This window comes from Pongo abelii, chromosome 9, assembly GCF_028885655.2.
Source record: "Pongo abelii isolate AG06213 chromosome 9, NHGRI_mPonAbe1-v2.0_pri, whole genome shotgun sequence".
Taxonomy (NCBI): domain Eukaryota; kingdom Metazoa; phylum Chordata; class Mammalia; order Primates; family Hominidae; genus Pongo; species Pongo abelii.
The window spans coordinates 58,429,167-58,571,487 of NC_071994.2; the positions used below are offsets into that span (position 1 = coordinate 58,429,167).

Below are 142,321 nucleotides of genomic sequence, written 5' to 3' on the forward strand. Positions count from 1 at the left end.
AACTGGCACAAGACAGGGATGCCCTCTCTCACCACTCCTATTCAACATAGTGTTGGAAGTTCTGGCCAGGGCAATTAGGCAGGAGAAGGAAATAAAGGGTATTCAATTAGGAAAAGAGGAAGTCAAATTGTCCCTGTTTGCAGATGACATGATAGTATATCTAGAAAACCCCATTGTCTCAGCCCAAAATCTCCTTAAGCTGATAAGCAACTTCAGCAAAGTCTCAGGATACAAAATCAATGTGCAAAAATCACAAGCATTCTTATACATCAATAACAGACAAACAGAGAGCCAAATCATGAGTGAACTCCCATTCACAATTGCTTCAAAGAGAATAAAATACCTAGGAATCCAACTTACAAGGGATGTGAAAGACCTCTTCAAGGAGAACTACAAACCACTGCTCAAGGAAATAAAAGAGGATACAAACAAATGGAAGAACATTCCATGCTCATGGGTAGGAAGAATCAATATCATGAAAATGGCCATCCTTCCCAAGGTAATTTACAGATTCAATGCCATCCCCATCAAGCTACCAATGACTTTCTTCACAGAATTGGAAAAAACTACTGTAAAGTTCATATGGAACCAAAAAAGAGCCCGCATCGCCAAGTCAATCCTAAGCCAAAAGAACAAAGCTGGAGGCATCACACTACCTGACTTCAAACTATACTACAAGGCTACAGTAACCAAAACAGCATGGTACTGGTACCAAAACAGAGATATAGATCAATGGAACAGAACAGAGCCGTCAGAAATAATGCCACATATCTACAACTATCTGATCTTTGACAAACCTGACAAAAACAAGAAATGGGGAAAGGATTCCCTATTTAATAAATGGTGCTGGGAAAACTGGCTAGCCATATGTAGAAAGCTGAAACTGGATCCCTTCCTTACACCTTATACAAAAATCAATTCAAGATGGATTAAAGACTTAAATGTTAGACCTAAAACCATAAAAACCCTAGAAGAAAACCTAGGTATTACCATTCAGGACATAGGCATGGGCAAGGACTTCATGTCTAAAACACCAAAAGCAATGGCAACAAAAGCCAAAATTGACAAATGGGATCTAATTAAACTCAAGAGCTTCTGCACAGCAAAAGAAACTACCATCAGAGTGAACAGGCAACCTACAAAATGGGAGAAAATTTTCGCAACCTACTCATCTGACAAAGGGCTAATATCCAGAATCTACAATGAACTCCAACAAATTTACAAGAAAAAAACAAACAACCCCATCAAAAAGTGGGCGAAGGACATGAACAGACACTTCTCAAAAGAAGACATTTATGCAGCCAAAAAACACATGAAAAAATGCTCACCATCACTGGCCATCAGAGAAATGCAAATCAAAACCACAATGAGATACCATCTCACACCAGTTAGAATGGCAATCATTAAAAAGTCAGGAAACAACAGGTGCTGGAGAGGATGTGGAGAAATAGGAACACTTTTACACTGTTGGTGGGACTGTAAACTAGTTCAACCCTTGTGGAAGTCAGTGTGGTGATTCCTCAGGGATCTAGAACTAGAAATTCCATTCGACCCAGCCATCCCATTACTGGGTATATACCCAAAGGACTATAAATCATGCTGCTATAAAGACACATGCACACGTATATTTATTGCAGCATTATTCACAATAGCAAAGACTTGGAACCAACCCAAATGTCCAACAATGATAGACTGGATTAAGAAAATGTGGCACATATACACCATGGAATACTATGCAGCCATAAAAAATGATGAGTTCACGTCCTTTGTAGGGACATGGATGAAATTGGAAATCATCATTCTCAGTAAACTATCGCAAGAACAAAAAACCAAACACCGCATATTCTCACTCATAGGTGGGAATTGAACAATGAGAACACATGGACACAGGAAGGGGAACATAACACTTTGGGGACTGTTGTGGGGTGGGGGGAGGGGGGAGGGATAGCATTGGGAGATATACCTAATGCTAGATGACGAGTTGGTGGGTGCAGCGCACCAGCATGGCACATGTATACATATGTAACTTACCTGCACATTGCGCACATGTACCATAAAACCTAAAGTATAATAATAATAATAATAATAATAAAAGAAAAAGAAAAAAAAAAAAAAAGAAGTAGACAGTAGAATAATGGTTACCAGATGCTGAGGGAGAGGGGAGGGGGGAAATGAAGAGTTGCTGATGAAAGAGTACCAAGACCCAGATTAGATAAGAGGAAAGGATTTTGAGATCTATTGCACAGAAGGCTGACTATAATCAATAACAATGTATTATAGAATATATTTCATAATAAGTACATTTCAAATGTCTCACCTTAAAAAATGATAGGCAAGAAAGGTGATTGACATGTTAATTAGCTTAATTTATTAATGCCACATTGTATATCTATATTAAAACTTCACATTTTACATCATAAATGTATACAATTATGGTTTGTCAATCTAACATAGTATTAATAATTTAAATTTTTTAATGTCAGGTCTATCTAATTCTGAAGCCCATGTTTTTTCCACCATACCATCATTTCTGTATTTAATAAAATGTTTGTTTCATTTTCAAATCATTAAATCATAGAATGTGTTCCTGATTCTTCCCCTTCCCTGTCCTCCTTTCCCCACTCCCTTACAGGCTTCACCTGAGAGCACTCCTTAATAAATCACATGCACATGAATCCCCACCTCAGATTCTGCTTCTGGAGAACATGGCCTGAAATTACAAAAGTGATCTCAATTTCAACATGGGCACAAAGTTTAAGTGAAGCTTAAATTGAAGTAATGATCATTTGAAAGTTATGCTCTGGACCAGGGATTCCCAATCCTCCCTGTGACTGAAATCACATGGTACGGTTTTTAAAATGCCATTTCCCAGGTCCTGTCCTAGATCTCCTTAACCAAAATTCCAGAAGTCTGACTTAGGAGTCTCCTCTTTTATTTAAGTTATAATATTTCTGATGATGGAAGTTTTGGAACCCATTGGTTTAGACAACTCAGTTGTATTGGATGGTTTAGATATACCCGTATATGAACTTGTGGTTGGGATACGCAAAACGAAATTTTGAGGTTCCTGCCAATATTACAAGTCTATGTTTCAGTTAACAATTCATCCACAAATCAATATCTCTTAATTGAAAAAGTGATCTTGATTTTAAACCAGGCATAGGATGATCATTTATTACAAATGTAATCTAATGTGACTTTCTGAAATTCTGACATGAAAATTTTTGAATACGGTACTTGTTTAATTGATTATATTTTATAAAATGGTAATAATTCTTTTTATTACTAAGGTAAACATGTTACTATATTAGTCGGAATAGACTAGGTTACACTCTTACAACAGTTGGAGTAGACTAGGTTACACTGTTGCAACAAATGATACCAAAATCTCAGTGATTTAACACAGTAGAGGTTAAACTCCTGTTCATACAAAGTTTACAGCATGTCTGGACAACTCCCCAGGGCAGCTTCCTCCACATTCACCACTCAGCAGTGCAGTCAGCTTCCATTCTGAGGCACCGCCATCTTGACAGGAGGTTTAAAGTTCATTGTGAAAAAAAAATTCACACTGGAAATTAAATGCTGCAGCTCTGAGGCAACCCAGATCATCTCCATTGATCACATGGGTCACTGCCCATTGACCAGAATTAGTCATATTATCCTACAACAACTGCAAGACCAAGGAAGGGTAATTCTGCTCTATGTCCAGAATAAGAAGACTGCATACTGGGGAGATTAGCAATGTCAACAGTTATTAAATAAAATGTGGAAGATTCATGAAAATCAAAAAATCAATTTTATCTATGTGTATGTGCATGTATGTGCACGCACGTGTATACATACACACACACACACACGCCCCCCACTGCTGTTGGTTTCTGGTTTATTTTCTTTGAGTCATTGAAAATACAAATTCATGGCTGAGGGTGGTGGCTCATGTCTATAATCCCAGCACTTTGGGAGGCCAAGGCAGGCAGATCATTTGAGGCCAGGAGTTCAAGACCAGCCTGGACAACATGGTGAAACCTCTTCTCTACTAAAAATACAAAAATTAGCCAGGCATGGTGGTGCAGTCCATGCCTGTAGCCCCAACTACTTGGGAGGCTGAGACATGAGAATTGCTTGAACCCAGGAGGTGTAGGCTGCAGTGATCCGAGATTGTGCCACTGCACTCCAGCTAGGGGAACAGAGTAAGACTCTGTCTCAAATTAAAAAAAAAATATTTTGAATAAAATTATTTTTATTTTACAATTATCCATTCTCATTGTAGAATGTTTTTTAAAATAAATCAATACATACGAAAGAAAATTTAAAACCCTTAAAATCTTACCTCCAAAGGACAACCACACGTTATTTTAATCAAATTTAGAATCACAATATTTACGTTTATTTGTATTATGCTTGGTCTCCTTATCAATAAATACAAATTCAATTTTTAATTCCTATTTGCTAATGACCATTGATTATGATTTCAGGCAAGGCACTTCTCTCTGGGTCTCAGTTACTCCGTCACTAAAATAGGTATGTTAGAAAAGATCATCTCTAAAATGCCTTCCAGCTCCGGTGATTGTGTATATATGCCACTTCTGATGCTTGTACATGTTCTTCTGTCTCCTTCCCTCTTTCCCATAGGCCACACTCAGGACCATTTGTACTCCAAGAATAAAAACCTTGAACCAGATTCCCTTGGAGTCCACTTTCAGGACCCAGAACAGCCCCTAGTGTTGTGGCTCCTGTCTGTCAAGGTGATGTCCAGAAACCTCAGCTGCTTTCACTGTGATCTACAAACCCCCTTAGGGCCCTGAGTCTCTGGCCAAAATCATTGTTACATATTCTTGCCAAACCACAGTACCATTACTGTGAATTGATAAATCGTAGAATTTCTGGTCAGAAAAGAATATTGGAGGCTATTTCTCCCAATAAAAGGTATGCTCCTAAAACAAGGAGTTTGTTTTGTTCACAACTGTATACCTGTCACTCTGGAAAGTTTCTAGAACATAGTAAGTACTCAACAAATATCTGCTTGTTTGAATAACCTTACCCCTCCATTTTATAGCATTCTCAAAAAGGACTCATGCAGAATCTGCTTCTACAAGTCTAACAATTGAGAGCTGATTGCTCCTAAAATAATCCATTCCATTGTTTCACTGAAAGGCAGGTGTGACTAGAGGAGGGCAGTGTTGTACTCCATATATTCTCTACCCCAGCTACCAAGTCAAGAACTGAGGGGCAAGGGTGGCATGGCAAATGAGCAAAAGTCATCTCTGAAAGGGAAAATGCAAGATTCAGAAACAATAGCCTTCCAATTTGTAGGCAGTATTTTACCTTACAGTATATTTAGGTCCATTTTTATCCTAACTTGTGGGTTAGACAGAAGCGGGATTTATTAAATTCAGTTACGTAATGGCAGATCCTTTTTGCAAGTTTTACATACGGCACCAGAGGGCGCACTTGTTGCTTAAATCATCACATTCCTGCTGCCGGGGACCTGCAGAATCTGAAATACAGGACTTGAAGAATAAATAATCAGAGACATTTAGGTCCTGTCACTGGCCCTTCCTACAACAAAGTTATGACATCAAAAGAAATATTACAGAGCAAAGTTGATTCTTGGAGAACATCCCATCTAGTGAGAAAGGTGGAGAGAAAGCCCTCCTTTACCACTTACTAGGGAGCCAGCAGAGAGCCAAATGCCACAGATGTGGAGCTGAGGCTGAGTATTATGGCTTCTAGGTGAAGGGGTTCCAGGGCCTCGCTCACCTGGATTTAGAGTCATAGAGAAGTTACCTGTAGGCACTACCTCGCTCTCTAAATCTCTGGCAGTCTCCTTGTAAACTGTAAGGGCTAGAAGAAGCTGCAAGGGTGTCAGCCATTCCTCCACTCTTCTATTTTACACGTGGGGAAACTGAGGCCCAGAGACAACTTAATAATTACTTGCCCAAAGTCAAATGACTATCTAGTCACAAAGCCTGGAATAAAACCCAGATTATTTCACTGACTATTTAATTGTTTGGCTTGTTGGAAGTTGTCTATAGAAATAACCCTTTGGATTCAGGACAACCTAAACTCTATTGATGACTAAGACTGGTCTTTGTAGAAGGGGTTATTTACTTAGTGTGATATCTTCACTGAAAAGAGGGGAAAGAGGGTGGGAAGGGGGGAAGAAGGAAGGAAGGAAGGAAGGAAGCAAGGGAGGGAGGGAGGGAGGGAAAAAATGAGAGTTTTCTGATGGCCTTGTATCCAGGCAGCTTCTGTTGCTGCTCTGTCTTCCTAGCAACTGCAGCTATGCTGCATTGTTTGAAGTATTCATTTTGTTCAAAGACGAAGGATAAACTCCCAAAACAAAAGACATTTTTTCCAAGGACTGAGATAAATTATAAATCAAGGACAAAAGAGTCAAGGGTGAGCAATCCCTCAAAAACCATCTGCAGAACAATTAAGCATTGTCAATAGCACAACTCATTTCTGAAATGCAGACTTGGAGAGCCATGGAAGCCCGAACTAGAGAGGGCCTTGGAATCATCACATTAAAATTACTCACTTTGCAAATGAAGAATGCATGGTTCAGAGCAGAAGGGGCAAGATCATAACTTAAATGCTTGCAGGGGCCAAGGAAATTAAGCAAGCTGGGGTCAGATAAGAGATACTTTAGATATATTACAGGAAATGTGTGACTTTCCCCTTTAAGAAAAACAACACAGCAAACATTTGATAAATGGCAAATAGCACATGCCCTCAGTGATGGAGGCAAGAATGGGCACTGTGGCAACCTGGACTTGCTCTGCCTCAGAGAAGCAACTGCTGTCCAGCTCCATGTAGTCACTGTCATGTAGAGATGAGAGCCTGAAGTTCCCAGACTTTCTGTTATTTTTAAAAATATGGATTTATATTTGAAATGCTCCAATTTTTTCTATGGTGGCCACCAATCTGAATTCATTGCAGGCCAAACAGGGCCCTACTAGAGTCTGGATTCAGCCTCAGGTTTGTAGTCTGCACCCTCTAGCTCAGGGTACTGTGGGGTGACAGGGAAGAAGCCCTCTGGGAAGACCTGGGCTTGGGTTTCAGCTCAGTTATCCACTTGGCTTGTGACCTCCAGAAGCCACTTCTCTCAGGCTTCTGTTTTCTCACCTGAACTGTGAGAGAGATGAAGCAGGCACTCTGAACGGTTTGATCTGACAGTCTCTGGGTTTCTGACAGCCTCTGCAGATGGAGACTCTAAATCAGCCAAGCATTGTGAGAAAATAATGGGATCTGGAGACAAAGGTCCAGCAAACTCCCATATCTCTCCATGTCCCTATCCCACTGGAACTTCAAACTCCACATTTCCAAAACTGAGCTTATCTTATCCTCTTCCCAAATGGCTCCTCTGCTAGTCTCCTCACAGTGGATGGCACTACCCCTCACCCAGTTGCCAAACTCAAAAATCTCACTTTCATCCTTAACTTCTCCCTCCCCTTCTACCCTCATCCAATCAGTAAATCCTGTCAATTCCATTTCTTTCCTCTCTACTCTGTTCACTTCCTTTCATCTGCAGCACCATCCTTCTAATCCAGGCAACCATGTATTCACTGGAATCACTGCATCAGCACCTGACTGTCTCCCTCTCTTCATTCTTAGCCCCCTCCAGTCCATTCTTCATGTTGCAGTCAAAGTTGCCTTTTTAAAATTGTGATAAAAATTTATCTTCATGTGGAGGTCTCCTTTTTTTATTTGTATAAATGTAAGGGGTGCAAGGGCAATTTTGTCACATGGCTCTATGGCGTAGTGGCAGTGAAGTCTGGGCTTCAAGAGTGTCCATCGCCCTAATAATATACATTCTACTCATTAAGTAATTTCACATCCTCCACCTTCTCCCATCCCCTTCACCCTTCCAAGTCTCCAATGTCTATCATGCCACACTCTACGTCCATGTGTACACATTATTTAGCTCCCACTTACAAATGAGAACATGTGGTATTTGTCTTTCTGTTTCTGAATTGTTTCACTTAAGATAATGGCCCCCATCCAGTTCTATCCATTTTGCTGCAAAATAATTAAAGTGGACCCCTATCTCTCACCATATTTACACATTAACTCAAAATGGATTAAAACCTGTAATCCCAGTGCTTTGGGAGGCCAAGGCAACAGGATCACTTGAGGCCAGGAGTTCAAGACCAGCCTGAACAACATAGCAAGACCCCATCGCTACAAAAAATGAAATCAAATAAAAATTAGCTGGGTATGGTGGTGCACACCTGCATCCTAGATACTTGGGAGGCTGAGACAGGAGGATTGCTTGAGCTCAGGAGTCTGAGACTGCAGTGAGCTATGATTGCCACCGCACTCCAGCCTGAGTGACAGAGTGAGACCCTGTCTCTTAAAAAAAGAATTAAAGACTTAAATGTAAGACCTGAAACTATTAAAATACTGGAAGAAAACCTAGGAAAACTCTCTCTTCTGAACATTGGTCTGGGCAAAGAGCTGCTTTTTACAAAACACAAGTTTCCAGCTTAGTATCTTTCTGTGGTTGCCCTCAAGATGAAATCCAGACTCCTTAGTATGAACCCTTGGTTTTTTCTGGCCTTTGCTCAAACTCTAGCCTTTTCTCTTGCCACTTCCCTGGAGTTGGTGAACTTCTGAGAGAAGAAATATAGTTTATTCACCAGCGAGTTCCCAGAACCTAGCACAGTATCTGGCCCCTGAAAGCCACGTGCCATTTGACGAATGAATGAATGAATGAATAAGTGAGTGAATCTATGAATCTAAGGGCTCTACCATTTACTAGGTCTGTGACCCTGGAATGTGCATGCTTACTTTCTCTACCTGTAATATTTACAGGTAGATAAAGCTCATTATACCTCTTAAGTTATAATGCCTATCCTTACAGGCCATTGTAAGGAGCAACTTAGACAAGAGGTGTTATGAGCTTTAGAACCTGTAGAAGCAGAATTAAACATTAGTTGCTACATACCCTCTCTGTGCCTCAGTTTACTGACTCAGTACCCACCTCAGTATCTGCCTCATTGTCATAAAGGTAGAATTAAATGAGTCAATATATGTACATGCTTTGAACAGTACCTGGCATATAGTAAGCAGTTACTAAACAAATAAGTGTGTGTTTATTTGTAATGATGATAATGATGACAGTGATGACTGATCCTTTCAACCCTCTGAGGTGCCAGGCGTAGTGCACATTTGCTCCTTTGGGGCTGCCTTTTTGGTAACAGCCTCCTGATTTCCTTTTGGATGAAGACTTGGATGAAATTTTGATATGACATCAACTAGTATGTGCCCTCCTCTAGCCAGTGGGGTGAAGCCACAATTGGAACTCAGCCAAAATTCTGAGTGGTAGGAAGGAAGAAGAAAAGTTAGTTGCTCATACATCCTTGTGGTGACATCTGGATGTGACTGTGGAGATGTTCCTAACCCTGCAAACTTCTGGAGCTTCCCGACATCCACCTTTCCAAGCCTGGTTCTTCAGCCTCTTCTTCCATTCATGAGCCTCCTTACGGCCTTCCAGTAAATTCCCCTTCACCTAAATCAGCCAATGATCATTTCTGTGGCCTGTTGCCAGAGACCCCTGACCATGTCTGCTCCAGTCAGGAGACTTTTCAGCCATTAACTCACTGTGTGACCCCAGACAACAGATTTCCTCTCCCTGTGCCTCAGTATCCTCCTCCAAAAGTTGGGGTCCTTGGCCAGGCTAGTTGTTTCCAACCCTGGCCAATTGCCAGTCAACAGAATCATCTGGAGAACTTATTTTCATTTAACATTGAGCCTCACCTCCATCCCACTGAATTAAATTTTCCAGGGGTAGGAGCTTCAGAATCCATACTTTTTTTTTTTTTTCTTTTTTGAGACTGAGTCTTGCTCTATCACCCAGGCTGGAGTGCAGTGGCACAATCTCGGCTCACTGCAACCTCCACCTCCTGGGCTCAAGCGATTCTCGTGCCTCAGCCTCTCGAGTAGCTGGGATTACAGGCACCTGCCACCACGCCCGGCTAATTTTTTTGCATTTTTAGTAGAGATGGGGTTTTACCATGTTAGCCAGGCTGGTCTCAAACTCCTGACCTCAAGTGATCCACTTGCTTTGGCCTCCCAAAGTGCTGGGATTACAGGCCTGAGCCACTGCGCATGGCCCAGAATCCATACTTTTTAATAGTTCACCGAGATGATTCTGAGATACAGCTGGGACACTTTGGGCTCCTCTCCTACCCCATCTTTCACTCTGTTCTCCTGCTGTGCCTAGAAGAGAACGTTCTGCCCAGGAAATCCTTGCCCTACTCTGAGTGGCTCATTCCTTTTTGCAACTCAAGTCTCTGTTCAAATGGTATCTCCTCCAAAAAACCTTCTCCAAACACCCAGTTGAAAATGGCAACTCTCCACCTTCACTCTCCATCACTCACCTTCTTTTCTTTTTCTTCATTGTGCTTTTCATTGTCTGAAATTATCCTTTTATCTGTTATTTTAACCTGGCTTATTGTCAGCGTGTCCCCACCAGAATGCGAGTTCCATGAGAGCAGGGAAGCTGATTGTCTTGTTCTCTACTACATATCCAGTTTTTGAAACAGTAGCTGGCTCAGAGTAGGCCCTCAATAAAATATTTGTTAAATAATTTCCTCTGCAAGAGTTCAGAACCATGACCATGGAGGAGACAAAGCTGTGACGCTCACTCCTCCTGACCAAGTGTTTCTGATGTTTCTTCGTGGGATTAGCAGCCAGGTGACCTTGCCCTTCACCTTCAGCTGACAGACTGGTATCTGTAGCCCCCAGGGGCTTGTCCCAGCTCTGTGTCCAGCCCCTACAGGAAGATCACACCACACCGCAACCAACACACACACACACCAGCAAATGGTCTCAGCTAAGGTTCTCTGAGAAACCTCGCTGATGTCCTTGGCTTTTTACTCTTCAGGCTTGCAGCCAGGAAATAAACCCTGGAGATGAGCTCTTAGGATCACCAGAATGTCGTCTCTCTTTAAATCAATCATTTCACAAAAAAAGCTCTGTTCTTTATTTTCCCATCTCCATCCCAATAGCATCTGCTCAAAATCCCAAATCCTTGAGATATGGCACTTGGGCACTATTCCTAGACCCCCTAAAAGGATTACCTTTGCTGATTTAGTTAAGGGGATAATACCCAGCTTTTGCTGAGAGATTCCACCACAATTAGGTTCACGAATTCCCATTTGCTCATTTGCTCTAACGATGAGACTAAGGTCCCTGGCTGCACAAATCCTAAAGGTCTAACATCAGGAAAACCTCCTAAAGACTTGCTCTTAGAGCTAAGTGCTAGAACTACCTCACATTTTTTATGGAAGTGAATAGGGAAAAAGGAGAAAAGGGCCAGGTGCAGTGGCTCATGCCTGTAATCCCAGCACTTTGGGAGGCCAAGGCAGGCAGATCACAAGGTCAGGAGTTCAAGACCAGCCTGGCCAGCATGGTGACACCCCATCTCTATTAAAAATACAAAAAAAAATAGCTAGGTATGGTGGCGTGCACCTGTAATCCCAGCTACTCAGGAGGCTGGGGCAGGAGAATTGTTTGAGTCCGGGAGGCGGAGGTTACGATAAGCTGAGATCACACCATTGCACTCCAGCCTGGGTGACAGGATGAGACTCTGTCTCGCCAAACAAAACAAAACAAAACAAAACACAAGAAAAGAAAGGAGGAAAGGGAAAGAAAGTAGTATAAGCTTGCAAAAAAAAAAGTGACATACTTTGCTACTTCAGATATACTAGTCTGTTTCTTCCCCTCTGAGATAATTATTTCAGCATTCAACAAAAATTTATTGAGTACCTATGTACCAGGCATTGTCCTGGACACTTAAGATATATCAATGAGCCTAACAGATGAAGATGCCTGCCCTGTGGACTTTGTATTCCAGTGGGAAAAAAAACAGATATTTAACAGATATTAAAGGGTGAACATACGAAATAGATAAACTACCTAATCTATAGCTCGTAAATAAATTTATTAATATAGAATGTCATAAGAAATATATAAAATATGAGATAGATATTAGAACATAGTTTATAAAGAAATTATCCAGTACATTAGAAGGTAAAATGTGTCATTATAAAAGAAAAGATAAGGAGAGATTGGGACTCCTGAAGGGAGCAGGAAAAGGCAGGCTATGATATATTAGGTACAGAGGTCAGGTGAGGCCTCACTGAGAAAATGACACTGGAGCAAAAACTTGAAGGATATAAAGGCATTAGTTCTATGTAACAGATTGTTTCTTTTTGGCATCCCAAGATGATCAGAACCAAATTTGAGGTTCAAGCACAGTTCTCTAGAGGCCCCTGTGGTCTGTACATTTGTAATCTTTCATCCTTTGGAGAGGCAGGATAGGGCAGTGGTTAAGGGTATCGGTTCCACTGTCAACCTGGATTCAAATACTGCCTCTACCACTTACCAGCTACATGACTTAGGGCATCATATTTCATTTCTCCCAGACTGAGAGAAATGGCTCCCTATGCTTCAAAATGAAGATAATAATAGTACTTACCTCACATGGCTCTTTTAAGGATTAAATGAAATAATGTATGCAAATTCCTTTGCACACAAGAATAAACTCAATAAAAAAACAGCTATGATTGTTGAGCTTTGTCATGTCACTCAATGTTTATTTACATTTTCCTCGGTCCTGATTCTTTATCCTCATTGATATTTTAACATTGTTTTATGGATCCTGCTCCTTTGGTAAGCTACTTCAAATCCTTTGTGGATTGGGGTAAGTTATAAGTAAGTAAATAAATACATAAATAAAAATCTGGATGGGTGACATTTTCACTGAAGCAAAGCATTTCATTACCAAGACAGTGAATTGCAAGTGGGCCAAAAGCAAGAAAGATGGACTCTAATCTCTAACAGTCCACCGAGAACCACTAGTAAAACATTCTCTGGTTTCTCAGGCCATCTTTTTCTCCCCATCTCCTCTTTCTTAAATCCCTCTTCTTCCCTCCATCATGAAAGGGTAAATGAGTTACACAAAATGGCTCAAGAAGACTCCTAAGTCGTCACAACCTCACAACTATTTCACTGCCATGGGCCTCACAGGACTCTTCCTCACCAGAGAAGAGAAAGGAAATCAAAGCGGTCACTTTCCATGTGTTGGCAGGGTGCTGGTTAAGTGAACAGAGTCAGACATAAGCTAGAATCTCGTTTAGTGAGCTCTGTGGCCTTGGGAAAGCCCCTGGACCTTTCTGTGCCTCCTATTCCTCCTTGGTAATAGCAGTCCCTCCTAAGGTGTTTTGGCAGATCAAAGGAGAGAATGCAGGGAAGCAACGTGGATAGCTTATTTTTAAAGCCCTCAATAAACGCTAGATTTCCTTCCTGAACTGCACCCTGGGGTAACGCTCTTCAATAAGAGGGTGTATCGGGTGGAAACAGGGTAAGGAGACTAGTTTAGGTATATCCCTATCTGACAGAAACTCAATACAAGAAACAAAAGGAGAAAGATCTTTGTCGTTGTTGTTGCCTTACTACTTTCTAGAGGTATTGTCATACTTCTTCCTTCCCATAGCCCTTTAAGATGGGCATTATTATCCACATGTGACAGCTGGGGCTGGGCTTTGAACCCAGAGCACACAGCTAGGAATGTTTGCGAGGCACCTCTAGCTTTCCGAAGTTGCCTTTACAAGGGCAGCCATTAGCCTCCACCACAGGACATCAGAGGCAGCACTAACAGGAACCTGTGAGGCCCCAGTGCACCTGGAGTACCATGACTCTGTGACCCCTGAGCTGGGGACATCAAGAATCTGGGCCAGGCTGATGCCACTGAAGCTCTCTAAGCCCTACTTTCTCCCCTTCCTTCCATCAGCCCAAAGGGCTTTCACGTTAAGGCATCCCTGCTTCTGTGACCACGGGCTATGGAACTGGCTAGGTCTGAATTTGAAACACACACCTCTTAAGTGACCTTAAGTAACTCACTTATTCCTTCTGCTTCCTCTACTGAAATTGGGGATGTCAAAAGGCCTACCTCCCACAGATGTCATGAAGATTCAATAGAGCAGTGCCTTGAGGAAACACAAAACACTACTTGGCACATACTAAAGTGCCCAGGTATAGTAGCTGCTATTGTTCAACTGATGCAGCCAGGAGAAATCAGTCTCATGCTGAACCATGGTGATGGTGCTCTCGGGGTGTAGGGAGCAGGTCCTGGCATACAGGCTGAAATGTCTACTCACACGTCCACACAACCCAAGCAGTATGGCCTTTTTAGCCAATATATAATCCTCCCCCACCCCACAGGAAACTTCTTGAGGGCAACACAGGGACCTAATTAGGTCTAGGTCTCTAGGTCTTTTCCTGGGGGGGGAAAAAAAAAGACCAATTGAGGCCCAGCCTAGGGCCTCCCAATCAGTGCCCTTGATCCACAAACATGTACTGATGGGCCCTTCTATGCTGGGAACTGGGGAAACGGAAGACACCCCGCCCTACTTTCCAGGAGTTCATAGTGCACCTGGGGAAAAAGACAAGGAACCACTATCACAGCAGACAGAAAGTAATGAGAGCTGAGTGTCCCTGGAAATGTGGGGAGAAGGAGGTGGTATTTAAGCTGGACCTTAAAAATTAGTCAAGACATGGGAGGGATGGCATTCCAGACTGAACAGGGACAACGTGAACAAAGGCCTAGAGACAGGAAAACACAGGGTTTGTTTAAAGAACAGATTAGTGAGGTGAGGCTGAAGGATTGGGATGGGAGGGGATTGAGGTGGGAGTTGGCAATGAGACCAATGAGCCTCAGGGGCAGGGAACAGAAATAGAAGTCATAGCTGCATGGAGAAAATGAGAAGGGAGGGCCAGCAACTTTAAACAGGATAGTTACAGCAATTATCTTAGAAGTCACACGTTGAGCCCGGGCAGGGTGGCTCATGCCTGTAATCCCAGCACTTTGGGAGGCCAAGGTGGGCAAATCATGAGGTCAGGAGTTTGAGACCAGCCCGGCCAACATGGTGAAACCCCGTCTCAACTAAAAATACAAAAATTAGCTGGGCATGGTGGCGGGCGCCTGTAGTCCCAGCTACTCGGAAAGCTGAGACAGGAGAATCGCGTGAACCCAGGAGGCAGGGGTTGCAGTGAGCTGAGATGGAGCCACTGCACTCCAGCCTGGGCGACAGAGCAAGTCTCAGGGGCGGGGGGGGGGGGGGGAGTGACACGTTGAAGAGGTAAAGCAGTAGCCATGTGACTATCAGAGGGAAGAGTTTCCAGGCAGACAGACCAGCAGTGCAAAGGTCCTGAGGCCACAGGGCTGCCATGCCGATGATGCATTAAAAAGGCCAATGTGACTGGAGCGTGGGAGAAGGGGGAGGGTGGTAGAAAGAAAGGTTAAAGAGCTAAAAAGGAGCCAGCTCCTGAAGGGCTTTGCAGGTCATGAGGGGCCTTTAACTTTCTCTTGGATGAAATGGAGTGCTCGTGTAGGATTTCCAGTAAGGGAACGACGTGCTCTGACTTAAATTTTAAAGGATCGCCCTGACTGCTGTGTAGAGAATCAGCTGTAGGGGGCCAAGGGTGGAAGCTGGGAGACCAGTAAAGAGGCTAGAATGGAAATCCCAGGGAGGCGGGGGATGGTGGCTGGAACCAGCGTGGTAGCTATGTGGCGGCTCGCCTCTGATTCTTCGTGTAAAAAATGGAGTTTAGGATCCCTGCCCTGTGTGCAGCCCACAGCCTCAAGCCCCCATGGGGATGGAATGCCAGAAACCTCTGGCCAGCGCAGTAGCAGCCTGGAGAATACGGAAGATTGTGGGAGGATTGTGGAGCACATGGGCAGCTCCCTGCGCGTCCGGGCCCCTGGTGCCCACGAGAAAACCAAAACAGGTGCGTGCCCCGCGCCGCACGTCAGGAGGGCAAGACTCAGTGTAGGAAGGGGCTGTCCACTCGCTCTAGCTCCCCAGAGGCTGAACAGGGAGAATTGGGAAAAAGGACGCCTCCTCAGCGTCCTAGAACGTGTCCTCGGCACCCGGTATTGCATGCGCCCTAGTATGGGGCCGCTCCACTTGCGCAGGTGTTGGCAACATGCGGGGAGCGCCACGGCATGCCCCCCAGTGAGCCGACCCCCTCCCCCAACTCTGCCCCCTTTGTCTCGCTGGCCCCTACTCCCTCTGTCTGCCTGTCTGTCCCGTCCCAGGTTCAGCGCGCACGGCCCTGCCGGGGTCCCTCTGGCGGTTGCCGTAGCCTCGCGGCCCGACCAGGGGCTCCCAAGAGGAGAAAAAATCATGAATGAAATGGATGCGCTGCTCCCACTCCTCCGCCCTCCCTGTCCGGGCAACCTTGGCATGGGGACGACGACTGCGGAGACTCCACGCAGAGTTGCTCGGGAGAGGGAGGCACCTGAGATGAGGTCAGAGGTTAAGGGTCTGTGATCCGTCCCCCTTCGTGCCCCAGGAGCAGCCTGCTCTCCCGGTCCCCCGCCCCGCCAGCCCTGCGCAATTCCCGGCGAGCGGCGCAAGCCCGCCCGGGGGCGGGGCGGAGCCGGGGCTGGGGGTTGCCAAACCCACCCGGCGGCTGCGCCGGCGACTCTGCAGCTGAAGCGCATTTGGTGAAGCGGTCGGGCGAGGGAGCGCGCACGGAGCGCGGGACGGAGCGCCAAGCGGACGGACCGAAGGACGGACGCCCCCGCACACGCAGACGCACAGAGCTCGGCGCGGCTCCCGTCGCACACACACTGGCACAGACACAAGCAGGGACACACGCAGACACACGCACACTCGCGCGCGCACATCCTCCCGCCAGCCTGCCCGCCTGCTCGCCGGCGCCCGGAGCCCGCTCTGGCCGGTAAGTGCGGCGCCTCCGTCTGCGCCTTTGTGTGCGGAGCCGGAAAGTGGAGGGTGCGGGTCCCTCCTTCGGGCGGCCCGCAACTGACACCTTCTCCAGCCTTCCGGGCCGAGGAGCCGGCGCCCGCCCCCGCCACGCCCCCGTGGGGCTCTGGGCGCCCCCATGCTGGGGGAGGGGTCCCCCACGCAGAGGAGGGGGCTTGGCGCTTGGTAGCGGGAGGGAGCGGCAGCCACTCCCCACGAAGCCCGTGCGCGGTTCCGGGGAATCGGGATAGTGGTTTGGGGTCTGAGCCTCTGCGGCCGGCGGAAGCTGGTGCGCCGCTTTGGGCTGCATCGCCTCTCCAGAGCCTGAAGCCCCTGAGGGAGATTGGAAATCGCCGCTAGCCTTCTGGCCTCTAAGGCGCGGCTCCCAGCCTTCCCATCGCTTCGCCTCCACCGACCCTTTAGCTTTAGCCTCCCGCGTCCCACCCTCCCCTAGAATAAAAGCTTAGCGCGCTCCCCTCCCCCAGCATGCTGCTTGTTTCTGGATGAGGCCCAGCTCCTGCAAAACCGGAGATTGCCCGGGTCAGAGCCTTGGGAGGCTTACCTTATCAAGGATCACAGGGCTTAGAAGATCAGGGTCAGACGATTCCTGGAAACTTATTCAACCTTCTCATCTTACAGATGGGGAAACTGAGGCCCAGTAAGGTGGCTGGACCAAGGTCACCGGAGAGTTAGTGGTAAAGCTTTCATTAGAATCTAGGGTTCCTGGTTTTCATACTCATGATCCCCTCCTACACAACTAGATCCCACCCACATTGAAGCCCCAGAACCCCAAAATTCACCTGAGTGTACCACGAAAGTGTGTAATTCCAGCCCTGCCCCACTTGGAGGGGCAGGTGCCATTCATTTGCTATCTTCCCTACCTATTGTACCAAAAAAAGGAGAGAGGGGGCTTTAATTTGCTTCCTTCAACCTCAAAGGAGAGCTCTCATGTCTCTTACGCAAACACTCACACACTCCGGGTTTGGGATTCGTTTGGGAGAATGAAGAAGCCCAGAACCTGAGATCAGATTCCCAGGCGTTAGTCCTGATCCACCCAGGACACACTGAGCCTGAGTGTCCTCAGTTGGACCAGGTGATGTGGCATCCCAGGATTCGTCCTCTTCTCCACTGTGTCCTGACTGCGTGCCCTCCCGGTCACCCTTCCCTCCCCCTTGAGGGCCAGACCTTCTACTCCAAACAGGCCCCTTTAGTCATCCCTTTGCCGAGGTCCCCACCTCTTTCTCCTTGGGGCTTGTTAAGGGCAGCCTATTGGTGCTGCTGACAAAGCTGCTGGGGAAGCTTGAATTACAATCACACCAGGCTCGGGTGGTTTCTCAGCGCATGGCTCCCTCAAGGGCAGCCAGGTGTCCCCAGAGCTGAGCCTGATGCCTGGTGCAGAGAGGGTGCCCCGAGAGGTGTGTTGAAGGAGTACAAGCATAGACGGATGGTGAAGGGATGGAGTCAGTCACCTTGGAGGAGACTCTGGATGGAATAGTTGGCAAGGAGGGCAGTGTTCAGTCTCCAGGCAACTGAGGTTCTGGTCTCAATAACTTCCTTTTTTTATTTTATTTCCATAGATTTTTGGAGAACAGGTGGTATTTGGTTTCATGAGTAAATTCTTTAACGGTGATTTGTGAGAATTTGGTGCACCCATCACCCAGAGTATACACTGAACCCAATGTGTAGTCTTTTATCCCTCATCCGCCTCCCACCTTTCCCCCAAGTCCCCAAAGTCCATTGTATCATTCTCATGCCTTTGCATCCCATAGCTTAGCTCTCACTTATGAGTGAGAACATACAATGTTTGGTTTTCCGTTCCTGAGTTACTTCACTTAGAATCATAGTCTCCAGTTCCATCGAGAACTTCCTTTTTGAGGGGGGTGAGCAGCTCATCATGGAGGTGAGCCAGGGTGGCCAAGTGGCAGAACTTCAGGGGCTGCCACTGACAGTGTACTCCATGTAGATGGCATTGGCTATGAAGTTTACACAGACTTCATAATGAATGGTGGCCCCTGGGTTTTTGCCATGTAGGGATTTCTGCCTTGAGAGTGAAGGGATCTGGATTCCAGGCCCAGTCTCTTCCTCACTGGCTGTACAGTGTCAGTATATAACCCTTCTGGGTCTCAATTTCTCCATCCAAAAAAATAACATCATTGGATTGATGATGTTGTGAACTCTTTGGCGGTGGGGTGGGAGCACGTATTTATATAACTGCTATGGGCTTCTTTTGCTCTATGAAGGAATAATTTCTGACTCAAGAATGATGTATGTAGAGTACTTAGTACAGTCCCTAGCACATAGAAAATGCCCAGGAATTGGTAGCTAGTAATTCCACTAGGACCCCAGCTTTGTGGATATACCCTATACTTCTTCCTTTCTTCAGATCATCCAAGGACATGGGATTCTTAAGGCCTCAAAGTCCTCCTCCCTCAAAAAATCCCTTTCCCCCTGACCTATTCCTGGACTTCAGGCTCAGCCAGCATAAAACATCCATGAAAACTCCCTAGGAGGAGCAACACTTTTGTTTTTTCAACATTTTGTACGTTAGCATGATAGAATTTCATAATTAATTTGTATGTAGTGTCAAAAGCTCTTCCTATACTCTGTCACTTACTCTTCATAACACATACATGACATCAATAGTAATAGTGTTATCATCCCCATTTTACAGATAGGGAAATTAAGGCTTGGATTTTCACTTATCTAAGGGTGCATACTTCAAAAGTCTCAGATCCAGAGAGCTAGGCCTCCAGCTCAGATGATCTGACTCCAGATTCTGAACTCTTTCTTCTGTGTCATATTGCCTGTCCTTTCCCAAGACTTGCCCTAAAAGAGAGGCGGATAACCCCTTAAAAACAGTTGAAAGAGGAATTTTATTCTCCTCGCAGGTCAGTAACGGCTTTTTGGAGAAGCCAAGTAGCATTTAAACTGGGTGAATGATTTGTACATTAGAAGAAAGGAAAAAAACTATTTCAAGGAGTGGAAACAGCATGAGCAGAGGATGGACAGCAATGGGGACTTCTAGGATATATACAGAAACTGGAAAGCAGTTCATTCCCACTGGAGCAAAAAGAATAAAAGAAGGGACTTGAGAAGGAAGGTTGGGTAAGGGGATGGAGGTTGTTGGGGGGACATTGACTGCCAAGCTAAGGAGTTGGGAGTCTTTAGTTTTTGAGTGGGGGAGAAACATAATCAAACCATAACATGATGAAACTCACTCTGGCTACCCCTTGGAGAACAGATTGGATGAAGAGAGCCTGCGGGCCGGAAGCCAAGGTAGGAAATGATGACAATGGTTTAGGTGAGAGATAAAGAGAGTATGGACTGGGGGTGGTTGTAAGAATGGTTAGAAAAAGGAGTTGATGCAAGAGGCCACAGTGTCACTAAAATTGGTAACTGATTGGATATAAGCACTAGCAGGAGGGAGGAATAAGTGATGGCAAGGCTTTGAGACTGAATGGCCAAGGATGTCATTCACAGACACAGCCCAATAGGAGGAGGAGTGGGAGGCTTAGGAGTAGGGGCTATGAATCCACCAGGGACCATAATGAGCCCTCCTGTAAAGCTGGTTCATCAAGCACCCTAAACTATCAAGAACTAGTTCATTCATTCATTTATTCTCCGAATACATATAAACATCTGTTACATGCCAGGTTGTTCTAACCCCTAGGGATACATTGCTAAAAAGATGAACTTCCTCCCCAAGCTCTACCAGGGGAGACAGAAAATAAAACAAAGATAAAATTGTTCAGGTGATGAGCAGTGCTTTGGAGAAAAATAAAGTAGGATGAGGTATGACTGGGAGGAAGAATGGAGAAAGAGATCTGCCTTTAAATAGAATTGTCTTTGAGGAGGTGATATTTGAACAAAAACCTGAATGAAGAGGAGACGTGGGGAATAGCATTCTAAAAAAAGGAGACCACAGGTGCAGAGGCCCTGGGGTAACAATAGCTTGGTGTCTTCAAGGAACCTGAAGTGTAGCTGTAAGAGATAGACAAAGGGGGAAAGTGATAAGGAAAAAGATGAGAGAGTGGGCAGAGCCAATCATGTAAGGGCCTATAGACCTGAAGAATGAGAAGCTGCATGATGTTAATGAATCTAAGAGAACACATATCCTATTCACCTTATATTCTTTGTGCCTAGCAAACCAAGCCTGGCCCTTCACAGTAAATAATTGTTGAATGAGTGAATGAATGAATGAATGAATGAATGTTGGAAATGACCATTTATGAGTGAGACTGCATATCTTAGACTTATATGAACCAATAAATAAAGATATTATACTATAGTAAGGGTATAGTAAGCTGTACTATGATCAAAATAATAAACCTCGATAACTTGAATTCTGTGTTGTCGCTCAAGTATGAAAATTTAAGTGAAGTCTGCATATTTTATTCAGTATGGCTTGATATTATAAACACTGCTGTTGACTAAGACGAAATAGTAAAACATACCTGAAATGACTGTAAAACAATGAAAATAACATTTTTGGTCTTTCTTCATCCTCCTCCCAGCACAAATATACATCCTTCTGGCTTCATTTCAAATTTTCTCTTGCACTCTCAACCATTTCCTTCATAGAGGTTTTAAGGAAACTCATCTCTAACACAAAGACCCATATTTGCAGGATAAGATGCTATCATCTCCAGTAAATTGACAGATTCCCAAAAAGAGAAGGCAGTGGGGAGGGAGAAATTATTTATAGACATATAAATGCTTCAGGCACCTAATCAATTGTTGAAATGGATCTGTAGGTGGAGATGGGAAAACTGGCTGGACCATGTGAGGGGCTAGGTGACATGCAGGCTCAGTCTTAGAATCACAGGATCTCTGGACCCCCTGGTCCAGATTCCATCTGAAGCCACAGGTCTGTCACCTGTAACCTGTAGGAGGTAGAAACTCAGGTCATCTCAAGGGAAAAAAAAAACCTAAAACTAGAAACTCTTTTCTCTTTTAAGCAGTGTTATTACCAAAAGGCTCTTCCTTATCTTAGGGGATTGTGGAAAATAAGATTCCCCCCATTCTAGGCCGGGTGCGGTGGCTCACGCCTGTAATCCCAGCACTTTGAGAGGCCGAGGCGGGTGGATCACGAGGTCAGGAGATCAAGACCATCCTGACTAACATGGTGAAACCCCGTCCCTACTAAAAATACAAAAAATTAGCCGGGCGCCATGGCAGGTGCCTGTAGTCCCAGCTACTCGGGAGGCTGAGGCAGGAGAATGGCATGAACCCAGGAGGTGGAGCTTGCAGTGAGCCAAGATAGAGCCACTGCAGTCCGGCCTGGGCAAAAGAGCGAGACTCCATCAAAAAAAAAAAAAGATTCCCCCCATTCTTTAACATCATCTCCATCTTTTCTGCATCTGGTGAGATGTGGAACGAGCATCGTGGCCACCGGTGTCTGGCAAAATGCAGAAATTTCCAAACTCTTAGACTGAGAAAAGCTTTTCCCACTGTGCTGCAGCACATGGAACAGAAGCCACCCTCTTTCCTTTGTCCCCGTTGAAGCAAGCGTGACTCAAGTTTCTATACCTGGGGTGTAGCATGTTGGATGAGGAGGGGATCCCCTCACACCAGATGCGGGAGATCCACTGTTTGCAGATTTGTAAGGGAACAAGCATCATGGGAATTCCTAACTTTGGGCTAATGTAAGGGATAAACTGTTCACAGCCAAATTTCCTGGTTAGTCCAATAGCAAAATAAAGACCTTAAATTGCCCTCCTTTTTTGTGGTGAGGTAGTTGGTTGGAGTCATTAGAGAGACACACCAAGTCCCGAAGTGTCTTTCTGAAGAGTCGACATGAAACACCCCCTCACCTCCCATTCCTCTGCAGGCCTTCCGGGAGGGATTTGTGGGCCTCAGTGGTGGCAGCATATGGGCATCTGGAATCAATTCTGAAGATTCTTGCAAAACTAACAATGTGTATATTTCATCATCTGCCTAAAGGTGTTGTCTGGTATAAATTATAAATTACAGGGTGAAAATAACCATACTCCATGCTAGAGAGCAAACATAAGATGAACCATCATTTTATATGCCCTATTCTATGTTTTCTGTAGATCTGTATTTTGTAATAGTTGAAATTAGTCCACATATAGGTTTATAGCCTGCATTTTTCACTTAACATTTTGTCATGACTTCTCTGTTTATACTTGGTTGGCTGACCCCTACTTTATTTAACTGTGTCTTTATTGTTGCACGTAGTCAATAACGAGCATCTCCAGGCACATAGCTTTTCCATCTCAGAGTCTCAAAGCATCCATCTGAAGCACCCTCAAGAGATATGATGGGATCAAGGTGGTTAAAGAGGGGTGCAAGGAAAAGAACATGTTGGGCCCCGGCGTCTGGAGTAGAAAAAGAATAGGGAGCTTGGTGCGGTGGCTCACGCCTGTAATCCCAGCTCTTTGGGAGGCTGAGGCAGGGGATCATTTGAGGTCAGGAGTTTGAGACCAGCCTGGCCAACACGGTGAAACTCTGTCTCTGGTAAAAATATAAAAAAATTAGCTAGGCATGGTGGCACACACCTGTAGCCCCTCCTACTCAGGAGGCTGAGGCACGAGAATTGCTTGAACCCAGGAGGCAGAGGTTGCAGTGAGCCAAGATAGCGCCACTGCACTCCAGCCTGGGTGACAGAGCGAGACCCTGTCTCAAAAGAAAAAAAGAAAAAGAAGAGGGAACCCAAGAGTTGGAACCAAGGAGAGGATGGAGAGGAAGATAGATCATGGGCCAGGGGGTCAAGGTCACAGAGCCCTAGGGGTGGCAGAGGGGCATGCAGCTCTGTCAGATTTCAGAGGGAAGTCTGTCCTTCCAGTGTTTTGTTTGTTTGGTGTGGGAGGCTTTTATTAAATTGTGGTAAAATACACATAACACGAAATTTACTATTTTAACCAATTTTAAGTGTATAATTTTATGGCGTTAAGTATATTTACAGTGTTATACAACCATCACCACTGTCCATGTCCAGAATCTTTTTATCTTCCCAGACTGAATTGCTATACTCATTAAATACTAATTCCTCATTCCCATCTCCCCCAGCCCCTGGTGACCTCCATTCTACTTTCTGTCTCCATAAGTTCACCTATTCTAGGTACCTCGTGTAAGTGGCATCATGTTTGTCTTTTTTCGTCTAGCTTCTTTCACTTAGCCTAATGTTTTCAAGGGTCATCTCTGTTGTATCATATATCAGAATCTCATTTATTTTCAAAGCTGAATATATTGCATTGTATGGATATACCACATTGTTTAGCCATTCATCTGTTTCCACCTTTTGGCTATTGTGAATAATATGGCTATGAACATTGGTGTGCCAGGATCTGTTTGAGTCCCCGCTTTCAACTCTTTGGGGTATATACCTAGCAGTGGAATTGCTGGATCGTATGGTCATTCTGTGTTTAACTTTTTGAGAGGTGCAGGGTGCATTTTTTAAAAAGGATTTTTGTGTGCCCAGTATGAAGACCACTGAGTGAAGTCTTAGGAATAGAGAGTCCAGGAAGAAGCTGTTAATTTAAAAACTAAATGTTGTTTGGGTTCTGCATGGCCATGGAGGTAACAGAGAAGAGAGAAGAGGGAACAGAATACAAATGAGTCTGACTCCGTTTCTGAAGAGTTGTTGTGATTTAGAGGCATTGTGGGTGGAAAAAGAAAGCTCTCAGGAGAGATCTTAGTGGGTGGAATTGATTCAAGCATGCAAGTATTTACTGTACCAGGCACTGTGGTGGACACAAGGCCCTCAGCAATCAACACGACCACAAGGACCCTGCCCGCAAGGAGCTTAATGTCTAGTGGAGGTGCCAGAGGAGTCACCTGGCAACAGTGGTCTGTATTGATGCATTCTAGGCTCATCATAAGCTCTCACTCTTACTGAGTGCTTACTACATTATCTCAATCTTGGTGACAGTTCAGTGAAGACAGTTTCTGTTATCCTCAATTTGCAGGTGAGGAAACAGCTTGAGTAACTCTGTTTCAGGTACGCACAGCAAGTAAGAGTCAGAGCCAGAATTCAAACCTAGGCAGTGACTGTGTAGGGCTGTGGGCTGCCTGTAGGGCTAACTGTAGGGCTGTGAGAACACAGGAGAGACACCTGCCCAGGATGGAGGTCAGAGAAGGCTTTCCGAAGGCAGGGGTCAGGTGACTATTTTCATGCAAGTCAGCTGTGTTCTTCTTTAGCCCATGATGTAAAACAGTGCTTTTCTATAGTAGCAGCAGTAGCATTCAGCCCTGCTTCCAGGGACTCTAGACACTCAGGGAGACCCCCTCACTGAGACTCCACTTCAGAGGAAGATGATCACTTTTATCATCCTTGCTGCTTATGAGGCAGGGAGGCTGGGGTTGAGGCATTGCCATTTCCCAGTGCCATCTGCTGCCTCTGCTACTTCCCTAGCTGGTCAGCATCTGAGGTGCCTCAGAGGGACCTCCTGGGGCCCCTCCGGGGTAGCATCAGGCCAGTGGGCTAAGAGTTAGGCAAATACGAGGCCTAGGAGTGGCAGTGAAGATCATATGTCCACCTTCTGTGCCACATCACTGTCCCAAGATACTCCCACCACCACAGAGCCCTGTCTTACCAAAATACAGATGTGGCCAAGTCTCTGGTGTTTCCATCCTTTTGTGGCTCCCCGTGGCTTGCAGCCGTATTTCTCAACAGGGACCTACTGGCCTTTGGGTGGGAGAGTTCTTTGATGTAAAAGCATCCCTGGCCCCATCTCCTATATATTTGCCTGTAGCACCCTTCAGTCATTATAACAACCAAAAATGCTCACACATGTTCTTCAGGTTTACTTTACAAGCCATCCAATGTATAGATCTTAAGTGTTCTGTTCAGTGCATTTTGACAACTGCATGAGCTCATATAACCATCACCAAGAGCAAGACTCAGAAGATTTCCATCACCCCCAAAAGTTCAGAGATAACGATTATTCCCATTTCTATTATTGTAGATGGATTTTGTCTGTTCCTAATCGTCATATAAGTGGAATCATATAGTATGTGCTCTTTTGTGTCATGAAATAGTTTTTAGGAAGCCAGATGCAGTGGCTCATACCTGTAACCCCAGCACTTTGGGAGGCCAAGACGGGCGGATCACCTGAGGTCAGGAGTTCGAGACCAGCCTGGCCAACATGGTGAAATCCCATCTCTACTAAAAATACAAAAATTAGCTGGGCATGGTGGCACACACCTGTAGTCCCAGCTACTCGGGAGGCTGAGGCAGGAGAATCCCTGGAACCTGGGAGATGGAGGTTGCAGTGAGCCGAGATCGTGCCACTGCACTCACGCCTGGGTGACAGAACGAGACTCCGTCTCCAAAAAAAAAAAAAAAAGAAAAAAGACATAGTTTTTGAGATCCATCCATGTTGTCATGTTTTCCCCACTAACCCCCAATACACACACAGATTTCTAAATGTCAACTAGCATGGCAATACCTGCCTCTGTCCCCCTGAGAAAAAATGGCCTGTGAGTCAAAGTTAGTGTGTCTTAGGCTGATGCATAAAGCCCTCTGCTGTGTGACAAGAGTCCCTCTTATGTCTACTCTGTGGCTACACTGAGGTGCCTTGTCTGCCTGGCATACCTTGTGCTTTCACCTCTCCGGGCCTTTGCCCTGCAGTGTTCCCTGCCTGGAATGTCCTCCCTGTATCTGGTGAACTCCTGCTTGTCCTTCGGGTCTCTTCTGTGCAGCTTCCCAGACTCTGTTTTTGTGCCCTCCTGAGTGCTCCCATAAGACAGCCTCAGTGGGCCTTTAATGCATTTCTCACTCAACTCACTAGGCTGAATGCTGGGTGGAGGGCAGGGACTGGCTCTTAGTTATCTGTGTGTCCCCCAAGGCTCAGTACAGAGCCTGATAGTAAAGAAATTGATATAAGATTATAGTAAGATTATCTCAGAGACAAACTGGGTTTAAAAAATGCAAAATGTATTCTGAACCACCCTCTGGAGCTAATAAAGGTGGGGCTGGGCACAGTGGCTCATGCCTGTAATCCCAGCACCAGGCCGAGGCGGGTGGATCACTTGAGGTCCGGAGTTTGACACCACCCTAGCCAATATGGTGAAACCCCATCTCTACTAAAAATACAAAAACTAGCCAGACGTGGTGGCAGGCTCCTGTAGTCCCAGCTACTTGGGAGGCTGAGGCAGGAGAATTGATTAAACCCAGGAGGCGGAGGCTGCAGTGAGCCTAGATCGCACCACTGCACTCCAGCCTGGGTGACAGAGGAAGACTCCATCTCAAAAAAAAAAAAAAAAAAAAAAAAAAAAAAAGTGGTCAAAAAAAGACAGTCTGATCTCTGGCTACAGATGATAAATGTAAACTGACTTCCTGCCGGTGAGGCAGAGACCTCCATCCCTTCCCCAGAGGACCTAGCATCATGGGAAGTGGCATGGATGAGTGCAAAGTAGCGAAGCTCAGGTAGTCAAGGGGGGCGGGGGGTGGGGGTGGGGCGGCAAAGATCAGAGTCAATCTCGGAAGGCTGCCTGGAGGAGGTGAGTTCCAAAGGTTTTCAAAGAGGTCTCTGTGTCGAGCCTAGGAGTTGCATAATCAGAGTGTGAGAGCCTGATTCAAGGCCACCTGGATCATGGGCCTGAGCTGTCCTCTCATGACCCTGGTACTGAGTGTCATGCAGCAGCCCTTCCCTCCTCCTTCATTCCTTTCCACTCATGTCTTTCTTCTTTTTCTCCCACTCGGTCTTTCCTTCCCATCTTCCTTCCAAATCTGAGTGTAAAGGAAAGAGCTGGACCTGCCTTCCATGTTTTTTTCTCCTCTGCACTGGGCTTTCTGTCATGGGGGATAAAGAGGGAGTTTTATCCCTTGCCCCTTCTCAGCCTGTGAAGTTTACAGAAGCCAAAGTTATGGAAAAGAAAGCCAGGGAGCAGCCCAGGACAGGGCTGTTTCCAAGTCACAAAAAATGCTGGGGGAAGGATTGAGCCAGAGGAGAGGTCAACACACCCTAGACTCACTAGGGAGGTTTCCTGGAGGAGACCTGGGCTGACATGGGCCTTGGAAGGGTAGGAAACCACAGCACAAAGAGGAGGAGCAGGAAGGCCTTTCCTGGCCAGGCCTGAGTACAGAAGTGTTAAATTAGGCGGGAGGCAGGGGCCCTGGTGAGAAGCTGGAGCCCACAGCAGGGTGTGGCAGGAGCTAGGGGCCGCTCTAGGAGCTGAGAGACTAAGGCAGAAAAGCAGGAGGGAGCATGGCTGGGGCAGGCGATGTCATGGCAGAGGAGGATTTGGGAAATCCTGTGAAGTGGAGTTTCCAGTTCTTTTACCCACCCTTTCCTAGGGCTCTGGGTCTGACTTGGGGACCTGGAAACAGCCTGGAGCTCTCCAGAGGGCAGAGGAGGTTCTGCTGGGAAGACCCCTCTCATCCTCCAGCTGCTGTCACATGCATTGTTCTCATTAGCTCCAGGAACACCTGACAGAGCCTGAGAAAATAGGAAGCAGACCTTTGTAGCTGATGGCACTGCCTAGTACAAAGAGCAGGAGTGTCTCCTGTGTGAGGTTTACTTGGAGGGAGACAGGAAGTGAAGCTTCGAGCCAGGTCAGCAGGAATATGGAGAAGGAGGCCTGCCCAGGACTGCCAAGCTCTCCCTGTGTACAGCCCTCACTTCCCAGGCTTCATCACAACCCTGCAGCTCTCATCGCTGTCATGTTAAATGGGAGGAAATTGAGGCTCAGAGAGGTTAGGACACTGGCCCAAGGCCCCATGTGGAGAAAGTGGCAGAGCACAGCATTTTAGCCAGGTCTCTCTGCCTTTGAATTCATCCTTTTCCCGGAGGACCATGGTTGCCTTACAGTATGTGACCTCAGAATGGTCAGTCTGTCATGCTTTGAGGAATTCAGCCCGTGCTTGAGGACCTCTGTTGACAGCCTGCCCTGGGCCCAGGTTTCCAGCTGTCCACTGGCACAGGGCAAGGAGAGAATCAGCCATCCTTGGCCCAGGACCATGCCCCGTCCTGTGTTCTCCATTGGCCACCTGAGCAGGACCAGGGAGGCCATGTACCTGCTCTCATGTCAGTCCCTAACCTCTCTAAGTGCCTGTAGCTCCTGCAGAGTGAGATAATGATGTTTTCATGGGGTTGTCTCAAAGAGCCAATGAAATAAGGTACTGAGAAGCATGTGGCACACGGTAGGTATGCAGCTGTTATTTATTAAATTTGAATTCAAGAGGTCAGGCTCCTTTCAACCTTGACTCTTGGTCCCAACTGGGTATTTTTTCCTAGTTTACACTCTACTTTTTTTTTTCCTGGAAAAAGAGCCTCAAATCCAGCTAATGTTTCCAAACCCAGCCTCGCTGTGTCTTCCCCTCCAGGCCCTGATTCTGACTCAGTTAGACTCTTCCACCAAACCCAAAGATGCCGAGCTCTTCCCAGGTTGCCATGACCTGAGCCAGGCCTGAGCACAGAAGGGTTAAATCATGCTAGGGGTATGGGCCCTGATGAGAAGTTGGAGCTCACAGCAGGGTGTGGCAGGAGCTAGGGGCCCCTCTAGTTGCAGGTGGGAGCAGACTGAGCTCTGAACTTCAGCTTTCCCCTCTGTAAGTACATCCCAGCCCCGTGAGAAGGAGCCTTGTAAGCAATGAGGAGCAGAGCAGATGCCAGAAGGGATCATGATGGACCATCCGGAGCAAGGGATAGCTGCACGGGCAGCCCAGGCCCAGAGCAGCATGAGGGAAGTCCAGGGATGAAACCAGAGGCATGAAATAATGTGTGATGAGGGTGGGTGTGTAACCAACACAGGCTAGGCCAGAATTCTAGTTCCAGGGTGTATTAGACTGTCCTTGCATTGCTATAAAGAAATACAGCAATTTCGTTATAGCAATGCAAGAGACTGAGTAATTTATAAAGAAAAGAGGTTTAATTGGCACATGGCCAGGCTGTACAGGAAGCAGGGCACTGGTGTCTGCTTGGCTTCTAGGGAGGCCTCAGGAAGCTGACAATCAGAAGGCAAAGAGGGTGCAGGCACATCACACAGCGAAAGCAGGAAAAAGAGTGAGTTGAGAGAGGTGCCACCTGCTTTTAAAAGACCAGATCTTGTGAGAACTCTCATCAGGACAGCACAAGCCATGCGGGATCTGCCTCCATGACCCACCAGGCCCCACCTCCAACACCGGGGATTACAATTCAAAATGAGATCTGGGTAGGGACAAATATCCAAACTGTATCACAGAGGGAGAAGGGAGAGCTGCAAGAGTGGACAAGGCCTAATACTAGAAGGCAGAGACTGCCCATCAGAGCAGAAGGCCAGTTGCTGGGGTTGGGTCAGTGTCCAAGCCAGATGAGGGACAGTGAGACTGAGTTAAAACTCTTAACAGTAATATTGGCTAACACAGAGCATACAACGTGCCATGTGCTCTTCTAAGAGCTTCAGGTTTACTCCTCACAACAGTATTTTGAATTAGGTCCTACTGCTGATCTATTTTAAAGATGAAGAAACTGAGGCACAGATTGAGCAAAACTCTGGACCTCTGCTAAGACTGGCAGCATGACTCTTCACAATCATAGCTTGAAATCAGCCATGGTGAGAGCATTTACACCATGAAAACCGGCAGAGGGCACAAATAAAGGCTTTTCCTTCCTTCCTTTCTTCCTTTCTTTCTTTTCTTGACAGGGTCTCGCCCTGTCACGTGGGCTGAAATGCAGTGGTGTGATCATAGCTCTCTGCAACCTTGAAGTCTTGGGCTCAAGCGATCCTCCTGCCTCAGCCTGTTGAGTAGCTGGGACTACAGGTGTGTACCACCATGCCCCGCTCACATATTATTTTCTAGTGAGATGGGATCTCACTGTGTTACCCAGGCTGGTCTTGAACTCATGGCCCCAAGTGATCCTCTTGCTTCAGCCTCCTAAAATGCTGGAATTACAGGTGTGAGCCACCATGCCTGGCCTACATTATTCTTTTTTTAATTCCTGCATAATATTCTAGTTTACTTCATCTTGCTCCCAGTGATACAGCAGTTCAGGTCCAGTAAAGAGAAAGTTAAGAACCAGTTTACCAGCACTCTGCAAGATTCATCCCAGAGCCTTCATGGACCTTATCCATGGGAGGAGAAAAGTTATATTAACTGGGAAACAGGCAAAGCCTGAAACACAAGATGATGACAATTAACATTTTTAGGAGCTTCCTGGCCCTGTTCTACACATTTTCCATGCATCTCATGTAAAAACTTTGTGTGAAGATCAACATTCATTTAATCTCCATTATAACCCTCTGAAGTGTAGACACACTTATCCTTGCTTCACAGATGAAGAAACTGAGGCACAGAGAAGTCAAAGTCTTGCCCAAGATCAGGCAGCCAGTGGGGGAGCCTTGATTCATACTCGGGCAGTCCAGAGCCAAAGCCTATGTGTTTACTACTTTTATGGTGGTGTTTGTTTTGTTTGTTTTTGAATGGAGTCTCATTCTGTCGCCCAGGCTGGAGGGCAGTGGCGCGATCTTGGCTCACTGCAACTTCCGCCTCCCTGGTTCAAGTGATTCTCCTGCCTCAGCCTCCCAAGTAGCTGGGATTACAGGCGCCCACCACCACGCCCGGCTAATTTTGTATTTTTGTTAGAGACGGGGTTTCACCATGTTAGTCAGGCTGGTCTCAAACTTCTGACCTCAGGTGATCTGCCCACCTCGGCCTCCCAAAGTGCTGGGATTACAGGCATGAGCCACCGTGCCTGGCCCTTTATGGTGTTTTTAATGAGCCATTTGTAAATGCTCAAACATTACCCCACTTTTCTTTTTTTTTTTTTTTAACATTTGCCTGGTGCCAGATACAGTATTGGACATGGGAAACAGAAAAGTCCATATCAGATGCTGTAAACCTAGTGATTTAAATAAAGCCTGGGGTTGAGATAAACTGAGTTTGAAGCCTGGTTCTGCCACATGCCAACTATATGACCTTGAGCAGGTGACTTAGTCTCTCCAAGTCCCAATCTCCACGTGTAGGTGGAGGATGACTTTTTACCTCATACGGTTCTAGTGAGAAGTGAATGATGTCATACATGTGCAGTGCTTGGCACGACATCTAGCACACAATAAGCCTGTGATAAAAGGAAGCTCTGGTAATCATAGACCACAGGTTTATGTCCAGGTAGCTCTGTGTGAGGCAGGGAGACTGGCATCAACAGATAATGACCGTATGGAGGGGTAAGAACAGAAGACGGAGTACCCAGTTCTTTCTAAGGGAGTTGGGGAGGGTTCTGTTGAGGAGGTGACATTTGAACAGAGTCTTAAAAGGCAAATAAGAATTTTCCAAGCAGAGAAGGGAAAAGGGGGCTCTCCAGTGGAGGAAAAAGCGCATCCTAAAGCATTATAGGTAGCAGCAAGCATGTAACTGAACAGAAATACCAGAAGACGCCCACAAGAGGTGTGATCACACCTTTGCATTTGGGATTGCCTGTTTTCTCCCTGTAAATTAAACTGCATACCTGGGGGCAGGTGCAGGGAGAGGGAGCAGAATGCAATGTTTTCAGAGTCTTGGAGAACAGAGGATCAGAGCAGATAACCTTTGAACTCCAAAATCCTGCCTTTCTGTCTTTTGGGTCCCTGACCGCCGCACCATTTATAGTCAGGTAGGACCATCCACAGCATCAAATCACAGCCGAACCTGGACTCTGTTAATGATTGGCTCAGGCCGGACGCGCTTGAAGGTTGGGCTCCATGGACCGAGGCCTGTTTCCCTGATGCTGTGAGCGCCCTCTGCTGGTTCACTGCCGTTCCACCCTCTGCCTCGTTAAACCTGACAGGTCCGGAATTGAAGCCTGACCTCTAAGGAAAGGCCCTTAGAGGTCATCTCATTCAGGCCCTTTGGTTTTCATTTGGAGCTACTGAGATTCAGATAAGGGAAATGACTAGCCCAAGGTCACACAGTAGCCTGGGACTAGAGCCCATGGCTTCTGGGCCCTGGGCCAGTGAGTATATTCGTCACAGCACTGATGGAACACAGCTGCCACCATCACAGGCTGCCCACCCAAGCCAGCCTCCCAAACTTCCCATGCATACTAGCCTCCCAAGGCCTGCTCCCTGGCCTGCTGCTTCAAGTGGAGAAACCCGAGGTCATGGTCCAGCGCAGGACTTCCAGTGGTTCCTCTGGGGAGAACAGCAGTGATCCCAAGCAGGGACACAGGCACAGGGATCTCCCTCTTACTCCTTCACTCGTTCGCTTGGGTCACTTCACCCCCTGAGCCTTAGTTTTCTCATCTGTAAAAATGGGGATCATCACATGCTACTCACATAGATTTATGGTGAGGATTTTTTAAAAGAACATATAGAAAGCAACTGCCATGATGTGCAGTCTCTTCCTATTGTATTTGCAGAATATTTTTTCTTACCAAAAGCTAAAAAGTGAAAGAGAGGTTAGGAATGTGAGCAATGGGGGAAGCTCTGTGATGACTAGCTGTGTGGCCTTAGGCAGGTCACTTTACTTCTCTGAATTTCCATTTCCTCCTCTAGAAAATGCAGGGAATGTTAGTACGTTCCTCCAGGGGCTGCTGTGAGGACTGAATTTGCTAACACATGCAAGGCCCTGGAGCAGTTCTGGCCTGTGTGGCCCAGGTGCGGTAGTGCTAGCTGCCCTTTCTGTTGTGAAGATACCGTCATTGTTATCCTCTTCAGTCAGGGGCTAAGATGTTACTGAACAGGTGGCCCTAAGATTGCTTCTGCCCTTTTTCCTGCTTCCTTCCTCTCTCTGATCACCTCCTCCTGTTCCCTTCCATCTTCACCAACCTGACCATGAAATTTAAAAAGTGTAGATTTTAAAAAAGAAAGCCAGAGTGGCCCTGAGAAGAGGCTGGGAGGGTCCACAGAGTCTGAGCTGAATCACCGTGAATTTCTGACCCTCCACCCCAAAGATGTATTTAGGACAGAATGTGTTGGCTTCAGCCATGAGACCCTGGTCTCTCTCAATGCTGCCTACGTAGCTAGCCCCTGCTACTTTGGTCCCAGCAGGGTGGCCAAAGCCAGCAAAGAATCTGTGTATGTTTCTCCTGCTCCCATCCCACCCAATCTAGGAATTTGGCAGGATGGGGGCTCCTCAAATCTCCCTCCAGCCCCCTCCTCCTAAGAGTACAGGGGGAAGCTGGTAAATTCAGTTCATACTGGACCTTTGGACTGGACCACAGACACCTGCAGGCCCAACAACGCCTTTCTGTTGTCAGCGAGGGAGAGCACATGGTCCTGGGATGTCTCTCTTGTCCAAAGGCTGCCCCAGACAACTTGGCATTGTTCAAAGCCCTTTGCCGTTTCTAGAAGCTAGGTTCCTAGCCCTTTCCTGGGAGTTTATACATTGTCTACACCTGCTTCCCCACCACCACCACCCTCATTTCTCTTCTCTGCTGTGCCTTTGTTGGTTGTTTGCACAGGTCCTGAGCACCTGCTGTTCACCAGTCACCACAATAGTCAACATTCACCTTTCTCATTAACTGGTGATCTTCACCGCAATCCTGGTGGAAGGTATTGTCATCCGTGTTAGACATATGAGAAAAATTTAAGGCTCAGAATGATAAAGACACTTCCCCAGAGCCACACAGTTTGACTAGAGCAGAGTAAAGACCTGTCCCCAGGGAAGGCTTCCTAGAGCAATTCAAGATTAAGCTGGAGCTTAAAGTCTGAGTTGGATTTTAAGGAGGGGTGCAAAGAGGTGATGGCCTTCCAGGCAGGAGAGATAGCCTAAGCAAAGGGGTAAAGGGAAGGATGTCCTTCATGGTCACGGGGGTGATGAGGAGGCAGTTACGGTCTGAAATCAGAGTGACTGTTGCAGGTGGCCCAGCAAGGGGGCAGTCCCCACCTGCAGTCCCAGGCTAGGATGCCCCATCTCTTACCTGATTGCCACACCCACCTTTTAGTTGGTCTTCTGCCTCCCAAGCCAAGAATCTATTCTTGGAACTGGTTGATTTTTTTAATCCTTAATATCAGGTATGGAAGAAATGTCTCATTATGCTCCTTAAATGAAATTAGCCCAGACTTAGAGCTCCCCAGCATCCCTATCTGGTAGGAAATTCAATCCCAGTCATCACTGGAGTGACTCTAACCCACTGCTGTGACCCCCATGCCAGGGATGTTTCAAGGAAACCACACTGATTATAGCTGAGATACCCCAGCCCCACTGAAGAGCCCTTCTGGGTCTGCAGACTCTGTGCCTTCTGTAGGGAGGACGCCGTGTGGGGTGCAGCGGAAGCCCTGGAGGCTGAGATCCAGCCCTCTCTATGCACTCAGTGCCACCCACCCACACACCAAGCACCAGTCATGGAACTGAGGGGCTCTGTCACCTTCCCAGGCCCTGAGACCCCCTCCCCTTCCTCACACCCCCACCTCCCTGACCAAGAGACAACCCACCCCCAGGTGCTCCAGCTTTCAGAAAACAAAGACTGGAAGGATAGCTCCTCCAGGAACTTGACCTTTGGTCCTGCAGCCAAGCTGCCTCCCCCAAGGGAGTATAGGTCTGTCTTACCTCTCTGGAAAGAAGAGGAGGGATAAGGAAAAAAAATTCCAAGTGAGCGGTTCAGTAGATTGTCCCATCCCACACCACACCCCCTTTCCACACTCCCCTTTTAGGCTACATTTCTTTCTAGTCCTTGAATGTGTCCTGCTTTGTGTCAATTCCAGGCCCGTCCACATGCCCTCCTTCTACCTGGAGCATCCCACCCCCTCCTGTCTCATCCCACGGCCTCTCATCCCCACTCCTCTTTCACATCTCACCAGAGATAGCCCTTGCTGGGTACCAAACGTCTCCTGAGTCCTCTACTTCCTTAGGGGTCTGGCTGGCACTCCCAGGGCACCCTGCTCGTCTCCCCACACACGGGTCACCTGTGTTGCTATTGCCTTTTCTTCTTACCTACATCTCCCATGAGATGCTTGCCGTTCATTGTATTCCCAGGATCCCACACGTAGCCTGAACATAGCAGGTGTTTAGTAAACGGGTTGAACAAATGAATGGTCCAATCCCTGAATCAGACTCAAATGAAAAATGGAGACCTGTTGCCCGAGTCCCTCAGCAGGCTGGGCCTACCCTACACTTTTCATCTTCCCTTCCCTGGGGTCTCTGCCATGCCCACACCCACTTCTCCCATTCAGAGAAGAGCAGGGATGGAAGGGAAGTCATTTGTCTGGGCACATCCCAAGCAGAGAACACTCAGACCCTGTGTTTGGGATCCAGAACACTCAAGTTTGCAGTCTGCTCAGACGTGAGGACAGATGGCTGGACAGTGGACAGCTGGGCAAGGAGGGTAGGCAGCTTGGCAGGACGGAAATAGCAGTGAACTAAGCATTGGGAGTCCTGGGCTCAGAGCCTATTCATTCCACGAGTTTGCCGCACGCATCAGTCTGGGTTCTGCGGTTGCCAGCAACAGAAGAGGACTCTGAGTAACTTAGGCAGAAAAGGTATTTATTAGAAGGCTTTGGGGTATGATATAAATAACAGGTAACTGAGTTCTGATTCTGGGCTGTCTGTGTAGCAAGGGGCAAGCAGGGCACCAGGGGAGGAGAAAGGTGACTCCCAGAAGGAAATCAGGATTTTAACTACCTGAAAACAAATTGTTGGCACACTGTGTGACCTGAGACTAGTCACCTAATCTCTCTTTGCCCCATTTTCCCATCTGGATGATCTGAAGCTGCCCTCTCTCCTTCATTTATATCTCCAGCTTGCTTTTTGCTGAGAAAGCTTCCTGCCCTGGAAGATGGCACCCTTCCCCATCCAGACACCTTGGGAATGAATTATGAGGGAGCCAGGTGAGTGAGCGTTCACGCCGTCCCCCTGCAGCCCGCCCACTGAGGAGGCCAAGCCTTCTCCATCTGGATGCTCTGGGGCACATGACTCATTCTCATGAGGTGTTCAGCCTGATCATTCCTTTTCCATGAAACCAGCATGTCCTCTGCCCCTGCCTGCTGAACATGCTGATGAAAATCTGGATGGCATTTGGGCCTCTTCCTGGCTATGGTTTGGCCATCTTCTTTAATTGGGAGGCTCCTAGCTGGAGTCTGCCTTCCTAGAGCCCCTAAAGCTACCAACCCTGAGACCCTGCCACTACCCTGCATTTGGCCTTTAAGGTGTACATCAACAGGCTCAGGCCCTGTGCTATGCACCTGGGATGCAGAGGTGGTTGAGGGGGTGAGGATGCTCCAAAGTCGGAAGTTGGTGGGGGAGGCAGGTGCATAAACAGCTAACTATAGCAGCAGAACAAAGTAAGAGACAAAGGGACATATGAACCAGGTGTGTGGGGGAGCCCAGAAGTGGGAGGACGCAGTTCTTCCTGAGAGATCAGGGAGTGCTCCGTGGAAGACGCACCGCCTGAGTCGCACCTTGGAGAATGAGTAAGATTTGACAAAAGGGGAAAAGGATCTTCCAGGCTGAGGGAACAGCACAAACAAGGCTCGAAAGGAGGAATGGACAGGTTTGATTCAGCGAATAGAGATGTCAGGTGGGGTTGGAGCTTTAAGAGGGTGGTAGGAGCTCCATGTTGACCGTGAGGGGTGTTTACGGGGTACCAGGAGCACAAAGCCCAGGATAGAGGGCATGTCTGCCTGGGCTTGGCTCAGCCTCACACCCAGGAATCCTGGCTTCAGCATCCCAGTTCCCCCTTGTTCCTCACCCACCTTGGAAGCAGGCTCAGCCTCCCTGACTGGCTCAGCAAACCAGCCAGCTCTTTCTCTGCATGAGTCCTGGGCAAAGCTGGGACTTCATGTTAGGAGACTCCAGGATGTCTCCTAATATCACCCCCCATCCCCCACTCTACACCCCAGGCAGAGGGGCCGTGCCTTTGTTAGAACACTTCACCCAGCCCACGGCAGCATCTGTTCTGTATCTTCTGCACTTCTAGAAAATGGGGTGGGTGGTCTAGGCTGGATCTCCTGCACCCAGCACTGGTGGCGTAGCTGCACAACGCATTACCTTCACACATACGAACGAGCAGAGGAAGGTGATGACATTCAAGTTACAACGGGCTTAGAGTCTGACCACCATATTTTCATAAGTGAGGCCTCAGACCCAGAGCGCAGAAAGGATTGCCCAAAACCACAAGCGTGATAGGAGGAGAGTGGAAACAGAGCAGTTTGGTTCATAGGAGCACTACTCACAAATAGCCAAAAGGTGGAAACAACCCAAATGTTCAACTGATGAATAGTTAAATAAAACGTCGTCTATCCTACAGTAGAATATTATTCAGCCATGAAAAGAAATGAAGTACTGATGCATGCTACGGACTTGCTAAGTGCAAGAAGCCAAACACAAAAGGCTACATATTTTATGATTCCATTTATATGAAATATCCAGAATAGGCAAACCCATAGAGACAGAAAGCAGATAAGCAATTGCCGGGGGCTGGGGGGAGGAGGACAGGGAGTGACTCCTTAATGAGTACAGGATTTCCTTTTGGGATGACAAAAATATTCTGGAAGCAGATCATTATGATGGTTGTACAACATTATGAATGTATTAAGTGCCACTGAATTGTACCCTTTAAAATGGTCAAAATGTTGAATTTTATGCTGTGGGAATTTTAGCACAGTAAAAAGAGTAGTTTCAGACCAGATCAGACGCTACCAGCTGGGTCTAAAGTCCATTCCTTAAACGTAAGCTGCTGCTCCCCCACTTCCTGGTACAGACCTACCCAGCCAGACCAGGTGTGAGAGAGCCAGCATCACTCTCAGTGCAGGGAAGCCACAGGGAAGCCACATGATCAAGTGGAAGAGGGCTTCCCCGGCCCCGCCAGGAGGCAGGATTCCTGTCTTCTAGGCTGCTTCTTGCCCACGTGCCTCTGCTGAGGCCTAGCCCCCATCTGCTGCTCCATCCCACTGACCAGCCTACTTCTGATTGCACCAGATGTTCCATACATGTTGGGCCTCCATGCCTTGCTCTTTCTATTTGCTCTACCCAAGAAATCCTTTTCCCAACCCCTCATTCACCTAAAAACATATTTTAAAAACCAGCTCCTAGCTGGGCACGGTGGCTCACGCCTGTAATTCCAATACTTTGGGAGGCCGAGGCAAGCAAGATCACCTGAAGTCAGGAGTTTGAGACCAGCCTGACTAATATGGTGAAACCTCGTCTCTACTAAAAATACAAAAATTAGCCGGGCGTAGTGGCAGGCGCCTGGGAGGCTGAGGCAGGAGAATCACTTGAACCGGGGAGGCGGAGGTTGCAGTGAGCTGAGATAGCGCCACTGCACTCCAGCCTGGGCAACAGAGTGAGACTCCGTCTCAAAAATCAATTAATTAATCAATTTAAAAAAATTAAAACCGGCTCCTGTCTCCCCCTTGGAGAAGACTTCCTCTTCCCCTTGCCCTTCCCACAAATGAACACAGCCTTCCCCAGGGTGATCACATGCATACATCAATTAAAGCAGGCATCAGGGTACAGTCGTGTCTGCATGTCTGTCTCCCTGAGAAGACTGGGAGCCTGCAAGGGGGGACCTGGATTATTCATCACTGTATTCCTAGGGCAGCTCCAGGCCTTGTTCACAGGAGGTGCTCAGCACACGCCTGTTGAATGCAACGATGGCTTTGGGAAGCTGCTTTCACTCCGGGACGTCCTCCATCAGTGAAGTGGGGGCAGGCTGGGTGATTTCCAAGTCCCTTCATCCCTGGTGTTCTCTGGTTATAAGGGAAGCAGTGGTGGGGGCAGCCCAGCAAGTGGCTGCTGTTGTCACAGGCCAGTGTTCTGTTCCTGTTGCCTGGCTGATAGAAGTGGGGAAGGAGAGAGCAGGAGCCTTAGCAATCCAATAAAAGCAGCTATTTCTGCTCTTGGTGGGGAGGGAGGAAGGCAGCGCGCAGAGACTGGGTTCCCCATCCAGCCTGAATGGGCCATCTATTTCCTTTGGAAAGCTAATTAAACCCTCCTCTGGACAGCCTAAACACGCAGGCTGTGGCTGGGGTTGCCTGGAGTCCTTCGACTACAGGGAAGAGCAGCAGAGGCTCTTGCTCCATTTTCCTTTGCAGTCAAGAGGTGCTACTCGTTCTGCTTTTCTGGTTATGAAATTAGTCATTTTCTAGGAAGCTTATTTATAGAGTCCACTGCACACATGCAGCACTGAGCTATTCTGAACACAGCTTGGGGCCTGAGAGGCTTAAGGTGTGAAAGCAGGTGTGAGTCACACATGGGTCCCCTTCCAGAGGTATCTGGATACTGTGCCTTTCTGTACCCAGCCAGGGGTCAGCCCTCATGGGCTGCCATCCAGCTGGGTGCTCTTTAGGGTAAGGAAAGAACAAGTTTAGGATTGGAAGGTTGGGGGTGGGTGCTCTCAAACACAATCCCTGTGGCCACCACCAACTCAATATAAAATGTGGGGCAAGTCAGACCCCATCCTCTGCCTCAGTTTCTCCTCTGTAAAATGAGAGGCCTTCCAGATCTGTGATTCTCTGACTTCTGTGGACAACAGCTGTGGAGGAGAGCTCCCAGCTACTTAGCAAAGACCCGTCCACAAAGCAGCTCAGATGATGGCTGTGTTTGAGGTTCCTAATGTTTTCTCAAGAACGTCAGGTCAACATTTACTTATTCCATAAGTATTTATTTATTGAACATCCTACTATGAACTAGGCACTGTGCGAGGCTTTGAAGATACAATGGTAAATAGAAACAGTGGACCCTGCCTTCATGAAAGCCACAGTCTAATGATGGAGACAGATGTCGAGTAATGGCATATATTACAGTGACATTTCTAACTGTGTCAAGTGCATACCATGTGAGAGAAAAGCATGTGGAAGGCACTGTGAGGAAAGAGCCTTCCCAGTGTGGCTGGAGTGCAGAGGTCTGGTCAACAGGGACCAGACCACCCAACATCTAGTGAACTATGCCAAAGGATTTTTCTTTGTTCTAAGTACAATAAGGATGCCATGAAAATATTTTTTCAAGAAAGGTTCTGTGATAAACGTTGAGTTTTGAGGAATTGATTCTAGCTCCTCTCTTCTGGAGAAGAGTTCACCATGCCGCTTTCCATTGCCTGGGGCGGAGGGGACTTCCACATCCAGTTGTGCAGTTTACAAACTGCACAGATTTTCTATGCCATAAGCATTGGAGCCATGTGGAGAATGTTTTGGAGGCCAGCCTGAGTGGATGCCAGCAACCAGTTAAAATATTGCCACAGCAATCTAGGCAAGAGATGATGGTGGCTGGGACCAAGATGGGGAGGGAGAAATGTGGAGGGACTCCAGAGACATTTAAAGAATGCGCTTAAGGTTACCTTGAAGGAAGTGACCTCCTCTCTGCAGGAGTGCTGTGCTCTAGGACTTGTGATTCTCAGAGACCCTGGCAATTGGTTTGAGGAAAAAAATAAAATGATATAATGCCAGTTGAAAAAGAAGATATCAGAGAGAGAAGGGCCACCCTGAACCTGGCCTCTCTGCCCTTAATTATTTAAAATCTGGAGTTGGGCCTGAAACAGGCCCCAGGGCCAGTCAAAGAAGCAGGATAGCAGGACTTGAGGGCAGAGAAGCAGCTGAGCCTCTGGAATTCCTGGAAGTATGCTAGCAAGGCTATGTCAGAGGTTATTTTGGTTGCCAGTTTCAGAAATCACATCCCACTGGCGTAAGCTAAAATGTGGGGATCTATTGGGAGGATCCACGGCCATCTTAGGATCTTGATGGGCATATTGTCCAAGACTCAGTACAGATGGGAACAAGGCAGCTCTCAGGCCCTCAGCAGCAGGTCTTCTCTCCAGGGCACTGTGGCTACCATGATTCAGCACCAGCAAAATGCACCAGAATGCATTTTCAATGTGCAAGGGAGAGGATCTGATTGACCCAGCCTGGTTTGTGTGTCCAGCCTTGGATCAGTCATCAGCTACTGCCAAGGGTCAGAGACGTGAAAGGCAGACAAGGCCATTGGAGCCCACGCTGCATTTCAGGCCATTCCCAGGGTAGGGGAACCCCTGTGAGTCAAGTGGTTGCCCTCAAGATATGTCTACTCTCAAGATGCTTCATGGGGTCTAGCTGATCTCCAGCAACCTTTTTGCAGCTTATCAGGTAAAGGAGAAAAACTAGACCCCCATACTCTCCTATAAGGTGCCCTGATAGGCTAGAAAGAGGGTTCTCTGATTTCAGGAAGGAAACATTTAGACTATACAAAACATGTATATAACTGTTTTTTCTAGCTATTTCTGGAGAAGAGTTCTGCATGCCACTTTTCACTGCCTGGGGCAGAGGGGACTTGCATATCTTGGAGAGCTGGACACAGGATTGTGGGTTACTCAGAGCCCTCTTCTTGTCCACCCATGGTTCAAAACCACTGGAACTAGGAGACAGAATGGCACAGCAGTGAGAGCATGAGCCTGGAGTCCTAGGTCATAATTTAAAACTCATCTCTATTCTGTTGAGCTGTGTGACCTTGGGCAAGTTACTTAACCTCTCTGAGCCTGTTTGATGATCCCTCATTCATGAGGTCATGGTGAGGATTTAATGTGATAAAGTTTGCAAAGTGCTTGCATATAGTAAATCCTCCTACTGTGGTAGAGATGATGATGATGATGATGATGATGATGATGATGATGATGGTTGTGATGATACTGCTGCCACTGATTCCACAAGGAAGACACCTGCAAAATTCTGCTCCTGCCTCTGCAGCTTGACCCCTCAATAGGCTGGTATTTTCCTCAGGTCCCTTTGATGGGGTGGGATTATTCAAAGGGATACAGAATACAGGAGAGGGAGCCTTCTTATCTTTGCTCAGGGTTTTTGTCTTGATCCTGGCTCAACAGCATCTTCTTACCTTTTCCATCCTGCTGTAGGAGTGAGAGAGAGAACCACGCTGCTGATGACTCCGAGGGAGGGGCCCTGGACATGTGCTGCAGTGAGAGGCTACCGGGTGAGTCTTCCCAGCACCCAGGTCCTCCCAGACCTCAGAATGGAGAGAGAATGCCCCGGCTGAAGCTGGGGCTGGAGTAAAGCCTAGCTAGCTGTGAACTTGCACGAGAATATCCATGCAGCTGCTCCATAGCTCTTCGTTTAAATGGGGACTTGTTTTTCTAATCCCTGATGCCTTCTGACCTGTTATCACTTGGAGCTGCTCTAGGCTCACATGGAGGGAAGAGCAGGCAATTGAGGGTGTGCTAGGAAGTGAAAAGAAGGACGAAGAGCTGAGGAAAACAGGGCTCCTAGGGAATGACCACTGACCGTTCAGTGCTGGGCTGACTTCAGGAGGTAAGGGTAGGAAACAAAACCTGAAGGCAGCATGAGCCAACGATGGGGTGGGGGATGTGGAGAACTACCTGACCTCCCTGTTGAGAAGCCCGGCTTGAGGGTGAAACTGTGCTGCTTGAGTCCAGTTGACCACACTTGCAGGGAGCCAGGCCATTGCAGCTACCATGGAGATATTACCAAGGCACTCTTGCCCACAGGGTGGCAGCTTTTCCCAGTTGTAGCCCCATGACCCAATGCCATGATAAACAGCCTCAGAAGGAAGAAAAAGAAGGGGTGGGGGGAAGAGTTTTACATTTTTTTTATAAGTTTTTATTGTTCTTTTCCTTCTTATAACAAAAGGTTAACTGTCAAAATATTAGAAAATAAATACAAATAAAGAAAAATCGCCATAATCCTGTAACATAACATATATTTTCATATCTGTCCTTCTGAACATTTTGTTAGAAGACAAGTCTTTTGGGCCAGGCGCGGTGGCTCACGCCTGTAATCCCAGCACTTTGGGAGGCTAAGGCGGGCGGATCACGAGGTCAGGAGATTGAGACCATCCTGAATAACATGGTGAAACTCCGTCTCTACTAAAAATACAAAAAAATTAGCCAGGCGTGGTGGCGGGCGCCTGTAGTCCCAGCTACTTGGGAGGCTGAGTTGGGAGAATAGCGTGAACCCAGAAGGCGGAGCTTGCAGTGAGCCGAGATCGCACCACTGCACTCCAGCCTGGGCGACAGAGTAAGACTCCGTCTCCAAAAAAAAAAGAGACAAGTCTTTTGAACTCTAACTTTGAAATTCCAAACCTGTAGCTTGTCAGAGACCTCATGATTGGCAAGGAACCTTAGAATGGAGTCTTCACGTGACACTCTTTAAGATAGACATTGGAAACAACCAGGTATGAGTCTAAAGTGATGACTCTTCAAAATAAGTGGTATTTTATTCACACCACACTCAGTACCCCAGCTCCTGAGGAAGCCCTTTGGTGCAGTTCATACCTTAACCAGTAGGGGGTGCCATTGTTCAAAACACTTGGGACAGCCTGTTGAGATGGTCTAAGACGGAACCATCTGTCTAGAAGAGGAGAATTCTCTGAAAAGATGTGAGAACTTCCTGAATATCTGAATGGCTGTCTTGCGGAAGGGGCAGCAGATCTTTTCTGTGTATCTTAGGATGACGTAAGCCCAAGGCATTGAAATTAAAAACAGGCCTGTTGGCCCATAGACACAGAACTCTCTGACTCTAAAAGTGGTCCAGTCATAGAAGTCGATAATTCCAGAGGAAGAAATGAGTGTTCCATCACAGGAGGCATTCAAGTACTAGATAGATAGACAATGGAGAGGAAATTTCCACAATGGGTGGGAGGTCCAGATGACATCAGAAGTCCCCTTCAACTATTAAACAGTTCTGTGATTCAGATATGAGTCATAGAATTCGGAGATGACTCTACAATCAGGGATGGCCCCACTGACTAGAAGAAATCCACAGAAAATAGGACAGGATGAATAGGAGTCCAGAGAGTAGCACGGTGTGGAGGAAGAAAGAGCATGGGATTTGGCGTTTGAGTCCGCCTGTTCTGCTTCAGGCTGTGTGTTTATGCGCGAGTCACTTAACCTTGCTGGAGCTCCAGTCCCTCATCTGTGAATAGAAACAATAGCAATATGAATATTTATCCTCACAAGGGTCCTGGGGGAATAAATAAATGTAACCACTCAGTCATTCACTCAGGTACTTATTGAGCACCTACTAGGTCTCAGGTACTAGGTGCTAGCTATATAGTGGTAAATAAAACAGACATAGTCCCTTTGCTAAGGAAAGTTCATGGACAATTTCTGCTCTGAGCTGCTTCTGCAAAATGGGATGAAGCCACAGCAGAGGGGCTGCAGTAATAAGCATAATAGGTTGAATCCCAATGTTCTTTCCCATTTCTCCCCAAATGCCAGCAACCAGTGTAGAATAGAAGAGTTTTGGTCATGTAATACCCTAGGAAATCAGTGTCATTTGCTACCCCTTCTTACAGATGAGAGGACCAAGGCCCAGGGAGCTTAGACAGTCTGTCCAAGGTCACTTAGCTGGTAGAGGGAGGATTCACTCCAGGCAGTCTCTCTCAGTAGCCCATGTCGTCACCACTACCTTGTTCTGCCTCTGTTGTCCACATGGAGCCACTGTCATCTTCTGGCACCCTGTGGACTGAGGCAGAAAGAGTTTAGGTGTGTTTGTGCCAGATAGGAGTTTGGAGGAGGTAGACAATGTCACTGTGCCTGGCCCTATCTGTGTCCTTCCTCTGGGAAGTGTTGCTTGCAGAGGCTGAGCAAGTTGTGTGACCCTCTAGACTCCCACGATGCCATCTTGATAGGGGATTGCAGTAATTATTTGCCTTCTCCATGGGGTCATGAGCTCTCTGAAGGCAAGCACCTCTCTATTTCATCTCTGCATCCTCCATGTCCAGCATGTATTCACTCATTTCTTCATTCTGTGACTAGTGATTGAGCACCTACATGTGCTGGGCACTGTTGTAAGCACTAGAGATTGAACAGAAATCCAAACTGAAAAAATTTCCCACCCTTCCAGGACAGTATTATGTGCTGGTCAAAAACAGGGACTCTGGACCTCAGCTTGCCCCACCACTTACCAGTGGGATGATCATGGACAAGCTACTGAATCTTTTTGGGCCTCCCATTCACAATATAGCAAGAACAATATTCACTGCTGTGCAGAGTTGTTAGAGAATTCAGTGAATTAACAGAAAGCTTAGAACAATGTCTGGCATGTAGCAAATGCTGTACAGACATTTGCTATTAAAGAAAAATAGACAACAAGTAAAATAAGTAAGTCATGCCACATAGTATGGTTAATAGTGGTAAGTGCTCGGAAGACAAAGCCATGAAGAGGGGGATGGGAAAGAACTGGGGAATGGTTTGGCATTGTGAATAGGGTAAATTCACATTGAATTTGTGGAAGTCTACACCAGAGCCTGGTGTAGAGTAGACTTCCACAAATGTTTGTCAGGGACACTGACCTGTACTGCAACTTGGACATAAAAGGAAATGGGGGTTTGTAGGCCAAGAGAGTTGGAGTGTTAGGCCTTTAGAAGGAGCCCATGAGCACTGCAGGCAATTGCATAATGATGGTATGAAAATCCAGCCCTCAAGTATTCTTTCCACTCGTGGCTGTCTTGCCCAGAGGCAAGGCAGAGTGAGGGCCAGCCATGCCTGGTGGCTCATTCATTCCCACAACCACCTTCGGATGGGGGCAACATGGCCAACACTCCCAGCCACCACGGTCACCCAGATCTGAGCCAACACAGGGCAGGTCATACAGTCCCCTTAGAGCTTTCTGGGGTGGAAACGTCCTCAGCATCACCAACACCCCCTGGCAGCCCCCCCACAATGCCCCAGGGCCAGGCATGCTGCCTCACAGCCTCTGGGACACCCCCACATCTACTCTCGCACACTCGTGTTTGTGCTCACTTGTCACAGCCGCATGCTTCCCGATGCACTCGCATGTTCCCACGCACAGTCACCCGGGCACGTGGCCTGCCTCTGTCTCACACAGCCCTGCAGGGGCGGACGCACACCTCCAGGCTCACACGCCTGCATGCCTTCCTCTTGCACACTCACCTGTCTTAGCTCCATCCCTCCATCCTGCGGCTTCCACTCTGCATGCTTCCTGGAAATGTGCTTGCTCTCTCCTTCCCTCCTTAGGTGTCTTTCTCTTTCTCCCACTACTGTACCCCTTCTTCACGCACACTCTCGAAAATGACTAGGCAGACTCCTTTTCTCCCTCTCCATTCTCTGTCCTCTTCTCAGGCTCTCAGTCATGCCCAGCTCCCCAGGGCACTGTGTCTACCCCATGGCACTGTGGGGGCACTGAGTGTCTACCCCACTGCCTTCCCCACCCCTGTGCACATGCGCACACATGTATTTTTCTTCTCCCCCATGCACACACCCTTTTTCATGTGGTCACCCTCCTCTTCTCTTTTGCTCTTCCTTTCTTGCTCACTTCATTTGCTCAGTCACCCAAACACTTTGGTACATTCAAACTCACACTCTCCCTTCTTCTATGTGTAGGTGTTCACATTTGCAAGACACCAGGCGGCACTGCTAATGCTGGGGACTCCACTCCTTTCCCCAACCAGCACCAGTACAGGCCTAGCCCAGCATAGTCCTAGCTCCCAGCAGCTGCCGCGGAGGTACAAAGTAGAAGAAGGACGTAGATAAAGCAACAGTAGGTGCCAGTGGGGGCCAGCACATGGAATAGAGCAACATCACCAGGCGTTGCTGTCAGCATCTTCATCATACAGACTCGTGGGCAGGCCTGCAGGGACCAAGGTCAGACTGCCAATAAAGACCCTCACAGTATACCACCCCCGCTCAGTCCTGCACTGCAAGGGCCGTTGCTTGCGTGCATGCATGTGGGCAGGCCAGTCTGTATGTCCAAGCTTGGTCCACCTCAACCCTAATAGCTACCCCTTGGCCACCCCTCAAACCTGAAGATGCGTAAGCAGGAGACAGTGTCTACCCTCACAGGGATGTACCTGAGCAAGAGACCCATGCAGGCTTCAAGCCATTTGGGCAGGAAATCCTGAAGTCCTAGTAGTTAGAGTGTGTCCTGGAAAGGGGAACATGGACACCAGCTGCTAAGAGACTCTAGTTGAGTATATCTCCTGAGCCCTATGGACTTCTCTGCTCATGGGGAGTGCCATGGACAGAAGAGACAGGGCACAGGCCCCAGGTCTAAGGACAACGCTGCTCTTGGGAACAAAGTACCCCTGGAGCCTTCCTGCGGGCAGCTGACTGGAGCCGTGACAATCCCTACCAACCTGAGATTTCAGTGTGTCGTCATTAGCTGGCTTTATGCAAGGTCATGAGTATGCTGAAGGCCTGAGTAGGCCATTGCACTTTTGGTAGGAACAACTGGCCTCTTGGGCTGGTAATTCTGAGACCTACTCTCCACCTTAGATCCTGATGTCTTGCAACCTGTCCCCAACCCAGCCCTAGGCACTCTGCTCTGTATCATTGTGGGTATTAAGTGGACCCTCCCTTCAGGCCAAGGACAAGGTCTAGGTCTCAGCAAGAGGCCACTGCCCATCCCGAGTGCCACTTTTTAAAGTAAAGGAGCTGGAGGCCTGAATCAAGGAAAGCTTTGTCACCCTAATCCTGCAGCACCTATCTCTGACCAGCAGGAAGGAACAAGTCATAGCTTTTATAGCCTTCCTACCATGCCACAGATGAGGTCTTGGACCAGAAGCCAACAAGGGCAGTTATAAAAGACAGCCTGATTCTTTTATCCACTCAAATTTATTGAGCACCTACTCCATGCTTCATACTTGCCAGGCACTGGTGATACAGTGACAAGCAAGATAGACATGGTCCCTGCTCCTAAAGAGTTTAGGGTGCCATGGAAGGGTACAGCCATTTTGCAACCCTATCTTGGTGGGTCAGGGAAGGCTTCCTCTAAGAAGTGACCTAGAACATGAATAGGGTCTCGGTTCACATCTTCAGGAACCTGCTGTGTCGAGCATTTTAAGGAGCAGGTTTACCTCATAGTGGGCCTCATCCCTGATCAGCTAGCCTCTGTTTTCACAAAGCCCCCCAGAGTGGTGCTTAGTACTGGTTTAAGCTGGTCTGTGGGCAGGTGCAGGAGCCCAAATGGACAAACCTCCAGAAGATGGACCTGGTTGTAGTAGTACTGCTGGGATGTCACCGGTAGCTGTCAACACTCAAGTGGTAGAGGTTCTGTTGATTTTTATTTCTTTGTTGAATTGATGGTTCTGTTTTCATTCGAGACTTTAAATGCATTTAGAGATATTTATTGTCATTGATGGTACAATGAGTTTTTTACTTGAGTCTTCAGAATGGATAATTAAAGTATAAACGAAACACCATTTGGATGTGCTAAGAACACTAATTGGGCAGTATTCTGTAACGATGCCATTGTATTGAGAAAAGAAGTACCATCCCAGGTGCCCACCGGTCAGCAATAGTAGAGGCTAACTATTCTCAGACACCAGGATGGAGCCCATCTAGCTAGGCCTTGGGGTGCTATGGCCAGGCAGCTGAGTTCAAATCCCAGCTCTGCTGTTGACCAACAGCATGACCTGAGGTAAATTATCTAACTGCTGTGAGTTCCAAATTCCTCACTCTAGAATAAGGGTAGTAATATGATGAGATCTTCACAGAGATTTTGTGAGGATTAAATGAGTTCATGGACGTAAAGTGCTTATTACACAGTGCTCTATAAATGGTAGCTAATAGTGACGGTGATGATTGTTTCAGGATATGGAATGTGAACAGAAAAAAAACCTTCTTTTTTTTCTTTGTGGTTTTTTTTCTTTGTGTTCCTGTGCCCGGGGCTCGGGCGTCAGGTCCAGGCCAGTTCTACAGCAGCAGAGTGGGGTAGTGTATCCAGTGGTCCTTTCTTGACTCCCCACCACAGGTCTGAGACCTCACTGAACCAGCACAGCCACAGGCAGGAGTGTTTTCTGCTTGCATAGTTAAGGGGCCAGGGTTGGTGGGGAGAATGATCCTCCATTTTCCTTCACCAGGATAGAAACAGTTCTCATATTCTAGGGAGTTGCCTGGATGTGTGATGACACTTAAAGATAGTCTTTGCAACTGAAAGAAGGAATGCATCTGATCCAGTCCCCCGCATCTTCAAAGGTTGATGCTAATGCCCTTTTAGACAAATGGGCATCCATCGTACTCCTAACATATGCAGTGACAGATGCCATTACCTTTCTCTTTGGTCTGGCTCAGGGACAAATCACCCCAGCTCTCAGGAAGTTCTTTATATCTGAAAAAAAAAAAAAAAAAAAAAAAAGACTCATCCTTCCATTGAAGCTCATTTCTTCACTTCAGATCTCAGCATGTTTTGGTTGTCTGTTGCTGCCTGACGATCTCAACACTTAGTGGCTTGAAACAACACCCATTTTATTTGCTCATGACTTGGAGGGTCATGCACGGTTTAGCTGGGTGGTTCTTCCATTCCATGTGGCATCAGCTGAGGTCACTCATTCCGCTGTACACACCTCATTCTGTGCTGGGATAGAATGTCCAAGAAAGCTTTTATTACACATCTGGCACCTCAGTGCTCCTACCTTGGGCTTCCTCACAGCATGATGGTCTCATGGTAGTTGGACTTCTTATGTGATTACCAAGAAGGAGCACTCTAAGAGGGGCAAAAAAGAAGCTTCAGATCTCTTAAGGCCCAGCTCCAGAAGTTACACAGTGTCACTTCACTACATTTTGTTGATCAAAGCCAGGCACAGGGTCAGCCTAGATCCAAGGGATGGGAAGTAAATGCCACCTCTTGATAGGAGGAGTGCAAGAGAATCTGTGGCCATCCTTCATCTACCAGCACATCCTCTTTATAAGCTTTCACATTCCTCCTAACACTAACTTCATCCTCTCCTAAAACTTCCTCCCCTTGGCCTTCATCCCATGTCTCATTCTTTTCCCCAACCTTCCACTGTTTGAGCTACTGACCCTTTGTTGCTTAAATCTTTGGCTCTTTTGCTCTTCTCTTTTCTTTGGCTCTCCTCCCTGCCACTTCAAAGAGCACAGCTGTGTGCAGTCCCACCCCTAACATTTGTAAGGCTGTATATGTTATGTCTAGATAGCTAACTTGTTCGAAAGCAAGCTGATAAGCTTTGAAAGGAAATATGTTTTCCTTCCACCCTGACGAATATTCATTTGTAGGGAGTTTAAAAGCCAGGTTCAAATAGAAAATTCTGAGTTCCGCAGCAAAATATGGGGTCTAGGGAAAGCCAATCTCCAGTCCACCCCTGCTCTGTCCAGCACCACAAGGACACTCGTGAGCACTTGGGTAGATGGGTACCCCAGCCCACACATATGAGCTCCAAACACACCTTCTGCAAACAGTCACCTTGGCCAGTTCTAGGAATACACACAGCACAGTGCACTCTCATGAAGCAGTCAAAAAAGAGGGCCACCAGGTCCAGGAATCAGGCTGAGGAGCGTTTGACCAGGGAATCTGGGGTTTTGAATATGTGGACTTACAGGGAGAATGTCCCTTTGGTTCCCTGGACTCCTTACCTGTGAGGAGGAGCATACCTGATGGAGGATTGGAGCAGGGCACTTCAAAGTGTGAGATCAGGACGAGGGACATTTTCCTGGGTGTAAAGACAGTGCTGAGTGTGTCTGCCCTTGTATTAGGCATTGCCTTTCACTGATGGGCTTGGACAAGCCCTGTACTGCTCCATCCCTCCCATGAGGCATTTCCACTGTGAAATGAGAAAAGCAATTTTTTTTATGGTAGTTATAAGAATTCAGTGAGACAATGGATGTGAATGGGGATTTGTAAACCATAAAGCCTTATTCACAGCTCATTTTTTTATGGTTTCTTATTGTCGGATTCAGAAGCCCTGGATGTGAATGAATTTGGACTCTGCCCTTTTTGAGCTTGGATCTTGCATGAATCACTTTACATCTCTGAACTTTGGAATTTCACACACACACATATGAAAATGATGTGTGGGACAGGTGGGGATGTTTATTAGGACCTTGGTGCTGTTTCTTTTTAATTCCAAGTGGTTAAAACCTGAAGGATGGGCTGGGTGCAGTGGCTCAGCCTATAATCCTAGCATTTTGGGAGGCTGAGACAGGTGGGTCACATGAGGTCAGGAGTTCAAGACCAGCCTGGCCAACATGGTGAAACCACATCTCTACTAAAAATACAAAAACTAGCCAGGCATGGTGGCTTGTGCCTGTAATCCCAGCTACTCAGGATGCTAAGGCACAAGAATCGCTTGAACCCGAGAAGCAGAGGTTGCAGTGAGCAGAGATCATGCCACTGCACTCCAGCCTGGGTGACGGAGTGAGAATCTGTCTCAAAAAAAAAAAAAAAAAAAAAGTGAAGGATGTAAGGGACCAAGAAGAGTTATCAGCAAAGAAGGAACTAGGCTGTCTGAACCAGACATAAGCCAGATGTCAGCTGGGGTAATGTTGCCTTCTAAAATACAGATGAGAAGCCTGCCCAGAATTTCCCATTGCACACCATTTTCCTAAACAGGACAAGGCTTTGCATACAGCATCCTTCTTCTGAGGACTAGTCACTAGCCTACCCCCTCTCAGCCCTATTTGGGCTGTGCCTGATGTGACTATTAGATATTTAAAAAGATCATCTTTTTTTTTTTTTTTTTTTGATATAGAGTCTCACTCTGTCACCCAGGCTGGAGTGCAGTGGCACGATCTCGGCTCACTGCAACCTCCGCCTCCCAGGTTCAAGCAATTCTTCTGCCTCAGCCTCCCAAGTAGCTGGGATTACAGGCACATGCTACCATGCCTGGCTAGTTTTTGTATTTTTAGTAGAGACAGGGTTTCACCATGTTGGCCAGGCTGGTCTCGAACTCCTGACCTTGTGATCTGCCCGCCTCGGCCTCCCAAAGTGCTGGGATTACGGGAGTGAGCCACCATGTCAGGCCCGAAAAAGATCATCTTTTTTCCCACATCCCTGTTGAACATCACCTAGCTTGAGGCAAACCCCTTATCAATCACAAGCAAGACCATTTGGAATTGTGCATTAGTCATCTACCCAGCCCAGTGCCACCCTCTGCCAGTCTTGAGTAGCCTCCCAGTGGGTCCTGGTATCCGGCAGCAGGGCAACCCACATCCTCTTAGGCCTGTCTCTCCTCATTGGGAATACAGCCTGCTATGAAAATCCATATTACCTGAGGAAGGGATAAAGCCGCTTGCATTAGTTATATTTTGCTACATAACAAATTACCCCCAAAACTTTGTAATTTAAAACAACATTCCTTATCCCCCACAGTTTCTAAGTCAGGAAACCAGGAATGACTTAGCCGCATGGCCTAAGTCAATCTGGCCTGATCTCTCACAACATCTCAGGATGTTGACCAGGGCTGCAATAATCCCCAAACTCGACTGTGGCTGAAGAATCCACTTCTAAGCTCACTCACAGGTGATTGGCAGGCTCCAGTTCCTTGCAGCCTCTGGGCCAGAGGTCTCAGTACCTCACCACACAGGCCACTCCACGAGCTGCCTCAGCGGCCACACTACAGGGCAGCTGGTTCCCCACAGAGTGAGTGATCCAAGAGAAAGCACACGAGGGAGCAAGAGCGTGTCCAAGATGGAAGTCACAGTCTCTCAGGACCTAATCCTAGGGTGACATGCCTTCACTTCTGCTGTGTGCTATTGGTCATGAAGACTAACCCTGATACCACGTAGGAGGGACTGCACAAGGATGTGAAGACCAGGAGGCAGGGTTCACTGAGGGCCACCTTGGAGGCTGTCTGCCATATTGCTTAAAAGTTGAATCCTTGTAATCCAAAGAGGCATAGTCTCAGGATATGCCTACGTACAAAATGATGCATGAGGTAAAAGTGCACCTACAATGAGAGAACAATACATCAAAAGGAAAACAACACCTTTCTCAGTGAGGCAAGAGTATGGATGACTTGGTTTTGCTTTATGCTTTTATTGTAGGGGGAGGTCTTCATATTTTCTAAAATCATTAAGAAAAAATGATTGGCCACTCCAAAATACTAATTAATCCTTGCCAAGCAAGAGTGATAACTGGTGAGAGAGGGGACCCTCTGAGTTGAGTTACCACCCTTTGGGTTGATTGGTTCAACTTGGCAGGTGGAAACCTGGGGCTGACCCAACCCTAGGGATCTTAATGGGGCTGGTTATTCTTGGAGACAGCCACGAAGGCATGGAATTCCCCTCTCCCTGTAGAAAGCCAAGAAAATGACTCAGAGGTCATGTTGGTGAACCAGCTCGGAGGAAAGGAGATTCAGGGGTCTCCTTGACAGTCAGCTGTGCTGCACCTCAGTCCATGAGTCTTTCTCCCTTCAGAGTTGTTGATTCTCAAACAGCCAGGGTTTCTCTCTCTCCAGCTCTCCCAGTTCCAGGATGCAGACAGGGTGAAGGACCCTCAATTTCCGTTCATTGTTTCCCCCATTGGACCTTGGCTCAACTTCCAACTCGATGGTTTTGTTTTGGGTTTACTTGGAGAGGAAAAGGTGGTTTTCGAGAATTTCTAGAGCATCATCCATCATACTCCTCAGTGCACGGTCCTGTTATCTCCAGTGGGCCATACTGGCTGTCTCTTTAGTTTTATTCACTTATTTACTTCCTTTTGTGTCCCACTGCTGTGCCCCGTCTCTCGATAGGTAATGTGTTTAATGTGTGTTTTTTGTTGCTATGTGCCCTTGCAGAATGGGTGATGTTTTTTGTCTATATTTTTAATTGTGCATATTGTACTGTGTTAAATCTTGTTCTTTTTACTCAACACTGTGTTTCTAAGTTCCTCCATGGTGCCGTGGTACTCTGATCCTTTGTTCCTAAGGGCTGCACAGCACTCCCCAAGATGTCCCTGAACACTTGGCCCACCAGCTCCCTAGCCATGGGCTTGCAGATGTCTCTACTCCCCTACCCCCACCACAGGTAGCACAGGAGAGAACATTGGCTTACATGCTCCCTTGGGGACTGTGTGAGGATTTCCTTGACATTAACATCCTAGAGCAGAACCACCAGTTTCCAGACTTTTCTGCTTCCCATACTGGTTCCAGCAGAGGATCTGGAAGAAGCCAGAGCAGAGAAAACTAGGAGAAGGTGTGGATAGAGTCTGGGGAGGTAAGCAGGGGCCAGAGCATGGTGGTCCTTTGTTGTTAGCCATGGCAAGGGCAAAGATTTTGGTTTTTATCCTAAGGACAAAGGGAAGCCATTGAATTAAACTAAAGCAGAGGTTCAGATTTATTTTTAAGTAACAGTGGATCTTTAGAGATAGAAGGACCCTAAAAGACCCCTAGTCCCACTCTTTGAATTTACAGGACACTTGGAAGGCCCCCTGAGGTAGTGAGATGGATGCCGAACATCACACAGCCAGAGAGTCCAGGCCCCCTGACACCTTGAGAACGTGGTGTGAGTCTCCCAGGTTGCAAAGACCATCTGATGGTGGCAACCTCTGGAGGCTGGGGATTTGCCTTGCTGTCCTGGGGGTACCTTGGGCTGAAGAGTTCACTTCCTGTCACCTGGACTTTCCTAGACCTCTGAGGGCATTTAACAGGACCCTTTAAAGAACCCCAAGCCAGAACCCAGCCTTCCTCTGCCATGGGGCCTCAAGCCTTAGACTTTCCAGGTATCCACAGGCAATCCCTGTTGAACTTCATATGCTAGCTTAATGAGAGAGCTGAACTGGAGACTTAAAGATGAGCATGGCAGTCCTGGTTTTGCCTCTTATTCTCTGGATCTCATCAGTTTTCTCATCTTCGAAATGGGAGGATGGAGCAAGATGCTCTCTCAAGTCTGTCCCTTCCTCCCCAAGCATTTGTGCTTAAGTCTCAGGCACTGGGGACCTCTGGTACCTCACTGCCGCAGGGCCTCTGCTGTCAGCTCTTTTAGTTCTCAGCATGGGCAGCTGCTGGGGGAAGCAACACCCTCAGAGTTTCATTGACCCTTTTCACCCTCGTACTTCTGGGCCTCCACGCCAAAGAGGCACAAAGAACTGAGCCTTTGTTTGCAGCAACAAAGCTGTTTGCAATTTCAGATAGAACCATTTTATTATATCCCATCCAAAGAGTACTTGAGTTGTGTTTTGTTTTGAAAGCTTGTTAGCATTCTGGACTTAATTATCTGGCAGAGACAAAACTCCACCACCCCCAGTCCATGCCCACTCCATCCACCGACCCCAGTTGCCAGCCAGCAGCCTCAAAGCCCCTGTCCATGTCCAGGTGGGGCACCCATTGTCCTCCTGGTGGGCTCATTTGGCAGATGAAAGGGAAATCCTTCCTGCTGCCTCTCCCTCACTCTCCCCTTTCCCCATCATCTCTAGATTCTGGCTCCCATTTATTGAGTACTCACCATGTGCCAGGCAGCAGCCTAAGCATTTTGCATGTTTTAATTCATGGCATCCTCTAAGTCCTATGAGGCAAGTTTATTTGCTCTTTTAAGACGGAGTTTCGCTCCTGTCACCCAGGCTGGAGTGCAGTGACGTGCTCTCTGCCTCACTACAAACTCTGCCTCCCAGGTTCAAGCAATTCTCTTGCCTCAGCCTCCTGAGTAGCTGGGACTACAGACGCACACCACCACGCATGACTAATTTTTGTATTTTTAGTAGAGACGGGGTTTTACCATATTGGCCAGGCTGGACTCGAACTCCTGTCCTCATGTGATCCGCCTGCCTCGGCCTCCCAAAGTCCCGGGATTACAGGGTGAGCCACCACGCTCGGTGACTACATGGACTCTGATAACTTAGCCTTACAGTTCTATAACATCACTTCTGCCACCTTCACTCCATTAGGGCAATCAGCCAGAGAGGGGACAGAGATGCCACCTGTTGATGGGAGAAATGGTAAAGAATTACAGACATATTTTAAGACCACCACAGGAGTTACGTTACAGAGAGGTTGAACAACTGGCCTAAGTCATGTAGCTGATAAGTGGTGAGCACCCATGTTTTAGTCCAGAATCTTCTTATGTCAAAATTTGATTCCTTTTCCCACCCCCATCCTGCCTGCCTGGAGAGTGTGGAGATGAACAAGACTTGGGCCCTGCCTTCAGCCAGCTTAGATGGACTTGCTGCTGGCCCAAACCCTTATCATCTTCCTACCTCCTCCTGTGGATCTCTTGGTCGTGTTGCTTACTGATCAGCAGGACTAACAGGGTGGAGGGGTTGCAGAGAGCCAGTATTAATTCCCAGAACTCCAAATCCACCACCTGTTTGCATTTGCCTTTGCTGGGAGAAGCTAGAAATTTTTTCCTCCAGGGCTTCTCTCACTAGGAGTCCTATTGGTCAGTGTTGAGGTTGAAACATAGAACATCTTTAAGGCAGGAGATAATCTTAGTGAAGGGCCAGGCATAGAGCAAGTGCTTGGTTAGTGTTTGCCATTTTTCAGGGACTCTGCTCTTTAGCACCGTATATCCTCTAACACCTACCTTGCCTGCTACACACCCGCAAAAGGTAGCAGAAAATAGGGAGCCACCTCCAGCCTCTCCCAGTGAGTACAGAGACCACAGCAGTGCCCACCGAGGCCAGGCTCTTCCTCTCAGAGCCCACGGGAGTGCTGAGGGTGTGATATTGCAGTGGCAGAAGTGGCTGATTGGGCCTATTCCTTCTAGACTCTTCCACCACTCCGCCCTTCTCAGTTCCTCTAGCAGTACCTCCTTTGATTCTAGACCTATCCAAGCAAAACTTCAAAATAGGCCAGGTAGGCAAACCTGCTCCACCCATCCCCCTTGTGGGTTTCCAGATCTTTCTGTGGAATAAGAGAAAAATCATAGACTGTGGAGACCCACCAACCTGGGTGCAAGTCCAGTTTTGTCACTGCCTGGCTCTGTGATCCCAGGCAAGTCACTTAACTTCTCTGTGCCTCAGTGGCTCCCCATGTAAGACATGGGCAATCATGTCAACCTGCAGCACAGTTGTGAATATTGAACAGCGTAAGACTGACAATGTACCTGGCTCCAAGCTGGCAGGATAGGAGGATAAGGGAGGGCAAATCCTCCCTGTGGATTCATCTCTTCACAGGAGAGAGCTGTTGGGAAATTGCCCAAGGTCACCCCTACCGCTCCTACATCGCCCTCCATCCCCCACAATGAGATAGGAGCAACAATCCTATGAACAAGAAGTCAGTGTCTACTGGTGGCATTTTGGACACAGTTGACAGGCCATGGAGCCCAGCATCATCACCCAGATGGTTGAGGGGTGGGACTGCTGGAGACTTGTTAACAATGACGTGGTGTGGGAGGCAGAATGCCTGGTCCTAGGCGTAGGGAGTTAGTCTCATCTCATGTGTGGCTAATAGCATGGGCTCTGGAAGCAGTCTGCCTGGGTTCTAGTCTTAGCTTCTACCCATTTATTAGCAGACCTCAGCCAAGTGACTTAACGTCTCTGTGCCTCAGTTTCCTCATATGTAAAATGGCGGTAAGAGCAGCGCCTACCTTCTGGGATTGTTGTGAGGATTAGATGTGTTAATACATGTAAAACACTTAGAACAGCACCCAGCACACAGTAAGTCTTCAACATTCAGGCTCCGCCCTTGGCTGGCTGTGGACCTGGGGCAAGCCACTTCCCCTCTCTGGGCCTGTTTCTCCATCTGAGAAATTAATGGGCTGAACCAGATATCCCTCAGGGCCCATCAGGCTCTGACAGCCAGTAATTCACGAAGTCCGGGCAGGTCTGAGTGTCATGTTCTTTTGGGTAGGGCTCCCTGTGACTGCTGGCCATATTGGGAAGGGAAGAAAAGCTAACTGGGACAGAGCTTGCTTTCTCATGTAAACAGGAACAGGCTGAGCCAGCCTTCCACTCCAGTTCCGGTGGGCTGGCAGCCTGGGAGCTCAAAGGATGAGTCACTGACAGGAGCAGCCACAGTTCTGGAGCTCAGGCGGCACCAGCTCCAGGGCACAGAGTAGCTGCAGAGTTCAATGGTGGGATTTGGGAGCTGGGTGACAGGAGAGGGATCATAGCATTTCCCTGTGCCCTAGGTGAAATCTGAAGGCCATTTGTCTGCATACCTTACCCAGGATCCTACAGCTTTGGCCTGGGATACTGAGCTTTGCCTTCCAGGGCTTGTTTCCTTCCCTCCATACCACATGTATACTTTGAGGCTCCATCAGCTGGGGACCAGGCACAAAATCTGCACCGTGGCCCCCATGCAGCTGATTAAGGTTCAAGGTTCTGCCCCCCACCCTCCCCCGACCCCAGACACAGGACCTCCCTGCCTTGCTGCAGTGACCCTTTACTGAGAAGCGGCATGGCAAAATGGAAACATCACCTGATGCTGGAAAGCCCTGGGTTTGAATCTCAGGTCTGCACTTACTTGGGCAAGACACTTAACCTCTCTAAGCCTTGATTTTTCTTGCCTGGAAAATCCCATCATCCTGTGCAAGAGGTGAGCCCATGAGGAGCCCGATGTTAAATCACTTGTCAGCAAGCTGCCTCTGAGTCAGGGTTTCATGCATGGCAAAGCAGCTACCTCGCTGTGAACTATTGAAAAGCCAGCCCTTGACACAAGCAGCCGCCTCTCACTGACAAAACAGGGATGACGACGATCATGTCTACCTCATAGGGCTGTCGAAAGAAGCAAATGCAATTGCGTGTGCAGAGGCACTTTGGGAACTGCAGAGAGCCAGCCCAGTGAGGTGGTATTATTCCCAGAACAAGATAGTGAGTAAAGGAGAGGGCAGGGAAAGGATAAGAGCTGACATCATTTCTAGGAGCAGGACAGAGCCCAAAAGAACAAACGGGCCTAGGACTACAGTGGTCCATGCAAGTGGAGGCTGTTCCCTTCACTGCTGTATTCCCAGAGCCTAGCCCAGTGCTTGACAAAGTAGGCACCCAGTAAATATTTTCTGAATTGCATGACATTGAATCTTTGTGTTCCCAGTGCTTGACCTATAGTCAGTGGTGTTGGACTCATGCACAAATCAGCAGAGACTAAAACCAGAGTGGCAGGCTCCTAGCCCCGTTTTCCATCTTTGAAACTAACACGAATTTCCATCACAGACATCTACTGCCCACCCCTGAGATCAGGGGTTCTTAACCTGAGGTCCATGCATCTCCCCAAAAATTATGTGCAGAATATAGTGTGTGTTTGAAACATATCTTGCTGGATTAAAAAAAAAGTCAGATTTCTACCCAGAAAAATACGTAAATAAATCCTGCTCTGAAAGATGTACATCTACTAGTTGCCCAGTAAATACCCATCAGTTGGATGCATCTGGTCCCCAGGGCTGCCAGGTGACCAGTAGTCTTAAAAAAATTGTAAGCCTCCCCCTCTCTGAGCTACACATCTAGGGCCCTACGAGCCTGCAGTTTTTCCTGCCACCTCCATAATGTGCAAGACAGTGAACCTATCTTTCATATGCAAAAGTAATGATCGCACGTTATCCGAGGGACCTGCCTCCGGAGTGGCTGTTCTGCTGCTGGGTGGGTCTCACAGAGCCACGCATACTCTGTCAATCTCTTACATCCCAGTGTATGCATTTAGATGTGACAGGTGGGAGTCGAGGCCTGAAACCTGAGAATCCTGACTAGGCTTCATGATATCAACTCAGAACTTTGATCTTTTTGAAAAAAATATGTTTCTCACTACAAATACATGTGTGCATGTGTCTGTGTATGTATACACACATATATATTTATCTATTAGAGGAAATTTAGGATATGTAAATGAAATCATCTCTAATCTCACCCCACCCCAAAGAACCGGTGTTACTACCTGGCTTTAGTCTTCCCATTTACAGTGTACAACATTTGTTAAGCACTTACTGTGTGCCAAGAGTTTACTGCTCCATGCTGTATGATCTCTATCTCATGTTAACCTCTAATCTCACATCAGGTATTTGCTATCTTTTTATAGACATATTTATACTTTCTTAATTTTTAAGGTCAGTGAGATTATACTGTTTTGTAACCTTGCCTTTCTTAGTCCATACCATCAAAATTTTTTCCCATGTTATCAAATATTCATCAGCAGAGTCATTTATGACGGCTGCATAATGTTTTATTGCAGGCAAATTCCATGCTTCTTAGACTGGGGTGCATGTATCCCTGAGGGCAAAGCCATAGGATAAATGTCACACATCTTCCTGAAGCAAAATTTGTGATTCAGAGCTTTAGGAGAGGGAAATAAAACACATTATTTTAATATCAAAACGAGTACAAATATATCATAGTGTAGAATGCAGAACACCCATATATGTCTTAATACAGGCCAGGCGCGGTGGCTTACGCCTATAATCCCAGCACTTTGGGAGGCCAAGGCAGGCAGATCACCTGAGGTCAGGAGTTCAAGACCAGCCTGGCCAACATGGTGAAACCCCCCGTCTCTACTAAAAATACAAAAATTAGCCAGGCGCAGTGGCTTGTGCCTGTAGTCCCAGCTACGCAGGAGGCTGAGGCAGGAGAATCGCTTGAACCCAAGAGGTGGAAGTTGCAGTGAGCCGAGATCACACCACTATACTCCAGCCTGGGTGACAGAGCGAGACTCTGTCTCAAAAAAAAAAAATGCAGCCAAGTCCAAGATCATGTTATTCCCCATAGTCCCATGTTCCCTCTCCTCTGAGGTTTGCAGAGACATCTAAGAAGCGCTGAATTCTAGTTCAAGCCCTTCTTTTTACAGATAAGGAAACTGAGACCCAGGGAGAAGAAGGGATTGCCCAAGGTCCAAGTATGTGCTCTGCAGAACCAAGGCACAGAAGCCAGGTAACCCCTGGGTCTGTCCCTTCCCACCGTTCCATATTTGGCATCACCTGTCAACTGTGTGTGGGCAGAGACCTGGCCCTTTGAGAAATCAACCCCCTGCTTATCAATAGTAGCAACTCTTGCCTTCCCACGTGATCCTTCTTTTAGCAGCAGCTTTTCCTTTTTCACCTTGCTCCCAGGATCTGAGCTGACTGCTCAGGTGGTCAGGAACTATAACCTCCATGGACAAAGGTAGATGCCCTCCCATGACCTTCTTAGACTCCATTGGCACTTAGATTTATTGCTTAATGCACTGTATTGTAAACATGTCTTTACTGGTCTGTTTTAGCCACGAGACTGGAGCCTTTTGAAGGCAAGAATTATGTGTTAGCATTATAATCTGCCATTTATTGGGTACTTACTAAATGCTGAACACTATGCTAGGTGTTTCGTCTGTAGTATCTAAAATATTTATAACAGCTGCCGGGCGCAGTGGCTCACGCCTGTAATCCCAGCACTTTGGGATGCCGAGGTGGGTGGATCACTTGAGGTCAGGTGTTCAAGACCAGCTTGGCCAACATGGTGAAACCCTGTCTCTACTAAAAATACAAAAATTAGCCAGGCACAGTGGCACACGCCTGCAATACCAGCTACTCAGGAGGCTGAGGCAGGAGAATTGTTTGAACCCAGGAGGCAGAGGTTGCAGTGAGCCGAGATCGCGCTACTGCACTCCAGCCTGGGTGACAGAGCAAGACTCCATCTCAAAAAAACAAAACAAAACAAAATATATATATATATATATATATATATTTATAACAGCTTTTCAAAGTATGTATTATTATCTCCATTTATCAGGCAAAAAAAAGCTGAGTAAAAGAGTGTCCTTTGCCCATCATCATTCACTCATTTAGTAAACATTTATTGTACCCTTACACACCAGGACTTATGCTACATGCTGTAGACATGAGGATGAACAAAGCTGATACCACTCTGCCTTCATGGAACTTCTTGGTGGGTAGAGGAGATGATATTCAAAAATTATTTACAACCCATGGCAAGTGTAATGTAGCCTGAAGCCTATCTAACTGCCCTGGATTGAAGCCACCTCCACCCTTACCAGCAAGGCAACCTTGGGCAGCTCTGTTAACCTCTTTGCACCTCATCTTCCTCTTCTGTAAAATGGGGATAATAGTAGTAGCAACTCCATAGGGGTGCTGTGAAGAATAAAGAAATTAACCCATGTAAGGCACACAGAGAAGGGCCCCTGCACATTCCAGGCATATTGCTGCTGCTGCTGCTGCTGCTGCTGCTGCTGATGATGATGATGATATGAAGGAGAGGCATGGGGTGCTCGTATGTGATAGAGCAGGACCTACTTCAGGGGACATCTGATTGAGGTCTACAAGATTAATAGGTGTTACCTTGGCAAAGTGTGTGGGAGGCAGGGGGGGAAGCAGGGTGTTGGAGGGATGTTCCAGGCAGAGAGAATAGCATGTCAAAGCATAGGGGGCGGGCTTACCTGAGGAACTGCAAGGAGTGAAGCTGAAATGGGCCCGGCTGGGAAGCAGGAGCCTGTGCTACAAACACAGCTCCAGGACCAGGTTCTCTGCACCACAGTCTTGATCTAGGCCATGGGAGATGCTCAGTAAATGTTTGTCAAGTGAGCGAGCAGCTCATGGACAAACAGCTACGTTGGGTCCACATGGTTCTGTTGTCACCCAAGTCCATTGTCCCATATACAGCATGATATGTAGACAGCCCCTTCCCAGCTGTCAAACTGTATACATCCATGTTTTGGTCCCTCTCTTCTTGACAGTAAACTAAATCCTGTGAGTTTGGGTGCAGACCTCCAATATCTGGGACTCACTGAGGTGGCCGCGGCTAGAATCCCCATGCTATAGCCAGGGGCTCAGATCTAAGCCAGTGGTATTCAGACTCTTTAGTAGCAGAACTCTGCCTTGAAATAATCTTAGCAGAAATCCAGTATATGGTACAGGGACAGGCAGAGCTTCTGCCCTTGAGGGGCAGACATAGGGCCTCAGCCCCTGTGCACCTGAGAAAACACTAGGGCTCTGTAAAGCACAGTTAGAAAAACTAGGGTTGAACCCAAACCCCATCTTCCAGGTGGGGAAACTTAAGATCCAGAGAAGGAGTGACTCTCCAGAGTCACTAGGGACAGACCCAGAACTGGCCCCAGACATCTGGTATCAATTCTGCTACATCAAGATTTTCCGGCACTTCGCCCTAACTGCCCCTAGCCCCTCTCAGTGTGCAGGGAGTCTTGAGATGGGGTGGGGGCACGTGGCTGTGGTCTTGTCAAGTCCAGCCTCCAGCCCCAGTTGGGGCATGGCCCACATGAGACAAAAATCCACAGGGCAGGCGTGGATGGGTTGCTCAGGGTCATGGCCTGGTTATGCCATGTCTTTTTTTTTTTTTTTTTTTTTTTTTCCTGCTGCTGCTTCTTTTTTAATTGAGTTTGAGGTGGTTGTTTTTTGTTTCCTTAAGAAATGGAAAAGAATGAAGCTGCGTAAATACAACTATATTAACTCCCTGGAAAACCTCCTGCCATTTTAACTCTGTTACTGGAGAAATAAAAGAGAAATAATTTGTCCACCCACACTTAGCTCTTTCTGACGAAGGTAGGTGAATATTGCTTTGCTAATCGAGGGTGACTGCTGGAAGTGGAGCCACGCTGACTGATCCCAGATTGAGAGGCAGCCACAGTCACCCCAAAAAGGGTGGCAGAGCCCTGCCTGTGGACAGGGCCGGAGTCATCGGCCCGCATGGCCCATCTTCCACAGGTCTCCCCAAGCCGATAGTGATGGAGGCACTGGACGAGGCTGAAGGGCTCCAGGACTCACAGAGAGAGATGCCGCCACCCCCTCCTCCCTCGCCGCCCTCAGATCCAGCTCAGAAGCCACCACCTCGAGGCGCTGGGAGCCACTCCCTCACTCTCAGGAGCAGCCTGTGCCTGTTCGCTGCCTCACAGTTGCTGGTAAGGATGGCACAGGCCTCACGAGGGTCTGGAGAGAGGGTGGGTGGAGGGCCAGCCTCCCACTTCCTCCCCAGGATGGCCACCTGGAAGGCAGGAGGATAAGGGGCCTCCCTGGTATTCCTCAGGAGCTCCAAGCCCTCAAGGCTGGGATGAGGGGAAGGCTGGAATTCTGAGCTACCGCATCAGCATCTGAGACCTCACACCCTGCCTTCCTAACCTAAGAATCCAGAACACAGGGCCTCCCCAACCCCTGACCTCCCCGACCCCTGACCCTGCAGGGTTCTCCTGAGAACTCCTGTCTGTGGAGGCCTTTCTGGGAGACTACCCTTTTGATGTACATGTTTGTGAGGTCCTCTCTGGAAAGGGCTTTCTCTTGGTTCCCTTCAGTCAGCTTTTCTCCAAGGAGAGTCCTGAGGCCTCCCCTGGGCACGTAGCACCGGGGCCCTGCTCTCAGCTGCCCAGTCTGGACCTTAGAGGTTCAGGAGCCTCCATGAAGGGCCAGGTTGAGGCTGCAGGTGAGCTCTGCTGGGGGAACACGGGGGAAGGGGGCCGGCTCCATACTCAGTCTGCTCCCCTGTGCCCCAGCTTGCCTGCGGGGTGCTCTGGTTCAGCGGCTATGGCCACGTCTGGTCACAGAACGCCACAAACCTCATCTCCTCTTTGCTGACACTCCTGAAACAGCTGGAACCCACGGTGAGTAAGCTTTGGGGAGTCCTGGGGTAGCAGGGACCTGTTGGGGGCCTCTAGTCCCACCCTCCCCAACCTCCAGATCGGGCTTCTCTGAGTTCAGAAGATACTTCCAAGCCCCTAAAGTTCTGCCTGCTCCCCACCCCAGACCTGGGATGTGATTTTCAGAGTCTTGGTTTTGTCATCATTGCAAGAGCTGAGAACTCTGCCCCCACCACCACCCTGACCTGTTTATCTGATGTTCCCCAGGCCTGGCTTGACTCTGGGACGTGGGGAGTCCCCAGTCTGCTGCTGGTCTTTCTGTCCGTGGGCCTGGTCCTCGTTACCACCCTGGTAAGGCGCCTCCCGACCCCAACCTCAAGGCTGTCCTCCTCTGACCTTGAGGCCGGGATTTCTACCAGCTCCCATCTGACTTACAGGCTGGACGTTCTGGGTGGGGCAAGGAGGGATACCTATCTCTTTGCCCAAGTGTGCCAGCCTGGGGCAAGAGCCTTCTTCTTTCCGAAAATTGGTTTGCAGTGATCTGGGCTAAGGAAAGGGGATGAGACAGGGAGAAAACTGGTGTAGGAACTCCCAAGCCCCCCTGAGAAGGCCTGAAGCCACAAGAAACAGAGAGCTGGGAGAGGGAGGGGTAGGGAGGGAGAGTAGGCATGGAGCCTTCCATCGAGGCCAGGGGCAGTGCCTTGTGGACAACTCCCAGGAGAGCAGGGCTGCTCTAGACACCTTGAGGGAGTGGGGGGGGCATCAATCCCATGGGCACTCCAGGAACACGGGGGGGCAGCCAGCATGGTCCCAGATCCGTGATGCTGTACACCCCAACCAGGTGTGGCACCTCCTGAGGACACCCCCAGAGTCACCCACCCCACTGCCCCCTGAGGACAGGCGCCAGTCAGTGAGCCGCCAGCCCTCCTTCACCTACTCAGAGTGGATGGAGGAGAAAATCGAGGATGACTTCCTGGACCTCGACCCGGTGCCCGAGACTCCTGTGTTTGATTGTGTGATGGACATCAAGCCTGAGGCTGACCCCACCTCGCTCACCGTCAAGTCCATGGGTCTGCAGGAGAGGTGGGAGGGGTGGAGGAGGGGTGGGCTCTTCGGGCCCTTGAGCTCTTAGCTCCTGATCAGAAGAGTGGATGCCTGACTCTGACTCCCGGTGCCCAGGGCAGAGCTGGCCTCATAGCTTAGCCAGTGTAGACACATGCTATCCAGGTCATTCATAGAGATCAAAGTGCCCCAAGATGAATGTAGTAACATTACTGCACACGCACACATAGGTGTACACATGTTCACACACACTCTCCCATGCTCAAGTAAGTTTGGGTGGTTTTCTTTGCTGCAGGACTTGTCAGGGCCTTTAACATGCTTGTGTTCATTGTAAATCAGCAAGGGGGCAGTATGTGGCATTTCCCAAAGTCACTTGACCACAGAACTCTATTTTTTTTTTTTTACTTTTATTTTGGATTGAGGGGGTGCATGTGCAGTGTTGTTACCTGAGCATATTGCATAATGCTGAGGTTTGGGGTACAAATGATCCCATCACCCAGGTACTGGGTGTACCAGCAGTTAGTAGTACCTAGCAGTTAGTTTTTCAACCCTTGCCCGCCTCTCTCCCTCCCTCCTCTAGTAGTCCCCAGTTTCTATTGTTGCCATCTTTATGTACCTGGGTACCCAATTAGAACCTGTTTTTATAGGGTAGCTCATAGTGTTCCACAGAGCACACTTTGAGAAGTATAGACACCCTCTTTTCAGAGTCTAGGTGGGTGATCCAGATCACACCAAATTTGAGTTACCCATGTGATGTCACAGAAAGAACACTGGGTGTGGAGTCAGGAAACCTAGCTTTTTGTTTCAGCTCTGCCACCCCCTTACTGGGAGAGCCTGGACAACTCTTGGCCCTTCATGGGGACTCAGTTTCCCCTTGTATGTAATGAAGCCCCATCCTGTCCTGTGGTCTGAGACTCTGCGTATAGTAAAGTTGGCCCATTGTAGACATCCTTGCGGCCACCGTGCTGCTCCTGGGACTCCCTCCTTCCTGACAGCTGGGGTCCTGGCCTCTCCTGGACAATATGTCCTTGACTCACCAGCAGCCTCATCCCAGGGCTGTTGGGCCCAGGACTGCAGTGGGGAGGGTCTGGAGCCATCCTCTCGGCCCCAAGCCCTGCTTCTGTGCTTCAGGCAGGTGTCCCCTCTCTGAGCTTCCTGGGGACCACAGGGTAGAACTTCCTCCAATGGTGATGAAGGAGAGTCCAGGGCAAGGCCATGCTGGGGTAGCTTTGGATGGAACTTTTAGAACTGGAGCCCCAGATCCCCACTAAGTTAACATCTCCACTGCAGGAGGCAGGAGATAGGGAGTCAGGCCAATGCCTCAGGGCTGAGATTCACGCTTCTTTGTCAGGGGGTCTTGTCACACTCCCACTCCTCTTCCTCAACCCCACTCTGTTCCCAGCTGATCTCTCCCTTCCTCTTTTTCCCACCCCTGGAGACCCCAGCTCATGCCCGTCCCTCTGTCCCTGAGGCTCACACTCCCTTTCTTGGTCCTTCCAGGAGGGGTTCCAATGTCTCCCTGACCCTGGACATGTGCACTCCGGGCTGCAACGAGGAGGGCTTTGGCTATCTCATGTCCCCACGTGAGGAGTCCGCCCGCGAGTACCTGCTCAGCGCCTCCCGTGTCCTCCAAGCAGAAGAGCTTCACGAAAAGGCCCTGGACCCTTTCCTGCTGCAGGCGGAATTCTTTGTGAGTTCCCTTGAGCTGGTCGCCCCACTGTGTGCAGACCCATGTCAATCATCCACCTGCCCAGGTGGTGGAGCGTGGTGCCTGGAAGTCAGCATCTGCAGTAGATTAGTATCACTTTATTATCAGCTCTCCCACCATCTTGGGCAAGCTGCTTTCCCTCTGAGCTTCAGTTTCCTCATCTGGAAAATGGGGATGAAAATAATAGGATTGTTGCAAAGATTAAAGAGACTAATAACATGTGCAGAGCACCCAGCCAGGTGATGGAGGTACAGTGACAATGCTAAGTCTTTATTGCCCAGTGCTGTGCTCTGAAAGCCCAGAGAACCTTCACTTCTAACTCTTCTGTTTTCCCACTTTCCTCCTGCCGAGCGTTGTTCTTCTGCCTTTGAAATCTCTCTAGCGGCCTCCCCTCGTTACCACCCCTGGGGCCCTAGCTTAGGTCCTAATCACCTCCACCCTGGCTTCTGCAGCAGCCTCCAGCTGCCTCCTATTGGACTTTGAGGGGCTCAATAAATGGCACCCCTGTTTACCTGCCTGAGTGCTCAGCCAGTTAAGAGCTAAGGCATAGGAGATTACAATATCACCTTTGTTGTCAATAAAATACAGGTTGGAAATGAGGCTTAGCAGGGTATAGCAAGAGTGAGCCTCCCGATACTGAGACCCAGAATTAGACGCACTTTCCACCCTCCACAGGGGTGCCGGCACATCTCGGACCTTGCCACATGGGGGCACCCCTATAATTCTTTCCTGGCAGGAGGGCCCTGAGAGGAGGAGGAAGGAAGGGGCTGAGGCTCCAAAGCTCCATTCCTCAACCAAATTCACCAAACAGGTAACTCCTCACTTCTGTGAGCAGGAAAAGGCGAGAGGCCAAGAGTATCTGGGGCAAGTTCCTCCTGGTAGAAGCCAGAGGGGTACAGAAGCAGGTGCCTCCTCCCTCATAGCTCCCTTCCTTTGGCCTCCGCTCTGGGCCTGTCTGGACCGGGTAGCTCTCCCCTGTGAGAAGACCTCCATCATCATCTGATCTGCTGCTCCAAGTTCTCCAGAACTTGGTACCACCTGCATACACCATCAGCACACCTCACCTGGTGTGGCCCCAGCCTCCTTTTCCAGCCTTATGCCCCATGCCCCACCCCTGCAGGGACTGTCCACTTCAAACTGGGCCAGCCTCGCCTGTGCCTTTCTCCTGCCATGCCTTTGCTCACATCATCACTCACTCCAGATGCTTCTAGAAAGCCTTCCTCAACCACCCCAGCCTCAGCTCCTCCTCTGAGCTCCCACTGCCATCATCTCCCCTTCGAGAAAGAATCACATCCTCTACCTCATTTCCTGTTCGGTGGGTCATTGTTGAGGAAGGAGCGTGGCCTGAGCACCCACTCCGGGGGCAGTTTTTTACGTGTTGTATTTTGATTTTGATTTTCACAATCCTGGAAAGTTTGATGATCCTCATTTTACAAAGCCGATACTTAGTGTGTCCAAAAACAATGAACAGTGTGAAGCTAGGTGCAGTCAGGGGCTAAGCTGGTGGACAGACTGGAAGGAAATGCAGAGGCAAGAGGCATGGAGAGTCATCCTGGAGGATGTCAGGAGGAGACAGACTCATAGGTGAACTTTTTTTTTTTTTTGAGATAGAGTTTCACTCGTTGCCCAGGCTGGAGTGCAGTGGTGCGATCTTGTCTCACTGCAACCTCCGCCTTCCAGTTCCAAGCGATTCTTCTGCCTCAGCCTCCCTAGTGGCTGGGATTACAGGGGCCCGCCACCATGTCCAGTTAATTTTTGTATTTTTATTAGAGACGGGGTTTCAACATGTTGGCCAGGGTGGTCTCAAACTCCTGACTTCGTGATCCGCCTGCCTCAGCCTCCCAAAGTGCTGAGATTACAGGCGTGAGCCACCGCGCCCCGGCAGAGGTGAACTTTAAAGGGTGGGAACAACTTGGAGAGATGGGGGTAGGGGAGACCAGTGCCCTCAGGAGGCAGAACGTCACAAGCTCAGACTCAGAGGCAGGACTGAGAACAGCAGATTAACAACAGGGGAGAAACAGGCCTAACTGGAAGTAAAGAGAGGCCAGATTCAAGAAGCCCTCACATGCCAGGAGAGAAGTTCAGACTCAGAGCTCTGGACACAGACAGTGGTTGGGAGGTGCAGATACTCCCGGGATCTCAGAAAGAGGCTTCTCTCCTTCTGGAGAATCAGGGAAGGCTTCTCAGAGGAGGTGGGACATGAGATGAGGATGGGGTGTGTGTTACCACAGAGCAAGCAGCATGAACCCAGGTCCCGAGATAGGGATGCCCAGGGAGGAATGCTGCCCAGGGAGCGTGGAAGAAGGCAGCCATTGACCAGGTCACTTTTTGTCTTTTTCTTCATTCATCAGCTATTTATTGACTGTCTATATGTGGCAGGCTGGCTCTCCATAAACAGTAGTCATTATAATATTTATTACACACTCAGCATGTGCCAGGCACTGTTCTGAATGCTTCGTGAGCACTAACTCTCTTAATAGTAAATGTTTGTTGAATGAATGCGTGCACTCAAGCCAGCCCCTGGGCTAGGAGTTGGGGGCACAGCAGCCCCTGGATTCAAACATCTGTGAGGGCCCATAGCTGCTCACACCCCGTGTCCTCCTTCCACAGGAAATCCCCATGAACTTTGTGGATCCGAAAGAGTACAATATCCCTGGGCTGGTGCGGAAGAACCGGTACAAAACCATACTTCCCAGTGAGTACTTGCTGCCCCAGAGAGATGGGGGCAGGCTTAGCTTCACCTGGGGACCCCCTCACCCTGAGGAGGACCGTAAGCCCACAGCTGGGCCTCCAGGGGTGACAGGACACTCATCACTGGAGGAGGTGGGACAGAGGGCTGGGGGTTGCTGGCTGAAGGGAAGCGCCGCCCTGGTGAGGCCAGAGGCGAGTACATTTCCTCGCACAGCACTCTCTGGTCCTTTGCCCTGCCTGGCCACGTGTTGTGCTGGGCCCTCTAGAGACCCAGAGAGAAAGGGTGGTAATGACAGCAGCTCCTGGCCACACTGTGGTAACCGCAACTCTTTTCAGAGCGGGCAGATTTTAAGGAAAGGAAGTTAAGGCTTAGAGAGGTTAAGTGGCTCACCTGCAGTCCCACAGCTAGGAAGTGCAGAGCTGAATTTCAGACCTGGGCCTCTGTGATCCCAGAGTCAGGCTCTCTGTCTACACTGTGTGGAGTGTGGTCGAACTGTAAGCCCTCTAACAGGGACATCCACTCCCACAGGCAAATGAGTTGTCTCTGTCAGGGAGTGAGCTCCCCATTACTCAGTGTATTCAAGCGAGGCGGCATGAGCAGTCCCCTAGAAGGTCTGAAAGAGGTTTTCCTCCTTTGGGGGCAGTTAGACCAGGTGACCTGATGCTCCTCTTTCAGCCCTGGGGTATCATTTTCAGATAACTTTTATCAAGCCTCGATGAGCCTGCCACCCTCGCCAAGTTCTGACCCCAGGCCCCAGGGCTAGCTTGGGTGTTGACTTGTTGAAAGTGAATCCCCGTAAACCTACTCCATTCAGTTTGTGGAGGAGCGAGGCTTTTAAAAAGCAGTTTTGCCATCAGCATCTCCAACAACATGTAAGATGTCATGACTTATTTTTAACTTTTAAAATATCGACTTGTAGTTGCTATGGTTACACAGTCTCTAGGTAGTTGCGGTTAAACAAAGCGCCATTTAAGGCCAGGATGCATTATTCAAGGATGCTCACCTCTTCCCTCGTCTTGCCCTCCCCGATCCCAGCCCTACCTGGAGGGAGGGACTCGAGTATCCTAGAACCTTGGACTTTGCTGGCTGCTCAGAATGGCCACTGGGGGAAGGTGGGAGCAGACTAGGATTCCATGCAGATGCAGTCCCCGCTGCATTCCAAGAGGCTCAAGCTGCCTCCAGCCATGCCCTGAGCCTCCAGGCCCCCGAGCCCAATAAAGAATCTTGTCTGTGTCCAGCAAGAATGGAGCCTGTGCCCTCAGAGACTGGGTTGGCGGGTGCAGAGGGCAGGTGAGGCTGAGCAGTGGCTGCCTCTCAGATCCAGGACACGCTGAGGTTTGTTCTCTCATTCACTGGGCACACATTTCCTCGGCTCCTGCCCCAGGGGCTGAGGATTTAGACGTAAATAGGACACAGACTCTGTGCACAAGGAGCTTCCAGCCTAGTGGGGGAGAGAGGTCCATGCACAGTTACAGTCAGAGTGACCAGTAACCCACAGGCAGTATTGAGAATGAGATGCTGGGAGCAATTTCTGTCCCCTTCTCCACTGTGTCCCAAGCATCAAAGCAGTGCTGCCTGGCACATAGTAAACATTCTGCACCTATTTGGATTGTTTTAATTTTTGTAGAGATGGAGGTCTTGCTCTGTTGACCAGGCTGGTCTCGAACTTCTGGCCTCAAGCTATCCTCGCCTGCTTCGGCCTCCCAAAGTGCTGGGATTATAGGCATGAGCCACCATGTCGGGCTCTGCACCTATTTGAATGAATGAATGAATAATATCTCTCAAATCTACATCATCTTCTCCAGCCTCACTGCCAAAAGATGTTTTTGAGGTTAGGGCTTTCATGTTGCCCAGTTCCAGGGGACACCATTTACATAGACTACATTGACATAAGTGCCCCCTGGAGCCGTGCCAGGCTGGACAGCCCTGTGATCCTTGACACTTCTTGGATCATTGCAGTAAAACTCTAACTGTTCTTCTGGCTCCCACACTCTCCTCTCCATCTTCTACCATTGCCACCAAAATGAGGCAAAACAAATCTAATTGTGTCATTCTCTTCCTTAAATGCCATCATTGTTGTCACCCTTGTAATCCTCAGGTTTAAGTCCAGCTTTCTTTCTTTTTTTTTTGAGACAGAGTCTCACTCTGCTGCCCAGGCTAGAGTGCAGTGGCACAGTCTCGGCTCACTGCAACCTCTGCCTCCTGGGTTCAAGCAATTTCTGGCTAATTTTTGTATTTTTAGTAGAAACAGGGTTTGACCATGTTTGGCCAGGCTGGTCTCCAACTCCTGACCTCAAGTGGTCCACCCACCTCAGCCTCCCAAAGTGTTGGGCTTACAGGCTTGAGCCACCACACCCGGCCTAAATCCAGCTTTCTAAGCCTGGTTTATAAGACCGTTTGTCGCCTGGTTCCTCTGCAGCCTCACCACTCACCACTCCCTACCCTGCGCTGTGCACGTGAATCTGACAGAACAGCATTGCCTGCAGACAAGGAGAAGGGAGATGGCCCATACAGAGCTTCCTGCCCCTCTCTGCTGCAGGTCCCCCAAAAGCCCCACTCCCACTTACCCTCGCTCCTCTGCATCCCTGCCACCCTCTACACCCCCTCTTCACAAGAACTTCCCCAAATCACCTGCCAAAACCTTAGACAGTGGGGTTGGGCTAAAGAGGCGAAGCTTGTGCCCTTTACCTCCCCAATTTCTCCTACCGGGTTTAGGATCCTTCTTTTTATCCTTTAACTTGTAGAACTTGTAATAATGTCAGGAATAACAGCAACTGATACTTTGTGTTGGTCCTAGTTACTGGCATAAGGACTCTAGTTGTGAAAGTTAACTCCTTTACAAGATGAGCAAGGTCATTGTGGAATGACCATCCCCAGGTTACAGATAAGGCACAGGGAGATAAAGTAAATTGTCCATGTTGACACTGCTAGTAAGTCAGAATCAGGATTTGAACCTAGCCTCTCTGGCTCAGCAGTGTAGACTCTTAATGACTCCCCTATACTGCCTGTGAGTGCCTCCTAATGTGCACACTGGAAATGCCTTTAGTCCAGTCCTCCCTATTATAGGAAAGAAACTGAGTCCTGGACAAGTGGGCTGATGACAAAACTAAACCAGAACCCAGGAATCCGGGGCCCCAGCCAGCTTCCCCCTTACCCCATACAACCTCAGTCTCAGCCTCTGCAGGCTGACAGAATAGTCAATGCAGGGAGGCTCTAGCTGGAACAAAACAAAATCTACTCCAGGAAGAAGAGCAGGGTGGGGGCTGGGCACAGTGGCTCATGCCTATAACCCCAGCACATTGAGAGGCCGAGGTAGGAGGATCACTTGAGCCAGGAATTGGAGACCAGCCTAGTCAACATAGCAAGACCTCATCTCTACCAAAAAAAGTAAATAAAAATAAAAAAATCAATTTAGCCAGGTACAGTGGCGCATGGCTATAGTCCTGCTTACTCAGGAGGTTGAAGCAGAAGGATCACTTGGGCCCAGGAGTTTGAGGCGGCAGCGAGCCATAATCGTGCCACTGCACTCCAGCCTGAGTGACAGAGACCCTTTTACTGTGGGATTTGACATGTGAATAAATTGAAAGGAAAAAAACCTTTTTGCATATGTGGACATGAGGCTAAGACCCTACAGTCTTAATCCAGATAGAGGAGACTATCGTTTTCATGTTAATAGCCTTCCTCAACTTTCTACTCCCGAATCTTAACAGCCCTTTATACTTATAAAGCACTTTACAGTTTATACAGAACTTTCATATCTCTTTTCTCGTTCATCTTCCCAACAGCCCAAACAAGTAGGCATCTTTGCCTCCATTTGACAGATAGGAAAACTGAGGCTTAGAAAGTCCATATGTTTTACAAGCCTACACAGCAAGTCAATGACAGTGTGTACTCAAGCTAGCTGTCTCTTGCTGAACAAGATCTGTACAGGGATTTCCCTAGGTAATTCCATTCTTGACTTAGCTGTCTCCTCTCCAGAAGCTAAGACGCAGTGAGTATAGGGCAACTTAAGAGGCACAAGCTAAGGATAGAGACAGAGGTAGAGACCCGGGGACCCCCCTCTCTCTCCACCCTCCTCCTCATCCTGAGTCCTCACCTGCAAAATGAACCATGAATGGGTCAATGTTTTGCTGCTGGCCAAGGGAAGGAAGAACTGCTGAGGTCGCAGAAGAAATGTGGGTATGCTAGAATAGGCCAGAGGAGGTGGGCCCTGCACCAGAGGGCCCAGCTTCCAGCCTTACTTGTCTCCCACCACCCCAGACCCTCACAGCAGAGTGTGTCTGACCTCACCAGACCCTGACGACCCTCTGAGTTCCTACATCAATGCCAACTACATCCGGGTACGTATTCCCACCCTGACGGCCTCTTGCTCAAGGGGAGGCCTGAGTCGATGGGATCCATCCTCCAGCCTTGTCCCTATACCAGTCTGGCTCCTGCCAGCTCCTGGGAAGAGCCTGAGTGTGGGGATGGGGTCCTGGGAGCACTGTCTCTGACCCTGACAGCCTGGACTTGGCTGGCCACAGGGCTATGGTGGGGAGGAGAAGGTGTACATCGCCACTCAGGGACCCATCGTCAGCACGGTCGCCGACTTCTGGCGCATGGTGTGGCAGGAGCACACGCCCATCATTGTCATGATCACCAACATCGAGGAGATGAATGAGGTAGGGACCCCCGTCCCCATTCTAAGTGTCTGCTACATTGCGCCCTACACTAAGTGTCTTGTTCTCAAATTAATCTTTATGACAATCTCACGAGGTTGGCGGTGTTCACTCTGCTGCCAAGATGAGGAGATGTGAGGCTCGATGAGGTTAAGTCATTTGCCCTGGGCTTCACAGATAGAGGCATGCCTGGAGGTGGCCTCTCCACTTCCGGTGCCCGTGACCTTAAACACAGCACTCTGCTGCCTCCCAGCCTGCCGGGACAGATGTTGGCTACTCCTGTACCCATAAGGGCCCATTTAACCGAATCTCCATAAAAGTCCTTCAGATGGGTAGCACTTCTGTTTTCCAGAGGAAGAAACTGAGACTCAGGAAAGGGAAGTAGCTTATAGAAGTTGCAGCTGAGATTTGAACCCAACACTCTATAGCAGCAACCCTGTTGCCCTTGTGTATCTCTCCGCTGGCCCTGAAGAGTGTTGTAGAGAGTGTGGGAAGGGAACAGGATTGTATGGCAGCCTGATCTGGGTCCCTGCAGAAATGCACCGAGTATTGGCCGGAGGAGCAGGTGGTGTACGACGGTGTTGAGATCACTGTGCAGAAAGTCATTCACACGGAGGATTACCGGCTGCGACTCATCTCCCTCAAGGTGAGGCCTGGGGCAGGGCTGGGTGAAGCTGAGGATGAGTGTAGGGGCTTAACTGGGGACTCCACAGAGAACAGGTTCCCCAAGTCCACTGTAACTGACATAAAAGCCAGTGTCACTCTCAGATTTTCTGATAATTACGGATGAGTGAGAGGTGAATGGACTTGGGGACCAGAGGTAGAATCAAACCCCTTGCATTTCCCAGTTCTCAGTTACATTTCATGCTGTTGGGCTCTCTCTGTCTCTCTACTCTGTCATTCATAATGCATTCTAGCTATGCTTCAAATGTACCCACGGCCAGGACTGTCTGGATGAGGGGACTTCAGCAGCCTCCAGCACTGTGCTTATAATTGAGGGTTCATCATGACTTTGAGATCCTCCCTAGAAACATCTCTTCACCTGGGATCCTGGGCTTCTGGCCTGTAGTGCCCAATCTGTCCACAAGAGGGCAGGCACTCTTTGCTGCTTTGGGGTTGTACAGGGGGCTGTGGTTACAGAAAACAGCAAGAAAAAGGAAGACACACAAAATATGAGCAATACAAAACAGCCCAGAAGAGTGGGGGAAGGTATCCTCCCACCCTGAAGTTGTGCTTCTTCCAGGATCAGCATAATAGAGGAGACTGTTCCTTTGAAATCGGGATTAGTGGATTCTGTTTGTGAGAAATAAGACCCATGTTTAGGGAAGGCTGTAATAACCCCAAAGGCTGGAAGAGGTGAACCAGGCATCAGGAAGCTGATGCCCTATCCGGGAGCAGCCAAGGAAGTTCATTGATGCTGACAGCCACAGGGGTTACTGAGCACAAGACCGGAGACTTGGCCCTCTGAGCTGTTCCCTCTCCCACTGGATAGGGGCTAGGTAGGGTGTCGAGAGCATCTCAGCCCCCAAGAGCAGTGTCCCCACAAGCAGCTCTAAGATCCAGGTCTTGTTGGAGGGCGTGAAGGGCCAGGAAGTGAAGAGCAGAGGTAGTGGTCGCTGTCACAGCCAGGTAACCCAGGACTTGAGAAAATGGCTTCCTGATTAGAAATTCCCCAGAAAGACAGGCTGAGATGAGGCACGGCTGCTCACTTTCTCAATGCCATGGAGATGATGAGGGAAGAACCAGGGCATCTTGGAGTTTGAGGGAATTTACTTTTGTCCATAAGACATTACAAGCACCTGGCCTGAGCTTGGTTCTGGGTTGGGTACTGTGAACACAGAGCTTCCCAAAACTTGGACTCTTTCTTTGAGAAGCATGTATAAGATGGTAAGTACTGAGCTAGAGATAGGTATATAGAATATAGGATATGTATATCATATGATGTTATATTGGATGAGTATAGGATATGTATATCATATATGTATGTATATATGATATACATATCCTATATATACCTATATATAAAATAGATATAATATAAATATATAATATATAAAATATAAATATATATAGGGGTGTGTGTGTGTGTGTGTGTGTGTATATATATGTATAAAAGAAGGACACTCTGCCATCTAATGTGCTCAGGTAGGGCTTCCTGTAAGTGGTGGTGCTGATGGGGTCTTGAATGATAAGTAAGAGTTGACCAGGAGCAAACAAGTCAGGAGAACTTGTTTGAGTGAGAAAAAAATAAAAGTAAGGACATGGAAGATGGAATACTTGTGTGCATGTGTGTGTGCACATGTGTTTGCGTGTGCTGCTGAGATTTTACCTACAAACCTTTTGGAGTGTGGGAGCATTGAGTACAAGTATGCAGGGGCAGCAGGTGTGTCTGGAAGGGCAGGCCCTGTAGCAGTTGTCTTCCTAGCTAGGTGAAGGACTGAGGAGAGTGGGTCTTATTCTGAGAGCAGTGAGAGACATTGAAGGATGTTGTGGTCTGCTCAGGCTGCTATAACAAAATACCATAGACCAGGTAGCTTGTAAGCAACAGGTTTATTTTTCACAGTTCTGGAGGCTGGGAAGTCCAAGATCAAGGCACCGTGACCCTGGTGAGGACCCACTTCCAGGGTCATGTCCTCATGCGGCAGAAGGAGTGAAAGCTCCTTTTGTAAGAGCACTGATCCCATTTGTGAGGGCTCCATTCTCATGACTTAATCACCTCGCAAAGGCCCTCCCTTCAAATACCACCATGTTGGGATTTGGTTTCAACATGTGAACTTAAGGGGACACACACATTCAGTCCAAAGCCACGGGTTTTCAGCAGGAGAGCAGCATGTCCAGATGTGTGTTGTACACAGACTGTTTTGACTCTGTGAATCTGAGACAGTTGGGGATGAGGCAGAAATCCCCCACACTCGAGCAATGATAAAGATCCAGGTGGTAGTGAAGCGGGGAGTGTGAAGAGGTGGTAAAACTTGCAGCATTAATTGCAGCACTAAGATAGAGGCGAGTCACGCAGGCGCAGGCGAGGCACAGCAAGAGGCAAAGAAGAGTCCCGGGGCTGGGTTATGTGACAAAGGGATGACTGGGGGACCATTTGTTAAGATAAGGAACCCTGGAGACAGTAATAAATTGGAGAAGGGGCTCTTGGCCCCTCTTGGATGATCCTGAAGTTGTTGGGGCAGGACCAAAGACAAGATCCATGCCAAAGCCACTGACCAATCCCCAAAACCGAGCTGGCTTTGGGTCTGTGTCTGGTGCCACTGGGCAATGTGGTGCCACCTCAATGTGGGTGAAGTGGTTCCACTCTCTGTGTGCGTCCTGTGTTCTTCCTCCTCCCATCCCATCTCTATCTCTGGGCTGGTTTGTGAGCTGAAAGAGTTCACACATACCTGGGGTGGGCCTCTGTCTCCTCGACAGAGTGGGACTGAGGAGCGAGGCCTGAAGCATTACTGGTTCACATCCTGGCCCGACCAGAAGACCCCAGACCGGGCCCCCCCACTCCTGCACCTGGTGCGGGAGGTGGAGGAGGCAGCCCAGCAGGAGGGGCCCCACTGTGCCCCCATCATCGTCCACTGCAGGTGGGTCCTCCTAGCCAGCCACTGGAGCGGGGCAGCCCCCCACCCGCTGGGCTGCCCTGCCCCTCACCCCACCGGTCCCCTCGGCCCTCAGTGCAGGGATTGGGAGGACCGGCTGCTTCATTGCCACCAGCATCTGCTGCCAGCAGCTGCAGCAGGAGGGTGTGGTGGACATCCTGAAGACCACGTGCCAGCTCCGTCAGGACAGGTCAGCCCATGGGCGGGAGTGGGGACACACAAGGGAGCTAGAGCCCCGAGGGGGTAGAGGGAGAGACCCACATGTGCATGGGGGGGGCGAGGGGCAGATGGAAAACACTGGCACGGACTGATGGGAAGACAAGGAATAGCGAGGACAGCTGGGTAGAGGGGCAGGATCCAGACGGTGGGGGGCCAGATGAAGAGGGAAGAGAAGCAGAGCTGGTGGACAAAAGGGCAGAGGCTGAAAGTGGTAGGACATGTCATCTGTGTCCCTGATAGGAAGGGGCAGAGGGTAATGGTTGGCAAGAGTTGGTCTCTCCAAGATGCGCAGGGACAAGGCCTGGCAAGTGATTGCCACTCCATGGCTTTTGAGGCACCCTCCCACAGCCCATCCCTCCACGACCCTGCCCCCACTGTGCATCTCTGCTGGGCAGGGGCGGCATGATCCAGACATGCGAGCAGTACCAGTTTGTGCACCACGTCATGAGCCTCTACGAAAAGCAGCTGTCCCACCAGTCCCCAGAATGACTGCGCTTCTCCTACAAGGTTCTCTGGGCACTGCCCAGCCTGAGTCTCAGCCCTCACCCAGGGCCCCGCCTCGGGTCCTGGGCCTGCTCCCCGCTTCCTCCCCTTCAGTCAGCTCCCTCTGTCCTCTGTCAGCCTGGCCTGACCCCTACCCTCCAGCATTGCTCTTCCTACTGTACATATTGGGGAGTGGGGGGCAGGGTCGGGGAGGGGCATGCCAGGCCAGGCCTGGGGCCCCAGGGCCTGACCCACACCACACAGACCCCGGGCCCCAGTTTTTAACGATGGTTCCATCAATACCTGATCCAGAATGTTTCCGTGCTACACTTTGTGTCCTGCTGCAGTGTGTTCTGTCTGTCCATCCATCTCTGCTCTCTGTACCGGACACTGTGTCTCCTCGGCCAGGAAGGGGTGATGAGCTCCAGCCCCTAAGCAACCGGACTTGCCTGCCTCGGCCTCACCTGCACTTCTCCCAAAAGGCAGATGACCGGGAGTTAGGCATGGGGAGCTCCGGAGGGTTACCAGAGAGCTTTCATCTGAGGGAGAGTTCTCTAGGTTGGAGCGGGCATCACAGCCGGGGTGGCCTCTGGGTGTCAGATGCCCTCAGGAGGGTGCCCAGCCTGTGAAGCACTGGCAAGGTAGGGGGCAGATGGGGCGTGGAGAACCCAGAGGATCTAGGCCCTGTTGGGGAGGGGAGAGGAGCTCAAGGTTTGGGTGGGGACTCAGCCCCAGATCTGTGTGGGACATTTTTCTGTGTCACTGTGGGAAAGCCTTCCCAGAAGTCTCACTGCGTGTCGCTCTGCGTGTGTTCCCATGTCCATGCGTGTGTTGAGAGCCCATCAGGAGGGCATGCATGACTTTGGCAACATGTGTTATCTTGGAGCCACGTGTTTTTATTGCTGACTTTAAATATTTATCCCACGGCAGACAGAGACATTTGGTGTCTTTTTATAATTTGCTCGTGGTCATTGAATAGAGCAATAAACGGAGCATTTTGAGCAAAACTAACCTCCTGGGTCTGTGTGATTTGCCTCTCCCCTCCACTGCCTTCCTTCCTGTACCTGGGTCTTTGTGCCCCTCCCCAGCATGAGCACAGAGAGCTTGGCCCTTCTGCTCACTGGAGCCCCTTGTGGAGACTGGGAGTATGGAGCGAGTCCAAATTTGTAAAGCCAAACTGGGAACATTCTGCAGGATTCTCACACAGCCTCAACCCTGGGCCTGACAGTGGGCCATGGGGAGCCTCAAGGACAGGTGTGGAAGGCTTCCAAGGAAGGCACAGTGGCTGACAGGTCACCATTTCCAACAGACGTGCCAGAGAAGCCAAGGCTAGGGCAAGGAGACATTCAGGTCACACCCAGGCCCCTGCCTGTTGGTCAGACACTTATCCCATGTTAGCTCCACAGATCCCAACAGCAGCTGCAGCCCAGTAATTTCCCTTGTAAGGCCTGGGCTCAGAGTAGCTCCTCCCAAGGGGCCCAGGGAATCTGCATGTGGGCTGAGATCCTGAGCCATCCTGGACACTCCTGCTCTATTCTTGTCCCCTGCTCCCCTGGGATGGAGCAAAAGTAGCCATGATGCCACTGCTGGCAGGTGGGGGTCACTCCAGGGCAGAAGGAGGGGTCCAGGGCAAGGGTGCTGACCAACAAGTCCTTACAAGATGCCAGAACCTTGAGTGGGATCCAGGGTCCAGGCATGCGGGGTGTGCTACAGATGATGAGAAAACAATAGGGTGGGCCGGACACGGTGGCTCACGCCTATAATCCCAGCACTTTTGGAGGCCGAGGGGGGGCAGATCATCAGTTCGAGACCAGCCTGACCAACATGGTGAAACCCCATCTCTACTAAAAATACAAAAATTAGCCAGGCGTGGTGGTGCACGCCTGTAATCACAGATACTCAGGAGGCTGAGGCAGGAGAATCGCTTGAACCTGGGAGGCGGAGGTTGCAGTGAGCCGAGATCGTGCCACTGCATCCAGCCTGGGTGACAGAGAGAGACTCCATCTCAAAAAAAAAAAAAAGAAAGAAAACAACAGGTGGCTGAAGCAGCCCAGATGGAAGTCCTTGAGAAGAGGTGGCCATACTCTCCAGTCACCCTCAAGCAGAGACCTCCCCACAACCCCCAGAGGATGGGCCCTCCTACTTTTCTACCCAGATTAGGGAGATTGGGCTGTTGAAGTGGGAAGAGGAAGGAGAGCTAACATTTCCCTGTGCTTCCCCAGGGTGGCCTTGTAAAGATACTCGGGCTGTGTATGAACCACACGTAGGAGTGCAACATGAATGGGAACCCCTGGATTTGTGTAGCAACGCAGCAGATCCCAGAGGCCCTCCCCAGTTCACCCTGTCCCAGTCCCTGGAAAATACAGACCTGTTGCTTTGCTCCCTGAGCCCTGCTGGACTATTCATGCACATGTACCTGAGTGTGTACCCGTGCACACACACTACCCTGAGCTCCTCAGCTCAGAGAGGTTCCATCCAGCAGCAGTGAGAGCCAAAACCTGTACCACAAGGGAACAGAAAAAGTACCTCTGGACCACCACCCTCAGCCTCCTTCCCGCCTGGCCTTCAGTGTTTCCCCCAGCCTGGATCCAGCTTTGCTTCTGGCCTCCCTTCTCCACCGCCCTCCCCCTCCCCCCACAGCCAAGCAGTGTGCCATCTAGCTGAGACAGCTGCAGAGCCTGAGTAAGGAATCGCCCCCAGGGGGCCAGACATTTAAGGAACAGATGACACTGATAGCCTCACTGTTGGGGCAAAGGAAGAAGGAGACGGGCCACCCTACAGTCCAGGCACTAGCTGAGCCTCCAAAGCCGTGGACACAGCATTCGAGTGTTGGGAGGGACTGGTCAGTGCTGAAGGTAAGGCTCCCCTCCTCCCTCAGGAAGGGGACAGAGCTGACCACCTTCTGAGCCCAGAGGGGACTATAGGGGTAGAGGGCAGGAATAGGAACAGGGGAGTAGTCTCAGAACCCAAAGGTAGAAGCAGCCCAGGCAGAGATATATTAGGGGGTGGAGGGAGGGAATAGAGTTTAACCCCTAACTACCTGGGTTAAAGAAGGCTTTGGAGCCCTCTGGAATGCCACTGGACTGGAGTCAAAAGCTAGGAGACTAGTCTGAGTGACCTTGGACAGGTCATTTCTTTCAGACATCAGTTTCCTCATATACAAAATAGGACTTTAAAAACTGCAATGCTGGGCTGGGCGCGGTGGCTCACACCTGTAATCCTAGCACTTTGGGAGGCTGAGGTGGGCGGATCACGAGGGTCAGGTATTCGAGACTAGCCTGGCCAACATAGTGAAACCCCATCTGTACTAAAAATAGAAAAAATTAGCCGGGTGTGGTGGTGGGTGCCTGTAGTCCCAGCTACTCAGGAGCCTGAGGCAGGAGATGCTTGAACCTGGGAGGCAGAGGTTGTGGTGGGCCAAGATCGTGCCACTGCACTCCAGCCTGGGCAACAGAGCAAGACTCTGTCTCAAAAAAACAAACAAAAAAAAACTGCAATGCTGGCTAGATGCAGTGGCTCACACCTATAATCCCAGCACTTTGGGAGAACAAGGCAGGTGGATCAACTGAGGCTAGGAGTTCGAGACCAGCCTGGCCAACAAGATGAAACCCTGTCTCTACTGAAAACACAAAAATTAGCTGGGCATGGTGGCACCTGCCTGTAAACCCAGCTGCTGGGGAGGCTGAGGCAGGAGAATCGCTTGAATTCGGGAGGAGGAGGTTGCAGTGAGCCGAGATCACACAAAAAAACCACAATGCTAGTTAAATAAAACATGGAGGGACATCCATTCATTGAGAAAACATGGTGCTCTGAACAGGAATGAGGAAACGCTATCATCTGGTATGGAAAAAATCTCCAAGACACATTAAATGAAAAAAGAAAGGGTCAGAATAGTGTGTATAATGGGCTACCTTATGTGCTTTTTTAAAAAAAAAAAGGAAGATGATAAGAACATATGAGTTTTCCTATTTGCATGATGGAGGTCTAGAAGGAGCCTAGAGACTGGCTACCTATTGCAATGGGGAAGGTTGTAAGGTAGACGCAGGAGTGGGAGGGAGCCTGTCCATATGGATTTTTATATTGTTTTATTCTTTAACTATGTGATTGAATTACCAGTTCAAAGAAAAATGTAAGAAAAACTAAACCTTTGCCTTTACCATATCGCAAACACAAGCAGAACTGTAGTGATGTTTTGTCATCTGTTTTAGCATTCCACCAGTGCCGGGGTCCCCAGGGCCCAAGAATAAGAGACACAGCTTCCTTCTAAGGCCCACTCCAGTATGGCTTAGTCAGGAAGTTCTTTCTTAGGTCTGACTGCATTCCCTCCTGATGAAACATCCAGCACTGCCTCCTTAGTGCCATGTAGCTATCAATAGGTATCCTCAACTCCCTCCAGGCCTTACTTGGTTGGCTGGGTAAGTCTAAGCCCTATAACCTCTCCCTCTGAGACCTTGGAATAGTTTGGAGTTACTCAGTGAGAGGACAGGCCTATTGGATCTGGTAACTAACCAGGAAAAGGAAGCTAGGAAATGAAGAAAAGAGAGCTCGACTGCTCTCCTGGTCCTCTCCTGTGTGCTTCCATCTCCTCTTATGTCTGAACACACACATAACATCTCTGAATCTCCCTCCTACTCCCTGTCTTGTCCTTCATGGCCTCATCCTCTTCCCCAGTCTCACAGGTGAGTGCCCACGCCTGCTGTCACCATGACAACCATTCACAGCCGGCAGATGCTGCAGGAGCACGTGTCCATGGAGTTCTCCAGCTCCACCACCCACGTGCAGACCTTCTCCCAGACAACCAAGATCGTGGGAGGCAAGTGGAATGGGGGCAGGGAAGGGATCGGGAAGGGCAGCTATTCTTCCTCCACACCCATCCCTTGGGTGGCCCCAGTTTTGCCACTAATGGGCCCCTCTGGAGCCCACAATACCAACAGCAACCCCCACCCAACGTGTGCTTCTAATCTGAGCTTTGTTAAAGCTTCAGCCAGCTGGATGTTCAACACAGATCAGATCTCCAGGAAAACAGCTTAGAAAAGATCAATCATGTGGATGTGTGTGAATGATTGATAAACTCTTAATTGCCGAAGGAGATCAGAGCCATAGGTGAACAGATTCTATCTCCAAAGGTAGAATTTCAGGCACAGGGGAAATTAGGAAGGTAGCCACCTTATCTACATATCAGTAATGCTGACACTGCTCCACTTAAGAAATAGGAGACTTGGGGCTACCAGTGGAGAAAGAAGGTGAACACATAAACAAGAAGGTGACCTTAGCTTCCAGGCTTTTAGCCCTCTGGGGTCAGACTTGGAGGAGGGCAGATCCAAGGGAAAGCTGAGAAATGGTCTCAGAGCTGAACAGAGTGTTTTAGTCATGTCTCTAGTGGAAAGAGATTAAAAGATGGCCAGGGGCCAAGACATTGGATACCCCTTCTCACAGTCATTGCCCCTCCCTCAAAGCCTCAAAGGGATAGAGTCCCTCAAAGTCCTCTGTGCACAGAGGTCAAGGCCAGATAAACACTCTATACCAACCAACACCTCCTGGCCAGTGAGGCAGAGCAAGTGGAACAGCTGGGACTCAAGGCCTATGGTCTGGACCAGAAGTTCCAAACTCAAGTGATTTACAGCAGTGATTCTCTGCTCTGGCTGCACATCAGAGTCACCTTAGTGCAGGGGGTTGTGAGGAGGGCAGAAATATGGCAGTACCTGAGTCTCACCCCAGACCATTCAATCAGGTATTTCTTATAAAGTTCTCCATGGATTATATATGTGCAGCCAAAGCTGTAGACCACTGACCAACAGGACCCAGGCAGGGAACATAAATGGGAAAAGACTGGGGTAAACTAGAGACTGTATATCCCATCTAAAGGGGCAGCCACTGTTCACCTCCCACTGACTGTTGCCATATGGGAATACAAGTTCAGTGTTGAGAATCCAGAAATCTGAATTTTTATGTGAAATCTATTTCAGATGTAGGGCTACTTTTTTGTTTAAACATTGTGGAGGTCACATAAAAGACATCTGCAGGCCAGGTGTCCACTGCACTCTGCCTGTTTGAGACCTCTTGTTACTATTTAAAAGCAGGCCATGAGAGCTTCTTAACACACTTTTCCCCCTCTGTCAGATTAGTGGAATAATAAAGGCACCTACTTCAGTGGGATGCTGTGAAGATGGAATAAAATCATCTCTGATATGTGCCTAGCACAGTTCCTGACTCAAGGAAAGTGTTCCATGATTCAGAGCAATTGTTGTGAATTGATAACTCACCAGCCAAGAAGATTTTCTGTAGTTTTATACTGCAAAAACAGTTTCTTTGTTTTCCAAATATAAAATTATATTTCCACATTGAAGATGTGCTTTCAGATAAGGATATTCCCATATATAGCTGCACTGGAATGGGAATGTGTCCTTTCCCTCACTCAAGAATCACTACTCCCAAGGCAATGAATGCTGAACCCACAGTATGGCAGGGAGAAAATCTAGAGGAGAGCTCAGCCAAGCTACAGACCTCCCAGGCAGAAGCAGGCCTAGCCCCTCTTAATGCTACTGGGGGACCAGGACTTCCAGGAGAGAAGCCTAAGAGACCAAGAAAATTCCAAAAGAGAAGCCTCCTTTAAAAAAAAAAAATTAGGACTCAGGGCTGTGGCCCCATAAAGGTAATGGACCACTGAGGTGTGGGAAAGGAGTTCACCTCCCCTAGTGGTTGAAACTTGCCATAACACAATGGCCCATCGACCCACCCTGCTTTCTCCCCATGTAGCTGGTCCTGCTCCCACTTCCCTAAATGCCCTTTGTTCCCATGCTCCACCGTCCTCTCAAGAAAGCTGTCCTCCCATCGCGAGCTGGGCTTCTACCTGGAGCCCATTCTGACCTCTCGCCTGCCCCCACAGAGGAGGTCGTGAGGAGGAAGTCCTCGAGCATAATGGAGTTCTTCAGCTTAGTGACCCGGAGCTCAAACATCCCTGCGGGCGACAGCGTCCCTGAGTTCGTGGAGAAGCCTCAACCGGTCACCGCGCCCGAGGGTGTGTTGCTGCCTGTGGCTCCCCGGGCCCCCAATGCTTCGCTTTCTAATCGAGTGTCCCCACCCTCCGTCCCACCCCAACGACCTCCAATGCTAAACCCTGGCAGAGCCTGGCAGAGGGTTCCTCCCCTGCCCGGGGCCAGGCCCAGGTGTCTGGGAGGAGGCAGAGAGCCGGCAGAGGGTGGCAGAGGCTCTAGCCTGGTGGCTAAGAGGCGAAAACGCGTCCTGTGCTCATCGCAGGGGACAAAGCCGTGTTCCGAGCCCGGGTGCAGGGGAACCCCAAGCCCCACATCTCCTGGAAGAGGGAGAGCGGCATCCCCATCAAGGAGTCCGCCAAGATATTCTACGACAGCATTAACAAGGAACACGTGCTGAAGGTGCGGGGGCCAAGCCCGAGTCCAGTTACCGAGAAGGCCAGAGGCAGGGACCCCCAGGGCGGGCCGCCAGTCTTCCCACCGATGAGAGCCTTAACGGCGGCCCGAGAACTGGTCAGTGGGAAAAGCAGCTGTCATTGCCCAAGAGGCGCGACAGGATAAGAGAGGCCGAGTCAGGAACCGAGATATTGCCGGAATGAGCAGAGGACCCAAAGTACCCCCGGGGCAGAGCAGAGCAGAGCAGAGCAGGGGCAGAGCCAGAACGTGGCGGGGCGGGGCCCAATGGAAGCGAAGGGGAGTGTCCACAAGGCGAGTGAGCCAAAAGGAACGCGGGACCAAGACGGTGGGCGTAGCCATGGAGGGCGGGACCATTGTGGGTGGGGAGGTGCCGGAGGGACTGGCCGTGGAGTAGGGGTGAGGGTCGGGGGCTCCGGGCTCTTCAGCTGAACCCTCCCCAAGGACCGACCATCCTTAAGTCTAACCAGCTTCTGGATCACTTTCTGAGAGCTGGGCCTACCTAGCTGCAACCCGTGGCTCCAGGCCCTTCGAGGAAAGGGAGGGATGGGTCACTGGCAGATCTAGGCCTATAATTACTTCTGATCCTATAATCACTCGGGTCCTGACCCGATTTCCCGTTGTGAAAGGCAAAGAGCCTCCTTTTTTCCTCACAGACAGAAGTAGTCTCCTCCCAAAGACCCATCATCACGGGACCCTAAGCCCCCCACAGCACACACGAACTGCCCCAGGTCCCCCTACTGGCCACCTCTTAACACAAGCTCATTCATTCAGCAGACGCTTTCTGAGAGCCTTGGCTTCTGACAGCCTAGCAGGCTTCTGCAAGCACCATGCAGACGGGCACCAAGTCAGCCTTACTCACCACTGTTCCTTCTGGGGCTCAGCCCAGTGCCTGGTACAGAGGAGTAAATTGTATTAAATGAAGTCTCAGCCAGATGATGCCAGAAACTGCAGATAGAGTTACAAGGCAGGGGAAGTCCTGCCTTCTGGGAGCTCACAGCCAAGGGGGAAAGTCTGATGGAGAAGCAGACGGTTTTATTGCTATGGTATCAGGCTACAAACATGCATACTCACACTGACTGCTAGCTGGTACCTCCAAATCACACAGGCTGCTCAATCCTCCACACATATACCCAACAGTCAGCTCCTATTGTCCCCTAAAAGAAAAAAAAGGCCTCCTTCCTTATCTCACAGAAAGTCTCCCTGTGGTTCCTTTTCCTTCCCCCACTAATGGCCGGACTTTGATCCAGCTGGAGCCACTGACCTCGGATGACTCTGACAACTACAAGTGTATTGCAAGCAATGACCATGCAGATGCCATCTATACTGTATCTCTGCTGGTAACAGAAGGTGAGTTGGCCCCTTCCTCTTGGCCTTTCTTCTTAGGGACCAGACTCCCCCTGTCTGAACCTGTCCCTCTGTCTATCCTCAGGTCAAGAGAAAATGGACTTCAAAAAGATGCTGAAGAAGAGGTGAGGCTGGCAGGTCCTTCTGCCCAAGATATTGTCTCCTCATCCAGACTGAAATCTCTCAAAGGCCTCTCAACAGGGCCCTGAGTTCCAAGAATCCATGGAGTAGGGAGGGGTTTCTCAAGGTTGGGAGAGGCATTGTGTACAAGCTTAGTCCCTTCCTCCTTCTCCTAGGGCACCCCCTGCTCCCAAGAAGAAGCAGAAGAAGGTGGCAAATGAGAAAGAGATGCTGGAGATTTTGTCCAAAGTGCCCAAGAAAGACTTTGAGAAGGTCTGCATGGAGTATGGTTTCACTGACTTTCGGGGGCTGCTCAGAAAGCTCAAAGAGATGAAGAAGAAAGTAGAGGTAGAGGTAAGTACCCTGCAGGGAGCAGGGGCCTGCAGGCTAGGGGCAGGGCCTCACCCAAAGTGCTAGTGCCTGTGTATTTCTCAGCAAGAAGGCCTCCCCAATTCTGCACACACATACTCAGAGGCGTACTCTCTACTGTGAAAGCAGCAAGGGAGCACAAGTCACCTACCTTCTACTTCTGTCTTCACCACTCCCAAACATACTTGCATGGACTATGGAGTCAGATAGACCTAGATTCAAATCCCAGTTCTAGGCTGGGTGCAGTGGCTCACACCTGTAATCCCAGCACTCTGGGTGGCCAAAGTGGGTGGATCACCTGAGGTCAGGAGTTTTGAGACCAGCCTGGCCAACATGAAACCCTGTCTCTACTAAAAATACAAAAAAAAAAAAAAAAAAAAAACCACTGGGTGTGTTGGCACACACCTGTAATCCCAGCTACTTGGGAGGCTGAAACAGGAGAATTGCTTGAACCCAGGAGGCGGAGGTTGCGGTGAGCCAAGATCACGCCACTGTACTCCAGCCTGGGTGACAGAGCAAGACTCCATCTCAAAACAAACAAACAAATCCCAGTTGTACTGCCTTATTAGCTGTGTGAACTTGGGCATCTCTCTGAGCTTCAGTTTCCCCATCTACAAAATGAAAAATTATACTTCCTTCTTTCATTTGTTTTTGTGTTGTTGCTGTCATTCACTGGTTCACTCAACCAACTCATTAAGCCTCTACACTGGAATTAGGGAATCTATATAATGGGCCCAGGTACATAGTGACTATTCCATGAATGATGGTTTTTTACTCATCCCCCATAACGTTCCTCTCCTCCTAAATCTTTCAATTGATCAGTGGAGCACTGCAGGTTGTTATCTAATGAGCCTAGTCATTTCTCCCCACATGCTTAAGAGTTTCTCCAGGATTGAGGACACAGTCTGGGCAGGCTTTGGGTACCACTGACACTTGTCATTTTATTATCATAATCTCTCAGGCCATCCGGATTCTGAAGCCCCTGGAAGACAAAGAGACCAAGGTTGACACCACAGTGGTCTTTGACTGCATAATGGAACTGAAAGACCCCAATGTCAAGATGATATGGATCAAGGTGGGGGATGTCTAGCCAGGGTCCACCTTGGCAATATCTCTTCCTCTCTACCCCCTTCTCTCACTATCTATAAGCCATAGCCTCTCTTCCGTCCCATCAAGAGGATGCCTCCTGGTATGGTTGAAAGAGGCTGGAATTGGGCTCTACTCTTAACTGTCTCACCCCTTTGTTGTGTGACGTAAGACAGTCACATTCCTCTCTCTATGCCTCAGTCTACCCATCTTTAAATTGCAAGGCTAGATTAGACAGTCTTGAAGGTCACTGAAGATCTGTGCCTCTAAGGGAAAGCATCTAATGAACTCATGCATATTAAGAGCTCGGGCCTGTGAGGAGGCCTGTGGGGAGGCAGGGATCTTGGATCCCACCAAACCAGATGATGAGGCTATAGAGATCATAGGGACCTCTGTGTGTTTTTAGAGGGTTGGACATGCACCCTCCAGCTTAGGCTGGCGCTGGGGAATGGAGACCTCTGGAAGCTTCCTCCTAAAGCCCTTCATCAGCTTTCCTACCTGTTCCATGAGGCAGGGTACTGAGCCACTGAGGATCCAGTACTCCCTGGGCAAGTACGATGTGAAGCAGATGGGCACCAAGTACATGCTGGTTATTAGCAACGTGAACATGAACGATGCTGGCATCTACAGCCTGTCCGTGGGCGATAAGCGGATGAGTGCAGAGCTCACAGTGCTGGGTATGAGTGGGGGCATGCAAGGGCACAAGGAGGACATGTCGGGTTGGAAGAGAGGAATGGCCAGGGTCGGGATCCATGGGGATATTGAAGAGAGGACTATGGGACTATGCAAGAAAGGATTGTGTGGGGATGGGAATCAATGGAGGGAGGAAGCATCAGATGTAAGGGAGAGGACTATGAGATAATAAGTACCTTGGGGCTGTGTAGCATAGTGATTAAGAACATAGACTCTAGGCCAGGCGTGGTGGCTCATACCTGTAATCCCAGCACTTTGGGAGGCTGAGGCAGGAGAACCACTTGACACCAAAAGTTCAAGACCAACCTGGGCAATATAGTGAAACCCCGTCTCTACGAAAATAAATAAATAATTGGCCAGGTATGGTGGCACACACCTGTAGTCCTAGCTACCCGGCAGGCTGAGGCTGCAGTGAGCCATGATCCTGCACTGCACTTTAGCCTGGGTGATGAAGCAAGACCCTGTCTCAAAAAATAAGTTTAAAAAAAAGAACACAGACTCTGGAGCTAAACCGCTAGAGTTCAAATCCCACTTTCTGCCACTTATGAGCTATGTGATTTAGGTCAAGTTATTTAAATTCTCTTTGATTCAGTTTCCCCATCTACAAAATGGGGAATAATAGAATCTACCTATGTGATAATTGGATGAATTAATATGGCTAGAATGGTGCCCAGAACATATCTAAAACCACATAAGTGCTTTTAAAATTGCTGTTACCATTACCGGGGAGAAGACCACATGAACATCATAGGAGGGGACTCCAGGAGAGAAGGGCTCAAAAACAAAACCAAAGGCAGGGCGCTTTCTCCCAGCCATGGGCTACAGGAGGCCAGTGACATGTGAGTGCCCTCTTCACCATTCCACCCCTCAGGAGGGACCAGCCCAATGACTACCACTCCTACTGTTTGCTGCAGATGAGCCACTGAAGTTCCTGGGAGAGATGAAGCCTGTGAAAGTGACAGAGCGCCAGACAGCTGTGTTTGAGATCCGCCTCTCCAAGAAAGAGCCCAACTTTGTGTGGAAGTTCAATGGGAAGGAGCTGAAGAGGGATGACAAGTATGAAATCACGGTGTCCGAAGATGGTCTGACGCATACTCTTAAGATTAAGGATGCCAGACTCAGTGACAGCGGCGAGTTCTCTGCTGAGGCGGGGAACCTGGTGCAAAAGGCCCAGCTCACTATTGACCGTGAGTGGTTGGGCAAGAGCCTAAGGGGCGGGCTTTATGGCACAGCAACCTCCATGCAGGTAGTCATCATTTATATATCCAACTATCCATCCATCTCCTCTTTGCAAAGCCCTGTGATAGGTACTGGAAAGATAGGGGGATCTCCTCTCTGTTAACCCCTAGTCTAGTAGGGGAGGCAGGTATGAAAATGAAGTTAGAATAGCAGTTATTATTCCAAGAGTCAAGACACACTGGGGTCTTATTATCAGCTGTGAGATCGTGGACCAAGAAAGTGTTAGTCTATGTCTCTAATGTCATATATTACAGCACATCTGTGTCACTCTTGACTACTTACATTCTGCTATCACAACTACTTTGGGAATTCGCACATAATGTAGGTACACCAATGAGCATGTCACACATCTGAACTGCACCTGGAATCTATATCACATGGAATCATCATTGCTGTGACAGAGGGAGACACAAGGGCTGTAGAAGACCAAAGAAAAGGCATCACCTGGCAACATCAGAAATGATATAATGAAATGATGTCCGAGCTTTACCAAGAACTAAAAGGAGTTCTGCTTTCAAAGAATGAGAGAGAGTAGAGAGCATCCCCAGCAGAGGTAATAGCATGTATAAATGTCCAGACGTTAGAAAGACAATGCAGGTATGGTTGGAACTCCAAGGGGGCATTAGAGATATTGAGCACTGTAAAAGTTCTCACCCCATTTTACATACGAGGAAACTGAGACTCAGAGAGGTAAATGAGTTGTATATAGTCAACTAGCAAGTCAGGGCCAGAGCTGAGACTCTCCCTGTCAGGTACTTCTGTGAGTCACATATTGCACACAAACACATTCAACAACACAAGTTCTTGTGTTTTCTGGGGCCAGAGAGAGGGGCAGGGCTTATGGCTCTACAGCTGCAGAAAAAAGATGTCATGGTTTAGGAGCAGGCCCAAGTGTCTGTCTGTCCACAGGCATCCCCATCAAGTTTGTGAGCAACCTCAAAAATGTACGTGTGAAAGAGAGGAGTCGCACATGCCTGGAGTGTGAGCTGACATCCAAGGATGTGACACTGCGCTGGAAGAAGGATGGGCAGCTGCTGATGCATGGCACTAAGTACAGCATGAACCATGAGGGCAAGCGAGCAGAGCTGGTCATTGAGGATGCACAGCTCAGTGATGGTGGCGAGTACACTGTGGTGGCCATGCAGGATGGAGACCCTACTGAATACTACAGTACTGCCATCGTCACTGTGGAGGGTAACACCTGCCCTATCAATCCCCACTGACCAATCCCCCTGACCCTGGCATTCCCTTACAGTGGACATCAATTGCCCCCCTCCCACTAACTCCAACCCTCCCGTAGACCATGACCAACTTGTGTCTCCCCACTCTGATCACCCTCACCTCCTAAATTCTGACCATCTCTGACCTCTCATGCCCTGAACATTTATACCTCCTAGACACTGATCACCCCCCATCTTTCAGACTCTATCCCAAATTTCCTGACTTCATCCTTCACTTTCAGACTCTAACCATCCCCAGCAACCCTGATATCCCAGACATCTTGATCCCGACCATCTCCTACTACCTAACCATAAACCATTTTCCACAGACCCTGGCTACCCTCAACCCCCAATGACCCTATGTATCCCACAGTCTAGCATAACCACAACTAAACATCCCAACTCCAGTAACCACCTGCATCTTCACCATCTATTTCCCTCTTCAACCCAGCATCCTAAGTCCCTGCTGACCACCCTCCACTAATCAATTCCCCATTAGCCATCTCCCAGTTTTCCTGGTCACCATTTCCCAAGCCACTGACCTTTCCCCATCCCCCTCCCACCTGTTGCTCCAGTTCCCCCCACTGACCACCCCCCAATCACCTATTGACCACATTGGCAAGCCACCTGCTCATCGTAAATTATTTTGATTGATGCAGCACCCCTGACCAGTCCCATGACCATCGCCACCAGCCCTTTTCCCAGAAGTCCCTCCCACTCCAACAACCTGAGCCAGTCCCTTGCCCACCTTTCTCCCCAGAGCGTCTGGCCACAGTGAAGAGTGGGATGTCCGACGTGCACGCGGCCACTGGGAGCCCGGCTGAGTTGTGTGTAGTGCTGAATGACGAGAAGGTGGAGGGTGTGTGGCTGAAGGATGGCAAGGAGGTCTGAAGCAGGGGCCAGGGAAGGGGGTGAAGGAGGTAGACCTGGCCTATGCTCACACTCACGCCCACCCCCGGCCCCCAGATCACGGACTTGCCGGGCGTGCAGATTGTGAAGCAGGGTGCAGTGCACAAGCTCATCTTTCCCAGTATGGGCCCTGAGCACGAGGGCAAGTACACATTCCAGGCCAAGGGCGCGGAAAGTGAAGCCTCTGTATTCATCGCAGGTATGGATCTGTCCAAGGTAGGCAAAGCTCAACCATGCCTGGCCCACCTACAAGCTCATGGCTTCTCCCCTGCCCCATGGGCTCCTCCATGCCAATGCTCAAGTCTTCCCTGCCGCCCCACCCCACAGATCCTCCTACCATCGACCCGTCAGTACTGGAGGCACTGGCCGCGCACCCCATCACCGTGAAGGTAGGCCACACAGCCCACATCAAGGTCCCCTTCCGGGGAAAACCGCTGCCCAAAGTGACATGGTACAAGGATGGCATGGAAGTGACGGAGGAGGAACGCGTGTCCATGGAGCGCAGGGAAGACCAGGCGCTGCTCACCATCTCCAACTGTGTGCGTGAAGACAGCGGCCTCATCCTGCTCAAGCTCAAGAATGACCACGGCTCAGCCACGGCCACTCTGCACCTTAGTGTGCTGGGTAAGGGCAGGGCCGGTCCGGGCTGGGCTGAGCTGAGGGCACCTGCTGCCCAGACTCAGGGCAGAAGGCAGGCTGAGGAGGAGGTCAGAGTTAGAGTTGAAGCTTGGGCTGGGAATGGGCCTAGAAGGCTGGCTTTGCAGCCAGAAGCCCGCTTTCTAACTTCCCAGCCAGCTCTTGGCCGAGTGAACATCCCTAAGCCTCAGCTTCTTACCTGGAACAGGGTGATTTTTTTTCTAGTATCCATTTCTAGTGAACTTAAAATGCACAGCTAAGAACACAGGACATAATATACTTTCAGATGTTACTTAAGTATTGTTATTGACTTGAAGAGGAAAACTTGATAGGAGGTAAGGTGGAAATGAGGTGAAAGAGAGGTGGAATTGGCCAGACACGGTAGCTCACGCCTATAATCCCAGCACTTTGGGGCTCCGAGGCAGGTGGATCACTTAAGGTCAGGAGTTCGAAACCAGCCTGGCCAACATGGCGAAACCTGGTCTCTACTAAAAATACAAAAATTAGCCAAGCGTAGTGGCACATACCTGTAAGTCCAGCTACTCGGAAGGCTAAGGCACAAGAATCGCTTGAACCTGGGAGGCAGAGGTTGCAGTGAGCCCAGGCCACTGCACTCCAGCCTGGGCTATAGAGCAAGACCCTGTCACCAAAAAAAAAAAGAAACAACAACAAAAAACAGGTGGGATTTAGGGATGGAGGTGAGGTTGATTGGAAAGAGTAGTGAGTTTGAAAGTGAAACAGGGTGAGGTGGGAGGTCAGATAGAGCTGGAGATAAAATAAGGTGGGAAAGATGGAATGGGGATTGGGAATGGGATTTGGGATTTGTCTGAACATGAGGATATAAGGAAAGAGAAGAGGAGCTGGCCTGAATGTACTTACATTCAACACGCCACATACACGCCATCACCACCTCCTCTACCTTCATTTCCATCAAGCTCTGGGATGGGAAAATTTGAGTTTCAATTCAATTCAGCAACAAGACTGAGCACCTCCTCTGTGTTCTCACTGCTGTGTACACAGAGATGAAGTATCCCCAGCAGTTCCTCAATCCAAAAGGGGTGAAACTGGTAGACAGACTGTAATTATAACATAAGGTAAACAGTGGTACCAGAAAGTACTGGTGTTCTCAAAGCTCAGAAGAGGGGGAGAACTTGTTTGGAAGGGGACAGGGAGATCAGCTAAGGGCAGGGGCCCCTAAGGTCTCTAGTCTACCCATTGCTAGGCAGATGGGAAACTCAGGGGGGCAAGGATCAAACTCTTTGGGCAAGTCTTAGAAGGAGGGATGATGGACACAGGGAGGGGGAAAGGATCCAAAAAGCTCGAAATCCAGCTATAACCTAGTCTGGGCAGACCTTTGGTGAGTGGGAGGAGGCCCTTCTGATCCTTTGTTCCAAAGCCCCATTCTGAAGCTGTTCTCTGTCCCCAGACCGTCCGAAGCCTCCACAGGGCCGGGTGGAGTTCCTGGAGCTCTCAGGTAGTTGTGTGCACATGAAGTGGAAGGCCCCAAAGGACAATGGTGGACGACCTGTGACACAGTTCATAGTGGAACGGAGGGCAGTTGGCAAGAAGTCCTGGATTAAGATAGGCGAGGTGGACGGCAAAGTCACCAACTTCTCCACCAACAAGGTGGAAGAGGGAAAAGCCTACCAGTTCCGTATCCTGGCAGTCAATTCAGAAGGTGTGAGTGACCCACTGGAGACGGAAGAAGTGTTTGCAGGAAATCCCATAGGTCGGTGAGATAGCCTGGTGCTCAGTGGGGAACCCAGGGGTCAGCATGAGGACCTTAAGCCAGGGAGGAACACTGATCTGTGGGGAATTCCACAGGAACATCTCTCTAGCTGTCTCATGAGACAGACTGATTCCAGAGTAAAAACAGAACATCATTTTGGGCAGGAATTGTCAACTTTGTCCAGTCATATCACATGCACAACACACTCCCATGGGTATACCCAGGATGTGCACAACTTTGGGGAACTGATTCCACTTCTTTCTCCATCCCAGAAGTCATCCCAGAATCCAAGTGAGCATGATGTTGCTTTAGGGATAACTTCGAAACCACTCTTTTTCCCCACAGAAAATCCTTGACAACATTGGCATTTTAATTATAATTGCAGGCTGGGCACAGTGGCGCACATCTGTAATCCTAGCACTTTGGGAGGCCGGGGTGGGAGGATCACCTGAGGTCAGGAGTTCAAGACCAGCCTGGCCAACATGGTGAAATCCTATCTCTACTAAAAATGCAAAAATTAGCTGGGTGTGGTGGCGGGCTCCTGTAATCCTGGCTACTCGGGAGGTTGAGGCAAGAGAATTGCTTGAACCCGGGAGGCAGAGGTTGCAATGAGCTGAGATCATGCCACTGCACTCCAGCCTGGGCAATAGAGTGAGACTTCGTCTCAAAAATAATAATATTATTATTACTGCAAATTAATTACTTGCTATACCTCTCCCAACTGATCTCCAAATCTCCATGTCAGGACAGTAGATTGAGAATGATGGGATTGGGGGTCACACTATTGGAAAGTTTAAGTCACTGATTCTCAATGTTGGCTATACATTAGAATCACTTGGTTTCTTTAATAATGCTAATAATACTTGCCATTCACACCAGGCATAGAATATGGGTAGGCAGGACCCAGATACTAGTTGTATCTGGGTTTTTTTTGTTTTGTTTTCATTTTTGTTTTTACTTCCCACTTGATGTTAATGTGCAAGCAAAGTTAAGAATCATTTGTGCCAGGCATTGTGGCTCATGCCTGTAATCTCAGCACTTTGGAAGGCCGAGATAGGAGGATCACTTGAGCCCAAGAGTTCAAGATCATCCTGGGCAACAGAGTGAGACCTTGTCTCTAAAAAAGGAAAAAGAAAAAAGCATCACTGGTTTGAGTTTATTTAAGCAGGCGAGGCAGAAGTCAGCATGAGGTGGGCAACTATCTACATGCTCCCCCTCCTAACCTTTGCACTCTGTCTGTCCCCCACAGAGCCTCCTGGTTTTGCTTCCCAGCCTCAAGTGACTGATGTGACTAAAGAGGCCATGACCATCACGTGGAATGCCCCTACCCAGGATGGGGGAGCCCCAGTGCTCGGCTACATTGTAGAACGAAGGAAGAAAGGCAGTAACCTGTGGGTGCCAGTCAACAAGGACCCCATCCAGGGTGAGGTCCTTGGAACAGAGGCCCAGGAGTGACCAAAGGAGGTCTTGCTGAGTGGACCCATTAACTACTGACACAGTCCCTCCTCCAACTCTTCTGGAAGTTTTAACAACATCCCATGACCTCCTCTTCTATGTCTGTCACTCTTGTTCTCACCCCATGGATGCCTCTGGCCTCACGACCCCTCATCTTCCCATTTCAGGCACCAAGTGCACTGTGGATGGTCTCCTGGAGGACACAGAATATGAATTCCGAGTTATATCTGTAAATAAGGCAGGCCCTGGACAGCCCAGTGTGCCATCCAGCTCAGTAGTGGCCAAGGATCCTGTTAGTGAGTATGCGGCTGCCAGGTCCTGACACATAATGGAATTAGCCCATTCAAAGTAGAGAAAGAATTTCTTCCCTGGGAAAGTATGACACGAGGTATCACAGTCTCTACACTCTGGAAACTGCCAGCCTCATAGAGGGACAAGATTCACACAGAAGAGAAAGCCAGCAAATAAAGATTGAGAGTCAGAGACAGTGAGGAGGTGGGGTGCAAAAACGTTTTTTAAATTTCGTGTATTTCTAGTTAGGTGAGGTAGGAGAGGCATGCTGAGGGTTGAGTAAGGGTGTGAGGTAGATGGTTGGAGGGTGTTGCATTTAGGAAGCAAGGTGAAGGTACTGGCTGGAAGTGGGTGTGGTGGAGATGGTTGGGTTAAAGGCTGGGGTTTTGAATATAGAAGCTTTGAATATGTGGGGTATGTTGAATTTAAGGGGTATTGAGTTTAAGGATGAAAGTGTTAAAACAGTAAGATAACTGAATTTGAATTTGGAGGTTGAGTGTATAAGGTTAGGTACTGAGGGTGTTAACTGAGGGATCTGGAGCTAGAAGTAGTGAAAGATGGGGTTCAGGAGTATTGAGTGTGGGAAGTGGGCATGGCATTGAGTGGAGATGAGTTGGAGGGGCTGACTACATGTCTATTCTACCCCAGAACCCCCAGGCCTGGTCCAGGACCTGCATGTATCTGATTCCTCCAACTCCAGCATTTCCCTGGCCTGGCGGGAGCCTGCAGAGGGAGACCCACCCTCTGGCTACATCCTTGAGATGAGGGCTGAAGACACAAAGGAGTGGTCCAAGTGCACAAAGATCCCCATCTCAGGCACTTGCTACACAGTGGGAGGACTCACCGAGAGGCAGAAATACTTCTTCCGAATCCGGGCTGTGAATGAGGCTGGGGTTGGGGAGCCTGTGGAGCTAGATGAGGGGGTCCGTGCCATGCCACCACCAGGTGAGGACACAGAGAGGGCTGGGGATTCATGCCCAACGTTGTACCTCCAAACCTTCTCTTCTGGGGCCTCATCCCACGGGAAAATTGGATGATGCTATGATCATGAAAAAGTCATCCATAGTTGTTGTGCCTGGACAAAGTTAGGGGTCACTTCAGGGGCACCCCCACCAAAGCAATCATTGTGTGCCAAATAGCATCCACTGTGTGTCAAAGTGTAACGACCCAATGGGTTCTTCTTGCGCATTGTACACGCAAAACCAGTTCACTGAGACCACAGCATTGCAACAAAGAGTTTAATGGACACAAAGCCAGCCATGCTGTATGGGAGACGGAGTTATTACCGAAATCAACTCCCCGAAAATTCAGAGTCCAGGGAGCCTGCTTCTGAGTGGGGCCACAGGACTTGTAGGGGTGGAGGGAGAGCAGGTCCAGGTGGAGCCATCAATCATCAGAAATGCAAAAACCTGAAAAGACATCTCAACGACCAATCTCAGGCTCTACAATAGTGATGTTATTTGCAGGAGCAGCTGGGGAGTTGCAAATCTTGTGATCTCTGGAATAATGGCTGATAATCTTTTATGTCTACACTTTAGCAGAATTCAGGCTCCTCACAGCCTCCTAACCTGGTGGCCTTTCATTAGCTTCGCAAAGGTGATTTAGTTTGGAGAAAGACAGTTATCATCTAAACTATAAACTAAATGTCTCTCCCAACATTAGCTTGGTCTGAAACCAGGAATGATTAAGGGCAGTTTGGAGGTTAAAGGCAAGATGGGGGTTGGTTAGATCAGATCTCGTTCACTGTCATAATTTTCTCGCTGTTATAATTGTTGCAATGGCAATTTCAAAAGGAGGTGTTAGGGATATAGAAACAAGACACAGGACTTGCCTTCCAGGGTCTTGCATACTAGTAGAAGGAGACAGATGAGAAAACAGATAAATGCTTCACAGTGTTGCAGGGCAGCTAGATGTCTGTATGGCCTGTAGTGGGGGCATAAAAGAGGAGAGGTTGGGAAGGCTTTGATAAGGAGGCTTAAAGCAGAGTCTTCTTGAAAGAGAGATCCATACCTCCACCTCTGTCTCCTCCATCTCAGCTGCACCCAAGTTTGACCTCAGTGCCCGGCTGAAGAGTCACATGGTGGTTCGCGCTGGGACAGCCCTCTGCATCCACGCAGCCTTCTCCGTGAGTTGTCCCTGACCCTGACCCCCATACGCTGTCCACATAACCAAGATGACTATTGTAGCCATCACAGTCTCTGACTGTGACTCTGACTCTGCCCCTCACCAGACCCCTAGTGCGACAGCCTGGCAGGAAACTCCTCGACAATGGAGGAAGGCCTGCACCCAAATATCATCTGCGTGACCAATTGTGCCATCTCCTGTCACTACTCAGGGCTCACCACCACCTGACGTGATCTGGCAGAAAGATGGCGTTCCCACCAAGGGCCGAGAAACAATTACCAAGAGCAAAAACCACTCCCAGTTCCTCATTAATAGCACCAAGCACTCTGACTCAGGGGTGTACCGAATCTTGCTTCAGAATGAGTTTGGAGAAGCACACTATGACATCCATGTGCGCGTGGCAGGTATGGAGAGAAGGCAGAGGCCTCCAAGACCCATCCCTGTACACTCTCCAAAGTATGCAGTGCCGCTTGAATTCCTACCACAGGAAAGTCCTGCCTTAGGGCCATGAAGATTTCTTTGACACCACAGAGCAAGACTTTATCATACAGAGTATGGTCGGCAGAGAGAGTAGAAATGGGTGGAGGGGCAGGAGGGACAAATGGAGATGAATCCATTAAAAATTGGGGTGACCACTTAAAGAGAGCTGGAAGCTTTAAAATAAAGCTCTAAACCCCCAAGGAAGGAATAGATTCATTTTTACTGAACAGTAACTACATGCCAGTCTCTTTACCCACTATTTCTGTGAAATAGTGGGTAATTTCTATGAAATAGTCATTGTCAGCTCTATTTTGCAATTGAGGAAAGAAGTCTCAGATAAGTAACTTACCCCAGGTCACAAGGCTAGTAAATGACAGAGCAGACTTCAGAAATAGTTTTCCGACTCCAAGACACCAACTGCCTGAGACTTGCCCCATCTTATCTTCCATCGGACTTGGCAGATGGCTGGGTGGGGTGGGGACACAATACTTCAGGTCCCCCAAGGTCGCTGACAGATCTTCCAACTCCTCCAGATTTCCCTCGGCCCCCCACAAACCTACGGTTGTTTGAGGAAGTCCCCAACACAGTGACTCTGACCTGGAACCACAGCCCAGATGTGCAGGAGGACGGTGAGGCTCACTACGTCATCATGAAGCGGGATGCAAGCACCGCCACCTGGTACACGGCAGCCGAGCGTGTCTTCAGCAACAAGTACACAGTGACGGGGCTGCTCCCAGGCAGGAAGTACTACTTCAGAGTGGTGGCTCGGAATGAAATCGGTGACAGTGAGCCACTTGACTCCAAGGACACCTGGCTCATCAATAAGGACCAGAGTGAGTCTGGGACTTGCAGTTAGGGTTAAGTCTGGGTGCCCTGATGGTGGGGATGACATAAGGGTCCCAAAGGGTACCCAAGAGGCAAGATGAAATCTGAAAACCATTGAGATAGAACGGTTAATATCTGGGACGCTGTGGAGAGAAGGAAATATTGGCTTTCTTCGGGGTACTTAGGGGTGAGACTAAAGTGGAGGTGGGGAGGTACCTTTGGGGGCGGAGACGACGGTGGAGGGGCTGCGGAGGGACTTAGAGCGCAGACGCGTTCTGCTCTAAGGGGAGGGTCTAACGGGGCTGAGAACAGGGGAGGGCTCTAGGGAGCCGGGAGGATGCCTGGGATCCCTGGATGCTAAGGGTTAGGGTGGGGGACGTGTAGGGAAACTCGAACTGAGGAGCTAAAAGGATAAGAGGGGAGACTGTGGACGCTGATATGACGTAGGGGAAGCTTGGAGGCGGAGTTAAAGGCTGGGAATAACCAGGTCCAGGAAGCTGGCGCTGGAATGACATCTCGGCCCCGGGGGTGTGGGAAAGCGTGGCTTGGGTGGCAGAACCCTGGAGTGGCTGGGGACGGGGCTGGGGGATCGGGGGGAGGCCTGGGGACGGGTGGGGAGCCCTTAGGAACCAGTGTAACATTGGGCCCCCAGAGTTGGTGACGCTGGGAATCTGGCCTAGGTCCTCGGGGTTCCGTGTAAGCTGAGCTCTAGGACGTGGGTGGTGCGTGGGGACCTTGGGGCGCGCTCACGGCCCGCCCCGCCCCGCCCCGCCCGCGCAGTCCAGGACCTGAGTGCCAAGCTCAAGCCCTACGAGAAGAAGGACTGGCGCCACGCGCCGCGCTTCGTGACGCCCCTCAAGCCACACACGGTGCTCCGCGGCCAGGACTGCACCATGACCTGCGCCTTCCTTGGGAACCCGCGGCCCACAGTGACCCTCTACAAGGGCGACGTCAACATCACGGCCAACTCCAAGTTCTGGTACAACTCCACCAGCGGCGTGTGCACCCTCGTCATCCCCACCTGCACGCTCAAGGACAGCGGCGATTACAGCGTGCTAGTGGAGAACGAGCTGGGCAAGGACCGCAGCAGCTGCACGCTCACCGTCTATGGTGAGGGCGCCGCGGGGTCCGGCCTCGGGGAGGGGGAGAGGCGCAAAAGGCTGGTCTTGTGGGCCATTGGTCAACTGTTTATTTGGCTGGCATCGTTTTTTAATCTGACTACCAGCAGGTGGTGCAAACATTCTTAATTGGCCACAGTTCTTACCACTCTCCCATCCTTTCGATGTCATTTGTTATATGCCTGGCCCCTGCAGACATGAGAGTTCTCAATCCCTAGATAAGATGTGGTTTGCAACTCTTGGTGAGCCTAGACCTGCCTTCAAAAAAGATACTGGTGATCGGGACTCAACCAGACACACCAATCACGATCTCTCTGGCAGGGTTCTGGAAATAACCTATATGTTTACAAAATTTTGCGGGTGATTCTGATGTGCAATCAAAATTAAAACTGGTCTAGGATAAGGACAGGTGGGGGGCACAAATAAGGAGAGGAGCAAAGGGAACCCTCCCTTTTGTACATGCATGCCATGTTTCTACTCATGTGTGCACACATAGGGGGAAGCATTTTATTCCTTCCCAGTCTACTGTCTTCATAGCCACACAGCTAGCAGCGTGAACTCTAAATGCAAAGCTGGCCTGCCTTGCTTTCTGTTGCTTAAATTTCCCCCAGCTTTCCTCTCATGGTAAAATCCCAAACCAAGAAGGTTTCTCCCTCCCCCACCTCTCATCTCACCTTCTGCTACTCCTGAACCTTCCATGACACTTCATTGCTGTGGTCTCCATGGTTACAGACCTTTTTTATCCAGTTATAGATACCTTTCTTTGGGGAAAGGACCTTGTCCTGTTGCTGTGTCTCTCGAGTGCTTAGCTAAGTGTCTGGCACTGAGACAATATCTCCAGAGAGGCTGCTGAGCTGTATAAAAGAACTAGGCCAGGGAAGGCACTGTGGGTGCTATCCAGCTTTCATTCCACAGCTAAAGAGATCCCTGATAACTCAACTCTGGTTGTAAGCACAGCATGTGGGCCCAGGGCCCTGGCTCTGCCACTGACCAGCCATGTGACCTTAGCAAGCTACCTCATTGAGCCTGTTTTCTCATCTTCTTTATAGGACTATGAGGCTTAAATGAGACAGTACAGAACTGCCTGGCACAATGTCTGGCAAATATTAAGTGCTAGATAAATGGCAGCTCTTGCCCCTTCACATTCTGCCAACCCAAGATTAAGGGTCCCAGGGTCCAGCTCCTGGTTTCCTGCATAGGAAGTCCAGCAGTTTGGAATTTCCCTGGTCCCCAGCATCATTAATATAACGAATACTTCCTTTGCTCTTTCAGACAAAGATGATAAGTCAATTGTAGCATCCATCACCGAGAGTCTGCAGAAGAAATCAAAGCACCTTATGTGAGCTCCAGCCAAGCCCAGGCATCAGGAGGCTGTTATGATGTGGAGTTTCTTGGCTTGTCCTCTGCATGGCCCAGTGTAGGAAGCCCAGTTTGCTCTCTGGTGTTTGTCAATGTAAACATTCAGTGAAGGGATGGGGCAATAAACTAAACTCATCTTTTCCTGTTCCTGAGGGTGGTATACAGCAGGGACCAAGGGGATGGATGTGATTACATGATAGGGAATCCCAGACCTGGACCCCTGAAAGCCTAGTCCAAACCCACCCACAAGGCAGTGACCAGCCTTCTTGTGACTGGGCCTGGTCTTCCCTTCCCCTCCTCCACATCCACATGGCACCTTCCCCCTCCGCTCAGAGCTTGGGGGCACGTCCTGCTGACTTCATCCTTCTCCCCATCCTGCTCCCTCACATTTCTTCACACTAGGTAGGTCTGTGTTCAGAGTTCTGAAGTTTGAAAGGATCAAGATCTTCCTTCTTTAGTGTTCAGGGTTCAGAGCTAGAAGGGATTGATCATCCAGCTCACTAAGTTTCAAACTTACGTTTTTCAGTGGAATCCTTCCAAAACAAAACAAAACAAAAAAAAACACAACCTAAGAAGCTACTGGACTTGAAATAAGGATAGGAGGTCTTTGAGCCTGCCTTCTCTCATTATTCCTTCACTACGCCCTTACCAGGAATCTCTGTAAAAACTAATTTGGAAATCACTGATTCATCCAACCACCCATGAGACTTGAGTCTCCTAAATCACATCCCCACAAATGAGCAACACCTCTATTGATGGCATATCCACCACCACCCAAGGCTTCCCTTTCTACTTCTGGGTTAGGGCATTGTCTGTTAAGTTACAAATGCTCCTGGAGCAGAGTGATGCATTATTCTGCCAGGGCTTTACAACTAATGAATGAATCAGCCAATCTAATCCCATTGCTCCCAGCTGTTCAACTAAGCCCAGAGTCCAAGATGAGGGAGATGCTTGAAGGGAATCTGGATCATTTTGAAGGAAGCAGCAGGTCTCAAGTGGGGAGGGGAGGAGGTGGGCAGCAATAGGTGACACTGGGTAACTAAATGTCACCAAGGGTGCTGGGCACCTGTGCACAGGGGAGTACATCAAGGACAAATTTGGACAGTGGCAAATACCACTCATCCCCCATCCTCCTAAACCACATCCTCACCCACACCAGGGAAGTGAGATACACTCCAACCAGCACAGTGTCACCAGAGCCAGGTAGCCAGCCTGGCACCAAGATGCACTGCCCAGGACTGTGACTAGGCTGTGAGGACAGCCAGAGCCTCTGGCACCATGCCCCCACGCCCTCTCCAAGATAGGCATGTGCCACACAGGCCCACAAGCAGGGCAGCCAATGGCTCTTGATTTTTATTTTTTTTCACATGGGCAGCAGAAGATAGAGTTGTCCCATCCTTGCTCCCCTTGCATTGAATGTGCCTTGGGTCTTAAAACCCCGGAGTATCATTGGAGCCCCCTCCTCTTGCTCCTAGTGTACGAGGGGCAAGGAGGAAAGCACTGTGAGTATGTGTGTTGGAGGGGAGGGGTCCCAGCTCCCTGAGCCAGGCTCAGCACCCCTCAGCAGCTCCCTGAGGCCCTCTCTCTGTGAGACTTTTGATAGACAGCAGGACAGAAACATAGAGCAGAGAAAGACATAAGCAGACTAGGAGACAGGCTACACACACACACACACACACACACACACACACACACACACACACACACACACACACACACACACACACACACACACACACACACACACACACACACACACACACACACACACACACACACACACACACACAGAAGCTGGCCCCTTCCTTTGGCATGGTTCACCCTAGCCCTGGGGATAGGATCTAAGGGTGGTGTATGTATGGGACCTGAGCTTTGGGCTTGCCCAAGAGAGAGATGGGGCCACTTGAATTCTTGAGACCCCAAGCTCCAAGACCAAAGAAGTTCTCTCTCCTGCCTAACCTGGACCCACACCTCTTCACGTCCCCACCCACCACTTAGAGACTGAGATTGTTCAAGTAACAAGGATAGAAGAGGGAAAAGAAACAGAGGCTCCACTCTCATCCAGTCTTCCCAACTAGGGTCCTGTGAAAGGGGCTCCTGGGTCTGAGGCTTCTCAGCACAGATTCTCCCGTTTCCCTCAACTTTGTGCAGATGAAAAAGGGGAGGAGTGAGTGAACCCAGCACTGCCATTGGTCCTAGGCATAACACATGGAGTCAGACTCTTCCACCTGGTAGGGGAAGGGGGGGGTTGTCAAGAAGCTGAGCACCATCACCTTCCAGGGGGGTTTTGAAAGTCCTGATAGGGTAGAGGTGGGGAGATGTCTACTTCTGGCTCCAGTCAGATATTAGGCTGGCTCTTTTAGCTCTCAGCATTGTCCTGAACCATGAGTTCTGCTAGGGAGATCATTTTCCAGCCTCCCCACTCAAACTTGCAAATTCCCCAGGCAGTACCTACTGCCCCAGGCTGGCACTGCAGCCATCCTGATCCAGCTCCTGCAGGTTCCCAGGATCTGGGCCCCAGCCCCAGAAGGAGAGAGGGGTGACCAGACCCTGGCACCTCAGTTGGCCTTGGTCAGTCTGTAGTGTTCCACAGGCTCCCGGCTTTCGACAGCTGACAGGGCGACGAGCATCTGGGCCGCATAGTAGGTGGACATGATAAGCGCCCGAGAGTAGGGCACAGGAAAACAGAATTTGTTGAGGGCGATGGTCAGGTCTGAGATGATAAAGAAGAATGCCCCACTGCCAGCTGCCAGCTCTGTCCAGCGCCAGTCTGCCCCGGCCAGCCGCAGCCCTGCCATAGCTCGCCAGCCCATGAAGCCGATAAGGGCCACATAGACCCCCACCAGGTAGGTGAAGGCACCTGAGAGGCATGGGTAGAGGAGGGCATAGCACAGGCCCGACAGCGCTGCCATCACCAGACCTGTCCGAAGAGCCAGTGGCCGCATGCCAAAGGCCGAGGCGTAGAACATGTGGGTCACAGCAAACATCAGCAGACCTGGGGGTAAGAGGGGCAAAGGCAGCTGAGGGCAAGCTTGATGAAGAATGAGTAACAGGGTGGGGGTAGGGATGGAGGTGGGGATGGAGTGGAGTGTTTCGGATAACCCAGCAGCTTTGCTTTGGGATAACAGGGGTAGGAAGATCTAAAGTTAAAGACCACCACCCCAGTCCCCTGAAGGACTCTGGAACTGATCACTAGTTCCCCTGCGAGGTCATCCCCTAACAAGGACCCTCACAGTCCCTGGCCTCAGAAACCCTCAGGCTCTCCATACTCTGGTTTAAGAACTCCCTCTTCCAAATCTTTGCCCACAGCCCAGGACCCTCTATCCCCCAGCCTCAGGACTCCTCCCAGGCAACTACTATGGCCACTGACCATGCACGAAGTATCCTTGGTCCTGCCAGATGAGGAAGGCGTCACCTACAGCAGAGAAGACAAGCCCCACAAAGATGCGGGTGGCGCTGGGGTGGGCCAGCAGGAATCCCAGGCCATGAGCCAGAAGGAAGAGCCAGAGGCAGAAGATGGGCAGGCACTTGATGAGGGTGCTGACCCACGATGGGCTAGATGAGGGCAGCCAGAGCACAAAATACACGCAGGTGGCCTTGAAGAATGGCACCAGTTTGGGTCCTTCACTCTTCACCTGGAGGACACAGGACAAGGGCAGCACTCAGAACTTGGGGGCTTAAAGCCAGCACCCTCAGCCTAGGCATCCACCCAAGAGACACTCCCACCCATACCCCCACCTCACTTCCACCCCCAACCTGAGAAGACTGACACAGAGAAACCCAGCCTGGCCTGCCTCTACCAGCCAGCAGGTTGTGGCCAAACCCATTACTGCCCTGAGGCTCAGTATATTAGGAGGGGGAAAGGCTCCACTGTCCTTGCTGTCTGCCTCCACTCTTGGCCCTGGGGCTGGGCTGGAATAGTCACTCACTGGGCAACAAACAGACTTTGGAATAATGTCCCTTCTGCAGCCTAGTGTGCTTCTCCCTTCCTGCTCCCTCCTTCTCCCTCCTCAGGGCCCCTTTAGCCACCCTCTCTGCCAGCAACAGCCCCCAGCTGTTCACTCTGGAATGGAGTGAAGTCAGTGGGAAACCACAGAGACGCCCTGACTGGCCAACTCGTGATCCTCAGCATGGGGCCAGGGCGCAGACTTAGGGCCCTGGCAACACCAGGTGTGTGCCAGGAATGTGGGAAGGCAGGCAATGCCAACCACCTCAGCCACCACAGCCTCTCTCCTCCTCAACCAGTCTGTTCCTCAGCCTCCACTCCACCTGCCCCAGCCTGAAGGTGGCATCAAGGGCAAGGAGAGCTATGCTAGGGATGCTGGCTAGATAAATGGACCCATGAGTTGGGAGCAAGAAAATTGTCCTTCAAACACCAAAGATTTCAAGGACTGGGGGAAGGGAGGGTATGTGTCAGTCAGCCTCATTTCCCAGAGAACAAGAGCAACTCAAGCCTCACCAGAAAGAGGCAGGAAGAGGGGGAGGGGTTCTCTTCCCAGCTTCTGATCTGGAGCCAGCAGACAGGCTGGGAGATGGGGAACTGAGAGGGGGAAGTTAGAGCAGCTGACTTGGTCTCAGCCGGATTAGCAGAGGGCAGCTAAAGAAAGGTTGTACCCAAGGCCACTGCAGGCAGAGTCCAAGCTGGGGGAGGGGGCTGCAGCGATGTTCTGAATCTGTGATCCTTGAAACTCCTTTCCTTGGGCTGGTAACAGATCCCTTGAGGGTGATATGGAGCAGCTGGGGTTCCCTGTACACCCACACTCTGCCCAAAGCGATTGTGTCTCTGGCTAGGTGAGCTGTCCAGCACAGGACTTGGGAAACACTCAGACTCCCAGAGGACCAGGTACCTAAGGACTGATCAGACTGTGATGATGAGGAGTGGGAAGAGGCGGATGGGTGGTTCCAGGGTCCAAGCCTTTCCTTGTTCTGCCAGAGGTAAGAGCAGTGAGAATAGATGACTTCCACTTCCCATGGAAATTAAGGCTGGTCAGGGTAGGGGCATGGTCAGACGAGGAGGCTGGAGGGGATGCCCAGGCCCACAATGCCCAGCAACCACCTGCCAGCCCCTGGGAGCATTAACCTCCGCTCCATGGCCTCTCCCAGCCCCATATTTTCTAGAAGGAGATACCGGCAGTAGCTGGAGAGACCCTGACAGTTATGGGGAACCCAGTAGTAGAATAAGGAGGATGGGGAGACGAAACAAAAGGTTCGAGTTGAGAAAGTCTGAAAAGCAGGGGATGTCATAGAGAATGCCCCTTTTCCCCCAGCGCGTTATCAGCGCTCCTTAGACCCAGGGGCGTCCGCCAACTTGTTTACAAAATGGGGAAGGTTAGGAAACAAACTTGGGACGGCATTCCCAGGAGGTCCCTGTCATCCTCCCAGCATCCCCCGCCCCCACGCCTCCCTGTGGTCCGCCTACGCGGAACTCGGCGGCCGGCAGCGGTCCCCTCCCTCTCCCGGGCCGCGACCCCGCCGACCCGCGCCAAATACATGGAGATCAACAAAGTCACGCTTCCGAGTCACGTGGCCAGTGTTTTCCTCCCTCCGCGGGCGGGCTGGGGGCGCGCGAGGAGGGCCGCCGCGAGTCTGAGGAGCGGGGGGCCGTGACAGCGCCCGCCTCCCGCCGGAGGACTCCGGCAGCCGCGGGACCCCCGCCCCGCCTCGGCCCCTAGCAGCTCGGCCTGCCGAAGTCCGGTGGCCAGGCCGGTGGGCTCCAGCCACGCCGGGCACTGGCTCGCTCGCTCGCTCACTCACCACAGTGACCGGGGACACCATGGCGGCGGCGGCGGCGGCGGCGGCGGCTGGCACCCTGCTCCGGGCTGCAGCGGCCAGGACGCGCCCACGACCAGGTGAGCCGGCGACGATTCTACAAAGCCCGGAGGGACGGACAATACCTCCCGAGCGCCCGGCGCCCGGGTTCTGTCAGCTAGCCCCGTGACGTCACCGCTGCCAGGGCCAATGAGCGGGCGGGAGCCGGGGGGGCGGGGCCCGGCTGGCGGCGCCGGCCAGGCCCCCGGCCGCTGCTCAGAGAAAGGAGGCATCTCCCAGGGGTCAGAAGGCGGGGACCCCCCAGGCCCCGCCCCTTTGGGAGGCCGTGCCAAGGCGTCCACTGAACGTGAACGTGACCGTGACCCCGGTACCTGGGTGAGGACTGAGCCTGGCTCAGAGACAAACACATTGCTGTCCTGGACGCACAGCCACATACATTTTCTCATAACCCAGGAGCAAAAGGCAAAGACAGATTCCCTTAAGCCTTCAAACATGCAGTCCACGCAGATACAATTGCAACTGGACCCACAACCTTCACTGTGTACAAACACACATCCAAATCATCAGCAAACACACAACCTTCGACTTGAAAAGCGGCACGTATACAGGTATGCAGCAGCCATGGACCCATAATCGTAGCATATACATCACACATACAGAATCATAATTACCCTTAAGCACTCAACAAGTACACGGATCCAAAACCAACAACCACAAATTGACATATACTCTCCAAGTAAGAAAAGAGACATATACAGGAACTCTACAGCAGCTCGTAGACCCATGACCGTAATATAGAAACAAACACAGATAATTGGCCGTAGGCACACGCCTCTCACAACTCAGAGACCACTGCCACACATACAAGAGCACCCCAAGAATGACAGGCAGACCTGAGTATACTTAAGGACCCAAAGAAGGATGAGCTAACTTTGCCAAAATACGTCCCAAGTGGATTTAATGTTGATTTTACGTAGACTAAAGAAACACAAGCTCATTCAGAGCCGTGCATGTTCAGAATCATTGGAATTACATGGAAAGGTAGGTGGCCAGATGGACTGAAATCTAGTCCCAGTTTTGCCACTTCCATGCTGTTAAATTGGGTGAATCACTTCCCCTCTCTGGTCTTGATTTCCTCACTTAGAAGATGAGCGGGTGAGTTCTAAGGTTCCACCCAATTCTGACATGTATAGTATGGGGAAGAGGAAGGGCTGCTGGTTTTAGGAAATTTCAGTCTAGCAGTCCTGGAGATGGAGATTTCAGCTGTATCTCAAAGGATGGGCAAGTAGTCTGCAAGCTGCTGTAGAAGGGCAGTAGCTGTGTGTCAGGCTTTGGGAATTGTTGGGAAAGGGGTGACCAGCCCTACTTAGCAGCCATAAAGGAGTTTCAAACATCCTGGCATGGTGACACAGGCCCTTGTGCTGGTCCTGAGCCTTGTGCTGTTTGGGCAGAGACCCACAGGCTGAAGCGCCTCCCACAATGGGTCTCTTCCTTCTTCTTCTGGATCCTACCCAGTTTTCCCTAAAGTCCCAACACCCATTCAGAGGGGTGATAGTCCTCTTCTGGTGACAGAATTGGCAACCAGAGATTCAGAGTCCAGTACAAGAGTGAGAGTCAACGCTTGGGACAGGAGTCACCCAGATCTTCCCCGCATCCCCTCCAGTCCCCTCCAGCATAGAGTTCTAAGGGTCAATGACCTCTGCCTACTCCGCTTTCTTTCCAGTTAGGGGCTTCGGGGAGAGCACCTTACCAGAATGAAGGACTAGAACTGCTGCCCCAGGGCTTTGTCACTCACACACACACACACACACACATTTCTACAAAGTGTGCTGCCTAGAGAGAACGCTGGCTTGAGAGTTAGAAATGCCATTCTTAGTCCTAGTGCTTCCTTCTCCGTGACTCACTACTGTGGTTGTGTAATTGAGCACATCATTCCATCTTTGGAGCTTCAGTTTTCTCATGAATAAAATGGAGAAAATGGGCTAGTAGAAGGTGCAAATATTCCAGTTTTCCAGCCAAACCCTCTAACATCACCTGAGGGATAGTTCTCAAACAGAAATTTGCCAAGTCAGGGCATTTTTCATTTCTCTAGACCTTAGTTTGCCTCTCTATAAAAATAAGAAGGTGGACTATATCCGTGGTTCTCAACAAGTGGTACCTATCAAAATTACTTGGAAAGCTTTTAAAAACATAGATGCCCTTGCCCCACCCAAGACCTACTAATTAGTGGCACCAGTTTTAAGAAGCTTGCATATACAAATACCTAACGATACAAAACATGAGACTTAGAACTCCCATCTACAGGGTTCCACTCAGTGCTTGATTACCCAGTAGGCAAATTAATCATATACAGAGGTCACCTACAAAGCGGAGGCATCCCCCCTCAATGCCGGTTTTTCTCCATTTGCCCTCCCACCACCTAGATTCATTCTTGGCTCTTCTCTACCCTGTCCTGGGAGCCTGAGCTCTATGGACTGTATCTGCAGGGATCACCAGGGCCCTGGCTTCTGGCTGAGTTCAGCCAGTGAAATTCAGAGGCAGGAGAGGAGAGCATGGATGAGGCCTGATGGACCAGGCTGAGATTCTGGCTGTGGCCTGCTTCTCCATGGCTACAGCCCCAGGCTCCCTCCCCATACCTTCAGGCCAGGGGTGGCAACAGTTTCCTGCTGTTGCTAGTCTTTTTTTTTTTTTTTTTTCTGAGACAGGGTCTCGCTCTGTCGCCCAGGCTGCCATGCAGTGGTGTGATCTATGCTCACTGCAACCTCTGCCTCCTGGGTTCAAGCGATTCTCCTGCCTCAGCTTCCCTAGTAGCTGGGATTATAGGCATGTGCCACCACGCCTGGCTAATTTTGTATTTTTAGTAGAGATGGGGTTTCACCATGTTGGTCAGCCTGGTCTCGAACTCCTGACCTCAGGTGATCCACCCGCCTCGGCCTCCCAAAGTGCTGGGATTACAGGCATGAGCTACTGTGCCCGGTGCTATTGCTAGTCTTTAGGTGCCTCCTCACCCATGGCTAGTTTCATCTCTGCAAATAGTCATTAAATTCTCTTCAGTTAAATTATTGAGTATGCCAGCACCCTGGCTGATATAGGCACCCACAAAGCAGGGGCACCACCCTCTTCCCAAAGAGAAAGAGCTTATTCTGACTTCATTCACATGGTTGAGATTTGTTGTTTCAAAAGTAAATTTTCATTTACTATTTACTAGTGTTTACTATTTACTAGTGTTTTTATTTTGGATTGCATATTGCAGGAGGCAGAAAGCGGGATAAGGCTTCCTGAAAATGGGCATTTCTTCCTTTTGGTAGGAACTGGCATTTCTTCCTTTCCAACCTATTGGCATGGCCCTTTTCACACAGCTTTGTAATTTTCCTTGTGCTTGTGAGCCCATTCACTCACTCATTCATCCAACAAATGTTTACAGTGCACCTAATATGTGCTAGCTACTGTATTAGGTGCTGGGGTGTAAAATATTGAGTAAAATATATTCTCTATCGTTATGGAGCTCACAGTTCATTTCTGACAGGCAAGTAAACAATTATGCAATGTGGCAGCTGACCTAATGAAGTATGAAGGTGTCCCAGGTGGCATTAAAAAAGACATCAGAATTATAAATTGCACCTGGAGCAATCGCAGGAGCTAGAGTTAAATCTAGAAGAACGAGTTAGTCTTTATTGAGCAGACACCAATGGATATGCCATTCTAGGCAGAGGGAATTGCATGTGTACATAAGAGCACAAGAGACACACTAAATTCAGGGGAATATCTGTAGTACTGATTCAAGCTGGGGAGTGAGAAGGTGAAACTGAAGAAGCATGAGCCAACTCAGATCTTGAAGGTTCTACTCAGCCAGGCACGGTGGCTCATGCCTGTAATCCCAGCACTTTCGGAGGCCAAGGTGGGCAGATCACCTGAGGTCAGGAGTTCGAGACCAGCCTGGCCAACATGATGAAACCCCGTCTCTACTAAAAATAAAAAAAATTAGCTGGGTGTGGTGGTGGGTACCTTTAATCCCAGCTACTTGGAGAATCGCTTGAACCCAGGAGGCAGAGGTTGCAGTGAGCCGAGATTGTGCCACTGCACTCCATCCTGGGCAACAAGAGCAAAACTCTGTCTCAAAATAAATAAATGAATAAAAATAAAAATGAAAGTTCTACTAAGAAGTTTAGACTTGACGTAGTAGATGACACTAAACCAATTGTCCTCTGTTCCTTAGCATCTCTAATTGTGCCCACTGTCACCCACCAGCAACATGGGCAATGCACAGAAATGATGACCCATCATCATTCTAAGCTTGCCTCGCTTCCCCCATGGGGCTTCTTCTCACCCAGTGGCCTCCTTCATCTCTGACCCCTGTTGTTTTGCCACAGGATATTTTTCCTCACTTAGTTTGTCCTGCTTGAAATCATAATCCAGCTCTAAACTGGTTATCTTATTCCCGACCTGATGCTGGATCTCAGCTAATTTCTTTTTTGTTCCAGGCCTCCAGAGCACTTTTTTTTTTTTTTTTTTTTTTTGAGACGGAGTCTCACTCTGTCGCCCAAGCTAGAGTGTAGTGGCACAATCTCGGCTCACTACAAGCCCCGCCTCCCCGGTTCACGCCATTCTCCTGCCTCAGCCTCCCAAGTAGCTGGGACTACAGGTGCCCACCAGCACACCCAGCTAATTTTTTGTATTTTTAGTAGAGACGGGGTTTCACCATGTTAGCCAGGATGGTCTCAATCTCCTGACCTCATGATCCACCCGCCTCGGCCTCCCAAAGTGCTGGGATTACAGGTGTGAGCCACCGCACCAGGCCTCCAGAGCACTTTTAACCAACTCTCAGGGCCACCGCCCATACCCGATTCTACGCCCACCCCACCTGCAGATATGGTGAGGAAATCAGAGATGTTAAGGAGGGTGTGACAAGGTCAGATGTTCTGATAACAGTGTGAGGGCGTCAGTTGTTGAGTTGTAAGGAGTGAGCTGAATGTGTGTCAGCCAAATGGAGAATGTTTGGGTGGAACTGGATACAAAACTAGGGCTCAGGCTCACAGGGAAGATTTGGAAGTCTCAACCATACTGAAAGTCTGTGGATGTGATGAACCAGAGAGGAGCCTTGAGGGAGTAGAGAAGAGGACTAGAACAAGCACCTTGGGGACAAACATTTAAGAGAACAGTGGAAAAAAGGAAAAGAAGGAAGAAGACAAACATACAGATAAATAGATATGCTGAGAATGTATCTGGCACACCCAGATATACCTAGTTCCAAGTATACTCACAGGGAAAGAGACAGACACACCCAGAGAAGTGTATGTTCACAGATGATCTGTGGGTTTTGTGGTTTCGTTCCCTCCCTCTGGAACAGGTGGCAGGTGCTGGTTCTGCTTCCCCATTGTGGTGGGCCAGAAGCTTTGAAGATAAATGACCGTGACCCATCACCATTACTGACTGTGTGCCCCATGGCCCAGGGTCTGTGGGAGGCTCCACATACCCAACCCCAGCCCAGGCATTCCTCCAGGTCCCTCCTGCCCTTTCTGCTTACAGTTATCAGCAGCCTAGAATCCATTCTAGAAGGCCTCTGTCATGCTGGAGCCTGCTTGGGTCAGGGAGGCGAACCCTGGAGTGGCCGACATGGTCAGTGACACAGAGTCTGCTCCCGGAGGCACTTAAGAAAAGGACAAATATTTTAGCAGAACTTCTCTTCCAGACCCTTGGTGAGGGTTAAATATTGATGCTGTCCTGAGATAATATGTGGAGCAGTGTCCCTAAGGACATTCCGGGCTATCCGGTTAGCCTCTGGGCTTGGGGCCAGGCAAACATGGGTTTAAGGCTCTTCATCTACTGTGTGGCTTTGGCAAATTGTTTAACCCTCTGAGTTTCAATTTCCTTTTCTATAAAATAGCAAACCTGGCAGGGGTGGTGTGAAAGGAAGTTTGCTGATGCATGTACCATATCCAGCATTGCCCCTTACCTACAAGATACTTACTCTTCTTTCCTTTCCTTTGCCTATTGGTTACTGGAAAGGGATCCTGATCCAGACCCCCAAAAAGGGTTCATGGACCTCATGGAAGAAAGAATTCTGGGCGAATCCATAGAATAAAGTGAAAGCAAGTTTATTAAGAAAGTAAAGGAATAGACCAAGCATGGGATTATATGCCTGTAATCCCAGCACTTTGGGAGGCCAAGGCAGGCAGATCCCTTGAGGTCAGGAGTTGGAGACTAGCCTGGCCAACATGGTGAAACCACATCTCTACTAAAAATACAAAAAATTAGCCAGGCTTGGTGGTGCATGCCTATAGTCCCAGCTACTTGGGAGGCTGAGGCAGGAGAATCACTTGAATCTTGGAGGCAGAGACTGCAGTGAGCTAAAATCAGACTACTGCACTCCAGCCAGGGCAACAAAGTGAGACTTCATCTCAAAAAATAAATAAATAAATAAATAAAAATTAAAAACCCAGGCGCGGTGGCTCACGCCTGTAATCCTAGCACTTTGGGAGGCCAAGGCGGGCGGAACACGAGGTCAGGAGATCAAGACCATTCTGGCTAACATGGTGAAACCCCGTCTCTTCTAAAAATACAGAAATTAGCCGGCCGTGATGGCACACACCTGTAGTCCCAGCTACTCAGGAGGCTGAGGCAGGAGAATCGCTTGAACCCGGGAGGCAGAGGTTGCAATGAGCAGAGATCCTGCCACTGCACTCCAGCTTGGTTGACAGCGAGACTCCGTCTCAAAAAAAAAAAGAAGAAAAAGAAAGTAAAGGAATAAAAGAATGGCTACCCCATAGGCAGAGCAGTGACAGGGGCCGCTCAACTGAGTATACTCATAGTTATTTATTGATTACATGTTAAACAAGGGAGGAATTATTCATGGGTTTTCTGGGAAAGTGGCAGGCACTTCCCAGAACTAAGGGTTCCTCCCCCTTTTAGACCACATAGAGTAACTTCCTGACATGGCTATGGCATTTATTTGTAAACTGTCATGGCCCTGGTAGGAATGTCTTTTAGCATGCTAATGTATTATAATTAGCATATAATGAGCATTGAGGACAACCAGAGATCACTTTTGTCGCCGTCTTGGTTTCAGTGGGTTTTGGCTTTCTTCTTTACTGCATCGTGTTTTATCAGCAGTGTCTTTGTGACCCGTATCTTGTGATACCAGTCCTGTCAACATCCTATCCCATCCTGTGACTAAGAATGTCTGACCTCCTGGGAATGCAGCCCAGTAGGTCTCAGCCTTATTTTACCCAGTCCATAATCAAGATGGAGTCACTCTGGTGTTTTTTGTTTTGTTTTGTTTTGTTTTTTTGAGACAGAGTCTCGCTCTTGTCGCCCAGGCTGGAGTGCAGTGGCACAATCTTGGCTCACTACAACCTCTGCCTCCTGGGCTCAAGTGATTCTCCTGCCTCAGCCTCCTGAGTAGCTGGCATTACAAGCACCTACCACAACGCCCAGCTAATTTTTGTATTTTTAGTAGAGATAGGGTTTCACCATGTTGGCCAGGCTGGTTTCAAACTCCTGACCTCAAGTGATCCACCTGCCTCGGCCTCCCAAAGTGCTGTGATTACAAGCGTGAGCCACTGTGCCCAGCCTGACTCACTCTGGTTCTAATACCTGACATATTTCTCCCCTCCCCTTTACAAGGGGACCCTTAATTCTAAGGGTTTTAGAGGGACAAAGATCCATCTTTTGCAACTTCTTCAGGCTGAATAAGGGTGACAATATTCCTGCCTTACTATTAGGATCTTTTGTATCCAGGGTAGAGAGGAGCTCAGTCAGAAAGCATTGGTATGCTGAGGGCCATTCATAACTCTGAGTTCCGACAAAAGGTGAAATCTGGAAGATTAATAAGTATTCAATTTAAGAAAATGTTGACTAAGTTTATGCTGCATTCCTACACAAGGAGTACAACAGCAATATATTCCACAATAGTAAAGCAAAATAAGTAAAACTATCCCAAGTAAACTAAATAAGAAGGCTTTCCATGAACTGGGAAACTGTTGGAACCAAGCTGATATAGAGTTGCTAGCTAATTCTAATCAGAATTAGATTCGTGCCAGAATTAGATCCAGAGATTGACATCACCCATCCCTCTTATTTCTTTCTTTTTTTTTTTTTTTTTTGAGGTGGACTCTCACTCTGTCACCCAGGCTGGAGTACGATGGCACAATCTCGGCTCACTGCAACCTCTGCCTCCCAAGTTCGAGTGATTCTCCTGCCTCAGCCTCCTGAGTAGCTGGGACTACAGGTGCAGGCCACCACACCTGGCTAATTTTTGTGTTTTTCGTAGAGACAGGGTTTCACTATGTTGGCCAGGCTGGTCTCAAACTCCTAACCTCGTGGTCTGCCCGCCTCAGCCTCCCAAAGTGCTGGGATTACAGGCGTGAGCCACTGCACCCAGACCCCTCTTGTTTCTTCTGAGCTGCAGTCAGAGATCACTGGTTGGTTCACAGGAATAAGCAGGGTCAGTCTAAATTGCAGAAAACACTCAAAAACAACTGATGAGATGAGAATTTAATAACAGGTGTACTGGCCAGGTGTAGTGGCTCACACCTGTAATCCCAGAACTTTGGGAGGATGAGGCAGGTGGATCACAAGGTCAAGAGATACAGACCATCCTGGCCAACATGGTGAAACCCCATCTCTACTAAAAATACAAAAATTAGCTGGGCGTGGTGGCACGCACCTGTAGTCCCAGGTACTCGGGAGGCTGAGGCAGGAGAATTGCTTGAACTCGGGAGGTGGAGGTTGCAGTGAGCTGAGACTGCACCACTTTACTCCAGCCTGGCAACAGAGCAAAACTCCATCTCAAAAATAAATAAATAAAAATAACAGGTGTACCATAGTTGTGGAAACATATTTTTTGTCTCTCTAGTCTCCCATTTTTATTAAAAACAAATCATAATGGGACCAATTTCCTTGATTATACTTGGCCTGATTATTTGCATAAAGCACAGCAAGAATAATTATTTGCCACATAGGCTCTTTTTTTTTTTTTTTTGAGGCAGAGTCTCGCTCCGTCCCTCAGGCTGGAGTGCAATGGCGCGATCTCGGCTCACTGCAAGCTCCGCCTCCGGGGTTCACGCCATTCTCCTGCCTCAGCTTCCCAAGTAGCTGGGACTACAGGCACCCACCACCACGCCCGGCTAGTTTTTTTTGTATTTTTAGTAGAGACGGGGTTTCACCGTGTTAGCCAGAATGGTCTCGATCTCCTGACCTCATGATCCACCCATCTCGGCCTCCCAAAGTGCTGGGATTACAGGCGTGAGCCACCGCGCCCGGCCCACATAGGCTCTTTTTTTTAAATTGGCTTTGATGGAACTTTGTTCCATAAGGAATCTCAGTTTTTAAAGCCTTGAGCCCAGCCATGGGTTTGTACCACGAAATAGCTCCATGAGTTGGATAAATTTCATACCTCTTGAGGTCCCAAGATAACTTAGAGCTACTTGGCCAGTCAGAAAGTGACATTCTTTACTTGCCACAAGTCAGGAACCCTGTACAGGGACTGTGTATACAAGGTATGAGGCCAGTTTTCCCAAGGGGCTTTTATTGGCTCTGTAAGTCAATTTTGATTCCTGAAAGGAGTCTGCTTGTATCACAAAGCATGCCATTCCAGTCAAAGCCTACCTTGGTAAAATAACCAATGTCTCCAATTGTGTCCTGTTATAAAAGAAAGCAGATTCCTATTGTACTTATGCAAGTAACTATATTGCCATAAGTTAAGAATTATCACAAATGTTTTTCAAATTCTGGAGCAATCAAGTAGAGAGAAAGAGGTATGCTCCAAATTTTCCTCACAAGAGTATATTTTTGTTAAAAGCTACAAATAGCTCGAAAGAAAAGTTTTCTTGACTCTGAAAAACAAAACAGAAAGGATCAGAAATGTTTTAAGCAAAAAGTCATAAAAAGATTCTTTTGTTCTTGTATTAGTTCAGTCTATGCAACTAACCCCTGCTTTGCTCAATATTTATGTACACATTAGTTTTTCAAGAGAGTCTTGGAAGTTTCTTCCTCTCTATTATAATGGTCCATTTTCCACAGTTATCAGAGACCTGCATTCAAGAGCATCTGTCATAGTCCTACAGCTGATTATATAACACCTTTTAGGCCGGGTGTGGTGGCTTACACCTGTAATGCCAGCACTTTGGGAGGCCAAGGCAGGTGGATCACTTGAGGTCAGGAGTTCAAGACCACCCTGGCCAACATGATGCAACCCCATCTCTACTAAAAATCCAAAAATTAGCCGGGTATGGTGGCATGTGCCTGTAATCCCAGCTACTCAGGAGGTTGAGGCAGGAGAATCACTTGAACCCAGGAGGCAGAGGTTGCAGTGAGCTGAGATCACACCACTGAACTCCAGCCTGGGTAACAGAGTGAGACCCTGTCTCAAAAAAAAAAAAAAAATAATAATAATAATAAATAAACCACCTTTTAAAGAGAATCAAAACAAGACAACAATTATCTGTGGACAACAAAAAGTCTTAGGGGAGCTACAGTCAAAGACACAACTGACAAGGAAATTTGCTTATCTTTGTGGCACACCTTAATTTAACATAACAACTATAATTGTTGCTGATAACATACACTAAGTCATATCAGAATTATAAGAGTTTATTGTAATTTTGGAACGCATACCAGTAACATTTATACAAATACAGTCTAAAGAAAGCAAAACACCATTTCATATTTGACAGTGCTTCCTGTATGATTTTAATATACCAAATAAGCCAAATATGTCATTTTTGGACTTTAGGGGACCTAATATCTAAAGGATTAATTAGGTCAGAAGAAGACATAATTTATCATTTGATTTTGGAAACTTTGTCAAATATCAAAGGTTTGAAAGTCAAATATCAAAGGTTTGAAACACTTGATGCTATAAAATCAAATCCTAGGTCTCCATTAAGTCATTTATTTAGCCAAAACGATAACTCAAAAAGGCAAAAAGCTTTACTCATTGATAGAGGGAAGACTTAGCTTTCCAGACAATCTGTCTCTTTTCTCTCCCTTATTTTTCCTGTAGTTTATTCAAAAAGCAAATAAAAATATGTCATTATCTTTTACTGTTACATGAAAATCTCGTTCAAGAGATAGCCAAATCTCTCACCTTTGCATTAGCATACCATTAATGTCAAACCCAAATCTTTTTTTCTTTCTTTTTTTTTTTTTTTTTTTTTTTTTTTTTTGAGACAGTCTCACCCTGTCACCCAGGCTGGAGTGCAATGGCATGATCTCAGCCCACAGCAACCTCCGAATCCCAGGTTCAAGCAATTCTCCTCCCTCAGCCTCCTGAGTAGCTGAGATTACAGGCAGGTACCACCACACCCAGCTAATTTTTTGTATCCTTAGTAGAGAAGGGGTTTCATCATGTTAGCCAGGATGGTCTCAAACTCCTGACCTCATGATCCACCCGCCTCCACCTCCCAAAGTGCTGAGATTACAGGTGTGAGCCACCGTGCCTGGCCCCCCCTTTTTTTTTTTTTTAATTGAGACAGAGTCTCGCTCTGTCACTCAGGCTGGAGTGCAGTGGCACAGTCTCGGCTCACTGAAAACTCTGTCTCCTGGGTTCAAGCAATTCTTGTACCTCGGCCTCCCGAGCAGCTGGAATTATAGGCGTGTGCCACCACGCTTGGCTAATTTTTGTATTTTAGTAGAGACGGGGGTTTCACCATGTTGGCCAGGCTGGTCTCGAACTCCTGATTTCAGGAGATCCACCCACCTCAGCCTCCCAAAGTGCTGGGATTATAGGCATGAGCCACCATGCCAGGCCCAAGCACAGTTCTCAATAAAACCTTATAGACAAATAATATCCAATCTTAATCAGCTTGACCATAAGGTAAGATTCTCATAAATCTTTTTGATAACTCTTAATTTTCTATTAAAGAGCAGATCAATGCTCTAAGAAAACCCTGTTGTGCTTTTTTTTTTTTTCTTTTGAGACGGAGTTTAACTCTTGTTGCCCAGGCTGGAGTGGAATGGTATGATCTCGGCTCACTACAACCTCCGCCTCCTGGGTTCAAGTGATTCTCCTGTCTCAGCCTCCCAAGTAGCTGAAATTACAGGCACATGCCACCATGCCCAGCTAATTTTTGTATTTTTAGTAAAGATGGAGTTTCATCATATTGGTCAGGCTGGTCTCGAACTCCTGACCTCAGGTGATCTGCCCACCTCGACCTCCCAAAGTGCTGGGATTACAGGTGTGAACCACCACGCACAGCCCTGTTGTGCTTTTAGTCCAATGTTCAATTTATGTAAAAATTGAATAATATCCCTTTAACTTTAGCCAATATGTTCACATACAGAATTTTTTACAAGGTTACTCTTTCACAAACCTTCCACAATTTGCTTAAACATTCAGCTTTATCCTATCTAACTTAAAACAATCCTTTAACTCTCTAAACTAGGCAAAAAATAAAAAAATTTTAAAAATCCACATTCCCATGCCTCCTTATAATCTTTTACCAAAAGCACATTCTACTTTCTGTACACACCTTGCATGTAAAACCGTTTTTCCAGTAGTTTCAAGTACGTGTTACACTGTGAACTCTTAGCAACTTTTATGTTTGGTGAAAACCCTGGTGATTTTAATTCTGTACCAAGTGTGGAGCCTAGAACACTAGACAGAGATGCGGATAAGGTCTGACTCTGGCGTATGCTAGGGGACGAGGCTAACTCCACATATCCCCAGGCCTTATCTAGAATCTAATGGCTCCAAAGTAGGTAAGTTGAACAATTTTCAAATGGCAAAGAAGCAGCTTATAACCTTAAAGAATTTAGCAAACCTAATATCTGGTCTGCCTAATTTAGACCAAATGTCTGAATTATGAAGGCATTTTTAACCAATAATCTTTACAATTGTCTTTATTTCCCAAAGATTACTAAAGTCACATAAACTAAGACATTACAGTTTTTACTTTTCTGACAAAATATTTTATTTAAATGCTATTTTTAAGCCAAATCAGTGTGATGTTAATATAAACATCACACACACAACGTATATAATACATAGACGGACAGAAGATTCAGTAGTTGTAAGAGTTTCTCATTTGTCAGTTTTTGTTTCTTAATTAGATTGCTGGCTTCAGGGTGAGGCCCGTGGAGGAACAGGGCCAGGAAAACATGCAGTTTCTAGGGCATAAGAAGCAAACACAGCTGGAAGGTAAAACAGATCCCAAAAATCAAGGATCTATAGTGGATCCTGGATCTCCAAAAGAAAGAAACACTACAAAATAAGACAATGCAATGATTTTACAGTGCATTTTATTTCAAGGCAACCCAAAGCCAATCAGCCCATTCTGTAATCAGCCCATCCCCCGTGAGAGTCTTATTTCTCAGTCCAGGAGTGGGGACGTTTCCATACCTTCCTGGTAGCCATGAGCACACATCTCTCATCCAAACGTGCAAATAGCTAAGTATTCCCCCATAACTGCCATTAGCCATCCCTAAAAGTATATTTCCCGCCTAGTTATTACACACCAAAGCTCTCTTATAATGCGAAGTAATTTCTGATACCCCCAAACATCAAAATCATCAGATAACACAATGCAATACAGAACAAAGCCTTGGATTTTGAGAGGGATTTTTCCACTCTCAGTTCCTGGGGTTTCGTGAGGAAAACAGAGGTTTTTCCCAAAACATGCTTATAAGAAGGCATGGGAATGCGGTGCCTCTGTTTTTCCAAAGGAGTCCCAGGCTGTTAGAAACTGTCTTAGCTCCTCTCATGTGTGCATCAAGAATGGCAAGAAGACAAAATGGAGAAAAACAGCTCAGTTGACTGAGAAGAAAAAAATTTTCTTTTCTTCGAGAAAATAAGATCCAAGAAGAGAAGAAAAACACAAAGGCCTTTTAAATATATGTATAGCTTGGATATCTGCTTTTAATTAAACTGACTTAACCAAATCTCTTATTAGCAGACTCTAGCCAGGACAAACAGCCAATATTTCTGGCTTTTGAATTTTACCAAAGGTAACCTCCCATAAGCCTTAACTAAGGTTACGACTTATCCACGAGTGTACAAGCTATTTTCAAAGAGGTGGTTGGTAGTTTTTACAAAATCTAGAATCTCCAAAGGTAACTCAGAGAAAGGAAGATTCAAGAAGGGAAGTCAGAAGTTGTTCATGAGAATCAATAAGTGGCAAAGGTCACACAGATATCAAACCAGAAAGGATTCATTCTCTCAGCCAGGAATTGAACCCAGGCTGCCATTGTGAAAAGACAAAGCCTTAGCTACTAAATACAGCATTGGGCTGTTTCCATTGCTCTTCCCAGAAGGAGCCTAGAGCAGTCAGTCTTGAGCTTGCAAAGGCTTTTAAGTGCTCGAGATAATTTTCAGAGCAAACTATGACATGAACTCCGAAATTCCTATCCTCTTGATGGCAGAGAACAAGATAAAGTATTACCACCTGCTTACAAGGTCAAGCTCCCAAGGACGTCAAACAAGATAACAAGGAAACCTTATCCCATTTTTTTGTTTGTTTGTTTCAAGGACTTGCAGCAAAGCTTCTCTATCTGACTAGTTTGCTGGGCCAGCTAGAGTAGCAGGTTTACAGAGGTCTTAAGCCCACATCCTATTCTATGGCACACCTTTTCATGACAGGATGGCAAAGACAAATTCACAGCACAAAGTACACCAGATTCACTACAGCTTAAGACTAGCCTCAGAAATCCATTTTCTTATTAACCAATTCCCTTGCAAGACAGACAAACAGTGATTTTTATCATTTATTCAACGGATTTGCATAGAGAGGCCAGAAGTCTGACTGGTAAGAAATTCTTACCCTTTTGCCAGGATGCCAGGTTTCTGGGTTCCCTTTTTCTCTAAGCGACTTTGATGGCCCAGCTTGCTGCGCCATAGCTATGGGGGCCAAGCCACCTTACAAAGAAGAATCATCTTTTACCATTTTATGGAATCACAGGCAAAAAGCCTCTCAATTTTGTAAGATGATGCTCAAGGGGTTGCATGGGGTAACCAATTTACATTTTCTATTCCAGCCAGAGAAAAATACGTGTGACAGGCCCGGCACAGTGGCTCATGCCTGTAATCCCAGCACTTTGGGAGGCCAAGGTAGGTGGATCATGGGGGCTGAGGCAGGAGAATTGCCTGAACCCAGGAGGCAGAGGGTGCAGTGAGCCAACATCATGCCATTGCACTCCAGCCTGGGTGACAAGAGTGAAACTCCATCTCAAAAAAAAAAAAAAAAGAAAAGAAAAAGAAAAATACGTGTGATAAAACCTAGACATTAGCCACTCTGCTTAGTGCCCAATATCAAACTGTCAAGGCTCAAATTTGCCCCAGGTTGGGCCCTGTCATGTTTGATCCACTCAAAGAGGGGTGGAATGACCTCCAACCAGGAGTTTCAACACGTGGTCTCTGGGCAAGATGGAAGAGTGGCCAGTTGCCCTGGGTGACAGAAAAGGTGGAAAGAAAGGGAAAGGAGAGAGAGACAGAAAAGCATTGCCTGCGGTGGGGTGGGGAAGGCAAGAACATTGGGGAGAGCAGAGAAAGACTCACCCATTGCAGCGACACATCGTGAAGGGATCTTTACCAGCAGTCCCTTCAGTTGTCAACTGTCCCCCTTTGGGGAGAAAACAGCTCCCCATGTCCGGTGATCCTGTACATGCTGAATTCTGACACCCACAGTAGTCAGCAAAGAGTACCAGGCAGATTAGTTCAATGAGAATAGCGGTTAACATCCCATAGTGCCAAATTCATTTTTAACCAAGAGGGACTTTACCAAGGGGTGCCTCTAACCCCTTAAATATTAGGAAAAACTCTAACCTTCCTAAGTTGGGCCTCAAACCCAACCCCATTTTTTACCAGGTAAAATGAACTGCACCACTCACCCAAAGTCGGACAATCGCTGCTGCTCAGACAATTTTCCTTTGTGTCAAGGGTCTCTTCAGTATAGTCCCTTTGTGGTTTGTCAGGAAGATGTTACCAGAAAGGGGTCCCGATCCAGACCCCAAGAGAGGGTTCTTAGACCTCATGCAAAAAAGAATTTCAGGCGAGTCCATAGAGTAAAGTGAAAGCAAGTTTATTAGGAAAGTTAAAAAAATAAAAGAATGGCTATTCCATAGGCAGAGCAGTAGCATGAGCTGCTCAGCTGAGTATACTTATGGCTATTTATTGATTATATGCTAAACAAGAGGTGGATTATTCATAAGTTTTCTGGGAAAGGGGCAGGCAATTTCTTTTAGACCATATAGGGTAATTTCCTGACATTACCATAGCATTTGTAAATTGTCATGGTACTGATGGGAGTGTCTTTTAGCATGCTAATATATTATAAATGGTCTATAATGAGCAGTGAGGACAACCAGAGGCCACTTTCATCACCATCTTTGGTCTTAGTGGGTTTTGGCTGGCTTCTTGTTTTCTTTTTTCCTTATTTTTCTTTATTTATGTATTTTTTTTGAGACGGAGTCTCACTCTGTTGCCCAGGCTAGAGTGCAGTGGTGTGATCTCGACTCACTGCAACCTCCACCTCCTGGGTTCAAGTGATTCCCCCACCTCAGCCTCTCAAGTAGCTCGGATTACAGGTGCCTGCCACCACACCCAGCTAAATTTTGTATTTTTAGTAAAGACAGGGCTTCACCACGTTGGCCAGGCTGGTCTTGAACTCCTGATCTCAAGTGATCCGCTCACCTCGGCCTCCCAAAATACTGGGATTACAGGCATGAGCCATCACACCCGGCCTTGGCTGGCTTCTTTACTGCATCCTCTTTTATAAGCAGTGTTTTTGTGACCTGTATCTTGTGATACCAGTCATGCCAACCTCCTATCCCATCCTGTGACTAAGAATGTCTGACCTCCTGGGAATGCAGCCCAGTAGGTCTCAGCTTTATTTTACCCAGCCTCTATTCAAGATGGAGTCACTCTGATTCAAATGCTTCTGACATATTGATGGGGGCATCGTCAGGCCTTGAGACACAAGTGGATTTCTCTAACTATAAAGCTGCCAAACCAAGAGTCTTCTAACAGGGTTCAATACCAGGGATGCCCCAGGATGAATCCCTCTCAGTGAGGGGTGTGTGGGATTAGATGACCACCAACACCCAAGTTTCAGAGTTGCAAACTCTGTGAAGTCCAAGTGTTTTTATGAAGTCCTTGTGTTGTGGTCTCTGAGTGTAGCCCTCTCACTGACTCCAGTCCCTTTTACCCCCACCCCATCCAGACCTGAAGCTCTCGAGGGTGCACCTTTGAGCTGCTTTTTCCTCCGTGTTGGGAAGTTAGTAGGACGAAGTAGAAATAAGAAAGAAGTGTCTGGGGATTGGGCAGGAGAATGGCTTTTAAGGGAAAGAAAAAAAAACCTAGAAGATCCCACCCACCAAGCCCCAGGACCCTGAATTAATAATTTGTCCTCAACATCAATGCCTGAGGACCAGTCTTGGGATAACAGGGCAAAGCAGACCTCCCTATCTCTTTCTCTCAGAGACCCCATCTTCCCAGACACGCATTTCCCCAGACCTTTCGTCTAGTTAGCCTCACTCAGATATAATAATTAATTCATGTTACTAGGCCAGGCACAGTGGCTCATGCCTGTAATCCCAGCACTTTGGGAGGCCGAGGCGGGCAGATCACCCGAGGTCAGGAGTTGGAGACCAGCCTGATCAACATGGCGAAACCGCATCTCTACTAAAAATACAAATTAGCCGGACATGGTGGTGCATACCTGTAATCCCAGCTACTCAGGAAGTTGAGGCAGGAGAATCGCTTGAACCCAGGAGGCAGAGGTTTCAGTGAGCTGAGATTGCGCCATTGCACTCCAGCCTGGGCAACAAGAGCAAAACTCCGTCTCAAAAAATATATATATATATATAATTAATGTAACTGGTATTTATCACCCACTTACAACAGACCAGGGTGTATCCGGGACACAGACATGAACAAAGACCTTCCCTGTCCTCATGGAGCTCACCAGCTGGCAGGAGAGGCTGACACAATGACCATGGCCTTACCTTCCCTCCTCCACCCTGCCTCGCTCTCCTACAATCTCGCAAGACCAGAAAAATGGGCAGGGACAGCGAGAGCTTGCCAGGCCTTTAGGGAGATTCCTCCCAACAGACCAGAAGCGGAGCAAAGGGCAATGAGGTTGAGGCACCCCGTGCAGTGGTCAGGAGAGTTATTTGTGTTACCTTGGCCCTCTCCCAACCCTTTCCTTGGCTTCCTGCCTCCCATTCAGAGAAGACGGGGCTTTGGGAGTGTATAACGCTCATGTATTACAATAGGGTTTACACAGTAAACAAAAAAGCTGGAATTGTGACCATATTCCTTTCCCTGTCCCAAGCCCTGATGGCTCCCAACCTCAAGGTGAGGATGCAGAGCAGTTCCCCATCCCTCTAGAAGTGAAAAATCGACCATTCTGCTTATTACTACACACACACACACAGACACAGCCCCTGCAACAAGCACCTAAACTTCCGTTGTACTGGGAAATGTTTTAAGTGACCTCCACCTGCTGCAGGAGAGCCAGCCAAGCAAACGCTCACACTGTGGAAGTGAGACTGCATTGAAAGCAGTCATAGGCCGGGTGCAGTGGCTTGCGCCTGTAATCCCAGCACTTTGGGAGGCTGAGGTGGGTGGATCACCTGAGGTCAGGAGTTTGAGACCAGCCTGGCCAACATGGTGAAACCCCGTCTCTAATAAAAATACAAAAATTAGCCAGGCGTGGTGGCAGGCACCTGCCTTCTACTCAGGAGGCTGAGGCAGAAGAATCGTTTGAACTCGGGAGGCAGAGGTTGCAGTGAGCTGAGACTGCACCACTGTACTCCAGTCTGGGAGACAGAGCGAGATTCCATCTAAAAAAAAAAAAAAAAAAAAGCAGTCATAACCACCTTTTGGGATTTCCATAACCAGTCAATTTTTTTTTCTTTTTTTAGAGACAGAGTCTTGCCATGTTGTCCTGGCTGGTGTCAAATGCCTGGCCTCAAGCAATCCTCCCACCTCAGCCTCTCAAGGCTCTGGGATTACAGTCATGAGCCACCAAGCCCAGCTTGAACCAGTTTGGGTTTTTTTCTGCTTTTTTTTTTTTTTTTTTTTTTTTAATTGAGATGGGGTCGTGTTACCAGCAGCAACCTCAATTCTTGCCTCCTCCAAAGAAAGAATTCTACTGAGGGGCATAAGACAGAAGGATAGACTGAGGCAAGTTTCACAGCAGGAGTGAAAGTTTATTAAAAGGCTTTAGAGCAGGAACGAAAGGAAGTAAAGTACACGTGGAAGAGGGCCAGGCAGGAGACGAGAGATCAAGCGCACCATTTGATCTTTTGACTTGGGGTTTTGTTTTGTTTTGTTTTGAGATGGAGTCTTGCTCTGTCACCCAGGCTGGAGTGCAATGGCGCAATGTTGGCTCACTGCGACCTCCGCCTCCCGGGTTCAAGCAATTCTCCTGACTTAGCCTCCTGAGTAGCTGGGATTACAGGCACCCACCATCACGCCCGACTTAGTTTTGTGTTTTTAGTACAGATGGGGTTTCATATGTTAGCCAGGCTGATCTCGAACTCCTCACCTCAGGTGATCCACCCGCCTCAGCCTCCCAAAGTGCTGGGATTACATGCATGAGCCACCACGCCTGGCCACCTTGGGGTTTTATACATTGCATATTTCTAGGGTCTTGCAGTTTACCTCTCCCCTGATCCTTTCCTTGGGGTAAGCTGTCCGCATGTGCAGTGGCCTGCTAGCACTTGGAATAAGAGCATGTGCAGTGTGTTTACTGGAGTTGTACACATGCTCACTTGAGGTGTTCTTCCCTTGCCAGTCTAGCATTCCTAGACGAAGGTCATATACCAGTTCAACTCCACCATTTTGCCTCTTAATGCCCATGCTTAAGCCAACTTGCCCAACTCCTGGGATCTTATCAGAAAGCTGTTGATGACCAGTTTTGGGTATTCTGACTTTTCCTGGTGCTGGCTGTGACCAATTATTGTTTTAAAGAGCCAGTGAATAACTGCCTGACCATCACCTGATGGTCACCTGACATTCGTGGTATACGTATGGCAGGGGTATAGCAGGGAGCCCCTCCTGCCCTGCTTATGCCTGACTAGCTACCTAAAACAACAATCTCACTGTCTTACCCAGGCTAGTCTTGAACTCCTGAGCTCAAGTGATCCTCCCACCTCGGCCTCCCAAAGTGCCGGGATTACAGGCATGAGCCACTAAGCCCAGCCTTGAATCATTTTTAAAAACTCTGGCTGGTGCGGTGACTCACACCTGCAATCCCAGCACTTTGGGAGGCCAAGGCAGGTGGATCACGAGGTCAGGAGATCGAGACCAGCCTGGCTAACATGGTGAAACCCCATCTCTACTAAAAATACAAAAAATTAGCCAGGCGTGGTGGCACACGCCTGTAGTCCCAGCTACTCTGGAGGGTGAGGCAGGAGAATCGCTTGAACCCGGGAGGTGGAAGTTGCTGTAAGCCAAGATCACGCCACTGCACTCCAACCTGGGCAACAGAGCGAGACTCCATCTCAAAAAAAAAAATTTAATGCTAGCCAGGTGTGGTGGCTCATGTCTGTAATCCCAGCACTTTGGGAGGCTGAGGCAGGCAGATCACCTGAGATCAGGAGTTCGAAATCAGCCTGACCAACATGGTGAAACCCTTTCTCTACTAAAAAAAAAAATACAAATACAAATACAAAAAAAAAAAAAAATTAGCCAAGCGTGGTGGCATGCGCCTGTAGTGTCAGCAACTCAGGAGGCTGAGACAGGAGAATTGCTTGAACCTGGGAGGAGGAGGTTGCAGTGAGCTAAAATCGCGCCATTGCACTCCAGCCTGGGTGACAGAGCCAGACTCTTCCTCAAAAAAGCAAACAAACAAACAACAACAACAACAACAAAACTTTGATGCCAAACTAGGGTTCCCTACTTTTTTTTATTTTACCAAGTACAGACATTAAAAAAGGAAACAATCCACTACCATCATCATCACTTTATGAAATAAAAGACATTTTAACCATAAAAATGAAGAAAATAATCTCAGAATTGAGGTCAATCATTTAGTAAAAAGAGTTGCATTACTTTATTTTTCCCATTTCTCTTAGGCCTGGTGAAAGCACTATCAGGGACCAGCACTAGTTTGTTGGTGGGTATTTGGGGACAGCAAACACAAGGCACATAGCAGAGAGGCATTGGCTGTGACAGGTATGGGAGGCAGCCTGGGGCCACGGAAACAGCTCTGGAGGCCAACCACTTCTGGTTAGACTCTCACCACAGCAATTTCTCCTGAGCGAGTGACAGAATCTTTCTGGGCCTCAATTTTCTTTGAAATCAGGAGACAAGTAGTTCCCTCAGAGAGTTTTTGTGGGAATTAAATGAGAAAAGTATATAATGCACCTAAATATACGGCACCTGATGCTTAATAAGTATTGAGTAAATAGTGCTTTCCTGGCCGGGTGTGGTGTCTCATGCCTGTATTCCCAGCACTTTGGGAGGCCAAGGCAGGCGGATCACGAGGTCAGGAGATCGAGACCATCCTGACCAACATGGTGAAACCCCATCTCTACTAAAAATACAAAAATTAGCTGGGTGTAGTGGCATGTGCCTGTAATCCCAGCTACTTGGGAGGCTGAGGTGGGAGAATCGCATGAATCTGGGAGGCGGAGGTTGCAGTGAGCCAAGATCGCGCCACTGCACACCAGCCTGGTGACATAGCGAGACTCTGTCTCAAAAAAAAAAAAAAAAAGAAAAAAAATTGTGCTTTCCTTCCTTTGAGGAAACTTAAACTCAGAGTGGGCCTTTAACTGCCTAGAATGACTTAGGGATGGCCTTTTCTGAAAATAAGTGGGTTTCTCAACATTCACAAACTGGAATGCATCAGAATCACTGGGAAGCTTGTTAGACATATACATGACCAAACTTCACCTAACAAGTTCTGATGCCAGGGCTTTAGGGTGAGGCCCTGACATCTGTATTTTAACAAGCTCTTGAAGCGATTCATATGCACACCAAAGTCTGAACCTCTGTTCTAATAACTCATTCATTGAGCCATTCATCGAATAAGCATGTGCTAGGTGCTGGGCAGAGGCAAAGAAAACTATATATATACATTTTAAGACAGAGTCTCACTCTGTCTTCCAGACTGGAGTGTCGTGGTGCAATCTCAGCTCACTGCAACCTCTGCCTCCCAGGTTCAAGCAATTCTCCTGCCTCAGCCTCCCGAGTAGCTGGGACTACAGGCACGTTCCACCACACCCAACTAATTTTTTTATTTTTAGTAGAAACGGGGTTTCACCATGTTGGCCAGACTGGCCTCAAAGTCCTGACCTCAAGTGGTCCACCTGCCTCAGCCTCCCAAAGTGCTAGGATTACAGGCGTGAGCTAGCGCGCCCGGCCAAGAAAACAATTTATTTTTTGATATGCCAATGCCTACTACAGGACCTTGCACATGTGAGCATTTATTTAAAAGTTAACACATAACAGTCTTTAAGGAGGTGCGTCTTTATGTGGGAGACAGACATAAGAATCAATAAATCCGTAAATAGATTGAGTACCAAGAAAGGCTAATGCTGCCTTCAGAGAGAGATGTCTGAGAAGGCTTCCTAGGGAAGGGACATCTGATAGCTTAAAAGATAGGCAAGGTTGGGGCTGGGCACAGTGGTTCACACCTGTAATCCCAGCACTCTGGGAGGCCGAGGCGGGCAGATGACGAGGTCAGGAGTTCGAGACCAGCCTGGCCAACATGGCGAAACCCTGTCTCTACTAAAAATACAAAAATCAGCCGGGTGTGGTGGCAGGCACCTGTAATCCCAGCTACTCCAGAGGCTGAGGCAGAAGAGTCGCTTGAAACCAGAAGGTGGAGGTTGCAGTGAGCCAAGATCACACCACTGCACTCCAGCCTGGGCCAAAGAGCAAAACTCCATCTCAAAAAAAAAAAAAAAGAAAAAAGAAAAGGCAGGGTTTACCAGCCAAAATATCGCATGTGTGCAAAGATGCAGAGGAGTGACAGAAAATGACTAGGTGTATCTGGAGCTTAGGGTACCAGGGAGAATGGCGGGCAAGGAAGCAGGAAGAGGTGTGTGTTTGAGGACCAGATTGTGGTGGGGGCCTGCTCTGCTAGAGTTTCAACTTTGTGATGAAGTTCATGGGAGCCGTGAAGATTTTCAGATAGGAGGTGAATTATCAGATTTTCACTGTAGAAAGATCATTCCAGCAGCAACCAATGTGGAGAATGGGAGGGCATAGTCAGTACTGGAGGTAAGGGGAACAATTAGGAAGCTGTTGCAATAGTCCACAAGAAGAATGCAGAAGATCTGAACTGGAGTAGTGACAGTGGAGTGTGGAGGGGAGGCATGAAGACCCATTCAAAAGATTTTTAAGCAGTTCCTTCCAGTATCATGATTCTGTCATCGCAGTATGGCCCTTTTCAAAACTTAGGGGAAATATTTTTTGCCTTATAGGCTATTATAAAGAACCTTTATAGTTACGAAGGTAACATAGGCTGGGCGCGGTGGCTCATGCCTGTAATCTCAGCACTTTGGGAGGCCAAGGTGGGTGGATTACCTGAGGTCAGGAGTTCGAGACCAGCCTGGACAACATGGTGAAACCCCATCTCTACCAAAACTACAATGAATAAATAAATAAATAAATAAATAAATAAACAAATAAATAAATAAATGAAATAGCCAGGTGTGGTGGCGGGCACCTGTAATCCCAGCTACTTGGGAGGCTGAGGTAGGAGAATCACTTGAACCTGGGAGGCAGAGGTTGCAGTGAGCCGAGATTGTGCCATTGCATCCCAGCCTGGGCAACAAGAGGGAAACTCCACCTCAAAAAAAAAAAAAGTAACATATATATTGATTATGAGAACTTTAGAAAGCATAATAAAGCATAAAGAATATAATATAAATCACTGGCCAGGCACAGTGGGTCAGCCTTTAATTTTTATTTCATGCATTTTTCTTGACCCTTGACACTTTCTATCTATACAAAGGTCTAATGTATTGCAGTAAGTTATGTAATAGTTAAAATTAATATATCAATGTTTCATAAAGTACACAAGCAATAGGACAACTGAGGCTGTTGGGAAATATCTGGGGAAGAAGGTTGCAGATGGCAAGATTTGTTTGGACATGGCAACCAAGCTTCCTAAGCTGTGACCTTAGAAAGTGGTATGAGAGGCTGGGCACGGTGGCTCACCCGTGTAATCCCAACACTTTGGGAGGCTGAGGTGGGTGGATCACCTGAGGTCAGGAGTTCAAGACCAGCCTGGCCAACATGGTGAAACCCCGTCTCTACTAAAAATACAAAAATTAGCCAGGCATGGTGGCACGTGCTTGTGATCCCAGCTGAGGCAGGAGAATCGCTTGAACCCAGGAGGCGGAGGTTGCAGTGAGCCGAGATCAAGCCACTGCACTCCAGCCTGGGCCACAGAGCAAGACTCATCTCAAAAAAAAAATAGTGCTTGCATGTGACCAGAGGGGAAGAGTCAGCTCTTTTGATGATCACATTGTCCTTGCTGCCTTAGGTTGAGGTTGCAGTTAATTAAATTCCAAAATATTTTCTTCCATCCTGTACTTCACAGTTTTCTGGATCTAAATTCAGGACTTGATATTTTTCCTATCGTGTTTCATCTGCTATCTTCCTGACCAGGGAGAGCTTTGTGGATCCAGATGATTCTGGCAATAAATTCCACAGGTCCTGTCAATCCCCTCTGCTAGGGACTGAATTGTGATCCCCCAAAATTTATATGTGGAAGCCTTAATGCCCAATGTGCTGGTATTTGGAGATGGGGCCTACAGGAGGACGTTAGGATTAGATGAGGTTATGAGTGTGGGGTGCTCATGTTGGATTAGTGCCCTTATAATGAGAGACACCAGAAAGCTGCTTTTGATTTCTCACTCCCCTGACCCCAAACCATGTGAGGAAGAAAGCCCTCACCAGAATTCAACTATGCTGACACCACAATCTTGGACTTCCAGCCTCCAGAACAGTGAAAAAATAATGTCTGTTTTTTAAGCCATCCATTGTATAGTAGAGTTGACCCTTGAGCAACGCAAGGGTGAGGGGAACCAACCCACCATATAGTCAAAAATCCACATATAATTCTTGACTCCCCCAAAACATAATTACTGGCCTACTGTTGGCCAGAAGCCCTACTGATAATATAAACAGTAAGTTAACACATCTTCCATATGTTACATGTATTATATACTTTATTCTTACAAAGTAAGCTAGAATAAAGAAAATGTTATTAAGAAAATCATAAGGTAAAATATATATACTATTCATTAAGTGGAAGAGGGTCACCATAAAGGACTTCATTCTCATCATTCTCACAGTGAGTAGGCTGAGGAGGTAGGGGAAGAGGAGCAGTTGATGTTGTTGTCTCAGGGATGACAAAGCTAAAGGAGGTGAAAGGGGAAACAAGAGAGGCAGGCACACTTGGTGTAACTTTATGAAAATACATTGTAATTTGTCTTTTTTGCTTTTTCATGTCTCTAAATTTTTTGTCTATACAATACCAATCCTTCTCCAACCATATGCTTTAGTTTCAGTCTCTGTATCACAGAAAGGTCCATGTCGTAAAAGGAGTCAAAAGCCGCCGGGCGCAGTGGCTCACGCCTGTAATCCCAGCACTTTGGGAGGCCGAGGGAGGTGGATCACCTGAGGTCTGGAGTTTGAGACCAGCCTGGCCAACATGGTGAAACCTCGTCTCTATTAAAAATACAAACATTAGCCGGGCACGGTGGCTCACGCCTGTAATCCCAGCACTTTGGGAGGCTGAGGCAGGTGGATCACTTGAGGTCAAGAGATTGAGACCATCCTGGCCAACATGGTGAAACCCCATCTCTACTAAAAATACAAAAATGAGCTGGGCATGGTGGCGCATGTCTATTGTCCCAGCTACTTAGGAGGCTGAGACAGGAGAATGGCTTGAACCCGGGAGGCGGAGGTTGCAGTGAGCCGAGATCACACCACTGTACTCCAGCCTGGCGACAGAGCGAGACTCCGTCTCAAAAAAAAAAAAAAAAAAAAAATTAGCCAGGCGAGGTGGTACACACCTATAATCCCAGCTACTCTGGAGGCTCGGGCATGAGATTTGCTTGAACCCAGGAGGCGGAGGTTGCAGTGAGCAGAAATTGCGCCACTGCACTGCAGCCCAGGTGACAGAGTGAGACTTTGTCTCAAAACAAAAACAAAAAAGAAAAAACAGCAGAACAACAAGAAATTACTTTTTTTTTTTTTTTTAAGACAGCGTTTCACTCTTGTCGCCCTGGCTGGAGGGCAGTGGCGTGATCTTGGCTCACTACAACCTCCACCTCCTGGGTTCAAGCGAATCTCCTGCCTCAGCCTCCCAAGTAGCTGGAAATTCAGGCGCCTTCCATCATGCCCAGCTAATTTTTTGTGTTTTCAGTAGAGATAGGGTTTCGCCATGTTGGCCAGGCTGGTCTCAAACTCCTGACCTCAGGTGATCCACCCACCTCAGCCTCCCGAAGTGCCGGAATTACAGGCGTGAGCCACTGCGCTCGCCCTAAGAAATCACTTTTTACTGTGATGTATAATTTCCTGGAGAGATTAACTACTCACTTGCTCACTCAGAGATGATCAGCGTCACACACTGTTTTAAGTGGGTACTCGCCATGCTTGAGCTCACCACAACAGCAACAGGAAGTGGCTAGGAAATTATTATAGTAGTATAATATATCCTACTGTTACTGTATACAATTATGATTTAATACTGCATCTTTACATTTACATACGTTTCTCTTGACTTCAAATGGCGCCATGTGCTGTCTGTGTATGTGTGTATACGTTTTTATGAACTTTAACTTTTTATAATAGATTTGTGTCTATTTTATGGTAGTAAGTGATAAAATAGACTAATATCTACATGTATTTTATGTATTCATGACATACCTAACTTTTTCTTATTTTTTATATTTATTTCCAGGCTACATGGTTCATCTGTATTTTTATTTTATTTTTATTTTTGAGATGGAGTCTCGCTCTGTCACCCAGTCTGGAGTGCAGTGGCGCAATCTTGGCTCACTGCAACCTCTGCCTCCTGGGTTCAAGCAATTCTTCTGCCTCAGCCTCCTAAGTAGCTGGGACTATACACATGAGCCACTACACCTGGATAATTTTTGTACTTTTAGTAGAGATGAGGTTTCACTATGTTGGCCAAGGTGGTCTCAAACTCCTAATGCCAGGTGATCCACCCACCTCGGCCTCCCAAAGTGCTGGCATTACAGGCATGAGCCACCATGCCTGGCTGATCTGTATTTTTAAATAGTCGCAAATCTCAAAAAAAAATTTTCAATGTATTTATGGGGGAAAAAATCCCATATATAAGTGGACCTGCACAGTTTAAACTCATGTTGTTCAAGGATCAACTATATTTTGTTATCACAGCCAGAGCCTGAGCCAATTAAGACACCTTCTTTATCCCATTATCGCATGACTCCATTATCCTCAATTCTCACTTTCTTGTCATATAGTAGCGTCACCAGGTTACATGGTGACTCACCTTCCAGTGCCCTTGCATTTGCTCCACAAGCTGCCTTAGGTCCCACCTGGCCTCCAACCCCCACATCTCCTACAGATTTGAACAGGCCCTCCTCGGGGCCCTCCATCCCCCGTTAATCAAGATATGAAAGACAGACAGACACTAATATTTAATAAAACAGTTAAAACCATAGGCTCTGAAGCCAGAATGTCATAGTTCTATCCTCTGCTAATTCCCTGACTTTAGGCAAGTAATTCAACCTACCTGTGCTTCAGTTTCCTTATCTGGAAAACAAGGTCATTACATGAGTTAGTCTACCCATAGTACTTGGAACAGTATCTAGCACATTACAAACATTCAGTAATTGTTACCATAATTAATACTGTGTCTTGGCACAATGCTAAGTGCTTCATATGTAGTATCTTATGTAATTTTGATGTCAACCCTGTGAAACAGAATTGCCATCTCCTATTACATATAAGCAACATCCCTGGTCACTCTATCATTTTATCTTATTTTATTGTTTTTGTTTGTTTTTTGTTTTGAGACAGGGTCTCACTCTGTTGCCCAGGCAGGAATGCAATGACACCATCACGGCTCACTGCAGCTTCCACCTCTCGGGCTGAGGCGATACTCCTGCCTCAGCCTCCCAAGTAGCTGGGACCACAGGTGCACACCACCACACCAGCTAATTTTTTGTTTATAGTAGAGACAAGGTCTCACTATGTTTCCCAGGCTTGTCTCAAACTCCTGGGCTCAAGAGATCCTCCTGCCCTGGTTGGGATTACAGGCGTGAGCCACCATACCCAACCATCTTATCTTATTGTCTTTATAGTATCTACTACCATTCCCATATTACACCATTTATTAGTTTTCTTGTTTATTGTGTCTCCCCAACAACCCTGCATGCCTGAAAGCTCTTAGAGATAAAGAGACTTTGTCTTGTTCACCACAAAATTGCAGTGCCTAGTAGTAAATTCTCAATAAATATTTTTGAATACATGTATCATCAAATGAATGAAAAGGTGAGGTGAGGCCAGGTGTGATGGCTCACGCCTGTTATCCCAGAACTTTGGGAGGCCGAGGTGGGTGGATCACCTGAGGTTAGGAGTTCGAGACCAGCCTGGACAACATGGCGAAACCCTGTCTCTACAAAAAATACAAAAAATTAGCCGGGCGTGGTGGCAGGCGCCTGTAGTCCCAGCTGCTTGGGAAGCTGAGGCAGGAGAATGGCGTGGACCCAGGAGGCAGAGCTTGCAGTGAGCCGAGATTGCGCCACCGCACCCAGCCTGGGCGACAGAGCAAGACTCCGTATCAAAATAAAATAAAATAAAATAAAAAGAGAGATGAACTTGCTAGGACAAGGTCACACAGCAAGTAAGTGACAGAACCAGAATTTGACATCAGGTCTAGATGGTTCTAAAAATCAATATTTACTTCTGCTTCCCAGAGCAGCCACAGTTGGGGGGAAAAAGCTGTAGGGGGCAGGGAGAGGGAGTGGATAACATTCAGCTTCCTAAGCCAGCGCTTCCCCTCTCTCCTCCCATTGGTCAAATGACATCACAGCTGGCAGAGTTGACATTGATATCCAAAGTGCTTTATGGACTAGCAACCCAGCTCCAGGTTGCACTTACAACCTTTTATGTCTCCACATCTAAGGGAGAGTAAATCTGTCTCATAAATCCCTGGGAGTTACATCATTGATTAAAGGCTATGTGCATCTCTTCTTTTGATATTAATCCAAAGAGGATGCACCAGTCTCTACTCACATAGTATTTTCTCACACTTTCACAACAGAGTACTAGTAATCTTTTTTGATATTTTAATTTTTGCCAATCTGAGAGATGCAGCTGGAGACTGCAATATTCTAAACCTCCCCAAATTGCTCCTGGGGATAACATCTTAGGTTACAGTAAAACCTAAGATCAGTGCTTGAGATAGTTTGCAGATCCTGTACTCGATCGATCAGCTGACACCACCCAGATCAATAAACTGGCTCATCTGGTCTTGTGGCCCCCATCCAGGAACTGACTCAGCACAAGAGGACAGCTTCAGTTCCCTATGATTTCATCTCCAACCTGACCAATTAGCATTCCCCACTTCCCGAGACTCTACCCAACAAATTAACCTTAAAAACTCCAATCCCTGAATTTTTGTGACCAGTCTCTGCTCTACATAGTATTTTCTCACACTTCTACAACACAGTAATCTTTTTGATATTTAAATTTTTGCCAATCTGAGAGATGGAAAAGAACTCATTTTAGGTTGATTAATTCAATTATGAGTGGGACTATGCATCTTTTTTTTTCTTTTTTTTTTTCTTTCTTTCTTCTGAGGCAGAGTTTCACTTTTGTCCTCCAGGCTGGAGTGCAATGGCACGATCTTGGCTCACTGAAAGCTCCGCATCCCAGGTTCAAGTGATTCCCCTGCCTCAGGCTCTTGAGTAGCTGGGATTACATGTGCCCACCACCACGCCCAGCTAATGTTTTGTATTTTTAGTAGAGATGGGGTTTCGCCGTGTTGGCCACGCTGGTCTCGAACTCCTGACCTCAGGTGATCCGCCTGCCGGAGCCTCCCAACGTGCTGGGATTACAGGCGTGAGCCACTGCGCCCAGCCCGTCTTTTCTTGTTTATTAGCCATGTATAAGCTGTTCGTCTGTGAGCTGCCTGTTCCTGTCTTTTGCTAATTTGATTTGAGATTCTGCATGAGGACCTAGAGCGGCCCCAAAGTCCCACACCCGTCTGCTCCTCTCCCCACTATCAGCCCCTCCCCCTGCTTTGCTCGGTTCTCTACTGCCGCCTAGTGACACGGGTTAGTCTTACCACAGGCCTCACAGACGCAACTACTGCCTGCCTCTCCCTGAGGATAAATTTCCTGCTGGAATCATGCCCTTGATGCCTAGGTGGGATTGCCAGGTGTAGTTAATAAGAATGCAGGACCTCCCGTTAAGTTTTTAGGATTGCCAGGTTTAGTTAATAAGAATGCAGGATCTCCCGTTAAGTTTGAATTTCAAATAAACAAATACCTTTTTAGTTGTGACATACTTTTATCCAAATTTAACTGAGTGTCCTGTAATATATCTGGCAACCCTATTCCAAGGCTTCCCATTAAATTTCAGTCCCCACCCTCCACCATTCCTTACTGGCTGTCACTCTCAGCAAGTTCCATTCTACTACATTCCTCCCCAGTGGTTTCCTAAATGGCACCGTTAGGCGGTACATGAATCACTGTTGTGAAGACCTTGCCTCTGGCTCAATCCTGGGTTTGAATCCTAGCTCCAGCCACTTTGCTAATTTATTTTAAAACTGTATCTAGTCAGAACTTAATCATTTTATTGCATATGTTTTTACAGTTACCTTCTATTTAAGTCGAGTGATAGTGAATTCCCAGATTTCTTTTTAAAACAGATTTAAAGCCAGGCACGGTGGCTCACGCCTGTAATCCCAACACTTTGGGAGGCCAAGGCGGGTGGATCACGAGGTCAGGAGTTCAAGACCAGCCTGGCCAAGATGGTGAAACCCTATCTCTACTAAAAATACAAAAATTAGCTGGGCACAGTGGCAGGCTGAGGCAGGAGAATCGCTTGAACCCAGGAGGCAGAGTTTGCAGTGAGCCAAGATCACGCCACTGCACTCTAGTCTGGGTGACAGAGCAAGACTCTGTCTCAAAAAAAAAAAAAAAAATGAAAAAATGAAAAAAAAATTAATCTTTAAAAACCTGAAGAAAAGGGATTGAACAGTACAGATGATAAGTGGAAATGGCAAAAGTCATAAGGCAGCTTCTGAAATGATTAAAGTTTGGGAAATATTGTCCTGTTCCCATCCTGGGAGTCAACACAGATCAGCACAGTGCTGACTGAAATAATGTGCTCCTTTTGTAGCAGGACAAGCTGTAGACAAAACCCCTCAGATACTGAGTTAAAGAAGGAAGGGCTTTATTTGGCCAGGAGATCGGCAAGACACATCTCCAAAAAACCAAGCTCCCGGAGTGAGCAATTCCTGTCCCTTTTAAGGGCTCACAACTCTAAGGGGGTCCACGTGAGAGGGTCGTGATTGATTGAGCAAGTAGGGGTACGTGACTGGGGGCTGCATGCACTGGTAATCAGAACGGAAGAGAACAGGACAGGGATTTTCACAATGCTTTTCCATACAATGTCTGCAATCTATAGATAACATAACTGGTTAGGTCAGGGGTCAATCTTTAACCAGGCCCAGGGCACGGCGCCAGGCTGTCTGCCTGTGGATTTCATTTCTGCCTTTTACTTCTTCTAGTTTTTACTTCTTCTTTTTTTGGAGGCAGAAATTGGGCATAAGACAATATGAGGCGTGGTCTCCTCCCTTACTTTATGTGGCCCTGGTTTCAGGAGGAACCTTCATAACTCAGAGGGTGCCCAGAGGAGGAGGGAAAACTCAAAGATATATAACTTTCATTTGGGGGCTGTGGCAGTGTAATGACTCAACAGGTTTTCCTTGCCTGCTGCCTAGACAAAGCTGATGTATCAAGACAGGGGAACTGTGGCCAGGCGCAGTGGCTCACGCCTGTAATCCCAGCACTTTGGGAGGCTGAGGTTGGTAAATCACAAGGTCAGGAGTTCGAGACCAGCCTGGCCAACATGCTGAAACCCCGTCTCTACAAAAAATACAAAAAATTAGCCAGGCGTGGTGGCAGACTCCTGTAATCCCAGCTACTCAGAAGGCTGAGGCAGAGAATTGCTTGAACTCAGGAGGCAGAGTTTGCAGTGAGCCAAGATCTCACCTCTACACTCCAGCCTAGGTGACAGAGTGAGACTCCCTTTACTTTACTTTCTTAATAATTTACTTAATTCCTTTACTTTCTTAATAAACTTGCTTTCACGCCATCTCAAAAAAAAAAAAAAAAAAGACAGGGGAATTAGAATACAGAAGGAGTTTAATTCATGCAGAACTGGCTGTACAGGAGACCAGAATTTTATTATTACTCAAATTAATCTCCCCAAAATTTCAGCAATCTGAATTTTTTTTCTAATATTTTATTAATTCAAAAGCACTTTACAAGAAAATATAAGTATGGCTTCCAATAGGAATGTTATACCTGGACTTGGTACCAAGCTCACAGATTTGAGTTTGCAAGGAAAAACAGGCTTTCAAGTTAAACAACAATTTGTAACCAAAACTTTAATCCCAAGGATTCTCATAAAACATACTACAAATGACAGCATGAAAAAAAAATCTTGCCCAGTAACTCAAAGTTCGGCTCTACAATGTACCCTTAAACTGGCAGGACATTTTTGAAATCTCAAATTTGCACATAAAGAATGTCACGAACAGCCATGTATTCATATACAGCAATCAAATAAATAACTTATGACCTAAAGCAAAGGCAAACTTTCTTGAAACTTAACAGATTCTATACCAACTAGGCAACCTCTGCCCAGGATGAAAGTTGGATTTTTCAACAACCTGTAATTTAATAGTGCAGCGTTTATTTTTACCTGATGGCCTGTGTTTCACAGCAGTTTTTAAAGACTGCTTGTTCAACTATAGCTGCATCCTATATCCCAGCTACGGAAAAAAAGTAAATCTTAGTTCAATTTTTGCCAGTTGTTGCTGTATTTAAAAAAAAAAAAAATCACACTTCCGCTGGGCAGGT

At 48.3% G+C, this 142,321-nt stretch overlaps 3 protein-coding genes and 1 pseudogene across 11 annotated transcripts; 2 read left to right on the forward strand and 2 right to left on the reverse strand.

Moving 5' to 3' along the window:
* The first annotated feature begins 16,263 nt into the window (after positions 1–16,263).
* Positions 16,264–80,809, forward strand: PTPN5 (protein tyrosine phosphatase non-receptor type 5). 8 transcript variants are annotated; one of them, XM_054524608.2, is made up of 16 exons: positions 16,382–16,755; positions 36,380–36,467; positions 42,455–42,531; positions 63,821–64,014; positions 64,600–64,707; positions 64,951–65,034; positions 65,525–65,766; positions 67,246–67,435; positions 70,064–70,148; positions 74,406–74,485; positions 74,669–74,806; positions 75,339–75,449; positions 78,221–78,381; positions 78,473–78,586; positions 79,011–79,122; positions 79,446–79,528. In XM_054524608.2, exons 2-15 carry the CDS (start codon positions 36,448–36,450, stop codon positions 79,102–79,104), a joined length of 1,698 nt encoding a protein of 565 aa, XP_054380583.1. In that variant the 5' UTR covers positions 16,382–16,755; positions 36,380–36,447; the 3' UTR covers positions 79,105–79,122; positions 79,446–79,528. The 8 variants fall into 8 exon arrangements, with proteins under 8 accessions (XP_054380577.1, XP_054380581.1, XP_054380579.1 ...); XM_054524602.2 differs by adding an exon at positions 30,369–30,486 and having other exon boundaries at positions 16,264–16,755; positions 78,221–78,586; positions 79,011–80,796; XM_054524606.2 differs by having other exon boundaries at positions 16,264–16,755; positions 78,221–78,586; positions 79,446–79,727.
* A 2,690-nt stretch (positions 80,810–83,499) lies between these two features.
* IGSF22 (immunoglobulin superfamily member 22) lies at positions 83,500–103,649 on the forward strand. Its single transcript, XM_024255927.3, has 22 exons — positions 83,500–83,911; positions 85,985–86,116; positions 86,356–86,492; positions 87,755–87,854; positions 87,937–87,976; positions 88,148–88,325; positions 89,302–89,415; positions 89,941–90,103; positions 91,034–91,306; positions 92,268–92,552; positions 93,339–93,463; positions 93,545–93,686; positions 93,815–94,111; positions 95,550–95,852; positions 97,102–97,275; positions 97,475–97,603; positions 98,247–98,543; positions 99,635–99,723; positions 99,934–100,126; positions 100,736–101,035; positions 101,808–102,137; positions 103,418–103,649. The coding sequence occupies exons 1-22, from the start codon at positions 83,803–83,805 to the stop codon at positions 103,486–103,488; spliced, it is 3,981 nt and encodes a 1,326-aa protein (XP_024111695.2). The 5' UTR covers positions 83,500–83,802; the 3' UTR covers positions 103,489–103,649.
* Positions 103,650–103,882: 233 nt separating this feature from the next.
* Positions 103,883–109,521, reverse strand: TMEM86A (transmembrane protein 86A). Of its 2 annotated transcripts, XR_008511204.1 has the most exons (4): positions 109,259–109,521; positions 106,875–107,139; positions 105,956–106,499; positions 103,883–104,975 (listed from the first exon to the last, which is right to left on the reverse strand). XR_008511204.1 is itself a non-coding variant. In XM_063728508.1 (3 exons), the coding sequence occupies exons 1-3, from the start codon at positions 109,277–109,279 to the stop codon at positions 106,063–106,065; spliced, it is 723 nt and encodes a 240-aa protein (XP_063584578.1). In that variant the 5' UTR covers positions 109,280–109,447; the 3' UTR covers positions 103,883–106,062. The 2 variants fall into 2 exon arrangements, 1 of the variants encoding a protein (XP_063584578.1); XM_063728508.1 differs by having other exon boundaries at positions 103,883–106,499; positions 109,259–109,447.
* Positions 109,522–141,827: 32,306 nt separating this feature from the next.
* LOC100937589 (serine/arginine-rich splicing factor 3-like) overlaps positions 141,828–142,321 on the reverse strand; it is a 1,290-nt pseudogene continuing 796 nt past the window's right edge.

Coding starts and splice junctions, on each gene's coding strand:
- PTPN5 (XM_054524602.2), top strand. CDS start 36,448: ATGAATTATGAGGGAGCCAG. Junction 42,532..63,820: donor CTGCAGTGAGAGGCTACCGG/GTGAGTCTTCCC, acceptor CATCTTCCACAG/GTCTCCCCAAGCCGATAGTG. Junction 64,708..64,950: donor TGAAACAGCTGGAACCCACG/GTGAGTAAGCTT, acceptor GATGTTCCCCAG/GCCTGGCTTGACTCTGGGAC.
- IGSF22 (XM_024255927.3), top strand. CDS start 83,803: ATGACAACCATTCACAGCCGGCAGATGCTGCAGGAGCACGTGTCCATG. Junction 88,326..89,301: donor AGAAGAAAGTAGAGGTAGAG/GTAAGTACCCTG, acceptor ATAATCTCTCAG/GCCATCCGGATTCTGAAGCC. Junction 94,112..95,549: donor TCTGCACCTTAGTGTGCTGG/GTAAGGGCAGGG, acceptor CTCTGTCCCCAG/ACCGTCCGAAGCCTCCACAG.
- TMEM86A (XM_063728508.1), bottom strand. CDS start 109,279: ATGGTGTCCCCGGTCACTGTG. Junction 107,140..109,258: donor TGGTGTCCCCGGTCACTGTG/GTGAGTGAGCGA, acceptor TGTGTCCTCCAG/GTGAAGAGTGAAGGACCCAA. Junction 106,500..106,874: donor CCAAGGATACTTCGTGCATG/GTCAGTGGCCAT, acceptor TCTTACCCCCAG/GTCTGCTGATGTTTGCTGTG.